This window comes from Bos indicus, chromosome 13, assembly GCF_029378745.1.
Source record: "Bos indicus isolate NIAB-ARS_2022 breed Sahiwal x Tharparkar chromosome 13, NIAB-ARS_B.indTharparkar_mat_pri_1.0, whole genome shotgun sequence".
NCBI lineage: Eukaryota > Metazoa > Chordata > Mammalia > Artiodactyla > Bovidae > Bos > Bos indicus.
The window spans coordinates 74,113,750-74,257,928 of record NC_091772.1 but is presented as its reverse complement, the minus strand read 5'-3'; the positions used below and the strand labels follow the sequence as shown (position 1 = coordinate 74,257,928).

Here is a 144,179-nt window from a genome sequence, read left to right as displayed (position 1 = left end):
AGCCGAAATTCAGTTTCCTCATCTGTAAAACAAGGAGTAATGAAACTTAACTCATAGATTGTAAACTAAGAACAAGCTACCCTTTCCTGAATGCTTACTGTGAGCGCAGACTACAGGTCACAATTTGAAATACCCTCCAGGTCAAGGGAGTAATGTGGATGAAAGCATCGGGAGTGGGGGTGGTACAGGGGAACCATAAGGAATGGTGGGGATTATGGAAACTGGAGAGAACGGTCCCCTCCTGAGAAGAGACCGCTCCTCTTAGCTTAGTTCATGGTTTTCAAAGTGTGGTCCCTTAAGCAGCACCCTCAGTGCCTGGGAAACCTTGTTGATGCAGCTACTCAGGCCCCACTCTGTGCTCCTGAATCAACATTCTGGGGATGAAGATCTCAAATCTGTGTTTGATAATGGCTAAGAGATTCTGACGCTCACTCAAGTGTGAGACCCACTGCCCGTGCAGGACTGTGTTGCAGTATTGTTCATCTTGTGCAACAATGCTAGAAATTTCCTTTTTATGAAATCCTCCAGCTTTAAATGCTGGCAAATGATTCAAAATTATAAAATTGACTGGGTGGGCTAACAGTATTCCAACCAGATTTGCAACTTCCAGTTTATCCTTTTCCTTTTAATCCTTATAATAATCCTAAAACTCCAGTACTCATGCCACCACTTCATGGAGACAGACCACATACATGCAAAGTGAGGCCCTGTTATGTCTCGTGGCCAGAAAGTGGTCTCTAATGACTTAGATATGAATGTCCCTCTCAGAGGGCTCAGCATCACAAAAATTTAAATCTCTTCTGCCTGCCGCAAGTACATTCCATCCATTTCAGGATGTAGCCTTAGATAGCATGGTATCCGTGCTTCTCATTTTTCAGAGTGAAAAACTAAGGAATAGGAGCAGAGATACGATCTGAGTCCCACAGTGCTCAGATAACATGCCTTTATCCAGAATACACACTATGTGATGTTGCTGCCCTGTAATTTCTCTGAAGATGCCGACAGGGGCCGGGAAGGCTTGTAATCAGAGATCTCAGTCATTGATGAGCAGGGAGGGGGGAAACACAGGCCCAACAGGGGCCTTCTGTATATGGGAACCTCTAACCTGGACCAGAGTGAAGAGGACCAGGAGAGAAGGACATTGGGAGAGAAAGATGGACAGACGAGAGGGGGACAGGGAAGAAAAGACAAGCCTCTGCTGTTAGGAGGAGTCTCTGCTGCTCCCTGGTCTCAGGTGGACAGACTGAGGCAGGAAGAGGGGCAGAGCAGAGGGCTCTTGAACTAGAATCCCATTTGTTCAGTTTGCTGTTGTGGAGTCTGAACAAGTCACTTTACTTCTTTGAGCCTGTACTTTCTTCTTAACACAATGGGATGAGAACCCAGATGTTGCAGGATGGACATGAGGCTAAATAAAGTGTCACATGTGGAATGTCTCAAGAGAGAGCAGACCCTCCACTCACAGTGGCTTGTTCGTGAGTCACAGGCTCCCAATGCCCTTCTGTCCTGGGGCAGCTCGGTACTGAGAGCTCCTGCCCTTCTCCAGGGAAAGGGTGTCTGTGCAGGAAGGCAGACCCCGCGTCCTCTCAGCTCATCACCCAGCTCTGCGCCTGCTTGACGTTTGGCTGGACTTGCTCCTCGGGCTTCTGGGCACTGAGCCCAGCTCCCTCCTCCTTGAGCCTGGAGTGGAGCACTGGGTGTGTGTAAGTGTGTGTGTGTGTGTATGAATGGAAAATGCTTGTCTTCGTGTGGATGAGTTGGCACAGGGGTCTTGTGCTACATGACTGTAACTGGAGGTGAATACACAGGTGTGAGTGAGGGATTGTGGGTGTGTAACCCCCTCACGTGCGCACCGTGGTTTACAGCCAACAGTGCAGCAGGGCGCATGCGCACAGTCTCCGAAGCGAAATTCCTGGGTTAAATCCTCTGTCTCCACTCTATGACTTTAGAAAAACTACTTTATTTGTTTCTACCTCAGTTTCCTCCTCTGTAACACAAGGAAATATCGACAGTTCCTCACCCACTCTTCTAGGATTTTTGAGGATTCATTGAGTTAAGATACGTGCTTAGGATAATGCATAATACACACACACAAAAGCTGTTTTATCTGCTATATTACTCATGATTGCAGTATTCTTGCCTGCAGCATCCCATGGACAGAGGAGCCTGGCGGGCTACAGTCCATGGGGTCGCAAGAGTCGGACACGACTTAGCAACTAAACCACCACCATTATTACTACCTCAAAAGACTTCGACTTCTTGGGAGAAGTTGCCTCCACTGCTTCCACGGCAACCCCATGATCATGAGGGCTGGGGGCACATCATGAGGAGTCTTGTAGGTATTTAATAATCAGAACTTGACTCTGAGAGAGCTGGGAAGTCACTGAGGGATTGGTCATGGGAGCAAATGGGATAGGACTCAGGTGGTAGCTGGATTCTGCGGCTGCAGTGTGGGGAGTGGCCTCTAGGGGGCGAAGGGCAGAGACGGGGGCCTGGTGACAAGTTGCTGCAGGGGTCCAGGTGAGCCTGGTTGTTCCCTGGGTGGACCCCAGGTCTCTTGAATAACATGAATGTCTTGTTCTGCTGGGGTTCCTATGGTGGCTTCATTACTGAGTCGTGATGCATTAAATCATTGGCCATTGGCAGTTGTTCAACCAACAGCTCCACTTTCCTCCCTGAGTTTGAGGGGGAGGGAAGGTGGATGGACGGCCATGGGGGAGGATAGGAATGAAAGTTCCAACCCTCCTGTCAGACGGTGGTTTCCCTTGGCAACCAGAGCCCATTCTGGGGTTACTGAGGTCCTTCCAAAACCCCCTACATCACACACCAGGAGGAGAAAGGAAGGGACATGATGTTCAACTGTCCACTTTTCTGGAGAGTCCCCTCCCCTGGGGTCACGTCCGGGGAGGTGGCTTCTTCTGTTAAAGAAAGGCCACCAGCCTTTGAGTGAACGCTGGCCATGTGCCAGGTTCTGTGTTAGCATTTTGCCTGCATGATTTTATTTAATCATCCTGTGAATCCTGTGAGGGAGGAAATGGGAGCCTGGGAATGTCACTTAGCTGGAGGACTAGTTTCCTGGGGATGTGGTGGGAGCCGAGGTGGAGAGGCTGGTTGTCACCTGAAGTGGTCAAGGCCAGCCTCCCAGAAGAGGCGATGTCTGAACGGAGTTTGGAAGCATGAGTTGCATTCCATCAGTAGACAGAAGGGGGTGAACAGGAGCTTTGGGGCAAGACAAAGAGGTGGAGAGGAGAACGGAGATCCTACCTCCATCCATTTCCCAGGTTGGAGTCTATATTTGTTTCCAAGTAGTCTTTGAGCATTACGAGGAGAACTCAACCTGTTCCTCAAAGTCCACCCAACTCTGAATACAATGAACCTGGAAGTCCCCTCTGGACAGAGTAAGGGAGAGGGGATACTTGGGGCAACTATCTTATCTACATGAGAGCTCTGACGCTAAAGCTTGACATTCCTGCCTCCTCCTGCTAGTCCCTGCTCCTGAGGAGAGTAAGGCAGCCGCCTTTAGCATCTCTAAGAAAGAGACTCCTCGGGCCTGAGTGACATAGGTGAGTGGGTGTTTGGACAGAGGAGAAATTTCGTGTTGGAAAATAAATGAGAAAGCTACTGAATACCACTTCCCTGGTGGCTTGGGGGCAAAGAATCCATCTGCCAATGCAGGAAATGCAGATTCGTTCCCTAGGTCAGGAAGATCCCCTGGAGAAGGAAACAGCAACCCACTCCAGTAGTTTTGCCTGGGAAACCTAATGGACAGAGGAGCCTGGCAGGCTACAGCCCATGGGGTCTCAAAGAGTCAGACAAGACTAAGGGACTGAACAATAACAAACTGAATAATCACTAAAATTTCATAGAAGACAGTCACTCAGCCTGTTTTTACACCTCCCCCCACAGGGACCTCATTTTCCCTCGGGCTTCAGGTGCAGCTCAGGCATCCATCAGTAAAACACTTGCACCTTTTAACCATAGCTCTTCCCTCCCCTAGGCCTTGGCTTTCCACGCTGTGCTCCGTCTGCTCCCAAGAAACCTACCAACCAATTCTACGTCTTTGTCCTAAGAGATCCTACAGACATTGGGAGATGGCAAGCAAGAAGTACGCCCCTCCCCTACAAAGTGTAACTCCATATGCAAAATCTTGCTAAGTCCCCTCCACCAGCTTTCAGAATGTCAGGACTCACCTTGAGGGAACCCATCTTTTTCACTTCCCACAATTTATACTGCGGGGAGGCTTCATGAGGTGCTCGCTCACTGGGTTAAAGGAGACAGGATAGTGGAAGAAGAGGAGGGTGGTCAGTAGGGTTGGCGCACCCAAGTCACCCTCCCGCCTTCCCTCCCCAAGTTGGGCAAGAGCTGTGGCAGCAGGATGTGTGGAGATGTGAATCACCAACAGAGGATGGCTGAGAGGCAGGACAGGATGTACGTGGTGGTTGGGGTTCCAGGACTAGTGTAGCTATGTCCCAGGATGAACCATATTTCACTTTCATATTAGACTTTCCCAGCTGCAAGGCCTTGTGATAAATGCCTTGTTCAGAAGCTAGGGAGGCCCCAGGGGAGGTGCCAGTTCTCCCAAGTAGAGCCACTTTGACAAGGTTTCACGGTCCTGCCTCTGGGAAGATGTGGGATGAAGGGACCTTTGGAGGACAGAGTCTAACTACCTTATTACACATGAGGGAATTGAGGCAGAGGGAACTCAAAAATCATTGCAGTTAAATGAAAGAGGACACAGATGGTGCTCCTTCTGTTACTCACTAGCTCATCATCCTGGACACATATCTCAGCGTCTCTGAGTTTTGCTTTATTTCATTATAAAATAAGGATAATGCTTATCTGCCGATATTTACAGCCACAGACCTCTAGAAATACTCCCACTGCTAGTTGAATGAGTTGGGTTTATGACTCACTACAGCAAGAACCAAGTCACCACACTTACGAACCGCACGATGTCTCATTAAGAGGATGTTAAAAAGGATTTGTAGGACTGCCCTGGTGGTGCAGTGGATAAGAATCTGCCTGCCAATGCAGGAGACACGGGTTCGATCCCTGGCCGGGAAGATTCCACATGCTGCAGAGCAACTAAATCCATGTGCCAGAACTACTGAGGCTGCCCTCTAGAGCCTGGGAACCGCAACTACTGAAGCCTGCACACCGAGAGCCTGTGCTCTGCAATGAGCGAAGTCACCGCAAGGAGGAGCCCACGCACCGCATCCGCGCAACTGGAAAAGCCCTGTGCAACGCCACAAAGACGCGATGCAGCCAAAAATCAATCAAATTAAAAAGACTTTTAAAAGGACTGCTAGAATGCGGGCTTGTGTTAGGTGATTTGGGGGTGGGTTCAGCAAGTTGGCTGTGCTCTGGATGGATGGTGATAGGAAGTGGGCTGTTCTCTGATTGGATATCTCAACGTTAACTCTGAAAAGGGAAGACTAAGATAGAGGTTAGAACTGTATTTGGTAAAGAAGTAGCAGTCACTCAAGATAGAGGTGTGCGAGGTCATTTTGGTGGTTTGTGTAATTTAGCTCATATTGTCTGGGTCCAAACCTGGTTACAGAGTGTTCCATTTTTGTTTGGGTCCCTCCTAGACACAGAAGGGCTTTTTCTGCTGTTTAACCTCTTTGAGCCCTGGAAACCTGGTAGATGTGAACACTGAGGTCCCACTCCTGTCCTCCCAAATCAGACCTCAGAAAGTGGAGCTCTCAGATCTGTATTTGACCAAATGGCTAAGGGATTCTGGTACTCACTCAAAGTTGCGATCCACTGCCCTTGATAAATTGCAGGACTGTGTTGTTGCCAGGTGGTTTACTTTTTCAAACAATGCTAGAAATTCATTTTCTGTAAAACTCCCACTGTTAAATCCTGGCAAACTTTTCAAAATTGTGAAATGTACTGTGTACTAACAATCTTTGATATATTCCAGCCAGATGTGCAATCTTTTGCTTATGCTCTTCCTTTTAATACTTGAAATAATCCTTATAAAACATTATTCATGACCTCACATTTAAGAAAGAAGACTCTGTAGGTCCAAAAAGTGAGGTGCTATTATATCACGTAGTTTGCTCATGACTTGGATATGAATGTCCCTCTCAGAGGGCACAGCGTTTCAAACATCTGAACACCTTCTCTCTGCCCCTGGTACATTCCATCCACTTCACCATGTGGCCTGAGATAGCATGGGATCCAAGAGTCTTCTGCTTCAGACGGAAGAACTGTGGAATAGAAGCAGAGATATGATCTGGAGTCCCACAGTCTTGGATCTTTATCCAGAATACAATGCCTGTGATGTTCTTGCCTTGTTATTTCTCTGAAGATGCATGCAGAGGCTGGGGAGGTTTGTAATTAGAGACCTTGGTCATGCATGAGCTGGAGGGGAGAGGGGAAGGGAGGCTGAGCCCATCAGGGGGAGTCTAACCTGGACCAGAGTGAGGAGGACCAGGAAAGGAGGAAGTTGGGAGAGAAAGACAGACAGATGAGAGAGGAGAGGGTAGAAAAGAGGAGTCTCTGCTGTTAGGAGAATTATCTGCAGCTGCCTGGTCTCAGGTGACAGACTGAGGGGAATAGGGGCAGGGCCAGAGGGCCTTCTGAGCTAGAATCCGACCACCCACAGGAGGCTTTACTTCTCTGATGCGATGGGATGAGAATCCCAGATGCTGTAGGACTGACTTGAGGCTAAATGAAATCATGCAGGTGGAATGTCTCAGGAGAGAGCAGAGCCTCCACTCACAGTGGCTTGTTCAGTGAATCACCCATTCCCAATGCCCTTCTGTCCTGGGGCAGCTCGGTATTGAGAACTCTTGCAATGGTACCCCACTCCAGTACTCTTGCCTGGAAAATCCCATGGACGGAGGAGCCTGGTGTGCTGCAGTCCATGGGGTCGCTAGGGGTTGGACACGACTGAGCTTTTCACTTTCACTTTTCACTTTCATGCATTGGAGAAGGAAATGGCAACCCACTCCAGTGTTCTTGCCTGGAGAATCCCAGGGATGGCAGAGACTGGTGGGCTGCCGTCTATGGGGTCTCACAGAGTCAGACACAACTGAAGCGACTTAGCAGCAACAGCAGCAGCCCTTCTCAAGGGAAAGGGTGTCTGTGAAGGAAGGCAGCCCCCCACATCCTCTCAGCTCATCACCCAGCCTTGTGCCTGCTTGACGTTTGGCTGGACTTGCTCCTGGGGCTTCTGGGCACTGAGCCCAGCTCCCTCCTCCTTGAGCCTGGAGTGGAGCACAGGGTGTATGTGTGTGTATTAACAGAAGAATGACTGTGTGTGAATGAGTGCATGGGAGGCTTATGGTAAGTGGTTGTAACTGGGAGTGCATATACAGGAGCGAGTGAAGGGACTGTGGGTGTGTCACCCCTCACATGTGCCCCATAGTTTTCAGCCAACAATGCAACTGAGTGCACGTGCACAGACTCTGAAGCCAGAACCCTGACTTCAAATCCTCTCTCCATTCTATGATTGTAGGCAAATTACTTTATTTGCTTTCACCTCAGGTTCCTCCTCTGTAAATGAAGAAATGTCAATAGTTCCTCACCCCCTCCTTTAGGATTTTTGGAGTTACTATATGTCAAGTGCTTAGGATAATGCTTAACATATAAAAAGCTATGTTTTTACCCACGGTAATTACTTATTGCTATTATTATTAATAGTACAAGGGACTTTGACATCTCAGGGAAAACGAACGTATGTCCATTGTGTCCGTTGCTTCCACAGTGACCTCATGATGTGGGCAGTGCTGATATCATGTGACACCTGAAGACATGGACTCTGGGAGATTCACATGCTCAGGCACAGAGTTAGGAAAAGGCAGAGCTGGTACTGGAACTGAGGTCCTGTGACCCTGATGCCACTGGAGCAGAGAGCAGGAGGAAGGGGAAATTGAAGTGAATCTTCCAAGGTCCCCTGAGTTCGACTCAGGCAAGGCACACTCCTAGTTGTGAAACAGATTGAGGAATGGCAGGTGGTCATGCTGTGGAGACGTGGTCAGCTCCCTGCCCCTTCTCTGCGCTTTCCCCTTACTCCTTTTTCTACCCAGAAAATAGGGTGGCTGCTCAAGCAGAACATTGTCTTGGGCAGCTGATTTCCGTTTGGACCAGCGGCAGGTAAAGAGCAAGGGTCCATCCGGTGGAGAAGCTGTGGCGCTGGTTGCACAAAGGTGTGCTGTGTCACTCCTGTCTTCTAGGGTAGGTGAAGCGGGTGGATATGGATGAAGGGTGTTGATGCCAGGATGTGATGACGCCTGCAGGAGGCTAAGCTCACACAGTGGTGGTTGTGGGTGAGCTAACACAGTGCTGATATCCTATCTGGCCTTTGATCGGCTCTCATCTGCTCACTGACTATCTATCATGTTCCATGCACTGCTCTAGGTACTGGGACGCTCCCTGAGTGACCACACTGGAATCATGATCTGTGTTCACAGGAGACCCACAGGCAGAGTCAAGTCTGAGAAGCGCTGTTACTTGGTATTTGGCCCCAGCGACCAGAAACACGAAGTCAGGTGGAGATTGCACAATAACCAGGACTGACCCAGCTCCTCCCCTTCTTCTCTTCCCTCTTCAGTGCCTGATCACACCCCTCGGCCAGGATATTAAAAGCTCCATCCATCCTCAGCATCCTCAGGAGCCCTCCTGCGACTCCACGAAGATGAACCGACTCTGCCTCTCTGCAGCCCTTCTCTTCCTCCTGGTTATCCTAGTGGATGGCATCTCAGAGGATATTAACAAGAGCCATGACCACGGTATGTCTGGGCTCACCTCTCCTCTACACACTGGAGGGAAATGAGGGGAGTTCATGGAAAGGGCGGGGCATGGGTGGGGTGGGTGCTGCCAGCCCTCTCTGGATTTCTCCTGGGAAATTGGGCAGTTTTAACTCCAAGAACATTTCATCACTCTCAACATGGAAAAAAAAGAAAATTAGAATTAAAAAAATATATATCCAGATAAAGTACCAGATCAGGGACCACCTCCCTGAGACTCTATTCCTGGTCAGTGCAGTGTCTCTGATCCTCACTGTAGGGTAATAAAAAGATATATATGTGATCCTTGACTGATTCATGAGGCAGGCCTTTTGAACTTCTTGGAATTCACTGTTTTTCATAGGTCATGAGATGAGTCATGGACAGCAACTGACGATAACTTCAGAACCACGCTTATCTCCAAAGCAAGACAAACATGCATTTGCAAGTTAGAATTTTCACCAGGCCCCATGACAGCATTTCTGGGGAGAGGGGAGGACACTGAGACTCAGTCAATCACCAATGGCCACAGATCAATCAATATGCCTTTGATTTGAAGCTTAAATAAAAATCCATAAGCACTGGTGTTTAGAGAGCTTTCAGGGTGATGAACACAAGGAGGTGACGTGAGGGTGCTGAGCTCAATGGGGTATGTAGGCTCCGCACACCTCCACTCCGCCTTTGCCCTACCTGTCTCCTCCATTTCAGTGGCCCCAAGCTTTATCTTTTATAATAACATGGGTACAGTAAGCGAGGTGTTTCCTGAGTTCAGTCGCTGGTTCTATAGTTATTGAACATGGAGATAGGGGTCATGGAAGCTCTGATTTTCACCCAGTTGGTCACAAGCATTTGAGATCACATGACTCATATCTGAACTGAGGACAGTAAGAGCTCTCAACCAGCAGGATCTGCACGAAGTCCACCCATACACTATCAGAAGTAAATTGACTATGCGACACCCAGTAGGTGTTTGGGGAATTGGTTGGTGTTGGTAGAGACATCACACATTTGGTGTCAGAGGAAAACTCAGACTCAGTCTACCTTGTGATTTGGGGGCTGAGGTGAGACGCGGGCACAGGGGAGTAATGAAAATACCCGGAAACTCTTGCCAGTTATGTGCATTTTCAAAGTTCCTGGCCAAATCAGAAAGTGTGTCAAGTGGGTTGTGACTGGACAGTACCTCGTCCTGACCCCCCTACTACCCTGCCTTGTGTCCTGGGGCAAGCCATCTGCAGTTTGCTCATCTGAACAGGGGTACATGTTCCATGGGTTCTTTGAAAAGATTACCTGTCAGGAATATAAAGAGTTTGATCACATTTCATGACCACTTTTGTCCATTTTCTACTTAGATGTGTTAATTTTGAAAAAAATATGTCTGAGTAACTTCCTTGAGCAAGAAAGAATGTTTAAGTATCATATAATGATATCTCTTTATTATTAAAATGAATCAGAAAGATATAAGACCACTGAGCAGAGCAACTTCAGGGAAAGGTAAGAAACACAGCCCTTGCGTGGCTGGCTCAGGGGACCAAGGCTGGTACAATATTAGTAAAGTCTCCAAGCCCTTTCCCTTGTCCCCTTTGACTGTTACTTTATTATCTGCTTTTGATCGTTTTCCTGGTTCTTGGTCCAGGCCTCCTAAAACTCTTGGAATTTACTGTCTTTCGTAGGTTATGAGATGACTTACGGAAGACTAAATGAGAAGCATTCAGGTACGGACTGGTCTAAAAAAATTTAAACCACCTTGTAAAGGTGTGAACCTTCATGCCCCTTCACCATGCCGGCACCTCTGGGGAGAGTGGGGGAAACTAACTGGGATCAATTATCAGCAGCTGACAATTCAATCAGTATGCTGATTTATTGAAAACTCAATAATATCCATAAACATTGGGGTTCAGACTATTTTCAGGGCGATGAACACAAGGAGGTGATGTGAGGGTGCTGTGCTCACTGGGACATGAAAGCTTCACACCCTCCCCCCCCACCCCCCTACCCCCGCTTTGCCCTGCACATCTCCTCTTCTTCTCTGTCTCTGAGTTGCCTCCTTTCTAAATTTCTGGGAAAAGTAAGTGAAGTGCTTTCCTGAATTCAGTCACTGGTTCTATTGAGTGAGTGAAGATGGAAGAGGGGTCATGGTACCTTTGACTTTTAGCCAGTTGGTCACAAGTATGAGTTATTCAGGATCATGGGGCTGGCATCTGAACTGAGGACAGTCTTGAGCCATCTATGTGCAGAGTCTGATGTGCCTGCTCATCAAGTAGATTTTTTTTACTAAAAGGAATTCAAGTCATATTGATTCTATTCAATGACTGTGCACTTGCTGAGAGAATGAAGATGGAAGTTACTAAGTCCCTACAAAGCATTGTTCTTGGGGTGGGGAAACAGCTGTGAAAAAAATATGGCAAAATAATTTGCCTTCAAGGAGGGAAACAAACAATAGCAGAGGGGAGAAATCCTGTGGTAGATTATAAGTTTCCTGAAGGTAGAGAGGTACGTGGAAAAAGTTTGCTGTCCTTTTTCTCTCCAGGGTTAGGGAAACCTTCTGTGATAAGGAGGCTTTGAGCAGAGGCTGCAGAAGTAACGTGCCTGGTGTGTGTTGGAACAGCAGCCAGGACCAGGGTGGATGGAGCTGGGTGGGTGGAGGGGAGGGGAGGGGAGTGGAAGGCGATGAGGCTGAGAGGCCATGGGGGCAGGTCATGAGGAATCTTGTGGGACTTATTAAGATCAAAATTTGACTCCCAGAGAAACGGGGAGTCACTGAGGGATTGGTCATGGGAGCAATGGGGTAGGAATCAGTAGTAAGAGGATCCCTGAGGCTGCAGTGCCGACAGTGCCCTCTAGGGGATGAAGGGCAGACATGGAGGCCCAGGGAGCAGGCTGCTGCAGTGGTCCATATGATCCTTGATGGAGCGTTTATTTATGTTGTTCCCTGAATCGATCTCAGGTTTCTTGAATAATATGAATGTCTTGCTCTGTTGAAGTTTCTGTGGAGGCTTCATTACCTAGTCATGATGCATTAAATCATTAGCTATTGGTGATTGTTCAATCAACAGCTCCTCTCCCCTCCCTGAGGTGGAGGCAAGGAGGAGGAGGAGGACGGAGGATAAAAGATCAAGGAAGAGGGTAGCAAGGAAAGTTCCAACCCTCTCTCCTGCCAGATACTCCTTCCTGTGCATTCAGAGCCCATGCTGGGGTTATGAGGGTCTTTCCAAAATCATTGACATAACATACCAAAAGACACTTTTATTGTTCTCATCATATAAGAAATACCAACGTTTTTAGGAACTTAGTGTTAGGAAAAGAGTTTAAAAAAACATATATTTCTTCTTATAATCACAATATCAGCATATCATTATTCAATTTATAGAATCCTCCTGAGGTATCCAAATTTTCTTCATGCCTTTTTCCATTACAGCCTGTTTCCTTCACATTTTTTTAATTAATGGTGGAAAGTTTTAAACATGCACATAAGCACAGAGAATAGTATTATAAAACCCAGGTATCCAGACCCAGTAATTACTGACCTATAGCAAATGTTTCTCACCTCGGAGCTCTTTTCCTACTTTTGGAGTTGTGGGTTTTGTTTTGCGCATTTGTGTATTTATTTTTGGCTTCTCAGGTGGTGCTAGTGGTAAAGAACCCAGCTGCCAATGCAGGAGATGCAAGAGACCTGGGTTCAATCCCTGGGTTGGGAAGACACCCTGAAAGAGGGCACAGCAACCCACTCCAGTGTTCTTGCCTGGAGAGTCCCCTGGACAGATGAGCCTGGTGGGCTACAGTTTGTAGTGTCGCAAGGAGTCCGACACGACTGAAGCGACTTGGCGTGCACGCACGTGCACACACACACACATTTATTTGGATACATTGGGTCTTAGTTTCAGGTTGAAGGCTCAGTAATTGTGGCCCACCAGCTTAGTTGCCCCATGGCATATGGGCCCTTAGTTTCCTGACAAGGGATTGAACCCAGGATTCCTTAGTTGGAAGGAGGTTCTTAACCACTGAACCACCTCGGAAGTCTTATAGAACTTTTAAGGCTAATCAAAAGCATTATACCAATCTTCCTTAAAATACTTCATGAGAAGATATATATATTTGAACATGATTATTATATTATGTTACATCTAGCAGCATTCATAATTCTGTCCCAGAAAGAAGGTTTCCAAATGGCCTTCTCAATTTGACCATCCCCCACAACTCTAACATTCTCTATTGCAAACAGACAGTTCTAGTTGTTGACTTATATGGAGTTGTGATGACCATCTTCATAACTAAGCCACTGTCCCTCTCATTCCAGCAGCTTCTAAGCCTGCCTTCTGCCTGAAGCCTAAATCAATAGGTCCCTGCAAGGGCAGGAAGATCAGGTACTTCTACAATGCCAAGACCAGGCAATGCCAACGCTTTTTCTACGGTGGCTGCAAAGGGAACTTGAATAACTTCTACACCATGGCGCTGTGCATGAACACCTGCGGTCATGTGGAATGGTCCTGGAGGTAAGACAGGGCGCAGGGCAGGGTGGCAGGGGAAGGGCTGGGGAAAGGGGTGGAGCTCAGGGGACCACACACCATTCACCCTGCACAGTGTCTTCCTCCTCGCTGCTGCCAGAAGAGGCTGCAGTATCCTGTGAAACCACACACTGAGCGAGTTCTCCAGGGAGAGAATGGCAGAAGGTCAACCCAGATACCTCTTTGTGATCATCTCAGCCTGATCACATGCTCCTTTTTCTCAGTTGGGAACACTGACTCAGCCACACTCCAGGGCAGGTCTGCAGGACTCCTGAGCACCTCCCCCCATCCAGGCTTGGAAAATTCACTGCCTTTTTGTTGGTTTCATATTTCTTTTGAAAATCTAGGATCTGTCAAGATGAATAGTATCTAGGTTTGGGGCTACAATGAAGTCACTCAGGAAGTTCCTTTTTTTTTTTTTTCCTTACAGAAGACACGGGAAGAGTCATGCTCCAAAACTCTGAAGTCCGAGGAGGACCCATGAAAGTCTGGGCTGCTCCTGAAACAGTTCAGTCTCCTTGCATTTCTTCTCTCCCCTACCTTCCTCAGCAGAGCCTGCCTATTTCCTTTCCTCTATGATGCTGAGAGACTTCCCTGGTGGCACAGATGGTAAAAGCGTCTGACTACAATGTGGGAGACCCGGGTTCAATCCCTGGGTCAGGAAGATCTCCTGGAGAAGGAAATAGCAACCCACTCCAGTGTTCTTGCCTGGAAAATCCCATGGACAGAGGAGCCTGGTAGGCTACAGTCCATGGGGTCGCAAAGAGTAGGACACTACTGAGCAACTTCACTTCACTTTATGATGCTGGGGAAGATTGAGAAGCAGGAGGAGAAGGGGACAGCAGAAGATGAGATGGTTGGGTGGCATCACCAACTTAATGGGCATGAGTTTGAGCAAGCTCTGAAACACAGTAAAGACAGGGAAGTCTGGCATGCTGAAGCCCATTGGGTCACAAAGAGTTGGACACGACTTGGTGACTGAACAACATGGGTCTATACACCTTAGTTCAGTCTTATCCAGTTGGCTCTAAGCACCATGACAGCATGTCTTCCCTTTATCTTGAGCACTTAGCACAGTTCCTGGCATGAAGGAAGCAGTTCATAATTATGTGAGGAAGGAAAGAGTGCAGGAGGAGCACATTCCTCTCGACCAGAGTAACTATAGAGCCTGAGGTTTGACACCAGGATTGTTGCCTCAACCCACATACTCATGGCATCCTCACCATGCCATCACTGATCTCCTTGTGTGAGCCCTTGGTGGAATTTCTGGCATCCATTTCTCAGCATCAGTAATGAGAGAAGTCTTTGCAATAAAAAAGCTCCCCCTTTCCCTTAAAGATGTTGCAGTTTTCCTTTCTGTATTTTCAAACACTGTGGCTTATATTTCAATAAATGCATATTCAAAACTAAACTGAGGGCAGTGGAGTCTGTTGTTTTCAACTACAAATGTTTACCAATAGGGTCCAAGGAAATGGTGGTTCTTCTCTCTGTTCTGCAGAGCAGTGGGCACTTCCCCTTTCCCAGTCCACAGACTGTGCCCTACTGGCTAGAGGAAGCAAACCCATGATAGCATCATTGACCTCTTAACAGCCATGCCAAGTTACACAAAAGCCTGGGAGACAGACAGATCAGCGTGAAAGCTTTTATTCCTTACTTCTATGTCTAGTTCAAATTTTGGGGCAGGCTATCCTCCTGGACTTGCAGAAGGGGAAAGTGCATAAGATTCAGTTGTTCATCTTTTTAAGGAATCTGATTCTCTGAAGTCACATGTGGGGAGGGGATGTCTTACTTCAGTTAAAGAGGGACAGCTACCATTTAGGGTGCCAGGCTCTGTGTTAGCATTTTGCCTGCATTATTCTATTAACCATCCTAAGAATCCTTCAAGGGAGGAAATGGAGGCATGGAGATGGCACTTAGCTGCTGTGTTCATTTTCTAACTTGGCAGCTTCCCGCTCTTTCAAGTAGAGGGACTCTGATGAAGTTTTCCTGCTCTTCCTCTGGGAATATGTAGGAGGGAGACACTTTGGGAAAACAGAGTATCTGCTTCATGACAGATGAGGAAAATGAGGCATAGGGACCACAGCAAGTATAAGTTCAGTTCAGTTCACTCACTCAGTCGTGTTCGACTCTTTGCAACCCCGTGAACTGCAGCACGCCAGGCCTCCCTGTCCATCATCAACTCCTGGAGTCCACCTAAACCCATGTCCATCGAGTTGATGATGCCATACAACCATCTCATCCTCTGTCGTCCCCTTCTCCTCCTGCCCTCAATCTTTCCCAGCATCAGGGTATTTTCAAATGAGTCAGCTCTTCGCATCAGGTGGCCAAAGTATTGGAGTTTCAGCTTCAACATCAGTCCTTCCAATGAACACCCAGGACTGATCTCCTTTAGGATGGACTGGTTGGATCTTCTTGTAGTCCAAGGGGCTCTCGAGTCTTCTCAAACACTACAGTTCAAAAGCATTAATTCTTCGGTGCTCAGCTTTCTTTATAGTCCAACGCTCACATCCATACATGATCACTGGAAAAAACCACAGCCTTGACTAGATGGACCTTTGTTGGCAAAGTAATGTCTCTGCTTTTGAATATGCTATCTAGGTTGGTCATATCTTTCCTTCCAAGGAGTAAGCGTCTTTTAATTTCATGGCTGCAATCACCATCTGCAGTGATTTTGGAGCCCAGAAAAATAAAGTCAGCCACTGTTTCCACTGTTTCCCCATCTATTTGCCATGAAGTGGTGGGACCAGATGCCATGATCTTAGTTCTCTGAATGTTGAGCTTTAAGCCAATTTTTCACTCTCCTCTTTCACTTTCATTGAAGCTCTTTAGTTCTTCACTTTCTGCCATAAGGGTGGTTGTCATCTGCATATCTGAGGTTATTGATATTTCTCCCAGCAATCTTGATTCCAGCTTGTGCTTCTTCCAGCCCAGCATTTCTCATGATGTACTCTGCATATAAGTTAAATAAGCAGGGTGACAATATACAGCCTTGACGTACTCCTTTTCCTGTTTGGAACCAGTCTGTTGTTCCATGTCCAGTTCTAACTGTTGCTTCCTGACCTGCATATAGGTCTCTCAAGATGCAGGTCAGGTGGTCTGGTATTCCCATCTCTTTCAGAATTTTCCACAGTTTATTGTGATCCACACAGTCAAAGGCTTTGGCATAGTCAATAAAGCAGAAATAGATGTTTTTCTGGAACTCTCTTGCTTTTTTGATGACCCAGCAGATGTTGGCAATTTGATCTCTGGTTCCTCTGCCTTTTCTAAAACCAGCTTGAACATCTGGAAGTTCACAGTTCACATATTGCTGAAGCCTGGCTTGGAGAATTTTGAGCATTACTTTACTAGCGTGTGAGATGAGTGCAATTGTGCGGTAGTTTGAGCTTTCTTTGGCATTGCCTTTCTTAGGGATTCAAATGAAAACTGACCTTTTCCAGTCCTGTGTCCACTGCTGAGTTTTCAAAATTTGCTGGCATATTGAGTGCAGCACTTTCACAGCATCATCTTTCAGGATTTGAAATAGCTCAACTGGAATTCCATCACCTCCACTAGCTTTGTTCATAGTGTTGCTTCCTAAGGCCCACTTGACTTCACACTCCAGGATGTCTGGCTCTAGGTGAGTGATCACACCATCGTGATTATCTGGGTCAAGAAGATCTTTTTTGTACAGTGCTTCTGTGTATTCTTGCCACTTCTTCTTAATATCTTCTGCTTCTGTTAGGTCCCTACCATTTCTGTCCTTTATTGAGCCCATCTTTGCATGAAATGTTCCCTTGGTATCTCTAATTTTCTTAAAGAGATCTCTAGTCTTTCCCATTCTGTTGTTTTCCTCTATTTCTTTGCATTGATCACCGAGGAAGGCTTTCTTATCTCTCCTTGCTATTCTTTTTTTTAAATTTAAATTTATTAATTTTAATTGGAGGTTAATTACTTTACAATATTGTATTGGTTCTGCCACACATCAACATGAATCTGCCACGGGTGTACACGTGTTCCCCATCCTGAACCCCCCTCCCACCTACCTCCCAGTACCATCCCTCCTGGTCATCCCAGTGCACCAGCCCCAAGCATCCTGTATTGAACCTAGACTGGTGATTTGTTTCTTATATGATATACATGTTTCAATGCGAACTCTGCACTCAAATGGTGTATCTTTCCTTTTCTCCTTTGCTTTTCGCTTCCCTTCTTTTCACAGCTATATGTAAGACCTCCTCAGACAACCATTTTGCTTTTTTGCATTTCTTTTTCTTGGGGATAGTCTTGATTCCTGTCTCCTGTACAATGTCATGAAACCTCCGTCCATAGTTCATCAGGTACTCTATCAGATCTAGTCCCTTAAATCTATTTTTCACTTGCACTTTATAGTCATAAGGGATTAGATTTAGATCATATCTGAGTGGTCTAGTGGTTTTGTCCATTTTCTTCAATTTCAGTCTGAATTTGGCAATAAGGAGTTCATGATCTGAGCCACAGTCAGCTTCTGGTCTTGTTTTTGCTGACTGTATAGAGCTTCTCTATCTTTGGCTTATGTCAGGAGCTCCTTTTTTATTGAAACCAAGTGAGGAGTAGTGGGTGGTCATGCTGTGGAGACACGTTTGTCTCTCTGCTTCCCTTCTGCCAACTTTCTAACTCTTTTTTTTCCTACCCAAAATGCCAGAGCTTGTGCCCCAGATGACGATGCTCTTCCCCTGGCTCACCATCTGCCTGGACAAGTCCCAAGTAAAAAGCTGGTGTCTGTCTAGCAGAGATGCTGCCACAGTAATTGCAGGAAGCCTGACATGTCACATCTGCCTTGTGAAGTAGGTGAGGCTAAGATGGGGGTGGGGTGGAGTGGGCAGGATGTACAGACACCTATATAAGGGTTTAAAGGATGACCTAGGCTAACACACTGCTGATCACCTACCAGTTCTGTGATCTGCTCTCGTCCACTCACTGACCATCCATCACGTGCCATGCACCACTCTAGGTGCTGGGATATTCCCTGAGTGACCTTATTGGACAAAATTCCACCTCTGGAACCACAGCCTGTGTTTCCACAAGACCCACCAAGCTTAAGAATGGATGTTACTGGGTAGGCAGAAGCAGGACCTGGGAGGTGGGGAGATTACACACTTTATAAGACTGACCCCAGCTTCTCCCCACCATCGCTCCCCTCCTTGTCGGCTGTTCTGACCCCTCAGCTGGCGTGTGAGCTCAGTCAGCCCTCAGGTTTCCTCACAAGTCCTCCCACTAGCCACAGGGATGAGCTGGATCTGCCCCTCTGCAGCCCTTTTCATCCCTTGGGCACTTGGTAGATGAAGCAGGAATCAGCCCTGAGGTATGCTCTGACTTCACCTCTCCTCTACAGGCTGGGGAGTGGGTGATGGGGGCAGTTCATGGAAGGGGCTAGGGAGCAGGGCTGGGCTGTGTGCAGCAAACCCTTAGCATTTCTTATGGTAAATTAGGTAGTTTTCACTCTGGGGATATTCCTTGACTCTGAAAAATATCATTGCAGTTTTGAAAAGAAAAAAAAAAGACTCTACCTGATCAGTGACCTCATCACTGAGACAATATTCTTAGTCACTGCCTTGCTCCTGACCCTCACTGTCGTTTCATAACAAAATTCGTAATTGACTCTTGTTGCTGTTCATGCCCCAGGCCTTCTGAAACTCTTGGAATTTTCCATAGTTTCATAAATCATGCGATGAGTGAGGGATGGGACCTGAGATAGTGTCTGGATGATACTATTTGCATGGGACTGGACTCCAGAACGTTCCATCAGGTGCTTAGAAGATTAGAACTGTCAACCCTCCGTTCCTCTGAGGACAGAAGAGGGTACTATACTGAATTCAATCACCAATAGCCAATGATCTATCAACTTGCCTTCCTCCAACCCTCAATTAAAATCCATAAACATTGTGTTTAGAGAGCATCAGGGGAGGTGATAACATCAAGAGACTGAGAGCAGGGAGAGTCCCAAGAGGGCTTGGAGGTTCAGCAGCCCCAGCTCCCCATTTACCCTATGCTTCTCCATTTGGCTGTCCCTGAGTTTTATGCTTTATAATAACTTGCAGCAGTAAGTAAAGGGCTTTCCTGAGTTCTGGGAGTAGTTCTAATAAGTTATTGAACATGGGAGGTGGGTTATGGAACCTTTGAGTTAATAGCCAGTTGGTCACAGGTGTGAGTGACTGCAGGACTTGTGATCAACACTTGAGAGTATGGGCAGTCCTCAGGGACCCAGCCCACACCTTGTGGTTTCTACGCTACCTCTATGGATTTAGTGTCAGAAGTGAATTGACTTCTGAGATGGGCAGTGGATGCTGGGAAACTGGTTGCTGTTGGCAGAGACCTCACATGTTTGGAGTTGGGGACAACACTCGGACTCACTCTTCTCTATCATTTGTGTCTGGTATGAGGATCAGGGCCATGGGACTGTATTATGTGGGGCAGAGCACTCAGAACCCCTTCCCAGTTCTCTGCATTTTCAGAATTCCTGGCAGAATCATGCACTTGATTTATGGATTGTGATTTGTACTCATTTGCTGTAGTTCAGTAACTCAGTCGTGTCTGACTCTTTGTGAGCCCATGGACTGCAGCACGCCAGGCTTTCTTCTCCTTCACCATCTCCCAGAGTTTGCTCAAACTCATGTCCATTGAGTTGGTGATGCCATCCAACCATCTCATCCTCTGTTGCCCCCTTCTCCTCCCGCCTTCAGTCTTTCCCAGCATCAGGGTCTTTTCCAATGAGTCGGCTCTTTGCATCAGGTGCCCAAAGTATTGGAGCTTCAGCTTTAGCATCAGTCCTTGCAATGAATATTCAGGGTTTGAATGCTGTTGTTATTAACATTACAAAGGATTCTGACTTCTCAGGGAGAAGGTACATGTTTGTTGTGTCTGTTGCTTCCATAGCAACCCCATGGTGTGGGCAGCACTGATCTCGCGTGACACCTGAAAACACAGGGCTCTAGGGGGTTTATATCCTCAGGTACAAAGATAGGAAAAGGCAGAACTGATACCGAAACTGAGGTCCTATGACCCCGAAACCACTGGGAGAGAGGACTGGAGTGGCATTCGGGGGTGGCTTCAGGCAAACTTCCATGGTCTCCTGAGGTCCACTCGGGCAGACAGCTCTCCTGTTTGTGAAACCAGGTGAGGACGGCAGGTGGTCATGCTGTGGAGATGAGTTCAGCTCTCTGCTTCCCCTCTGCCCGCCCCTCCCTTTATTCCTTATGTGAAGCAGTAAACAGGGTTACAACCCAGGAGGACACCACCTTCCCCAGTTAGGTTCCTGCCTGGACCAGTCCCTCGTGAAGTGCAGATGTCCATCCAGTGCAGAAGCTGTGGCAATGGTTGCAGGAAGGTGACCCGTGTTACACCTGTCTTCTGAGCCAGGTGAGGGGGGTCAGGGCATTGAGGCCCAGATGTGATGACACCTACAGGAGGATGGAAAGGAGGACCTGGGCTCACACACTGCCAATCACCTATACATCTTTGACTTGTTCTCATCTACTCATTGACCATCCATCATGTGTTATACACTGCTCTAGGTGCTCAGATGCTCCCTGAGTGACCATATTGAACAAAACTCCATCTGTCTGATCACAATCTGTGTTTACACAAGATGCACAGGCATTGTCAAGTCTGAGAACTGCTGTTACCGGACATTTGATCCCCTGCAGACAGAAGCAAGAGGCATGGTTAGGTGGGGGAATTTCACAATAAACAGGACTGACCCAGCTCCTCCCCTGTCTCACTCCCTTCTTCATCGCCTGATGCAACCTCTCAGCCAGGATATTAAAAGCCAAGTCCATCCCCAGCATCCACAGGAGCCCTCCTGCAAGGCCATGAAGATGAGCCGGCTCTGCCTCTCCGCAGCCCTTCTCTTCCTCCTGGTTATCCTGGTGGACAGCACCCCGGTGTATGAACAGAATACCCAGGACCAAGGTAGGATCACCTTTCCTCTGTAGACTGGAGGGGAATGAGGGGAGTTCTTGGAAGGGGTGGGGTGGATTCTGCCAACCTCTTGGAATGTTTGCTGCCGTGCTGGATGGGGCTTTTGTTTGTTTTGGCTGTATTGCTCTTCCTTGTTGCACGAGGACATTCTCTGCTTCCGGGCTCTACTCTCTGGTCGCGATGTGTAGGCTTCTCCATGGGGTGGCTTCTCTTGTTGCAGAGCAGGGGCTCTAGGCATCCGAGTTCAGTAGTTGCGGTTCACCTGCTTAGTCGCCCCTAGGCATGTGGACTCTTCCCAAACCAATGATAGAACCCATGTCCCTTGCGAGGGCAGGCTGATTCTTAACTACTGGACATCAGGGAACTCTGAAGTTGCAAAGCTTTAACTCCACTCCCATTAGGATTCTCATGAAGAAATATCTTAAAATTAAATACACATGTATATCAAATGGGTTGTGTCAGGGCAATATCTTGTCTGAAACCTGCCACCCACGTGCCCTGTGGCCTAGGAGAAGTCATCTACAGTTTCCTCATCTGAGCAGCAGGTACCTGTAACATGGGTTCTTTGAACATATTGCCAGTCACAATTATAAAGAGTTTATTCACATTTCTTGGCCAATTTTGGTCATTTTCCACCAAAATATGTTCACTTGAAAAGATTTGTCTACCTACTTGCTTGGGGCCAGAAAGCATATATATGTGTGTGTGTCAAATAATGGTTATCCCTCTATTATAAAAATTACTGAGAAAGACCTGGAACTACTGAGCAGAGCAACTACAAGGAAAGCAAGAAACACAATTCTGTGTTGGTTGGCTCGTGGGCCCAAGGCTGATACAGTATTAGCAAAGTTGCCAGACCGTTACCCTTGTCCTCTTTTGATTATCATATTATTATCCATATTTGATTCTTGTCCTGGTTCATGGCCCAAGATTCCAGGCAATTTCGGAATTTTTGTCTTTCATAGACCACAAGATTGTTAAAGAATTGAAATTCAGTATACTCAAAGGGTTGACTAAGAGAATCTTCAATAACAGACTTAAAGCTTTGAACTTTCTGCACCTCTGGGGAGAGAGGAAAGCACAGAGATTGAGACCAATCAACACTGGCTGATGATTTAATCAATATGCCTATTTAGTCAACCATCAATAAAAATCCATAAATACTGTCATTCAGATAGCTTTTGTGGTGGGAACTAATGCTGGTGTTGTGAGGGTGCTGTGCTCACCAGGGCACGGACACTCCAAGCACCTCCACTCCCCCTTTGTCCTACATATCTCCTCCATTTCACTGTTACTGAGTTTTATTGTGTATATTAATCTGAGAACTGTAAGTAAGGGTTTTCATGAGTTTGGTCGACAGTTCTATTGAATTTTTGAGTATGGAGCTGGGGTCATGGAAACTCTCACTTTTAATCACTTGGTCAGAAGCATAAGTGACTTGAGACCACTTGGCTGGCATCTGAAGAGAGGACAGTCTGGATGCCTCAACCCGTGGCATCGACACTAACCCCACAGATTTGGTATCAGAAGTCAATTAGCTGTGGTTCTCCCGTTGGGTGTTGGGAATTGGATGGTGTTGGTGGAGAAATCATGTATTTCATGTCAGGAAAAAACCCAGACTCACCTTCTCCTGTGATATGAGGGCTCACATGAGGCTTGGGGAGAGGTGAGTAGTGAAATATTTCTTAATCAAATAATGATTTTTCCTCTATTATTAAAACTAGTCAGAAAATGTGGAGCGTGGAGGAGAGTAACTGCAGGGAAATGAAGAAACACAGCTCTTGTGTGGTAGGCTGTGGGACCAAGGCTGACATAATATTACGTCTCCAGGCCCTTTCCCTTGTCCTCTTTTGACTGTTATTTTCTTAATCATGTTTGATCTGTTTCATGGACCAGGACTCCTGAAACTTTTGAAATTTATTCTCTTTAATAGGTCTTGTGATGATTTCTGGAAAGCAACTGGAGAAACGTTCAGTAAAGGAGCTCCCAACAGCAGTACTCCAAGAAGAGAATAAGGGTTTGTACTTTCTGCACCTCTGGGGAGAGGGAAGGTCACTGAGAGTGAGAGCAGTCACCAGTGGCCAATGATTCAACTAATAAGCCTATTTCTTGAAACGTCAATATAAATTCACAATTATTTGGATCAGAGAGTATTCCAGGTGGGAATGCAATGATGTAATGTGAGGGTGCTGTGCTCCACTAGGGAATGGAAGTTCCACACACCTCCATTCCTGCTTTGCCCTACAGATCTCCATTTCACTGTTCGTGAATTTTCATGTATATTAATCTGAGACTAGTAAGTAAGGATTTTCCTAAGTTTGGTCACCAGTTCCACTGGTTTATTGAATATGGAGGGATCATGGGACATCCACATTTTAGCCATTTGGTCACAGGCATAAGTAAATTTGGACCACGTGGCTGGCACTAAAATGAGGACAGTATTGAGCCCTCAACCTGTGGGAGCTGCATTAAACTGCATGGATTTCATCTCAGATGTCAATAGATGGGGAACACCAAGTGGGTGTTTGGGGAATTGGTTAGTGGTAGTAGATACACCACCAGATCATGCATCCAGATCATGCAAAATGATCTGGAAAACCTTTAGGAAAAGGCAGGTCTCCCCCAAAACTCAAACACCCATTTAGAGGTTGGAAATTCACCACTTTCTTACTAGCACCTCTGGGGAGAGGGGCAGGCTCTTGAGATTGAGATCCACCAGCAATGGCTGCTAATTCAATAGTTATGATTATTTATTGAAAACATCCATAAAAACTCATATTTATTTGGGTTCAGAGAGATTGCTGGGTTAGTGATCACCTGGACACATTATTTTATTATCCTGTCAGGAGACTGAATGTTAGAGGGAGTTTGAATGTTAGAGGGAGATTGACTATGATGTTGATGTGCTATATGATCAAGGTGATTTTTTTACTAAAAGGAATTCAATTATACCCATTCTATTTAATGACCTTGCACTTGTGGAGAGAATGAAAATGGGAGTTTGTAAGTCCCTATAAAGCACTGTTCTCGGGTTGTGAAAAAAGTTTGGCAAGTAGCTTGCTTTCTAGGAGGGAGACAAACAATAGCAAAGGCAAGAAATCCTATGGTAGGTTAGAAGTTTTTTGAAGTTAGAGAGTGATTCGGAGGAAAGATGCTGTGCTTTTTCTCTGCAGGGTCAAGGACACCTTCTGTGATAAGGAAGGTTTGAGCAGAGGCTGCAGAAGAAATGTGGCTGTTGTGTTTGAACGACAACTTGGACCAGGGTGGTTGAAGATGAATGGATGGAGGGGAGGGGAAGGGAGTGGAAGGGAATGAGGCCAAGAGGCCACGGGGGCAGGTCATGAAGAACTTTGTAGGACTTTATAAGAATCAGAATTTGACTCTCGGAGCAAAGAGTAGTCACTGAGGGACTGGTCATAGGAACAATGGGATAGGACTGAATACTGACAGGATCCCTGAGGCTGCAGTACAGAGAGTGCCCGCTAGGGGGCAAAGGGCAGAGACAGAGGCCCAGTGAGCAGGCTCCAGCAGTGGTCAAGTGAGCCATGATGAAGTGTGCATCTATGTTGTTCCCTGGGTCGATTTCAATCCTCTTGAATAACATGAATGTCTTGCTCTGTTAAGGCCTCTATGGAGGCTTCATTACCTAGTCATGATGCATTAAATCATTAGCCATTGGAGATTGTTCCACAGACAGCTCCATTCCCCTCCCTGAGGCTGAGGAAAGGCGAGGAGATGGAGAATAGAAGACCACAGGGGAGGACAGGAGGGTAAGAAGGAAAGGCAGTCCTTTCCTGTGCAATCCAATCTGGGCTTACAAGGGTCTTTCCAAAATCTCCGACCAGAAGACACTTTTATTGTTCTTCTCACATAAGAAATACTGAGATTTTTGGGAACTCAGCGTCAGGAAAAGGATGAAAAGAAAAAAAAAACAAACCTATATTTCTTTTTATGATCACAGTATTCAACGTATTAATAGTATCAACATTCAATTTATACAGTCCTCTAGGGTATCTGGAGAAGGCGATGGCACCCCACTCCAGTACTCTTGCCTGGAAAACCCCATGGACGGAGGAGCCTGGTAGGCTGCAGTCCATGGGGTCGCGAAAAGTCGGATAGGACTGAGCGACTTCACTTTCACTTTTCACTTTCATGCATTGGAGAAGGACATGGCAACCCACTCCAGTGTTCTTGCCTGGAGAATCCCAGGGACGGGGGAGCCTGGTGGGCTGCAGTCCACGGGGTTGCACAGAGTCGGACACGACTGAAGCAACTTAGCAGCAGCAGCAGCAACCTGAGGTATCAGAAGTAAACACACTGGTATGTTTTCTTCATGCCTTTTTTCCCACTAAAGCATGATTCCTTCACATTTTTTAAAATCGACGGTGGAAAGCTTTTACCATCCACATATGCACAGAGAATAGTATTATAAAACCCAGGTATCTAGACCCAGTAATTATTGATACATAAGGAATATTTTTTGACCTGTGATATCTCTCGGTTGTTGTAGAGTTGTGTGTGTGTGTGTTTTATTGAGCATTTATATATTCATTTGACATGTTGTATCTTAGTTTCGGGCCAAAAGCTCAGTAGTTGTGGTCCAGCAGCTTAGTTGTTCCAAGGCATGTAGGACCTCAGTCCCTTAAAAAGGGACCAAATCCAAGACTCCTGTATTGGAAGGCAGATTCTTAACCACTGGACCACGGGTAAGTCCTATAGAAGTCTTTGTTCAGTTCAGTTCAGTTCAGTCGCTCAGTTGTGTCCAACTCTTTTTGACCCCATGGACTGCAGCCTGCCAGGCTTCCCTGTCCATCACCAACTCCCGGAGCCTACTCAAACTCATGTCCATTGTGTTGGTGATGCCATCCAACCATCTCATCCTCTGTCGTCCCCTTCTCCTCCCGCCTTCAATCTTTCCCAGCATCAGGGTCTTTTCCAAAGAGTCGGTTCTTCACATCAGGTGGCCACAGTATTGGAGTTTCAGCTTCAGCATCAGTCCTCCCAATGAATGTTCAGAACTGATTTCATTTAGTATTGACTGGTTTGATCTCCTTGTAGTCCAAGGGACTCTCAAGAGTCTTCTCTAACACCACAATTCAAAGACATCAACTCTTTGGCTTTTAACTTTCTTTATAGTCCAAATCTAATCAAAGGCATTGTACCAATTTTTCTTCAAATACTTCATGAGGAGATACAAATTTGTACATAATTAATATATTGTGTCATGCTTAGCAACATTCATAATTATGTTCCAGAAAGGAGGTTTACAAATGAGCTTTTCAATGTGACCATCTTCTGCAGCCTAACATTCTCTACTGCAAACAAACAGGTGGTTTCAGTTGTTGACCTTGTAGACCAAGCTGTGATGACCATCCTCATAACTGACTCATTGCCCCTCCCATTTCAGCAACTTCTAGGCCTGCTTTCTGCCTGGAGCATAAATTCTCAGGTCCCTGCATTACTCCGGAGATCAGATACTTTTACAATGCCAAGACTGGGCACTGTGAGCACTTTATATACGGTGGCTGTAATGGAAAGAAGAACAACTTCCTCACTGAAGAGGATTGCATTAAGACCTGCGGTCAAGGGGCAGGGTCCCCGTGGTAAGACAGGAGCCAGGGCACAGGAGGAGGGGAAGGGCTGGGGAAAGAGGTGGAGCTCAGGGGGCCACACACCATTCACTCTGCACAGTGTCTTCCTCCTCGCTGGTGACAGAAGAGGCTGCAGTGTCCTGTGAAACCACGCACTGAGCGAGTTTTCCAGGGAGAGGGTGGCAGATGGTCAACCCCGGATGCCTCTTTGTGATCATCTGAGCCTGATCACATGCTCCTATTCTCAGGTGGAACACTGATCAGCCACCCTCCAGGGCAGGTCTGCAGTGTTCCTGAGCACCTTCAGGCCTGGAAAACTCATCTCCGTCTTATTGTCCATTGGGTCATGGGGACTATAATTCCATATTTTTTGGAAAGTCTAGGCTCTGTCATGGTGAACGGTGTCCAGGTCTGGGCTACAATGATGGCACTCAGCAAGTTCCTTTCTTTTTGCAGAGGACATGTGAAGAGTGGTCCCCAGAAACTCAAGTCTGAGATGGATCCCTGCAGCACTGAGCTGTAGCTGCTTCTGAAACAGTTCAGTTTCCTCGTAGTTCTTTTGTCCCCTACCCTCCTCAGCAGAACCTGCCTGTTTCCTTTCCTCCGTGGGTCTACATGCCTTACTTCTTTCTCACCCAGTTGGCTCTAAGATTCATGAGATACAGTCTTCCCTTTATCCTGAGCACTTAACACAGTTTCTGGCACCAAGGAGACAGTTTTTAATTCTTTGAGGAAGGAAGGAAGGAATGAGGAAGCGCATTCCTCCCGACCCAGGCAACTATAGAGCCCGTGGTTTGACACCAGGATTCTTGTCTTAACCCACATCCTCATGACATCTTCACCTTTATCCCCCTCCACACCTTAACTGCTCTCCTTGTGGCTGGCCAGGGTGGTATTTCTGGTATCCAGTCTCAGCATCAGTAATGAAAGAAGTCTTTGCAATAAACAACAAGCTCTTTCCCCCAACAATGATGTTGCAGTTTCTCTTTCTGCAGCTTCAAACCTCGTGGCTTATATTTCAATAAATGCATATTCAAAATCAAACTGACAGGTGTGGAGTCTGTTGTTTGCAACTACAAACCTTAAGCAATAGTTCAGTTCAGTTCAGTCGCTCAGTCATGTCCAACTCTTTGTGACCCCACGGACTGCAGCATGCCAGGCTTCCCTGTCCATCACCAACTCCTAGAGCTTGCTCAAACTCATGTCCATTGTGTCAGTGATGCCACCCAACCATCTCATCCTGTCATCCCCTTCTCCTCCCACTTTCAGTCTTTCCCAGCATCAGGGTCTTTTCCAATGGGTCAGTTCTTCGCATAGGTAGCCAAAGTACTGGAGTTTCAGCTTTAGCATCAGTCCTTCCAGTGAATATTCAGGACTGATTTCCTTTAGGATGGACTGGTTTGATCTCCTTGCAGTCCAAGGGACTCTCAAGAATCTTCTCCAACACTGCAGTTCAAAAGCATCAATTCTTAAGTGCTCAGCTTTCCTTATAGTCCTCCAAGTCTCACATCCATACATGACTACTGGAAAAACCATAGCCTTGACTAGACGGATCTTTATTGAGAAAGTAATGTCTCTGCCTTTTAAGATGCTGTCTAGATTGGTCATAGCTTTTCTTCCAAGAAGCAAGCATCTTTTAATTTCATGACTGCAGTCACCATCTGCGGTGAATTTGGAGCCCCAAAGAATAAAGTCTGTCACTGTTTCCATTTTTTTTCCTATCTATTTGCCTTGAAGTGATGGGACCAGATGCCATGATCTTAGTTTTCTGAATGTTGAGTTTTAAGCCAACTTTTTCACTTTTGTCTTTCACTTTCATCAAGAAGCTCTTTAGTTCTTCTTTGCTTTCTGCCATAAGGGTGGTGTCATCTCCATATCTAAGTTATTGATATTTCTCCCAACAATCTTGATTCCAGCTTGTGCTTCATCCAGCCTGGCATTTTGCATGATGTACTCTGCATATAAGTTAAATAAGCAGGGTGACAATATACAGCCTTGATGTACTCCTTTCCCGATTTGGAACCAGTCTGTTGTTCCATGTCCAGTTCTAACTGTTGCTTCTTGACCTGCATACAGTTTTCACAGGAGGCAGGTCAAGTGTTCTGGTATTGCCATTTCTTTAAGAATTTTCCACAGTTTGTTGTGATCCACACAGTCAAAGACTTTGGTGTAGTCAATAAAGCAAAAGTAGACATTTTTCTGGATCTCTCTTACTTTTTCGATGATCCAGCAGATGTTGGCAATTTGATCTCTTGTTCCTCTGCCTTTTCTAAATCCAGCTTGAATATCTGTAAGTTCATGGTTCATGTACTGTTGAGGCCTGTCTTGGAGAATTTTGAGCATTACTTCACTAGCATGTGAGATGAGTGCAATTGTGCAGTAGTTTGAGCATTCTTTGGCATTGCCTTTCTTTGGGATTGAAATTAAAACTGACCTTTTCCAGTACTGTGGCCACTGCTGAGTTTTCCAAATTTGTCGGCATATTGAGTGCAGCACTTTCACAGCATCATCTTTTAGGATTTGAAACAGCTGAACTGGAATTCTATCATGTCCACTAGCTTTGTTCATAGTGAATCCTAAGGCCCAGTTGACTTCACATTCCAGGATGTCTGGCTCTAGGTGAGTGATCACACCATCATTGTTATCTGGGTCATGAAGATCTTTTTCGATTAGTTTGGTGTATTCTTGCCACCTCTTCTTAATATCTTCTGTTTAACCCATAGGCTTCATGGAAATGGTGGTCCTTCTCACTGTTTTGCAGAGCAGTGGGCATTTCCCCTTTCTTCATCACAGAGTGTGCCCTACCAGTTATAGGAAGCAAACCCATTATAGCATCATCGACCTTTTAATAGCCACTCTGAGCTACACAAAAACCTGGGACACAAACACCTCAGTATGAAAGCTTTGGTTCCTTACGTCTAAGTTCAATTCAAATTGGGGGGGTGGGTGGGGAGGTTGTTCTCCTGGGCTCTCAGAAGGAGAATTGGCAGAAGGCTTAGTTGTCCACTTTTCTAAGAATCTGATTTCCTGAGGTCACATGGGGCTTTTTACTTCAATTAAAGAAGGGCAACTACCCTTTAGTGCCCCAAGCTCTGTATTAACATTTTGCCTGAATTATTCTATTAACCATTCTAAGTGTCCTTCAAGAGCGGAAATGGAGGCATGGAGATGACATTAAGTGCTATATTTGCTTCTTAACATGGCAGGTCCCCACTCTCTCAGGTAAAGCCACTTTGATGATATTTTCCTGCTCCTGTCTCAGGGAAGATGTAGGATGGAGGTACTTTAGGAAAACAATATCTTTTTCATGACAGATGGGGAAAGTGAGGCATGGGGACACTGTAAGCACAGTATTATAAAAAACAAGAACACAGAGGATGCTGGTTCTGTTACTTATTTCCTTCCAGTGTTGGGCAAATTTCTCAACATCTCTGAGCTTTCCTTTCTTTGGTTATAAAATAAGGATAATGCTTATACTTGTTAATATTTCTCACTGGAGACTGCTAGAAACACCTCCATTCTTAGTTGAACTAGTTGGGTTTATCGCTCACTGCAGTAAGGAACAGGAATCTCCTTGGAAAACAATACAATGTATTAAGAGAAGTTAGAAAGATCTTCTAGTAGATGGGCCGTGTTAGGTGATTTTGGTGAGGGTTTCATCTGCTCTGGGTGGATAGTGTTAGGAAGTGGGCTGTTCTTCACACTGGATACCTTAATGTTAACTCTATAATGGGAAGTCTTGATAGAAGTGAGAGCTGTACTTGGTCAAGATGTAGCAGTCACTCAAGACAAGGGGATGTGTGGTCATTTTGGTGGTTTGTATAATGTAACTTGTTGTGTCTGTGTTCAAACGTAATTACTGAATGTCCTATTCTTGTTTTGATCTTTCACATACACAGAATGAACTTGTCTGATATTGAGGTTCTGTGAAATGTTGATGTTGAGCAGGAAAACAGAAGCCCCACTGTGGTGCCGGGTCAGGCCTTGCAACTCAGAGGTTGCCTTTTGCTTCATCTATCAATCTCATAATATTGTGATCAGAAGAGAAAAGATATGATACATGTTAAATCTTTGGTGCAACTATTGATAAGAGTAACATATTAATAAAGTTAAGATATGAGTGTAGTAATACTAATACTATGAATATATACAGAATCAAATTTTTATTAAAATTATTAATTCATAACTGTAACAGTATATGATTCAGTATTAAAGAAAAGAGATTGGCATTTTTAACTCACTGTGCTGCCATGTAGTCTTGAGCAAGTCATTTTTTTGCCCTGAGCCACAGGTTCTTTTTTAATGAGAAGAGGATGATCATGTCTGCATTAAGAAATCCCCAGATTTGAGTCCTTTTGAGAACCGTGTTGATTATGCTGCTAATGTACTTTGAACACCACAGACCAAAGCAAATTGTCTTGAAGCACACAGTTTTCATTTCCTTGGCTCTGGAGCGCTCTTAAAAGTGCTGTCAGCTGTAGAAAGGAACAAATAGCATTGACTGTCGTAGTGCCAGCTTCTTGAAGTTCACCGTCAGAAAGGTCCCCCAGTGCCAGAGTGGAGTCACAGTTGCTCTTCCAAACAGGTCTCCTTCTTCCTCAGAGGTAACTGAAAGCCCTCTTGCTTCAGTGATTGATCTCACCCAGGTCCAACCCCCTTCCCACTCCACCTTGCCATTATTTGACCCTTTGGTCAAAGGAGTAAAGTGTTAGCTCTCATAATTACTCACTATTATTATTTCAAAAGACTTATACTTGGCAGGGAGAAAAATATATGTCTATGGCCTTGAATGCTTTCATAAGAACCCCACAATGTGAGCAGCACACTTGCATGTAGCAAGTGAAGACATGGGTAATTTGTGGCCCCAGGTCACATAGTTACGGAAATGCAGAAGTGGGACTCAAACTGAGGTCCTGTGATTCCAAAACCATGAAGAGACCGGAGTTGGGGTGCAGGTGACCTTCCAAGGTCCCTGAGATCCACTCAGGCAGGCAGCTCTCCTGTTGGTGAAACCAGTCAAGGGGTGGTGGGTGAGCGTACTGTGGAGACATGTTTGTCTATCTGTTTCCCTCCTGCCTTCTCCTTTTACTCTTTTTTTTCTACCCAGAATATCAGGGTTTGAGCCCCAGATGGAGATTCTCTTCCTCTGGCTCACCATCTGCCTGGACCATTGCCAGGTAAAGAGCTGGTGTCTGTCCAGTAGAGATGCTGCCACAATGGTTCCAGGAAGCCTGACACATCACACTTGTGAAGTAGGTGGGGTTAAGGCGTTGATGTCAGGATGTAAAGACACCTTCAGGAAGCTGAAAAAACCAATATAATATTATAAAGTAATTAGCCTCCAATTAAAATAAATAAATTTATATTAAAAAAAAAGGACCTGAGCTAACACATCGCTGATCCTGTCCTTTGATTTGGTCTCGCCACTCACTGACCACTCATAACATGCCATGCATTACTCTAGGTCCTGGGATGCTCCCTGAGTGACCATATTGGACAAAACTCCACCTGGGGAATTGCAATCTGTTTTTCCACAGGAGTCATAGGCACAGTCAAGTCTGAGCAGTGTTGTTACTCGGCCCTTGGCCCCAGCAGGCAGAAGTAGGAAGACTGATTAGGCAGGGAGGTTAAGCATGAAGAAGACTAGCTCAGCTCTTTCCTTCTCCTCTCCCCTGCTCCTCACCTGATCCCATCACACAGCTGGGCTATGGAAAGCTCAGCCAGCCCCCAGCTTTCCTCAGAAGTCCTCCTGCAAGGCCACCAAGATGAGCCAGATTCTGCCTCTCTGTAGGCCTCACCCCCAGGGGCTGAAACCTGCATCTGGGCCCAGGTTAAGTCCTGGATCACCTCTCCTCCACAGGTGGGGTAACAGGGTTGAGGGGAGTCCATAGAAGGGGATGGGGAGTAGGAGTGGGATGCGTACAGCAAACCCTTTCTGAATTCATCCTAATAAATTGGGCAGTTTTTCCTCCAGGGACATTTGTGATTCTCAAAAGGTATAATTATGTGTTCAGCTTGAAAAAAAAAAAAAAAAAAAGTATTCCACCTGATTCTATAAGATAAGGGCCCTCATCTCTGAGACCCTATTCCTGATCCCTACCTTGACCCTGACCCTCACTGTCATGTCATAACAGGATCCATAATTGATCCTTGTCTGTGTTTAGGCCCCAGGTCTCCTGAGACTTTTGGAATTTACTGAATATCTGTAAGTCATGAGACAAGTAAAAGATAGGACCTTAGATAGTGTCTGGATAGGAATGGACTCCAAAACATGCCATCAGGTGATTAGAGAGAATGATCAACCTCTCCCCAGAGAGAAGAGAAGGTACTGATATTGAGTTCAATCACCAATGGCCAATGATTCTGTCAACTTGCCTACTTCCAACTCTCAATTAAAACTCATAAACTTTGGGTTCAGAGAGCTTTCGAGGAAGTGATAACATCAAGGGATTGTGAGGGGGGAGAGTCCTGAGAGAGTATGGAGGCTTGGCACTCCCAACTCCCCCAGTTACCCTACACTTCTTCTCCATTTGGCTATCTCTGAGTTTTATGATTTAACTAACTAGGGACAGTAAGTAAAAGGCTTTCCTGAGTTCTGTGAGTGGCTCTAATAAGTAATTGAACATGGGAGTTTGGTCATGGAACCTCTGAGTTCATAGCCAGTTGGTCACAGCAGTGAGTGACTGCAGGATTTGTGATCAACACTTGAAAGTATGGGCAGTCCTCAGGGACTGAGCCCTCACCTGAGGCTTCTAGACTACTTCTATGGATTTAGTGTCAGAAGTGAATTGATTCCTGGAATTTCAGTGGGTGTTGGGGATTCAGTTGCTTGTTGGCAGAGACCCTGCATATTTCAAGTCTGGAAAAACACCCAGACTCACTCTTCTCTCCCATTTGTGTCTTGTGTGAGGGTCAGGGCTCTGGGACTAAAATTATGTGGGCCCAAGCACCCAGCAAGAAAGAAAGTGATGTTGCTCAGTTGTGTACAACTCTTTGCGACCCCATGGACTGTAGCCTACCAGGCTCCTCTGTCCATGGGATTTTCCAGGCAAGAGTACTAGAGTGGCTTGCCATTTCCTTCTCCAGGGGATCTTCCTGACTCAGGGACCAAACCCAGGTCTCCCACATTGCAAGCAGACACTTTACCATCTGAGCCACCAGGGAACCCCTTCCCAGTTCTCTGTGTTTTCAGAATATCTGGCAGAATCAGGTACTTGATTAAATGGGTTGTGACAGGAGTCTTGTCTGATTCTACCACCTACATGCTGTGTGTCCCAGGATAAGTCATCTACACTTTCCTCAGCTGAACAGTGGGACTGTAGGACCTTGTGATCAGAGATTTTTGAAAGGATTACCAGTCATGAGTATAAAAGTTTGCACATTTGTGGTCAGTGATGTCCATTTTCCACCTAAATGTCTTAGTCCAAAAGACTAGCCTTTCTTCATTTCCTCACCACCTCTCTAAAACAATTTATCTGCCAAATATGATAACATTTCTCCATTACAAAATTTATCAGAATGTTGAGTGACAGTTGAGTGTCTTCCTTCCAAAGGCAACTGCAGGCAGAGCAGGAAATGCAGTACATCCCTGAACTTGCTCAGGGCACCAGACTGTTCTTTTTAGGCTGGTACAGTACGAGTTAAGACTCAAGGCATTTCCCTTTCTTGTCCTGTCAGACTATTATTTCATTTTCCTATCAGATATAGGATGTTACAGGAGACTCAAAATTACATAAACAGGCCTCATCATCAAATAGACTAACAGGAATTTTATTATATCCAGTCTCTTCAGTGACTCTGCACTTGGCATGAGAATGACATGGGAGATTAATTTATCTGACAAATATTTATCAAATATTTATGATTTTGCCCCAGAAGGCATATTTCTTGGTGTAGGGGAACAGCTGTAAACAAAACATAGTAAAATAATATGCTATCTAAGAGGCTGACAGACAATGAAGATGGGAAAATCCTATGCCAGATGGTGATGAGTATTCTGAAGAAAGAGTGATGGGGATTCAGGAAGCTTAGAGGGTCAGGGAAACACTCTGGAATAAAGAGGCCTTGAACAGAGGCTGCCAAAAATGAGCCTGGTGTGTTTGAGCAGCAACCAGAACCAGGGTGGCTGGAGCTGAGTGGGTGAGGGGAGGGGAGTGGAAGGGAATGAGGCAGAGAGGCCACGGGTGCAGGTCGTGAGGAGCCTTTGCAGGACTTCATAAGAATCCGAATTTGAGAGGAGCTAGAGGGACCCGATGGACGTGAGTTTGAGTGAACTCCCGTCTTCTGGGATCTGGCATTTCTAGGGGTTCCGGGCGCCAGAGACCGTGGGGCTCCCATGGAGACTGCCTCGCCGCCAGCGGGACCTGGCGGCCCGCAGCCATAAGCGCAGGGATCCACCTGCCTGCTGCTCTGGATCAAGGGCAAACTCTTCCCCTGGCTGCAGGACTCTGACCTGTTTCTCTGACCTGTGTCCAAAGAGAATAGGAATAGTTTGAAAACAGTTGCTTAGGTCAAATGTTGTCCTTGCGTATATGTGGGGTAGCCATCACCAGCCAGTATTTGGCAGAAAGATACAAAGTGAATACCCCCATGCTTCAGAGCTTTATCAACTATTGCTTGCTGTTTCTAATTTATACAGTGATGCTGGCATTTCAATCAGTGATAATCTTTTTATACATCTTGAAAAAGTAATGGTGGAAGTACATCCTGCTTGGACTAGCTGATGTAGAGGCTAATTACCTGATTGTCAGAGCATACCAGTACACGACTCTAACTAGTGTCCAGGTGGCTCAGTGGTAAAAAGAATCTGCCTTCAAGCAGGAGATGCAGGTTTCATCTCTGGGTGGGGAAGGTTCCCTGTAGAAGGAAATGACAACCCACTCCAGTATTTTCACCTGGAAAATCCTAGGGACAGAGGAGCCTGGTGGGAAAGACGGGAAATCTTTTATAAGACAGACATCATAGGAGGCCCATGAAAAACTCAGAATTTCATAGAGATTAAAAACCAGGAGTTACCTAGAACATACAGTTCATCACAAATAATATTAAAGTGTAATTTTAGCTATGAATAATAAGAGTACTGGCAATATCAAGGGTGTAGCAAGTATTTTCTGGACCCAGGATCAACAGGTGATAGAGGAGTATATGATGAAGATGAAGTGGTATTTGCTTTTTTGTATTGCTTTGGGATTCCTGTGTTGATGGCTCTTTCAGGGTTTATTCTTTATGCAAGATACAGAGTGATCCACTTCATTGCTGTGGCTGTCAGTCTGCTGGGCATAGGAACTATGGTTGGTGCAGACATATTAGCAGGGAGGGAAGACAATTCAGATTGATTGTGGAATATAAGGATAGTGTCAGCATTCACCGGGACTGGAAAATTGCCCTGCCCAATGTGGATATACAGGGTTGACTTCCTTTAGGATTGACTGGTTTGATCTTGCTGTCCAAGGGACTCTCAAGAAGCTTCTCCAGCACCACAGTTTGAAAGCATTAATTCTTCCACACTCAGCCTCCTTTATGGTCCAACTCTTGTGTCCATACCTGACTAGTGAAAAACCATAGTTTTGACTATATGGAACTTTGTTGGCATAGTAATGTCTCTGCTTTTTAATACACTGTCTAGGTTTGTCATAGCTTTTTTCCAAGGAGCATGCGTCTTAATTTCATGGCTGCAGTCACTGTTTCCATTGTTTCTCCATCTATTTGCCATGAAGTGATGGAACTGGATACTTTGGCCACCTGATGTGAAGAGCTGACTCCTTGGGAAAGACCCTGATGCTGGGAAAGATTGAAGGTGGGAGGAGAAGGGGACGACAGAGGATGAGATGGTTGGATGGCATCACCGAATCAAGGGATGTGAGTTTGAGTAAACTCTGGGAGTTGGTGATGGACTGGGAGGCCTGGCGTGCTGCAGTCCATGGGGTCACAAAGAGTTGGACACAACTGAGTGACCGAACTGAACTGATGGAACTGGATGCCATGATCTTAGTTTTTTGAATGCTGAGAATTATGTCAGCTTTTTGCACTCTCCTCTTTCACCTTCATCAAGAGGCTCTTTAGTTCCTCCTCACTTTCTGCCATTAGGGCGGTGTCATCTGCATATCTGAGGTTGTTGATATTTATCCCAGCAATTTTGAGGCTATCTTGTGATTCATCCAGCCTGGCATTTCACATGATGTCCTCTGAATATAAATTAAATAAACAGGGTAACAATATACAGCCTTGACGTACTCCTTTCCCAATTTTTAACCAGTCTGTTGTTTCATATCCGGTTCTAACTGTTGCTTCTTGACCTGGGTATAGATTTCTCAGGAGGCAGGTAAAGTGTTCTGGTATTGCCATCTCTTTAAGAATTTTCCAGTTTGTTGTGTTCCACACAAGTAAAGGCTTTGGTATAGTCAATGAAGCAGATGTTTTTCTGGAATACCCTTGCTTTTTCTCTGAGCCAACAGATATTGGCAATTTGGTCCCTGGTTCCCCTGCCTTTTCTAAATCCAGCCATGTGATAATTACTTCTTATTAATGAAAAGAGATTGGTTTAAGTAACTCACTTGGGCAAGTCATTTCATCTCTTGGAAGCACAGATTCCTTCTTTGTAAAGAAGGATGATGGTGTCTGCGTTAAGAAATCCCCAGACTTGATTAATTTTGAGGACTATGTTGATTATGCAGGTAATGTGCTTTAAACACCAGAGGACAAGGCAAATTGTCGAGAAGCACATAGAGTTTTAGCTCCACTGGCTCCTGACTTTTATAAATGTGCTGTCAACTGTATTAAAGAAAGGAACAAATAGGACTGATTGTTGTAGTTTCACTTTCTAGAAGAGAAGTTCACCAGCAGAAAGTTACATCAGTTCCAGAGTGGAGTCACACACAGTCTCTCTTCCAAATAGGTCTCCTTCTTCCTCAGAGGTAACCAGTGATTGACCTCATCCAGGTCCAGCCCCTTTCCCACCCCACCTTGCCTTTATTCGACCCTTTGGTGGAGGGAGATGTGTTAACTATCATAATTACTCATTATTATTATTATTTCAAAGGACTTTGGCATTACTGGGAGAAGAATATACATCTATGGCCTCCATTGCTTTCAGAACTACCCCCACGATGTCAGCAGCATGATCTCATTTAACAAGAAAAGATGAGGGAAATTTCAAGCCCCAGATCACATAGTTCAGAAGAGGAAGAAGTGGGACTTAAACTGAGGTCTTCTGATCCCAAAGTCACAGAGTTGGAGAGATCAGTGTGTGCGTGGGGGTGGGGTTTGCAGGTGATCTTCCAAGGTCCCCTGAGATCCACTTGATCTCCTGAGATCCACTCAGGCAGGCAGCTCTCCTGTTGGTGAAACCAGTTGAGGGGCAGTGGGTGATCCTACTGTGGAGATATGTTTATCTCTCTGCTTCCACTCTGCACACTCCCTTTTCTCTTTTTTTCTACTCAAAATATCAGGGTTTGTGCCCCAGATGGAGATGCTCTGTTCCTGGCTCACCATCTGCCCGGACCAGCGCCAGGTTAACCTGGCACTGGACCAAGAGCTTATGTGGGTCAAGTAGACATGCTGCCAAAACGGTTGCAAGAAGCTTACCTGTGTTACACCTGTCTTTTAAAGGAGGTTGCGTTGAGGCAAGTGGACATGGAGGCCCAGATGTGAAGGCACCTGCAGGGGGCTGAAAAGGGGATATGAGCTCACACAGTGCTGTTCAATTATCCATCTTTGATTTGCTCTCATCCACTCACTGACCATCCATCATGTGTCCTGCCCGGCTTTCGGTCTGGGATGCTGCTTGAGTGACCATATGGGACAAAATTCCGCCTCTGGAATCATAACCCGTGTTTCCACAAGACCCACAGGCATAGTCAAGTTTGAGAATCAGTGTTACTGGGCATTTGGCCTCAGTAGGCAGAAGTAGGACCATGGGAGGCAGGGAGATCACACACTGTATGAGACCGACCCCAGCTCCTCCCTTCCATTACTCTCCTCTTTTTTGGCCCTTTTGAGCCCTCAGATGGGGGTGCAAAAAGCTCAGTCGGCCCCCATCTTTCCTCAGAATTCCTCCTGCAATGCCACAAAGATGATCTGGCTCTGCTTCTCCACAGCCCTTCTTATCTTCCTGGGCAGCTGGTAGGTGAAACCAGGAACCAGGCCCAGGATCAGTGCTGGCTCACCTCTCCTCTACAGGCTGAGGGGTGGGTGATGAGCGGAGTTCATAGAAGGGACTGGGGAGTAGGGGAGAGGTGAATGCTGCCAAGCCTCAATGGATTTCTTCTGGTAAATTGGGCAGTTTTCACTCCAGGGACATTCCTTGACTCTCACTCAACAAGATTAGGGACCTCATCTTTGAGACTCTCTATTCCTGGTCACTACCTTGCCCCTGAATCACACTCCAGTGTCATAACAAGATCTATATTTGATCCTTGTCTCAGTTCATGACTCAGCCCTCTTGAATCTCTCAGAAGTTTCTGTATTTTCAAAATCCTGAGATCTTGAAAGAAGGGACCTGAGATAGTGCCTGGAAGGGACTGGACTCCAGAACATGCCATCAGGTGACAGGGTTAAGACTATCCACCCTTAGTCCCTCTAGGGAGAGAAGAGGGGACTGATACTGAGTTCAGTCACCAATGGGCAATGATTTTATCAAGTTGCCTACCTCCAACCCTCAACTGAAACCCATGAACACTGACTGGGTTCAGAGAGCCTCAGGGGAAGTGAAAACATCAAGGGAATGTGAGCAGGTAGAGTCCTGAGAGGGCTCGGAGGCTCAGTTCCCCCAACTCCCCATTCAACTGACATTTCTTCTCCATTTGTCTGTCCCTGAATTTCATGCTTTTTAATAACTGGAGACAGTAAGTAAAGGGCTTTCCAGAGTACTGTGATTGATTCTAATAAGTTATTGAACATGGCAGGTGGGTCGTGGAGCCTATGAATTTATACCTAGTTGGTCACACATATGAGAGACAATTGGACTTGTGATCAACTCTTGAAACGTGGGTAGTCCTTGGGGACTGAGGCTCCACCCTGTGGGAGCTGGGTCACCTTGTGGATTTAGTGTCTGAAGGGAATTGACTCCTGAATGCTCAGTGGGTGTTGGGAAACAGGTTGCTGTAGAGACTTCACATGTGTCGAAAGCCAAAGTCATTTAGTCGTGTCTGACTCTTTGCAACCCCGTGGACTATATAGTCCATGGAATTCTCCAGGCCAGGATACTGGAGTGGGTAGCCTTTTGCTTTTGCAGGGGATCTTCCCAACCCAGGGATCAAACCCAGGTCTCCCACATTGCAGGCAGATTCTTTACCAGCTGAGCCTCAAGGGAAACATGTTTGGAGTCAGGGACAAATTTCAGACTCATTCTTCTCTATCATTTATGTCTGCTATGAGAGTCATGGCCCTGGGACTATACTATAGCAGAGTGCTCATAACACCTTCCCATTTCTCTGCATTTTCAGAATTCCCAGCAGAATAAGATACTTGATTAAATGGGTTGTGACTTGTCCCTTGTACTCAGCATTGTTATTATTACTACAAAGGACTTTGGCTTCTCAGGGAGAAGGAATATATGTCTGTTGCCTCCGTTGCTTCCACAGCAACCCCATGATGTGGGCAGCATGGATCTCATCTGACACCAGAACATAGGGGTCTCTGGGAGATCTCCATCCTCTGGCACAAAGTTAGGAAAAGGCAGAGTGTGATCCCAAAACCACTAGAGGAGAGAGCAGGAGGAAGGACGTGGTTGCAGGTTATCTTCCAAGGTCCCCTGAGGTTCACTCCCTGTCTGTGAAACCAGGTGAGGGCCAGCAGGTGGTCAGGCTGTGGAGACATGTTCAGCTCTCTGCTTCCCCTCTGCCCCCCCCCCCCCTTACTCCTTTTTTGAGGCAGAAAGCAGGTTACAGCCCAGGAGGACATCACCTTCTCCAGCTAAGTTCCTGCCTGGACAAGTGCCTGGTAAAGAGCACATGTCCATCCAGTGGAGGAGCTGTGGCAATAGTTGTAGGAAGATATCCTATATAACACGTGTCATCTGAGGTAGGTGAGGGGGGTCAGGGCATTGAGGTCCAGGTGAGATGACACTTGCATGAGGCTGAAAAGGATGACATGGGCTAACACACTGCTGATCACTTAAATGTCCTTTGATCAGCTCTCATCCACTCACTGACCATCCATCACATACCTGGCACAGCTCTAGGTGCTGGGATGCTCCCTGAGTGACCATATTGGACAAACTCCACCTGTCTGATCACCATCTAGGTTTACATGAGGCCACAGGCATCATTAAGTCTGAGACCTGCTATTTTTGGATATCTGGCCCCTGAAGAGAGAAGCAGAAGTAACGGTTAGATAGATTATGCAATAAACAGGACTGATCCAGCCCCTCCCATTCCCCCTCCCCTCCTCATCACCTCATCTCACCTCTCGGCCAGGATATTAAAAGTTCAGTCCATCCCCAGCATCCTCAGGAGACCTCCTGCAAGGCCATGAAGATGCACCAGCTCTTCCTCTCCGCAATGCTGCTCGTCCTCCTGGTCATCCTGGTGGATGGCACCCCAGAGGATATTAATAAGAGCCATGACCACGGTAAGTCTGGGCTCACCTCTCCTCTACACCCTAGAGGGAAATGAGAGGAGTCCAGGGCAAGAGCAGGGGGGCATGGGTGGGGTGAGTGCTGCAACCCTCTTGGGATTTTTTTTCCTGCCATGTTGGACAGGATTTTTGTTTGTTTTTGGCTGCATTGATCTTCCTTGTTGTGTGAAGACATTCTCTAGTTATGGGGGCTATTCTCTGTGGTATGTGGGCTTCTCATGGGGTGGCTTCTCTTGTTGCAAAGCAGGGGCTCTAGGCATCTGGGATCTGTAGTTATGGTTCACCTGCTTAGCTGCCTCGCTGCATGCAAAATCTTCCCAAAGCAGAGATCAAACCCACAAGCCCTGCATTGGCAGGCAGATTCTTAACTACTGGACTGTCAGGGAAGTCTGAAGTGCAAACTTTTAACTCCACTGACATCACGACTCTCACGAAGAAATATCTTCAAATATATATATATATACACACACACACACACACACATATATATTGGAGAAGGCAATGGCATCCCACTCCAGTACTCTTGCCTGGAAAATCCCATGGACGGAGGAGCCTGGAAGGCTGCAGTCCATGGGGTCGCTGACGGTCGGACAAGACTAAGCGACTTCACTTTCACTTTTCACTTTCATGCATTGGAGAAGGAAATGGCAACCCACTCCAGTGTTCTTGCCTGGAGAATCCCAGGGATGGCAGAGCCTGCTGGGCTGCTGTCTATGGGATCATACAGAGTTGGACACGACTGAAGCGATTTGGTGATATATATATATATATATATATATATGTATATGTATATGTATATGTATATATCCAACCCAACTCTACCAAACCAGGGACTCCATTTCTGAGACTCTCTATTCTTGGTCTCTGCCTTGCCCCTGAACCTCACTGCACTGTAGTAATAAAAAGATCCATATTTGATCCTTCTCATGCTTAGTAGCCCAGGGCTCCTAAAACTCTTGGAATTTACTTAATTTACAGGATACAAGATGAATCACAAAAGGCAACTCAAGGTACCTTCAGGATGGGGCTGGTCTCCAAGAAACCTCAAACACCCCTCTAAAGGTTACAATTTTCACCACCTGTCATTCCAGCATTTCTGCAGAGAGGTGAGGGAGAGTGAGATCAATTACCAGTGGCTGATGATCCAACCAATATGCCTGTTTAGTGAACCCTAGAAAGAAATACATAAGTACTGGGATCAGAGAACATTCAGGCTGGTGAATTCATGGAGATGATGTGTGGGTGCAGTCCTTACTAGGGCGTGGAGGCTGGGCACACCTCCACTCCCCTTTTGCCCTACACATCTCCTCCACTGCACTGCTTTGTCTTTTATTTTGTATATTTACCTGGGAAGAGTAAGCAAGTGTTTTTCCTAAGTTCAGTCACAGTTTCTATTGATTTGTTGAATATGAAGGTAGGGTCATGGACTCCCTGATTTTAGTCATTTGGTCACAAGTGTGAGTGACTCTAGACCTGGCCACTGGCATCTGACCTGAGGACAGTTAGGAGCCCTCAACCTGCAGAATCTGCAGTAACTCCACAGTTTTTGGATCAGAAGTAAATGGACTTGTTGGATGCCCGTGGGTATTTGGAAAATTGGTTGCTCTTGGTAGAGACATCACACATTTGGTGTCGGGGAAAAATCCAGACTCAATTTCCCCTGTGATTTGTAGGCTCAGGTGATGTTCCAAACAGGGGAGTAATGAAAGTACGACACTGAATCCAGAAACTGTTTTCAGGTATCTGTATTTTCAGAGTTCCTGGCAGAATCAGGTAGCATATCAAATAGGTTATAACATGATAGTATCTTGTCCTGACCCTACCATCCACATGTCATGTTTCCTGGGGCAAGTCATCTGCAATTTTCTCACCTGAACAGGGGGAAAAAGTTACATGCCTTCTTTGAACAGACTACCAGTCATGAATATACAGATTTGAATCACGTTTCATGGTGAATCATGTGCATTTTCCACCAGGACATGTTAATCTGAAAAAAATTTTTCTACCTACTTCCTTCTGGTGAGAAAGAATATTTAGGTGTCAAATAAGGATTATTCCTTTATTATTGAAACTAATCAGAAAGACCTGGGATAAATGAGCAGAGCCATGGCAGAGAAAGCAAGAAACACAACTCTGTGTGTGTTGGCTCCTGGGATCAAGGCTGATACAATATTAGTAAGGTCTCCAGGCAGAGCCTTTCCCTTGTACTTTTTTGACTATTATTTTATTCTCCATATTTGATCCTTGCCCTAGTCTATGGGTCAGACCTCCTGAAACTCTTGGAATTTTCTATCTTTCATAGGCCTGGAGATCAGCCATGGAAGAGGACCCGAGAAACATTCACTAAAAGTAAAATAGAATAATAATAATACTAAAAGGGATAGTTTCAAAAATTTTTGATGGCATCCTTAAAGGTTGGCACTTTCTTCACCTCTGGGGAGAGGAGAGGGCACCAAGATTGAGAACAGTCACCAGTGGCCAATGATTCAATTGATACAGCTGTTTAGTTAAATCTCAATAAAAATCCATAAATATGGGCATTCAGAGAGCTTTTGGGGTGGTAACATATGGTGGTGATATGAGGGTTCTGTGCTCTGTAAGGTGTGGAGGCGCCTACTACCTCCATTCCACTTTTCCCCACAGATGTCATTGTTTCACTGTCCCTTGATTTATCCTTAATGATAATGTGAGATCAGTATGTGAGTGGTCTGCCTGTATTTGGTCATCAGATCTATTGAATTATTGAACATGGAGGTGGGGTAATGGAACTTCTGAGGCTTAGCCACTTTGTCAAATCATGAGGAACTCGAGAGCATGTGGCTGACGCCTCAACTGAGGACAGTTTTGAGCCCTCAACCTAGAGAATCTGTACTAACTCCCAGATTTTTTATCAGAAGTAAACTGGCTTTTTGGACGTTCAGTGAGCATTTAGGGAATTGGATGTTGTTGCTAGAGGCACCACGTATTTCGTGCCAGGGAAACCCCAACTCCCTCTCCCCTGTGCTTGGGAGCTCAGGTGAGTCCTGGGACAGGGAAGTAATGAAAGTAGAACACTGAACCTAGAAACTCTTACCAGTTATCAGTATTTTCAGAGTTCCTGGCCGAATAAGATAGTAGTATATCAAATGGGTTGTGACAAGACAGCATCTTGTCCTCACCCTGCCACCCACATGCCCTGTGTCCTAGTGAAGTCATTTACAGTTTCCTCATCTGTACAGCAGATACCTGTTACATGGGTTCTTTGAAAATATCCCCAGTTGTAAAGAGTTTATTCATGTTTCATGGTCAATTTCAGTAATTTTTCACCAAGATAAATTTATTTGAAAAAATTTCCCTACCTGTGTGCTTGGGGGTAGAAAGAATATTTGTATGTCAATGAATATTCCTGAATTAAAAAATAATCAGAATGACCTGTGACCACTGAGCAGAGCAGCTTCAGGGAAAGCAAGAAACACAGCCCTGTGTGGTTGGCTTGTGGGACCAAGGCTGATAGAATATTAGTAAAGTCTCCAAGCGCTCTCCCTTGTCTATTTTTGACTATTAATTTATTATCCATATTTGATCCTTGTCCTGGTTCATGGTCTAAGACTCCTGACAATTTTGGAATTTCTTTCTTTCATAGGTGTCAAGACTATTAAGAGTGGGATCAGATATACTAAAAGAGTTGCAGAAACATATCTCCAAAAATGGACTTAAAGGTTTGAACTTCTGTACTTCTGCAGGGAGGGGAGGGCACTGAGATTGAGACCAATCACGACTGGCTGATGATTCAATCAACATGCCTATTTAGTCAAACATCATTAAAAATCTATTAATATTGGAATTTAGAGAGTTTTCAGGGTGGTAACAAAGGAAGGTTGTGTGAGGGTGCTATGCTCTCTGAGACATGGATGCTCTGTCCACCTCCCCTTCTGTTTGCCCTACACATCTCCTCCATTTCCTGTTTCTGAATTTTATGGTGTATATTAATGTCAGAACAGTAAATAAGGGTTTTCTGAGTTGGATCAGCAGCTCTATTAAGTTACTGAGCTTGGAAGTAGGGTGATGGAAATTCTCATTTTTAGTCACTTGGTCAGAAGCATGAGTGACTCAAGATTACATGGCTGGCATCTGAAATCAGGATGGTCTGGATCCCTGAACCCTGACATCTGCTTGTACTACACAGATTTGGTGTCAGAAGTCGGTTGGCTGTGATTCTCCCATTGGGTGTTGGGAATTGGATCGTGTTGGAGCAGAAACCACAATTTTCATGTCAGGAAAAAACCCAGTCTCACCCTCCCCTGTGATTTGAGGGCTCACATGAGGCTTGGGGAGAGGTGAGTAGTGAAAATAGGACACCGCACCCAGAAACTCTTACCAGTTATCAGTATTTTCAGAGTTTCTGGGAGAATAGGATAGTATATCAGATGGATTGTCCTGACCCTGCCACCCACATGCCATGTGTCCTGGGGAAAATCATCTGTAGTTTCCTCATCTCAACAGCAGATACCTATTACATGGGTTCTTTGAACATATTACCAGTCATAAATACAAAGAGTTTATTCACATTTCATGGCCAATTTTGCTCATTTAACACCAGGATATGTTCATTTGAAAAGATATTTCTATCTACTGCTTTGGGGTGAGAAAGAATATTTATGTGTCAAATAATGATTATCCCTCTACTATAATAATAAATCACAAAGACCTGGGACCACTGAGCAGAGCAATTGCAGGGAAAGCATGAAACACAGCCCTTGTGTGGCTGGCTCCTGGGACAAGGCTGATATAATATTAGCAAAGTCTCCAGGCCTTTTCCCTTGTCCACTTTTGATTATCATTTTATTATCCATATTTGAACCTTGTCCCAGCTCATGGTCTAAGACTCCTGAAAATTGTGGAATTTTTGTCTTTCATAGGTGCCAAGATTGCCAGTGTGGGATCCGGTTTAATAAGGAAGTGGTTAAAGCAAGGCATGAAGGAAATAAAGGTTTGAACTTTCTGCTCCTGTGGGGAAAGGGAGGGGAACTAAGATTGAGGTCAGTCACCACTGACCAGTGATTCTATCAATATGCCTATTTAGTGAAACCTCATTAAAAATGCAGAATACTGGCATTCAGAGAGTGTTTGGGACAGTGACAAAAGGAGGTTATATGAGGGTGCTCATCTAACCAGGGCATGGAGGCTTTGCACATCTCCACTCCCCCTTCGCCCTACAGATCTCCTGCATTTCATTCTTTCTGAGTTTTACCCTGTACATTGATTGAGAACAGTAAGAGTGTTCCCGGGATCAGTACAGATCTCCTGCATTTCGTTCTTTCTGAGTTTTGTCCTGTACATCGATTGAGAACAGTAAGAGTGTTCCCGAGATCAGTACAGATCTCCTGCATTTCGTTCTTTCTGAGTTTTACCCTGTACATCGATTGAGAACAGTAAGAGTGTTCCCGGGATCAGTACAGATCTCCTGCATTTCGTTCTTTCTGAGTTTTACCCTGTACATCGATTGAGAACAGTAAGAGTGTTCCCGGGATCAGTACAGATCTCCTGCATTTCGTTCTTTCTGAGTTTTACCCTGTACATTGATTGAGAACAGTAAGAGTATTCCCGAGATCAGTCACCAGTTCCCCTGATTATTATGCGTGGAGGTGGGGTCACGGAAACTCTCATTTTTAGTCACTTGGTCAGAAGCATGAGTGACTCCAGACCACATGGCTGGCTTCTGAAGAGAGGACAATCTAGATCCCCCAACCTGTGGCATCGGCCCAAACTCCACAGATTTTGTGTCAGAAGTCAATTAACTGGTTCTCCCATCGGGTGTTGGGAACCGGATGGTGTTAGTGCAGAAATCACGTATTTCGCTTCAGGAAAAAAAACACAGACTCACCTTCCCTTGTGATTTGAGGGCTCATATGAGGCTTGGGGAGAGGTGAGTAAGGAAAGTAGGACCCTGCTCCCAGAAACACTCACCAGTTATCAGTATTTTCAAGCTCCTAGCAGGATCAGGTAGTGTATCGATGGGTTGCGACCTCACGGTATCTTTTCCTGACCCTACGACCCACATGATTGTGTCCTGGGGCAAGCCATCTGCAGTTTCCTCATCTGAACAGGGGAAACATGTTACATGAGTTCTTTGAACAGATGACGAGTAATGAATAGAAAGAAATGTGAATAGAAATTCACATTTCACAGCAAGATTTGTTTATTTTCCATCCCAATGTGTTAATCTAAAAAAAAAAAAAATTCTCTACCTGCTTGCTTTGGACAAGTAAAAATATTTCTTTATCAGATAATGATTATTCCTCTATTATTAAAACTAATTGAAAGATGTGGAACCATGGAGGAGAGCAACTTCAGGGAAAGCAAGAAACATAGTCCTTGTGTGGTAGGCTGTGGGACCTAGGCTGAAACAATATTACTACGTCTCCAGGCCCTTTCTCTTGTCCTTTTTTGACTGTTATTTTCTTTTCCATACTTGATTCGTTCCGTGTTTAATGGTCCAGGCCTCCTGAAACTCTTGAAATTTACTCTCTTTCATAGCTCATGGAAAGTGACTGGAGAAACATTCAGTAAAGGAGCTCAAATATGGTAAGTAAGGTTTTTTGTTTTCTGCACCTCTGGGGAGAGGGGAGGGCACTGAGATTGAGATCAATCACCAATGGCCAATGATTCAATCAATAAGTCTATTTCTTGAAACCTCTATAAAAATCCACAAATACTGGGGTTCAGAGAGTTTTCCAAGTGGTGAATACAAGAGGGTGATGTGAGGGTGCTGTGTTCCACTAGGGCATGGGGGTCCACACACCTCCACTCCCTCTTTGCCCTACACATCTCCTCCATTTCACTGTCTGTGGATTTTATCATGTATATTTATCTGCGAACAGTAAGTAAGAGTTTTCCATTGGAGATTGTTCAATGGACAGTTCCTCTCCCCTCCCTGAGGTTGGGGGAAGGTGAGCAGACAGAGGCTAGAAGACCACGGGGAGGATAGCAGTGCAAGTTTCAACCCTTCTGTAGGTAGTCCTCTCCTTCGCAATAAGAGCTCATTCTGGGTTATGAGGGTCTTTTCAAAATCATCGACTTCATACAGCAGAAGACAGTTTTACTGTTCTCATCACATAAGAAATACCAAGATTTTTAGGAACTCAGTGTCAGATAAAGAATGAAAAAAACACATATTTCATCTTATAATCCCAGTATCAACATGTAAATAGTATCACTATTCAATTTATATGGTCCTTGGATGAGGTTACAGAAGTAAACAGACTGGTATGGCATGATTCCTTCACAGTTTTTATTAATGGTGGAAAATTTGTACCATACACATAAGCACAGATACTACCTGGTATTATAAAACTCAGGCGTCCAGACCCAGTAATTATTGACATATAGGGAATATTTTTTACCTGTGATCTCTTTGTGTGGTTGTAGAGTTGTGGGTTCTTTTTTTTTTTTTTTTTTTAGCATTTATGGATTTATTTGGGTGGGTAGGGTCTAGTTGTGGGGAGCAAGCTCAGTAGTTGTGGCTTGCCTGCTTAGTTGCCCCAAGGCATATGGGGCCTTAGTTCCCTGACAAGGGATTAAAACCAGGATTCTTGCGTCGGAAGACAGATTCTTAACTATTGGACCACGAGGGAAGTCTTGTAGAAGTTTTTGAGGCTTATCAAAGGCATTATACCAATTTTTCTTAAAATAAATCATGAGGAAAAATACATTTGTACATGATTACTATATCATGTCATGCTCTGCAACATTTATAATTCTGTCCCCAAAGAAGGTTTCCAAATGGGCTTTTCAATTTGGCCACCCCCCACAGCCCTAACATTCTCTATTGAAAAAAAAATGTATACCTGTGGCAGATTCATTTCGATATATGGCAAAACCAATACAATATTGTAAAGTTAAAAAGTAAAATGAAATTAAAAAAAATAAATAAATGCAGAAAAAAAAAAAAAAAGAAAAACAAAATGGTGATTCCAGTTGTTGACCTTGTACCCAGTTGTTATGACCACCTCATAATTGACCCATTGCCCCTACCATTCCAACATCTTCTAGGCCTAGCATCTGCTTGGACCCAGCATTCCCAGGTCCCTGTCATAAGCAGAAGATGAGGTACTTCTACAGTGCCAAGACCAGGCGCTGTGAAGTCTTTATATATGGCGGCTGCAGAGGTAACAAGAACAACTTCCTCACAGAAAGGAGCTGCAAGAAGATCTGTGGTGAAGGGATAGTGTCCCTGTGGTAAGACAGAGGTGGGGCACAGGAGGAGGGGAAGGGCTGGGGAAAGAGATGGAGCTCAGGGGGCCACACACCATTCACCCTGCACAGTCTTCCTCCTCACCTCTGCCAGGAGAAGAGGCTGCAGTGCCCTGTGAAACCACATGCTGAGCGAGTTCTCCAGGGAGAGAATGGCAGAAGGTCAGCCCCAGATGCCTCTTTGTGATCATCTGAGCCTAATCACATGCTCCTCTTTCTCAAATGGGAACACTGATTCAGCCACCCTCCAGGGCAGGTCTGCAGTGCTCCTAGGTGCCCCACGTAGGCTTGGAAAACTCACTTCCTTCTTGTTGGCAATTTGGGTCATGAGGACTGTGGTTTTATATATTTTGGAAAATCTAGGATCTGTCAAGATGACGGGTGTCCAGGTTTGGAGCTACAGTGATGGCACTCAACAAGTTCCTTTCTTTTTGCAGAGGACTTGGGAGTGGTCCCCAGAAAATGTGAAGTCTGAGGAGGACACCTGCAGGGCTGGACTGTGGCTGCCACTGAAACAGTTCCATCTCCTCGGAGTCCTTTCCATTACACTTCTCAGCACAACCTACCTATTTCCTTTCCTCCTCGGTCTACATGCCTTAATTCTGCCTCACCCAGTTGGCTCTCAGCACCATGAGATCATGTCTTCCCTTTACCCCTAGCACTTAGCTCAGTTCACCAAGGAGTCAGTTCATAATTATTTGAGGAAGGAAGGAATGAATGTAAGAGCGCGTTCCTCATGACCAGAGTAACTACAGAGCCTGCAATGTAACACAGGATTTTCATTTTCACCCCCATCCTCACGGCATCCTCATCTTCATCCCCCTGCCCACCATCACTGCTCTCCTTGTGGGTGGCCAAGGTAGAATTTCCAGCCTCCAATTCTCAGTATCAATAATGAGAGAAGAGTTTGGGATAAAGAAGCCCCTTGACTCCACGATGATGTCGCAAATTTCCTTTCTGTAGCTTCAAATACATGGTTTATATTTCAATAAATGCATATTCAAAATTAAACTGACTGGAGTGGAGTCTGTTGTTTGCAACTACAAACCTTAACAAATGAGGCCTATGGAAATGGTGGTCCTTCTCACTGTTCTGCAGATAGTGGGCACCTCCCATTTCCCTGTCCAGAGACTGGCCTACTGGCATAGGAAGCAAATTCATTATAGCGTCATCGACCTCTTAATAACCACTTCAATCTACATAGAATTGAGGATTCTGGGAGACATATGCCTCAACATGAAAACTTTTCTTTCTTCTAAATCCAGTTCAGATTTGGGGGCATTTTTTTCTCTCCTGGACTCTCAGAAGGAGAATGGGCATGAGTTTCAGTTGTGCACATTTCTAAGGAATGTAATTTCCTGAGGTCACATGTGAGAAGGGGACTTTTATTTCGGTTAAAGAAGGACAATTACCTTTCGGTGTCCCAGGCTCTGTGCTAGTATTTGATTCGTTATTCTATTAATCGTTCTAAAACTTCTTCAAGGAAGGAAATGGTGGTGTAAAAATGGCACTTAGCTGCTGTATTCTTTTCCTAACTTGTCAGGTCCCCGTCCTCCCAATAGAGGGACTTTGATGATGTTTTCCTGTTCTGCCTCTGGGAAGATGTAGAATGGAGGCACCTTTGAAGAACGGAGAGTATCTGTTTTATGACAGATGAGGAAAGTGAAGCCTGGGGACCACAGAAAGCCCAGCATTGCAATAAACAAAAATGCAGAGGGTATTGGTGCTGCCACTCACTTCCCGTAGTCTTGGGCAAATTTTCCAGCATCTCTGAGCTTTGCTTACTTTAGTTATAAAATAACTAAAGGAGACGCCTTGTACTTGTTAATATTTCTAGCCAGAGACCACTACAAGCACTCCCCTTTCTAGTCGAACTCATTGGGTTTATTTATTTATTTTTTTCTCATTGGGTTTATTACTCACTGCAGCAAAGAACAGGAATCATCTTGGAAAACAAAGTGCTATCCTATCGAGACAATGTTAGACAAACACATGAAAAGATGCTCAACATCACTCATTATCAGAGAAATGCAAATCAAAACCACAATGAGGTACCATCTCATGCCAGTCAGAATGGCTGCTATCAAAAAGTTTACAAACAATAAATGCTGGAGAGGATGCGGAGAAAAGGGAACCCTCTTACACTATTGGTGGGAATGCAAACTAGTACAACCACTATGGAGAACAGTGTGAAGATTCCTTAAAAAACTGGAAATAGAATGGCCATATGACCTAGCAATCCCATCCCACTGCTGGGCATACACACCTAGGAAACCACAATTGAAAGAGACACGTGTACCCCAATGTTCATCAGAGCACCGTTTACAATAGCTAGGATATGGAACCAACCTAGATGCCCATTGGCAGACGAACGGATAAGAAAGCTATGGTACATATACTCAGCTATAAAAAAGAATGCATTGGAATCAGTTTTAATGAGGTCGATGAAATGAGCCTATTATACAGAGTGAAGTAAGTCAGAAAGAAAAACACCAATGCAGTATATTAACGCATATATATGGAATTTAGAAAGTTGGTAATGATGACCCTATATACGAGATAGTAAAAGAGACACAGATGTAAAGAACAGACTTTTGGACTCTGTGAGAGAAGGCGTGGGTGGGATGATTTGAGAGAATAGCATGTATATTATCTTATGTGAAACAGATTGCCAGTCCAGGTTTGATGCATGAGACAGGTTGCTCAGGGTTGGTGCACTGGGATGACCCTGAGGGATGGGATGGGGAGGGAGGTGGGAGGGGGATTCAGGATGGGGAACTCATGTACACCCATGGCTGATTCATATCAATGTATGGCAAAAATCACCACAATATTGTAAAGTAATTAGCCTCCAATTAAAATAAATTGATTAATTTTAAAAAAGACAGTGTTAGAACAAACAGGATGTGAGCTTGTGCTTGGTCAGTTTGGGGAGGGTTTCAGGAAACTGACTTTGCTCTGGATAGATTGTATTAGGAAGTAGGTAGTTTTCTTATTGGGTATCTTAGTCTTAACTCTAAGAAGGGAAGACTAGACAGAGGTTAGAGCTGTACTTGATCAAGCAATAGCAGTCATTCAAAATAGGAAGATGCTTGGTCATATTGGTGGTTTGTATAATGTAGCTCCTTTGCTCAGTGCTCATACATGATTATCCAATGTCCTATTTTTGTCTTGATTTTTCACAATGTACACATTGCCCTCATCTGATATTTAAGTTTTACAAAATGTTTATATCAAGCAGAAGAACAGAAGGCCCATTGTGGTACCAGATCAGGTCTTGGAACTCAGAGGTTGTTTTTCTCTTTCTCTATCAATTGCAAAAAGTTGTGATGAGAATTGAAGAGATGTATTGGTTAAATGCTTAGTTCAAGTTTTGGCCGAGCAAGCATATAAAGATTGTCCAGACATGATAAGAGTAAGAGGGATACTATAAATATCAAATTCTTTAATCTTTACTAATAATTACTAGTTTTTGACAGCGTAATAAAAATGACTTGGTATTAATGAAGAGTCTGGCTTTAGTAATTCACTATGTTGTGTGGTCATGGGCAAGTCAATTCCTGTCTCTGAGCCACGGGTTCTCTTTTTTTATAAAGAGGATGATGATATCTGCATTAAGAAATCCTCATTTTGGGATATTTTGAGAACCACTGTTGGTTAAACTGCTAATATGCTTTGAACACCATGGACCAAGGCTAAGTGTCTAAAAGTACACAGAGTTTTAGTTTCCTCCATTCCTGACTGCTCTTTAAATGTGCTGTCAACTGTAGTAAGAAAAGGAACAAAAAATTGACTGCAGTGGTGTCATATTCTAGAAATTCGACCTTAGGAAACTGATCTAGTGCCAGAGTGGAGTCCCAGTTTCAGTCCCAACGAGGTCTCCTCTTCATCAGAGATAACTGAAAGCCCTCCTGCTTCAGTGATTGATCTCACCCAGGTCCAACCCTTTTCCCACCCCACCTTGTCTTTGTTTGACTCTCTAGTCAATGGGATTAAGTGTTAATTATCATAATTGCTCATCGTTATTATTATTTCAAAGGACTTTGACTTTGCAGGGAGAAGAATATATGTCTATGGCCTCCAATGATTCAGAACAGCCTCACGATGTGAGTAACATGATTTCATGTAACAAATGAAGATGTGGGTAATTTCTGGTCCCAGATCACATAGTTAGGAAAAGGCAGAACTGGAACTCGAACTGAGGTCCTCTTTTCAAAAAAGCACTAGTGGAGAGTCCAGAGTTGTGTTGGAGCTTGGGTTGTAGGCAATATTCCAAGATCCCTGAAATCCACTCCAGGCCCTGAGGTCCACTCTGGCAGGTAGCTCTCCTGTTGGTGAAATCAGGTGAGGGGCAGTGGGTGGTCATGCTCTGGAGATGTGTTTATGTCTCTGCTTCCCTTATGCCCACTCCCTTTACTTTATTTCTACTCAGATTATTAGGGTTTGTGCCCCAGATGGAGATGCCGTTCCCCAGCTCAGGAACTGACTGGACCACTGCCAGGTAAAGAGCTTGTGTGTTCCAGTAGAGATGCTGCCACAACAGTTGCAGAAGGTTACCAGGGTAATTCCTGTCTTCTGAAGTAGGTGGGTTAATGTGAGAGGGGAAGCACTAAGAAATAGATATGAAGACCCCTGAATGAGGCTATAAAGGAGGACATGGACTAACACACTGCTGATCACTTAACAGTCCTGTGATCTGCTCTCATCCACTCATTGACCAACCATCACATGCCATACACTGCTCTAGGTGCTGGGATGCTCCTTGTGTGACCATATTGGACAAAATTCCACCTGTAGAATCATATTCTGTGTTTTCATGAAACCACAGACAGAGTCAAGTTTGAGAATTGTAGTTCTTGGGCATTTTACCCAAGTAGACAGAAGCAGGACAGAGGAGCCTGGTGGGCTACATTTCATGGAGTCTCAAAGAGTCAGACCAGACCAAGTGACTGAGCAGACACACACACACAGGAAGAAGCAGGACAATGGAAGGTGGGGAGATTACACATTGTAAATGACTGACCCCAAATCCTCCATTTCCTCACTCCCCTCCTCTCACCTGTTCTTACCCATCTGCTGGGATGTAAACCAAACTCTCAGCCCCCATCTTTCCATAGACACCCTGCTGCAAGGACACAAACATGAGCAGACTCTCCTTCTCTGCAGTCCTGCTCTTTCCCCTGGGCACCATTCTGGCCAGCATTCCTGGAGGTGAAACAAGCAACCAGGCCCAGAGTAAGTCCCAGCTCACCTCTCCTCTACAGACCAGAGGAAAAGGAGATGAGTGCAAGAAGAGGGAGGAAGAGGGGTGTGGTGGATGCTGCCAGCCCTCTCTGGATTTCTTCTGGGAAGTGAGCAGTTGAACTCCAGGGACATTTCTTGACTCTCAAAAATTGTCATTATGTGTTCTGTTTTTAATAAAAATCTCCCACCTCATTTTACAGAATCATGAGCTTTATCTCTGACACTGTCTATTGCTAGACTCTACCCCATCCCTAAAAACCACTTTCAGTTCAGTTCAGTCGCTCAGTTATGTCTGACTCTTTGTGACCCCATGAATCGCAGTACACCAGGCCTCCCTGTCCATCACCAACTCCCAGAGTTCACTGAGACTCACGTCCATCGAGTCAGTGATGCCATCCAGCCATCTCAACCTCTGTCGTCCCCTTCTCCTCCTGCCCCCGCCCCCAATCCCTCCCAGCATCAGAGTCTTTTCCAATGAGTCAATTCTTTGCATGAGGTGGCTAAAGTACTGGAGTTTCAGCCTTAGCATCATTCCTTCCAAAGAAATCCCAGGGCTGATCTCCTTCAGAATGGACTGGTTGGATCTCCTTGCAGTCCAAGGGACTCTCAAGAGTCTTCTCCAACACCACAGTTAAAAAGCATCAATTCTTAGGCACTCAGCCTTCTTCACAGTCCAACTTTCACATCCATACATGACCACAGGAAAAACCATAGCCTTGACTAGACCTTTGTTGGCAAAGTAATGTCTCTGCTTTTGAATATGCTATCTAGGTTGGTCATAACTTTCCTTCCAAGGAGTAAGCGTCTTTTAATTTCATGGCTGCAGTCACCATCTGCAGTGATTTTGGAGCCCCCAAAAATAAAGTCTGATACTGTTTCCACTGTTTCCCCATCTATTTGCCATGAAGTGATGGGACCGGATGCCATGATCTTTGTTTTCTGAATGTTGATTAAGCCAACTTTTTCACTCTCCACTTTCACTTTCATCAAGAGGCTTTTGAGTTTCTCTTCACTTTCTGCCCTAAGAGTGGTGTCATCTGCATATCTGAGGTTATTGATATTTCTCCCGGCAATCTTGATTCCAGCTTGTGTTTCTTCCAGTCCAGCGTTTCTCATGATGTACTCTGCATATAAGTTAAATAAGCAACATGACAATATACAGCCTTGACATACTCCTTTTCCTATTTGGAACCAGTCTGTTGTTCCATGTCCAGTTCTAACTGTTGCTTCCTGACCTGCATACAGATTTCTCAAGAGGCAGGTCAGGTGGTCTGGTATTCCCATCTCTTTCAGAATTTTCCACAGTTTATTGTGATCCACACAGTCAAAGGCTTTGGCATAGTCAATAAAGCAGAAATAGACATTTTTCTGGAACTCTCTTGCTTTTTCCATGATCCAGCAGATGTTGGCAATTTGATCTCTGGTTCCTCTACCTTTTCTAAAACCAGCCTGAACATCAGGAAGTTCACGGTTCACATATTGCTGAAGCCTGGCTTCAGCAATTTTGAGCATTACTTTACTAGCATGTGAGATGAGTGCGAAAATAGTAAAAAGATCTGCATTTGATCCTTGTCCTGATTCAGGCCCCAGGCCTCCTAAAACTCTTGGAATTTATTATCTTTCTATAAGTAATGAGATAAGTGGAGGATGAAGCCTTAGATAGTCTGTGTGTGCCTGGATCTGGAACATGCCATGAGATGATTAGAGGGTTAGAGTGATCAGTCCCCAGTCCCTCTGGGGAGAGGAGTGAGTACTGATACTGCTGAGTTCCATTAACAATGGCCAAAGATTCCATCAAATTTCCTCTATCCAACCCTCAATTAAAACCCATCAATACTAGATTCAGAGAGCTTCAAGGGAGGTGATAACATCAAGGGTTTGTAAGGTAGGCATGTCCTGAGATGGCGTGGAGACTCAGCATTTCCTACTCCCTCTTTGCCTTATGCTTCTCCTCCATTTTGCTGTCCCTGAGTTTTATCATTTGTAATGACTGGGGAAAGTATATAAAGGGCTTATCTGAATTCAGTGAGTGGTTCTGATAACTTGTTCAACATGGGAGGTGGGTCAAGGGATCTCTGAATTTATAGCCAGTTGTTCACAAGTGTTAAGTGACCCCAGGGGTCATGATCAACTCTTGAAGTGTGGGCAGTCCTCAATGATGAAGCCCTTACCCTGTGGGGCCTGGGTCACCTCTGAGGATTTAGCATCAGAAGTGAATTGACTTCTGGATGCCCAGTGTGTATGGGGGAACTGGTTACTGTTGGCAGTGACCCCACATGTTTAGTGTCTGGGACAAACTTAGACTGTCTCTTTTCTACCATTTGTGTGTGGGGTGAAGCTCAGACACTGGGGACTCTATTATGTTGAGAAGAGAACTCTAAATCCCCCACCACTTCTTGGCATTTTCAGAATTCCTGGCAGACTCGGGCACTTATTTAAATGGATTGTGACAGACTGTGTTTGTCTTGTCCTGATCTTATTACCTACTTGCTCTGTGTCCTGGGACAGTTCCATCTGTAGTTTTTTCATGAGAGCAGGAAGTCCATGTTTCTAGTTTTTGAAAGGATTACCAGTCATGAGTACAAAGAATTTACACATTTGTGGTCAGTGATGTGTGTTTTCCACCAAAAGTTTTAGTCTGAAAGACTTGTCGACTTACCTACATTTTCTCATAATACTTCCGAGTATATGTGTCAAATAATGATCATTTCCCTGTTATGAAATTAATCGGAGAGTTGAGTGGCAGGTGAGCATCTTCCCTCCACAGGCAACTGCAGGCAGAACAAGAAATGCAGTACTTCCTTGAGTTTGCTCTTGGGGCCAAGACTGCTTTTCCCAGGCTGCTATGACATTAGTCAGGACTCAATGCCCTTCCTCTTGCTCCACTATGAGACTATGTTTTATTTTCTTATAATGATATAGATGACAGTTACACTCATTATTTTTTGACAGGCCTCATCTTCATAGAGATTAACAAGAATTTTACTCTATCCACTCCCTTCAATGACAAGGCACTTAGCATGAGTATGAAATAGGAGAGTCATTTACTTAGAAAATTTTATCAAACTGTATCCTTTTGGTTCTGAGAGCATAGTTTTTTTTGTGTGTGTAGGGAAACAGCTGTTAAAAAAAAAAAAAGTAAAATAATATCCTCCTAGGAGGGAGACACACAATAAAGACAAGGGAAAATCCTATACCAGGTCATGATGAGTGTTGTGAAGAAAGAGATTGATGGGGATAAAGGAGGGTAGTGAGGCCCAGGGAAATGCTCTGTGATAAGGAGGCCTTGAGCAGAGGGTCCCAAAAATGTGCCTGGTGTGATTGAGCAGCAGACAGGCCTAGGGTGACTGGAGCTGAGTGGGTTGAGGAGGTGGGGAATGGAAAGGGATGAGACAGAGAGGCCATGGGGACAGGTCATGAAGAGCTTTGTAAAACTATAAAAATCAGAATCTGACTCTTGGTCAATGAGGGATTGGTCATGGGACCCATGGGATAGAATTCACTTGAAACAGGATTCTTGTGACTGCAGTGTGGAGAGTGGTCTCTAGGGGGCGAAGGCAGAATCAGAGGCCTCTGCGCAGGCTGCTGCACTGGCCCTAGTGAGCCATGATGGAGAACACCCATATTTTTGCCTGGATGGATCTCACTTCCTTAGAATACCATGAATAACATGCTCTGTTGAGGTTTCTGTGGAGGCTTCACGACAAATCGCAATTCATTACATCTTTAGGCATTTGTGATAGATTTGCCTTTCAAACCCTCACCTCTCCTTGAGGTATGGGTGCAAGGAAAAGGCAAAGGTGGAAGTTAAAACTCCAGCCCCCAATCAGGTGTTGGTTATCCAGACAACCAACCTCCATTCTATGGTTCCACTGAGGCTTTGTTTGTCACCTCACTCACATGGTAAAATGTTCCCTTGGTGCTGTCATCTCTTAGGAAATCCAATGGTTATAGGAGCTCTGGTCCAGGAACAGGAAGAATACTAAATTAGTATTTCTGATGGCTTCTGGTGGCTCAGCTAGTAAAGAATTTGACTGCAATGTGAGAGACCTGGGTTTGATCCGTGGGTTGGGAAGATCCCTTGGAGAAGGAAATGGCTACCCATTCCAGTATTCTGGCCTGCAGAATTCCATGGACTATACAGGCCATGGGGTTGCAAAGAGTCAGACATGACTGAGTGACTGTCATTTTCACAAATAGGTCAAAGTATCAGTATTCCCTCAATATTCCTATATTCTGGTGCCCATGACCTAAACAAAGTGAACACAATGATGGGTTTTCTTCCATGCCTTTCTCCATTAACTCATGAGCCTTCACACCTTCTTTTCAATAGTGGAAGCTTTCAAGCAAACACATGTATGGAAAATAGTATTATAAACCCCTGGATCATTGTCCAGCTCCAATCATGATCAACATATGGAGAATACTCTTATGTATCCTTCATGCCAGATATTAAGCATGGTGTGTTCACATACCTAGAGGCAGACATTCTGGAATGTGAAGTCAAGAGGGCCTTAGGAAGCACCACTACAAGCAAAGCTAGTGGAGGTGATGGAATTCCAGTTGAGCTATTTTAAATCCTAAAAGATGATGCTGTGAAAGTGCTGCACTCAATATGCCAGCAAATTTTGGAAAAACTCAGCAGTGGCCACAGGATTGGAAAGGGTCAGTTTTCATTTGAATCCCTAAGAAAGGCAATGCCAAAGAATGCTCAAGCTACTGCACAATTGCACTCATCTCACACACTAGCAAAGTAATGCTCAAAATTCTCCAAGCCAGGCTTCAACAGTACATGAACCATGAAAGGTTGTTTTTGAATCACGCAAAGACGCTGGGATTCGTGGCCCCCAGAGGAGAAGAATTCAATCCAGGGCCAGAGACGAGGCTTGATCGCTCAGAGCTTTTGTGTAATAAAGTTTTATTAAAGTATAGAGAAGATAGAGAAAGCTTCTGACATAGGCATCAGAGGGGGCAGAAAAGAGTACCCCTCTGCTAGTCTTCAGCTGGTTGTTATATAGACACTAGCAGTCTGTTAATGAAAGAAAGGAATGTCTTAAAACTCAGAATGGCACCAGGTCCCTCACCCATAAGATGCATTTTGGGATAATCTTGGCACCAAATGGTTCATCCTGGGCCATAAAATGATTAACTTGAATATTGAAGAAGGGCAGATCACCATACAAATAGTTTCATTTACATAGATTAGGGGAACAATATCTGAGTATAACATACTGGTTTGTCAAGTAGGTTCTGAGCTATGAGGCAGAACCGACTTGAAGACAGAGTCTGGGGTAAATGCATAACACATTAGCATATCTTAAGACAAACATTTCCATAAAAAATGCATTGGTTATCTCTAGGTTTGAGAGTAGTTAACTTCAGGGGAAACCAGGTGTCATTATGGCAACATAGTATTTTAAGAGAAACCTCCTTTTAAATTTATATAGAGAAGGAAACAAATATCGCTGGTTTGTTTCCTCCTGCCACTTAAGAGAGAGAAAAATGTCTGACACTTGCAGTCTAGTTCCTCCCTTTGGAGACCCCTGGTCTTCCTGCCTGTTACCCTCTTACCATGAGTGTCTAGATGTTCAAGCTGGATTTAGAAAAGGCAGAGGAACCAGGGATCAAATTGCCAACATTCACCGGATCATCAAAAAAGCAAGAAACATCTATTTCGGTCTCTTTGATATGCCAAAGCCTTTGACTGTGTGGATCACAACAAACTGTGAAAAATTCTGAAAGAGATGGACCACCTGAGAAATCTGTATGCAGGTTAAGAAGCAACAGTTAGAAATGGACATTGAACAACAAACTGGTTCCAAATCGGGAAAGGAGTACATCGAGGCTGTATTTTGTCAGCCTGCTTATTTAACTTATACACAGAGTACATCATGCAAAATGCCAGACTGGATGAAGCACAAGCTGGAATCAAGATTGTTGGGAGGAATTTCAATAACCTCAAATATGCAGATGACAGCACCCTTATGGCAGAAAGTGAAGAAGAACCTGAGGCTCTTGATGAAAGTGAAAGAGTAGAGTGAAAAAGTTGGCTTAAAACTCAACATTCAGAACACTAAGATCATGATATCTGGTCCCATTACTTCATGGCAAATAGATGGGGAAACAGTGGGAGACTATTTATTTGGGGCTCCAAAAATATTGCAGATGGTGACTGCAGCCATGAAATTAAAAGACAGTTGCTTCCTGGAAAGAAAGTTATGTCCAAACTAGACAGCCTGTTAAAAAGCAGAGACATTACTTTGCTAACAAAGGTCCATCTAGTCAAAGTCATGGTTTTTCAAGTAGTCATGTATAGATGTGAGTGTTGAAGTATAAAGAAAGCTGAGCACCAAAGAATTGATAGTTTTGAACTGTGGTGTTGGAGATGCCTCTTGAAGAGTCCCTTGGACTGCAAGGAGATCCAAACAGTCCATCCTAAAGGAGATCAATCCTGAGTATTCACTGGAAGGACTGATGCTAAAGCTGAAACTCCAGCTTTAGCTCTATTTGAAAAGACTCTGATGCTGGGAAAGATTGCAGGCGGGAAGAAAAGGGGAAGACAGAGGATGAGATTGTTTGATGGCATCACCAACTCAATGGACATGAGTTGTAATAGGCTCCAGCAGTTGATGGACAGGGAAGCCAGGCGTGCTACAGTCCATGGGGTGACAAAGAGTTGGAACTATGAGCGACTGAACTGTACTGAACTGATTCTTTATTCTTGTTCTGTTTGCAGCTAATCAGTGGCATCATGCCAATTCATCTATAAATATTCAGTAATGATATGTAATTATTTACAGTATTACCCTGTTGATCTGAAGCCTAACAACATTAATAAAACTGCCCTCAGTTCAGTTCAGTTCAGTCACTCAGTCATGTCTGACTCTTTGTGACCCATGAACCACAGCTCAGCAGGCCTCCCTGTCCATCACCAACTCCTGGAGTCTACCCAAATCCATGTCCATTGAGTTGGTGATGCCAATCATCTTATCCTCTGTCGTCCCCATCTCTTCCTGCCCTCAATCTTTCCCAGTATCAGGGTCTTTTCAAATGAGTCAGCTCTTCTCATCAGGTGGCAAAGTATTGGAGTTTCAGCTTCAAATCAGTCCTTCCAGTGAACACCCAGGACTGATCTCCTTTAGGATGGACTGGTCGGATCTCCTTGCAGTCCAAGGGACTTTCAACAGTCTTCTCAAACACCACAGTGCAAAAGCATCAATTCTTCTGTGCTCAGCTTTCTTTATAATCCAACTCTCACATGCATACATGACTACTGGAAAAACCATAGCCTTGACTAGTCGGACCTTTGTTGGCAAAGTAATGTCTCTGCCTTTTAATATGCTGTCTAGGTTGGTCATAACTTTCCTTCCAAGGAGTAATTGTCTTTTAATTTCATGGCTGCAATCAGCATCTGCAGTGATTTTGGAGCCCAGAAAAATAAAGCCAGCCACTGTTTCTACTGTTTCCCCATCTATTTGCCATAAAGTGATGGGACCGGATGCCATGATCTTCGTTTTCTGAATGTTGAGCTTTAAGCCAACTTTTTCACTCTCCTATTTCAATTGCATCAAGAGGCTCTTTAGTTCTTCTTCACTTTCTGCCATAAGGGTGGTGTCATCTGCATATCTGAGGTTATTGATATTTCTCCCGGCAATTTTGATTCCAGCCTGTGCTTCCTCCAGCCCAGAATTTCTCATGATGTACTCTGCATAGAAGTCAAATAAGCAGGGTGACAATATGCAGCCTTGATGTACTCCTTTTCCTATTTGGAACCAGTCTGTTGTTCCATGTCCAGTTCTAACTGTTGCTTCCTGACCTGCAGACAGGTTTCTCAAGAGGCAGGTCAGGTGATCTGGTATTCCCATCTTTTTCAGAATTTTCCACAGTTTATTGTGATTCACACAGTCAAAGGCTTTGGCATAGTCAATAAAGCTGATATAGATGTTTTTCTGGAACTCTCTTGCTTTTTCAATGATCCAGCAGATGTTGGCAATTTGACCTCTGATTCCCCTGCCTTTTCTAAAACCAGCTTGAACATCTGGAAGTTCATGGTTCATGTTTTGCTGAAGCCTGGCTTGGAGAATTTTGAGCATTACTTTACTAGTGTGTGAGATGGGTGCAACTGTGCCATAGCAAGAACATTCTTTGGCATTGCCTTTCTTTGGGATTGGAATGAAAACTGACCTTTTCCAGTTCTGTGGACACTGCTGAGTTTTCCAAATTTGCTGGCATATTGAGTGCAGCACTTTCACAGCATCATCTTTTAGGATTTGAAGTAACTCAACTGGAATTCCATCACCTTCACTAGCCTTGTATGTAGTGATACTTCCTAAGGCCCACTTGACTTCACATTCCAGGATATCTGGCTCTAGGTGAGTGTGAGTGATCACACCATCGTGATTATCTGGGTCGTGAAGATCTTTTTTGTACAGTTCTTCTGTGTATTCTTGCCACGTCTTCTTAATATCTTCTGCTTCTGTTAGGTCCATACCATTTCTGTCCTTTATCGAGTCCATCTTTGCATGAAATGTTCCCTTGGTATCTCTAATTTTCTTGAAGAGATCTCTAGTCTTTCCCATTCTATTGTTTTCCTCTTCTTCTTTGCATTGATCACTGAGGAATGCTTTCTTATCTTTTCTTGGTATTATTTGGAATTCTGCATTCAAATAGTGCCCTGCTGCTGCTGCTGCTGCTGCTGCGTCGCTTCAGTCATGTCTGACTCTGTGTGACCCCATAGATGGCAGCCCACCAGGCTCCCCCATCCCTGGGATTTTCCAGGCAAGAACACTGGAATGGGTTGCCATTTACTTCTCCAATGCATGAAAATGAAAAGTGAAAGTGAAGTTGCTCAGTCGTGTCTGACTCCTAGCGGCCCCATGGACTACAGCCTACCAGGCTCCTCCATCCATGGGATTTGCCAGGCAAGAGTACTGGAGTGGGTTGCCATTGCCTTCTCCAAATAATGCCCTACAAAGTGTCAAATGGTCTTTTCACTTTCCCATCTTTGCACCTCTACCATGTTCTTGCAAACAAGCTGATGTATTCGATTGTTCACCCTTTAAACCCAGCTGTGATGACCATCTACCTTTTTGACTGAATTACTTTCATCCCTACAGACCTGACTTCCGTGGCCTGACTTCAGCCTGGAGCCTCCATACATAGGTCCCTGCAAGGCCAAAACAAGCAGACAGGTACACTGCCAAGCCCAAGTTCTCAGAGATCTTTTTATATGGTAGCTAAAATGTTGAGAAAAAAGACTTCAACTGGGTCCAGGCTGTGTTAAGACCCCTGCTGGTGTTATCCCATCCTGGGTAAGACAGCAAACAGGGCATGGGATAGGGGAAGGGCTGGAGAAAGAGGTGGAGCTCTGGAGGCCACGGTCTCCTCAAAATCACCTGCAGTGAGTATTTTCATTTCTCTTTCCCATGGGAAGTATCTGCAGTAACCTTTGAAATCATGGACTGAGCATGCATCCCCAGGGACCAGATTGGCAATACATAATCCCCCAAAGCACCATCCTGATAATTTGAGGTTACTCTCATGCTCCCATTTCTCAGATGGGAAGAGTAATCAGTTCCCCATAGAGGAGGTCTGTAGTGCTCCTGAAGACCCTACCTGGGCTTGGAAAATTCACTGCCTTCTTGATGGTCATTGTGACCCTGAGAGTACTGTGGTTGTTTCTAGGATGGTCTAGGTCCTGTCTAGGGATACCTTGTCCAGGTCTGGGGCTTTAGAGATTCAATCTGCAAGTCCCTCTCTTTTTGCAGAGGCCATGGGAACTGGGCTCCTCTGAGATGCTGAAGTCCAAGGAGCACCCAGTCAGGGCTGAGTTCTGTCTGCTTGTGATCATATTTAGCCTTTCCCTCTGACTTTCAAAACTACCCTCCTCAGTGAAATCTAACCCTTCCCTTCCCTGCATGGGTCTAATTGCTTTACTTCTGTCTTTTCCAGTTGGCTCTAAGCACCATGACAGCAAGTCTTCCCTTTATCCTTAGAACTTTGCATAACTCCTGGCACAAAGGATACAGTCCATAAATATTGGAGGAATGAAGAAAAGAATGGAGGAGAAAATCTCTTCATGACTGAAGTGACTGTAGAGCCTGGGATGTGAATTCAGGATTCAGATGTTGTAATCTTCTTCAGTGCAGTTCAGTTCAGTTCAGTCTCTTCGTCGTGTCCGACTGTTTGTGACCGCTTGGGCTGCAGCAAGCCAAGCCTCCCTGTCCATCACCAACTCCCGGAGTTTATCCAAACTCACGTCCATTGAGTCAGTGATGCCATTCAACTATCTCATCCTCTGTTGTCCCCTTCTCCTCCTGCCCTCAAAATTTCCCAGCATCACAGTCTTTTCAAGTGAGTCAGATCTTTGAATCAGCTGGCCAAAGTATTGGACTTTCAGCTTCAACATCAGTTATTCCAGTGAACTCCCAGGACTGATCTCCTTTAGGATGGACTGGTTGGATCTCCTTGCAGTCCAAGGGACTCTCAAGAGTCTTCTCCAACACCACAGTGCAAAAGCATCAATTCTTCAGCACTCAGCTTTCTTTACAGTCCAACTCTACCATCCATACATGACTCATCTTGATCCTCCACCCCACCCCCACTTTGAGAGTCTTTGGAACCTGGCCTGCCTGAATGCTGCTGGAAATGCTGGCACCCAACTCCTATTCCTGTAAATGTGATTGAAACCCATGAAGTCATATCCAAAGTCTCTGCTGCATCATTGGTGTTACTATCAAATAGATTAGCCTGGGAGGGATTTGTATGCTTGTGTATTAGTGATGTTGAAATATCTGGGACACTGATTAACAGTCTAGTGTCTTCTCCCTAATTTTCAGCTGTTTTTCCTCCATCAAGTCACTTTTCCATAGCTGAAGTTTAGTATCTGCATCTCTAAAAAAGGAATAGTACTTAAATGATAAGATTGTTAAGGAAGAGCAAGCTATCTTTTATCAACACCTACTCTGAATCCACTCTCAGGTCACAATTTCAAATCCCCTCCAAGACAAGTGAGTAATGTGAATGGAACTATTTGGGATGGTGGCAGAAGCATGAGGACAATAAGGAATGGTGGGGATGATGGGTACTGGAAAGAACACTTCCCCCCTGGGAAGACAGCTGCTTTCCTTAGTTCCTTTCCTTAGTTCAGGCTTCTCAAAGTGTGGTCCCTTGAGCAGACCATCAATGCCTTGGGAACCTTGTTGATTCAGATACTCAGGGCCCACCCTGTGCCTCTGAATCAGCATTCTGGTGGTAGAGATCTGAGCTCTGTCTTTGAGCATATGGCTATAGAATTCTGATGCTCACTCAAGTGTGAGACCCACAGCCTTGTTAAATTATGGGACTGTGATGCTGGTTTACTTTTTCAGCATTGATAGATAAAAATTTTTATATGAAAAAATTTTATGTGAAATCTCTGACCCAGGGATTGGGTCAGAGATTTCATAAGACATCTCTTATGTCTTCTGCATTGGCAGACTGGTATTTTACTACTAGTGCCAAAAATATTATGTGGTCCCAAAAGAGAGGTGTTGTGGTATCCTCATGTAGTGAGAAAATGGTCACCCATTCCTCAGATATGAACATACTTCTCAGAGGGTACCGCGTCTAAAATATCTAAACATGTTCTGTCTGCCTTGGGTGCATTCCATCCATTTCTGAATATGGCCTTAGATAGTAGGAAATCCAAGACTGTCATTTTTTAGAAGGAGATAGTGAGGAACAGAAGCAGAGATAATATCTGGGGTCCCAGAGGGTTAGATAGATCACTTATCTTCATCCAGAACACAATAATGGTTTTGTTCCTGTCCTGTAATTTCTCTAAAGAGAACTGCAGGAGCCAGGAAGATTTCTTTCTTTCTTTCTTTCGTTTATTTAACTTGATTGGAGGATAATTACATTACAATATTGTGCTGGTTTTTGACATACATCTGCATCAACTGGCCACAGGCATATATGTGTCCCCCCTCCTGAACACCCCTTCCACCTCTCTCCCCACTCTGTCCACCCGAGTTGTGTCAGAGCACTGTCTTTTGGTGCCCTGCTAAGGCATCACTTTGCACTGGTCATGTGTTTTACTTATGGCCATGTACATGTTTCAATGCTATTCTCTCAAATCATCCCTCCATTGACTTCTCTCACTGAGTACAAAGGTCTGTTCTTTATATCTGTGTCTCTTATGCTGCTCTGCATGTAGGACCATTGGTATTGTCTCTCTGAATTGCATATATATGTATTAATATACAGTATTTCTTTCTCTTTATGACTTACTTCACTCTGTATAATAGGCTCCAGGTTCATCCACCTCATTGGAACTGACTCAAATGCACTCCTTTTCATAGCTTAGTAATATTCCAATGTGTATACATACCACAGCTTCCTTAACCATTCATCTGCCAATGGACATCTAGGTTGCTTCAATGTCCTAGCTGTTGTAAATAGTTCTGCAATAAACACTGGGGTACATGTATGTCTTATAGTTTGTAGACCTTTTGATAATGGCCGTTCTGACTGGTGTGAAATGATATCTCATTGTGGTTTTGGTTTGCATTTCTCTAATAATAAGTGAGGTTGAGTATCTCTTCATGTGCTTATTAGCCATCTGTATGTCTTTGGAGAAATGTCTGTTTAGGTCTTTTGCCCACTTTTTGATTGGGTTCTTTGTTTTCTGGTGTTGATCTGCATGAGCTGCATGTATATTTTGGAGATGAATTCCTTGTCAGCTGTTTCAAAACATTTACTATTATTTTTTCCCATTCTGAGGGCCATCTTTTCACCTTGCTTATAGATTCCCTCATTGTGCAAAAACTTTTAAGCTTAATTAGGTCCCATTTGTTTATTTTCATTTTTATTTCCATTACTCAGAGAGGTGGGTCATAGAGGATATTGCTGTGATTTATGTTGGAGAGTGTCCTGCCTATGTTTTCCTCTAAGAGTCTTATAGTTTTCAGCCTTACATCTAGGTCTTTAATTCATTTTGAGTTTATTTTTGTGTATGGTGTTAGAAAGTGTACTAGTTTCATTCTTTTACATGCAGTCAACAAGTTTTCCCAGTACCACTATTGAAGACACTGTCTTTTCTCTACCATATATTTTTGCCTCCTTTCTCAAAGATAAGGTGTCTGTAGATGAGTGGATTTATATCTGTCTTTCTATTTTGTGCCACTTATTTGTATTTCTGTCTTTGTGCTAGTGCATTACTGTTTTGATGACTGTAGATTTGTTCAGTTCAGTTCAGTCACTCAGTAGTGTCCGACTCTTTGTGACCCCATGAACTGCAGCACGCCAGGCCTTCCTGTCCATCTGTCCAACTCCTGGAGTCCACCCAAATCCATGTCCATTTAGTCAGTGATGCCATCCAACCATCTCATCCTCTGTCGTCCCCTTCTCCTCCTGCCCTCAATCTTTCCCAGCATCAGGGTCTTTTCAAATGTAGCTTTGTAGTACAGTCTGAAGTCAGGAAGGTAGATTTTGGGTCCTTTATATTACCATCAGATCAGATCAGATCAGATCAGTCACTCAGTAGTGTCTGACTCTTTGCAACCCCATGAATCACAGCACGCCAGGCCTCCCTGTCCATCACCAACTCCCGGAGATCACTGAGTCTCACATCCATTGAGTCAGTGATGCCATCCAGCCATCTCATCCTCTGTCATCCCCTTCTCCTCCTGCCCCCAATCCCTCCCAGCATCAGAGTCTTTTCCAATGAGTCAATTCTTCGCATGAGGTGGCCAAAGTACTGGAGTTTCAGCTTTAGCATCATTCCTTCCAAAGAAATCCCAGGGCTGATCTCCTTCAGAATGGACTGGTTGGATCTCCTTGCAGTCCAAGGGACTCTCAAGAGTCTTCTCCAACACCACAGTTCAAAAGCATCAATTCTTCAGCACTCAGCCTTCTTCACAGTCCAACTTTCACATCCATATATGACCACAGGAAAAACCATAGCCTGTAAAATTATTTGTTCTAGTTCTGTGAAACATACAATCGGTAGTTTGATAGGGATTGTGTGGAATCTATAGACTGGCTTGGGTAGTACACTCATTTTCACTATATTGATTTTTCCAATTCAAGAAGATTGTATATATCTCCATCTGTTTGTGTCATCTAGGATTTCTTTCATCTGTGTTTTCTAGTTTTCTCTATACGTGTCTTTTGCTTCTTTGGGTAAATTTATTCCTAAGTATTTTATTCTTTTTGTTGCCATGGTGAATTGGATTGTTTCCTTAATTTCTCTTCCTGATTTTTCACTGTTAGTGTATAGGAATGCAAGGGATTTAGAGCCCATCTTTACACATGAACAAGGACAGGGGAGATGGAGGGAGAACTGGCACATCAGGTAGCCTCTGACTTGGACTAGAGTAGGACAAGGAGATGAGGACATGGGGAGAAAAAGACAGACAAATGAGAGAGGAGCGGGGAGAAAAGAGGAGTTTCTATTAGGGGAAGTCTCTGTTGCTCTCTGGCCTCAGGTGGATAGATTGAGGCAGAAATAGGGGCAGGGCCAGAAAGCCTCCCAAACTAGAATCTTCATCCTACCATCTGCAAGTTGTGTTTCCTTAGCAAGGGGCTTTACCTCTGAGACTCTGTTTTCTCCTTGAACCAAGGGGATGAGAATCTCAGATGCTGTAAGAGTGACATGAGGCTAACAGAAGTGGCACATGTGGAATGTCTCAGGAAAGAGTAGACTCTCCACTCTCAGTGCCTTGTGATATGAATTACAGGCTAGTGGATCACAATAAACTGTGGAAAATTCTGAAAGAGATGGGAATAGCAGACCAGCTGACCTGCCTCTTGAGAAACCTATATGCAGATCAGGAAGCAACCAGTCAGCTCAGGTCAGTTAGAACTGGACATGGAAAAATAGACTGGTTCCAAATAGGAAAAGGAGTATGTCAAGGCTGTATATTGTCACCCTGCTTATTTAACTTATATGCAGAGTACATCATGAGAAATGCTGGGCTGGAAGAAGCACAAGCTGGAATCAAGATTGCCAGGAGAAATATCAATAACTTCAGATATGCAGATGACATCACCCTTATGGCAGAAAGTGAGGAGGAACTCAAAAGCCTCTTGATGAAAGTGAAAGAGGAGAGTGAAAAAGTTGGCTTAAAACTCAACATTCAGAACACTATTATCATGACATCTGGTCCCATCACTTCATGGGAACTAGATGGGGAAACAATGGAAACAGTGTCCGTGTTAATTTTTGGGGGCTCCAAAATCACTGCAGATGGTGATTGCAGCCACGAAATTAAAAGACGCTTACTCCTTGGAAGGAAAGTTATGACCAACCTAGATAGCATATTCAAAAGCAGAGACATTACTTTGCCAAAAAAGGTCCATCTAGTTAAGGCTATGGTTTTTCCAGTGGTCATGTATGGATGTGAGATTTGGACTGTGACGAAAGCTGAGTGCCAGAGAATTGATGCTTTTGAACTGTGGTGTTGGAGAAGACTCTTGAGAGTCCCTTGGACTGCAAGGAGATCCAACCAGTCCATTCTGAAGGAGATCAGCCCTGGGATTTCTTTGGAAGGAATGATGCTAAAGCTGAAACTCCAATACTTTGGCCACCTCATGCGAAGAGTTGACTCATTGGAAAAGACTCTGATGCTGGGAGGGATTGGGGGCAGGAGGAGAAGGGGATGACAGAGGATGAGATGGCTGGATTGCATCACCAACTCGATGGACCTGAGTTTGAGTGAACTCTGGGAGTTGGTGATGGACAGGGAGGCCTGGCATGCTGCAATTCAGGGAGTCGCAAAGAGTCAGACATGACTGAGTGACTGAACTGAACTGAACTGATGTCCTTCTGTCCCGGGGCAGCTCAGTATTGAGAGCTCCTGCCCTTCTCAAGGGAAAGGGTGTCTGTGCCAGGAAGGTAGCCCCTCATGTCTTATGCAGCTCATCACCCTGCTTTGTGCCTACTTGACATTTGGCTAGACTTGCACCTGGGGCTTCTGGGCAAGGAACCCAGCTGCCCCCTCCTTGAGCTGGAGTGGAGCACACTTTGTGTCTCTGTGTTGCATGTGTGTGTGTGTGAATGGAAATACTTTTCTGAGTGTAGCTGAGTTGGAGGGAGGCTAGTGCTACATGATTTCACCTGGGAGTGAATATACACTAGTGAGTGAAGGGACTGTGGGTGTGTCACCCCTCACATCTCCCCTATAGATAACAGCTATCAATGCAGCAGAGTGCATGTGCACAAACTCTGAAGCCAGATCCCTGGGTTCAAAACCTCTCTAACCACTGGATGACTGTAACCAACTTACTTTATTTGTGTATATCAGGTTCTTCCTCTGTAACATGAGGAATTATCAATGCTATCTCATCCTTAATTTAGGGTTTTTGAGAATTAAGTCTGTAAATACATGTCAAGTGCTTGAATAAGGACTGATACATAGAATAATTCACATTTTATCTGTTGTGATTACTCATACTATTATTATTAATACTACAAAGGACTCTGACTTCTCAGGGAGAAGGAACATGTGTCTGCTGTGTCTGTTGCTTCCATAGCATTCCCTGATGTGGGCAGCTCTGACCTCACCTGACATCTGAAGACAGGAGGACTCTGGGAGATTTCCATCTGAAGACACAAAGAAGGCAAAAGGCAGAGCTTGTCATAAAAAGGAGGCCGTGTGACCCCAAAACCACTGGGGGAGAGAAGAGGAGGAAGTGGGTGGTTGTGGGCAATCTTCCAAGGTCCCCTGAAGTCCACTCAGGCAGACAACTCTCTTGTTTGTGAAACCAGGTGAAGGAGGGCAGGTGGTCAGACTGTGGAGACGTGTCCAGCTCCCTACTTCCCCTCTGCCCCTTCCCTTACTCCTTATTTGAAACAGAAAACAGGGTTGCTGCCCCAGGAGGACATCAGCTTCCTAACTAATTTCCTGTAGGGAACAACCAGGTAAAGAGCAGGTTTCCATGCAGTAGAGAAGCTATGGCGATGGTTGTGGGAATATGTGTGTGTCACACTGGACTTCTGCGCTAGGTGAGAGTGGAGAGGAGTCAGGGGTTGGTAATCGATGTCCAGAAGTGATGACAGCACAGAAGGCTGAAAAGGAGGACCTGAGCTCAAACACTGCTGTTCTCTTATTCATCCCGTGATTTGCTCTCAGCCACTCACTGATTGTCCTTCACATGCCATGTACTGCTTTAGGTGCTAGGATCCTCCCTGAGTGACCATATGAACTAAATTCCACATGTACAATGACAAAGCATGTTTCCATGAGACCCACAAGCAAAGTCAAGGTGAAGAAGCACTGATACAGGACATTTTACCCCAGCAGGCTACAGCAGGACAATGGGTAGTGGGAGTTGTACACACTGTACAATACTGACCCCAGGCCCTTCTCTTCCTCACTCCCCTCCTTGTCTCTCTTCCAGTCACTGAACTGGGGTGTGAGAAGCTCAGTTTGCTGCCATCTTTTCTCAGGAGGCCTCCTGCAAGGCCATGAAGATAAGCCAGCTCTGCTTTTTGGCAACCCATCTCACCCTCCTGGGCACCCCCGTGGCCAGTATACCAGGGTGTGAAACTAGCAACAAGGCCCAGTACATTCCGGGCTCATCTCTCCTCTCTGGAGGTGGGGGATGAGGGGAGTCCATGGAAGGGGTTGGGTTGCATGGGAGGGGTGAGTGAAGCCAACCATCTCTGGATATCTTCTGGGAAGTGGGCAGTTTAACACCGTGAACAATTTTTGACTCTCAAAAGATATTACTATGTGTTCAGCTTTTAATCAAAAGTATCCCAACTAACTCTAGCAGATGAGGGACCCCATCACGGAAACTCTTCCTTCCTGGACACAACCTTCTGTGTACACATCACTGTAGTGTAATCACTAAATCCACTTTTGTTCTCTGTCCTCTTTCATGCCCAGGCTTTGTGAGACTCTTGGAAATTATTGCCTGTCTGTAAGTCATGAGATAAGTCTAGGATAGAAACCTAGATAGCGTCTGGATGAGACTGGGCTCCAGAACATGCCATCAGGTGCTTAGAAGGTTAGAACTGTCAACTTTCAGTCCCTCTGGGGAGAGGACAGACCACTGATACAGAGTTCAGTCACCAATGGCCAATGATTTTATCAAATTGCCTACATTCAATCTTTAATTAAAACCCATAAATACTGGGTTCAGAGAGCCTCAGGGGAAGTGAGGCATCAAGAGATTCTGATGGGAGGAGAGTCCTGAGAGAGTTTGGAAGCTCAGCAGCCCTAACTATCCATTTGCCCTACAATTTCTCTGTCCCTGTGTGTTTTGTTTTAAAATAACTGGGGACAGTAAGTAAAGGGCTTTCCTGAGCTCTGTGAGTGGTTCCAATAAGTTTCTGAATATCAGAGTTTGCTCATGACACCTCTGAGTTTATAGCCAGTTGATCCCAGGTGTAAGGGACAGACAGACTTCTGTTGGACACTTGAAGTATGGGCTGACCTAAGGAACAAGACCCCAGTCTGTGGTCTGGGTCACCTCTATGGATTTAGCTGCTGCTGCTGCTAAGTCGCTTCAGTCATGTCCGACTCTGTGCGACCCCAGAGACGGCAACCCACCAGGTTCCCCTGTCCCTGGGATCCTCCATTTCCTTCTCCACTATGGATTTAGAGTCAGAGTCAATTGACTCCTGAGATTTCAATGGGTGTTGGGGAACTGGTTGCTGTTGGTAGGGACCTCACGTATTTCTAGTCAGGGGAAAAACCCAGACTCACTCTTGTCTACCATTTGTCTCTGGAGTGAGGGTCAGGGCCCTGGAACTATACTATGTGGGCCCAAGCACTCAGAACCCCATTCATGTTCTCTACATTTTCAGAATATCTGGCAGAATCAGGTACTTGATTAAATGGGGTGTGACAGCATGGCGTCTTGTCCTGATCCCATGATCCACATGCTGTGTGTCCTGGGGCAAGTCATCTGCACTTTCCTTACATGAGCCCAGAGAACAGGTTACATGAGCTTTTTGAAAGTTTATTAGTCATTAATATAACATTTTACACATTTGTCTTCAAAGGTGTCCATTTTCTACCAATTTGGTTTAGTCAAAAAGACTCCTTTGCCTACATTTCCTTGCTGCTGCTGCTAGGTCACTTCAGTCGTGTCCAACTCTGTGTGACCCCATAGATTACCACCCCTCTAAAAAATTTATCTGTCAAATATAATCATTTATCTGTTAGGAAATTAACCAGAATGTTGAGAGTCAGCTGATCTTCCCTCCAGAGGCAAATGTAGGAAGAACAGGAAATGCAGTACTTCTGGGAGTTTGTTCAAGACAGCAGGCTGTTCTATCCAGATGGTACAGTATTAGTCAAGTGAAGGTGATTCACTTTGCTCTCCTGCTCGAGTATTATTTCATTATCCAATCAGGATACAGGGTTTTAGGGGAGACTCAAAATTACATAGACAGGCCTCATTATCAAAGAGATTATTAGGAATTTTTTTTAATCTCCAGTCTCTTCAATAACTGTGCATTTAGCATGAGTATGAATGGGAGATTGATTTAATGAAAAATATTAATAAGTATGTATGTTTTTTTGGTCCCAGAAGGCATCTTTCTTGGTGTAGGGAAAATATTGTAAACAAACTATCATTAAAAAAAAAAATTCCATATAGTCAGAGTTATGGTTTTAAGCAGTAGTCATGTAGGCATATGAGAGTTGAACCATAAAGAAGGCAGAGCCCCCCAAAATAGATGTTTTCAAATTGCTGTGCTGGAGAAGACACTTGAGAGTTCTGTGGTTGACAAGGACATCAGATCAGTCAATCCTAAAGAAAATCAACAGTAAATATTCATTAGAAGGAACAAGGTTGAAGCTGAAGCTCCAATACTTTGGTCACCTGATGAGAAGAGCTGACTCATTGGAAAAGACTCTAATGCTAGAAAAGATTGAGAGCAGGAGGAGATGGGGACGACAGAGGATGAGGTGGGTGGATGGCATCATTGACTCAATGAACACGAGTTTGAGCAGATTCTGAGAGATAGTGAAGGACAGGGAAGCCTGGCATCTGCAGTCCGTGGGGTCCCAAAGAGTTGGACACGACTTAGTGACTGAACTTTCCCTGTTGGCATCCCTAGTATCTCAGTGGTAAGAGTTCTTCTGCCAGTCAAGAGGACAGGGTAGATACTTAGTTTGGGAAGATCCCCTGGAGAAGGAAATCTTAATCCACTCCAGTATTTTTGCCTGGGAAATCCCATGGGCAGAGGAGCCTGGAGGGCTACAGTCCATGGGATCACAAGAGTCAGACAAGACTTAGGTACTGAACAACAACAATGGGATAATGACTTGGTATTAATGAAAAGAGATTGTGTTAAGTAACTCACTACGCTACTGTGTAGACTTGAGGAAGAAATTTCAACTCTCAGAAACCCAGATTCATTCTTTATAAAAGAGGATGACGGTGTTTGCATTAAGAAATCCCCAGCTTTGTTTCCTTTTGAGAACTCCAACATGCTTTGAACAACATGGAACAAGGCAAATTGTCGAGAAGCACATAGAGTTTTAGTTTCCTTGGCAACTGACTGTCCTTTAAATGTTCTTTAAATGTGCTGCTGCTAAGTCGCTTCAGTCGTGTCCGACTCTGCAGGACCCCATAGACGGCAGCCCACCAGACTCCCCCGTCCCTGGGATTCTCCAGGCAAGAACACTGGAGTGGGTTGCCATTTCCTTCTCCAATGCATGCAAGTGAAAAGTGAAAGTGAAGTCGCTCAGTCGTGTCTGACTCTTAGCGACCCCATAGACTGCAGCCCACCAGGTTCCTCCATCCATGGGATTTTCCAGGCAAGAGTACTGGAGTGGGGTGCCATTGCCTTCTCCATTAAATGTGCAGTAAATACAAGGAATAAATAGGACTGGATATTGTAGTTTCACCTTCTTTAAAAGAAGTTCAACATCAGGAAGTTCCTGGAGTGCCAGAGAGAAGTCGCAGTCTCTTCTTGAAATATGTCTCCTTCTTTCTCAGGAGTAAGTGAAAGCCCTCTTACTTCAGTGAGTGACCTCACCCAGGTCCAGGCCTTTCTCCACCACACCATGCCATTATTTGATTCTCTGGTCAAAAGAGTTAAGTGTTAACTATCATCATTACCCATTATTGTTATCATTTCAAAGGATTTTGGCTTTGCCACGAAAAGAATATATGTCTATGGAGGCCATAGACACTGCTTTCAAAACGGCCCCAGGATGTCAGCAGCATGATCTCATGTAACAAATGAAGATGAGGGTAATTTCAGGCCACAGATCACACAGTTAGGAAAAGGCAGAACTGGGACACAGACTGAGGTCCTGTGATCCCAAAACCACAGGTGGCGAGACCAGAGCTGCAGGGAGAGAGTAGGGGGTGCAAGTGGCTGCAGCAAAGCCTCTGGATTTCTTCTGTAAACTGGGCGGTTTTCCCTCCAGGGACGTTTCTTGACTCTCAGAAGGTCACGTTACATGTTTAGTTATGAAAAATCAGTGCCTGACCTGACTCTACCAGATTAGGGACCTCAAAACTGATACACTATTCCTGGTCACTGCCTTGCCCCTGATCCTACTGTAGTGTCATAAGAGGATCCATGTTTGATCCCTGTCTCTGTTCATGCTCCAGGCAACCTGAAAGTCTTGGAACTTTATGTATTTTTATAAATCATGAGATGAGTGAAGGATGGGACCTGAGATAGAGTCTAGACGGGACTGGACTCCAGAATTTTCCATCAGCTGATTATAGGGTTAAAACTATCACCCCTCAGTCCCTCTGAGGACTGTACAGAGTACTGATACTGAGTTTTATCACAAGTGGCCAATGATTCTATCAACTTTCCTGCCTCCACCCTCAATTAAAACCCATGAATGCTGGGTTGAGAGAGCCTCAGGGAGGTGATAACATCAAGGGATTGAGAAGGGTGAGAGTCCTGAGAGTCCTTGGAGGCTTGGCAACCCCAACTCCCCATTTACCCCATGCTTCTGGCAATCCACTACAGCACTCTTTCCTGGGAAATCCCATGTATGGAGGAGCCTGATAGGCTACAGGTCATGGGTTCGCAAAGAGTCAGACATGACTGAGAGACTTCTCCTCCATTAGGCTGTTCCTGAGTTTTAATGTTTTATAATACCTGGGGACAGTAAGTAAATGGCTTTCCTGAGTTCTCTGAATATTTCTAATAAGTTATTGAACATGGGAGGTGGGTTATGGAACCTGCCAATTTATAGCCAGTCGGTCACACAGTAAGTGACAGTGGAAATTGTGATCAACACTTGAGAGTGCAGCCATCCTCAGGGATGGAGCCCTCATCCTGTGATGTCTGGGCCACCTCTGTGGATTTAGTGTCAGAAGTAAATGGACTCTTGGATGCCCAAGAGTGAGTGTGAGGAACTGCTTTCTACTGGCAGAGATCCACGTTTGGTGTCAGGGACAAAACCCAAACTCACTCTTTTCTACCATTTGTGTCTGGGGTGAGGCTTAGGGACAGGACGATATTATGTTGAACAGAGCACTCAGAACTGCTTTCCAGTTCTCTGCAGTTTCAGAATTCCTGGAGAAAAAGTTGCTTGATTAAATGGGTTGTGACTTGTCCTGATCCTAACACTCAAAGGTTTTGTGTCCTGGGGCAAGTCATTTGCAGTGTCTTCACATGAACAATTGGCCAGGTTACATGAGTTTTTTGAAAGGATTATCAGTCATGACTGGAGAGGAAATGGCAACCCTCTCCAGTATTCTTACCTGGAGAATACCATGAACCTGGTGGGCTGCAGGACATGGGGTGGCAAGGAGTTGGACATGACGGAGAGACTAACAACATAGTTGATTAACAATGTTGTGACAGTTTTGGGTGGTCAGCAAAGTAACTCAGCCACATATGTAAATGTATTCATTCTCCCCCAAACTCTGCTCCCATCCAGGCTGCCACATAACACTGAGCAGTGTTCCATGTGCTCTACTCGTGGTTATTCAATGTCACACTTTCTTTCCCAGTGGTGAAATGTTTCCACCACACGTATGTCCAGAAAATAGCATTATAAACTCACAGGCCTTTGTCCAGCTCTGATTATTCTCAACATATGGAGAATGTTCATAATAAGTATCCTCCCGTTTTGTTCTTTTGGAGTTAATCAGTGGCATAATGTCAATAAATCTGTAGATACTCAGTAACAATATGTAATTACTTACAGTATTATCCTGTCAGTGTGACATCTAAAGACATTGGTAATAATGCCCTGGACAGAAGGATATCAAAGGGCCTTTTCACATTCACGCCCCTGCACCCCTACCATCTATCTCTATTGCAAACAGACTGGTGGTTTCAGGTGTTCACCTGGTAGACCAAACGGTGAGGATCACCTTCCTATTTGACCAAGATCCTCCCATCTCTGCAGCCCTGTGTCCTGACTTCTGCCTGCTATCTCCATACACAGGTCCCTGCAAGGCCAAAATAATCAGATCCTTCTGCAAGGCTAGGTCTGGGTTCTTGAAGACATTTGTATTTGGCAGCTGCAAAGCAAAGAATAACAGTGTCAAGATCAAGGAGGTCTGTCCCAGACACATGGTGATCTCGTACACGACTTAGTGGCTAAAAATAAACTAACACCTTTTCCTGAACACTTACTGTGAGCCCGTCCCATATGTCACAATGTTAAATGCCCCTGGACCAGGTGAGTAATATGGCTGGACATATTTAGAGTGGGGGTGGAGACTGGAGGGACAATAGGGAAGATTGGGAGATTATGGAAACTGGAGAGAACACTCCCCTCCTGAGAAGAGAGCAGCTCTCCTTAGCTTAGTTCACGGCTTTCAGAACATGTTCCCTTGAGCAGCACCCTCGGTCCTGGAAACCTGTTAGACGCAGATACTCAGGTCCCAACCATGTCCCAACAGAGGGATCAGATCTGTGTTTCAACAAATGTCTAATAGATTCTGAAGCTTGCTCAGAGTTGAGACCCACTGCTCCCTGGTGGCTCATATGGTAGACAAGCTGCCTGCAATGCAGACGACCCGAGTTTGATCCCAGCATTGGGAAGATCACCTGGAGAAGGGAATGTGTGTCCACTCCAGTATTCTTCCCTGGAGAATCCCATGGACAGAAGAGGGTTCCTGTTAAATGGCAGGACTCTGTTGTCAGATCACTTACTTTTTCCAACAATGTGAGATGTTCATTTTTTATAAAATCTCCCACTGCTAAATCCTGGAAATGTTTCAAAATTGTAAATGGTACTGTGTGGGTTAATAATACCTAGATGCTAGCCACATTTGCAATCTCTGCTTTGTGTTTTCCCTTTTAAGCCTGAAATTAATTCTAATAAAAATAGTATCCACAACACCATTTTAAGAAAGTAAACTACTTATTTCCAAAAAGCCAGGGGCTGTTTTATCCATTAGCCTGAAATTGACCACATGCTTTGAATATAAATGATGCTCACTGGACAAAGCCTCAGAAAAATCTAAACATCTTCTGCATGCTCAAGATACATTCCATTCTTTTAGGATTTGGCATTAGATAGCATGGAATTCAAATTTCTCATTTTTTAGAGGTAATTACTGAACATGATATGACTGAGCAGAGATATGACCTGATACCAGAGTTTGGGGTTCTCTGGTTTATTCAGATATATACCCTGTGGTTTTCCTGCCTTGTGATTTCTCTAAAGATGCCCAGGAAAGGGGAAGCTTCCTAATCAGAGATCTCAGTTATACATGACACAGGGAGGGGGTATGTGGAGAGAAGATCAGCCCATCAGGAAGCTTATGTTCCAGAAGACTGGAGGGATGTGCTCTCACCTGGACCAAAGTGAGGACAGGACAGGACAGGAGGACACCTGTTGAGAAAGATAGACAGATGAGAGAGGAGGGGGTAGATAAGAGGAGTTTGTACTCTTAGAGGGAGTCTCTGCTGCTCCCTGGTCTCAGGTGGACATATTGAGGCAGGAAGAGGGGAAGGGCCAGAGTGCCTCTTGTACTAAAATCTATTAATCATTTTATGATCTGCAGGTTGGGTGTCCTGAGCAAGTGGCTTCCCATCTGGAGCCACGGCTTTCTCCTTGACACAATCTGGGTGAGGATCCAGAGTTTTTGGTTCATCTGAGGCTAAATGAAATCATTCATGTGAAATATCTCAGGATAGAGCAGATCCTCCCCTCACACTGGCTATTTTGTGTGTAACTGGCTACTGATGTCCTTCTGTCCTGGGGTAACTCGATATTAAGACGTACTGCCCTTCTAAAGTGTGCTATGTGGTTTTAACTGCAAGGAAACACACAAGGATATGCGAAGGGATTGTGGGTGTGTCAATCCTGATGTGTGCACCCTGGTTTACAGCTTCCAGGGCAGCAGAGTGCATGTGTACAGACTCTGAAGTCAGATCCCTGGGTCCCAATCCCCTCTCTACAACCTATGATCTAAGTAAATTACTTTATTTCTAGTTATCTCAGGTACCTCCTCAGTCACATGAGTAAATATCAACAGTTTCTCCCCTTTTTAAAAAAAATTTTGAGGACTTGATGAGTTTTATGTGTTAGGTGCTTAGGAAAATGCCTGCCACAATGAGGAATTTAAGTTTTCCCTGATGTAATGACTCAGTACTGCTATTATAATTACTACAAAGGACTTGGACTTCTCCAGAAAGGAATACATGCCAATTGCCTCCATTTCTTCCACAGCAGCCACATGATGTGGGAAGCATGGATCTCACATGACACCTGAACATATGAGGCTCTGGGAGATTCAAATCCTCAGGCACAAAGTTAGGATTACACAGAGCTGGTACCCTAGTTGAGGTCCTATGTCCCCATCACCAATGACAGCAGGAGGATGAAGGTGGCTATAGGCAGTCTTCCAAGGTCGCCTGAAGTCCACTCATGCAGGCAGCACTTCTGTTTGCAACACCAGGTCAGGGACAGCAAGTGATCATGCATTCACTTCCCTGCTTCCCTTCGGCCCCCTGCCTTTACTCATTTTTCAATGCATAAAGAGGGTTATACTCCAGGAGGCCTAACCTTCTCCAGCTCAGTTTCTGCCTGGGCCAATGCCTGAAAAAGAGCAAGCATCCATCCAGTGGAGAAGCTGTGGCAATGGTTGCAGGAAGCTGTCCTGTGTCACCCCTGTCATCTGAGGCAGGTGAGGGGGGTCAGGGCATTGAGGCCCAGACGTGATGAAAGTAGCACGAGGCTGAAAAGGAGGACCTGGGCTAACACACTGCTATTCACCGATATGTCCTTTGATCCGTCTCATCCCCTCACTGTCCATCCATCATGTGCCACGCACTTGTCTAGTTTCTCAGATGTCTCTGAATGTCCATACGGGACAAACTCCATCTGTCTGATCACACTCTGTGCTTACATTAGACCCACAGGCATAATCAAGCCTGATAACTACTGTTCTCAGAGTAGTTCTCAGATTTGGCCCCTCCAGACAGAAGGCATGGTTAGGAGGGAGATTTTGCAATAAACAAGACTGACACAGCTCCTCCCCTGCCTCGCTGCCTTCCTCATCCTCTGATCCCACCCCTCAGCCAGGATATTAAAAGCTCAGTCTGTCCATCCCAAGCATCCTCAGGAGCCCTCCTGCAAGGCCACCACCAAGATGAGCCGGCTCTGCCTCTCCGCAGCCCTTCTCTTCCTCCTGGTTATCCTGGTGGACAGCACCCCGGTGTATGAACACCATACCCAGGACCAAGGTAGGACCAGGCTCACCTTCCTGTACAGACTGGAGGGAAATGATAGAAGTCCATGGAAGGGCTGGGGGCCAGTTGTGACCACACTGCTACCAGTCTTCTCTGAATTTCTCCTGTCACGTTGGGCAGGATATTTGTTCGTTCAGTTCTGGCAGCATTGGTCTTGCTGACTATGCCAGGATATTCCCTAGTTACTAGCGCTAGTCTCTGGTTGTGATGTGTGGTCTTCTCGTTGGGGTGGCTTCTCTCGTTGCAGAGCAGGGACTCTAGGCATTTAGGCTCAGTAGTTGCAGATCACCTGCTTAGTTACCCCAAGGCATGTGGATCCTCCCAACCAGGGATAGAGCCCATGTCCCTGCATTAACATGTGGATTCTTATCTTACAGACCACCAGGGAAGTCTTACATTGGAAACTTTTAACTCAGCTGACATCATGATGCTCATGAGGATATCTTTAAAATTTCATATTAAATATATATCTATCCCAGCTAACTCTGCCAGATCAGGGCCCATTTCTGAGACTCTATTCCTGGTCCCTGCCTTGTCCATGAACCTTGCTGTAGTGTAGTAACACAAAGCTGCATATTTGATCCTTGTTGGTTAATAGCCCAAGCCTCCTAAAACGTGGAATTCACTGACTTTATAGGTTATAAGATGACTCATAAAAGGAGACTCAAGGTACCTTCAAGAGGGGCTGGCGTCCAAGGAACTTCAAACATCCATTTCACCGTTCCAGGTTTCACCATGTCTCATTCCAGCACCTCTGTGGAGAGGGAAGGGACCTGAGAATGAGATCAATCACCAGTGGCTGATGATCCAACCAATACGCTTGTTTAGTGAACCCTTGGAAGAAATACATAAAAACGGCTCAGAGAGCTTGTGCGTTTTTGAATACAGGAAGCTGATTTGAGGGTGCTGTGCTCACTAGGACACAGGGGTTGGGCACAGCTCCCTCCCCCTTTGCATACACATCTCTTCCATTTTACTGCCTTGAATTACATTTTGCATAGTTATCTGAGATGTGTAAGCAAGTGTTTTTCCTAAGTTCAGCCACCAATTCTATTGAGCTGTTGATTTTGAAGGTGGGGTCATGGACATCCCAATTTTCACCATTTGATCACAAGCATGAGCAACTCGGGACCTCACAGATGGCAGCTGAGCTGAGGACGGTCTTGAGTTCTCAACCTGCAGAGTCTGCACTAACTCCATAGATTTCAAATCAGAAGTAAATTGACTTGCTAGACACCCAGTGGGTGTTTGGGGACTCGGTTGCTCTTAAAGGACCCCATATTTGTTGTCAGAGTAAAACCCAGACTCACTCTCCCCTGTGATTCGGGGACTCATGTGTTGCTCCAAAAGTGGGGATTCATGAAAGTAGGACCTTGCACCCAGAAACTGTTCTTAGTTATCTGTATTTTCAGAGTTCCTGGCAGAATCAGGTAGTGTATCAAATGGGTTGTAATGTGACAGTGTCTTGTCGTGACCCAGATACCTACATGTCCTAGGGCAAGTCATCTGCAATTTTCTCATTGGAACAGGGGATACATGTTACATGGGTTTTTGAACAGAAACCAGTCATGAACATAAACAGTTGAATCACATTTCATGGTGAATTTTGTGCATTTTTCACCAAGATGTGTTCATGTGGAAATGATTTCTCTACCTACTTGCTATGGGTGAGAAAGTATATTTAAGTGTCAAAGAGCAATTATTCCTCTATTATGAATATAACCAGAAAAACCTGGATGAATGAGCAGATCCACTGCAGAGAAAATAAGAAACACACAGAGCCCAGTGTGGGTTTGCCCCTGGGGCCAAGGCTGATACAATATTAGTAAAGTCTCCAGGCCCTCTCCTTTGTCCTCTTTTGACTATTATTTGATTATCCATATTGTCCCCTTCCTTGTCCACTGTTGACTTACTTTATTATGCATTTGATCCTTGTCATGGTGCATGGGCCAGGCCTCCTGAAACTCCTGGAATCTACTGTCTTTCATAGGTCTGGAGACAAGCCATAGAAGGGGACCTGAGAAGCGTTCAATAATAGATGTGATTTCACATGTCATCGATGGTGTAGTTAAAGGTTTGAACTTTTTCCACCTCTGGGGAGAGGGGAGGGCACTGGGATTGAGAACAATCACCACTGGCCAACAACTCAATCAATACGCCTGTTTAGTGAAACCTCAATGAAAATCCACAAATACGGGCAATCAGGGAGCTTTTGGGGTAGTATCACACGACAGTGATGTGAGGGGCCAGTGTTCTCTAGGACATGAAGGCTCCTCACAACTCCACTTCCGCTTTACCCTGCATGTCTCACTCATTTTTGCTGTGCTTAGATTTATCCTTAATAATAATGTGAGATCCATATGTGTGTGGTCTTCCTGAGTTTGGTCGTTAGATTTATTGAGTTATTGAACATGGAGTGCTGTAATGTTACTTCCTAGTTTTAGCTACTTTGTCAAATGACAACCACTTCACTGTCATCTGAATTGAGGACAGTTTTGAGCCCTCAACATGCAGAATCTCTACTAACTCCCCAGATTTTGTATCGGAATAAAATTGACTTGCGCACACCCAGTGGGTGTTTGGGGAATTGGATGTTGTTGCTAGAGATACCATGTATTTGGTTCAGGGAAACCCAAACTCACACTCTGTGTGCTTTGGGAGCTCAGGTGAGTTCGGGGGACAGGGAAGTAATGCAAGTGGGACACTGCATCCAGAAGCTCTCAGCAGTTATTGATATTTTCAGAGTTCCTGGCAGAATAGGATAGTATATCAAATGGGTTGTGACATGACCATATCTTGTCCTGACCTTCAACAAACATGCTGTGTGTCCTGGGGCAGGTCGTCTAGAACTTCCTCATCTGAACAGCAGATACCTGCTACATGGATTCTTTGAACATATTACTGTTCATAAATATAAAGTGTTTATTCACATTCATGGACAATTTTGGCTATTTTCCTGTGGATATGTTCATTTGAAATAATTTCTCTACCTACTTGCTTGGGGCCAGAAAGAATAATTATGTGTCAAATAATGATTATTACTCTCTTATAAAAATTAGTCAGAATGACCTGGGAAAATGATCAGAGTATCAAGGCCTTTTCCCTTGCCCGTGTTTGACTATCATTTTATTATCCATATTTGATCCTTTTTCTGGTTCATGGTCCAAGAGTCCTGACAATTTTGGAATTTTTGTCCTTCATAGGTACCAAGATATTTCATGGACTGAAAGGACTGGCTGACATAATCAGTAATGGAATTCAAGGTTTGAAACCTCCCTACACCTGAAGGGAGCAGGGAGGGCACTGGGGTTGAGATCAGTCATTGCTGCCCAAAGATTCAATCAATAACCCTGTTGAAGGAAACCTCAATCAAAGTTAAAAAAATAAAACTCCATAAATTCTAGCATTCAGCGAGCTTATGGGTGGGAACCAATGGTGGTGATGTGAAGGTGCTGTGCTCTCTGGGGCATGAATGCTCACCACACCTCCACTCTTTCTTTGCCCTCTATGGCTCTTCCATTTCACCGTTTCTGAGTTTTCTCTTGTATATTATTCTGAGGACAGTAAGTATAGGTTTTCATGAGTTCAGTTGCCGGTTTGATTGAGATATTGAGCATGGAGGTGGGGCCATGGAAACTCCCACTTTTAGTTACTTGGTCAGAAGTATGAGTGACTCGAACTGCATGACTGGCATCTGATGTCAGCAGAGTCTTGATACCTCAACCTGCGGCACAGGCACTAACTCCACAGGTACGGTCTCAGAAGTCAATTGACAGTGGGGTGCCCACTGGGTATCGGGAATTGGATGAGGTTGGTGCAGAAATCATATCTTTGCAGTCAGGAAAACCCCAAGACTCACCCTGTCTAGTGATTTGAGGGCTCACATGGGGCTTGGGGAGCTAAGTAGTAAGAGTAGGACCCTGCATCTAGAAACTCTTACCAGTTATCTATATTTTCAAGATCCAAGCAGAATCTACAGTGTGTCCGTGGGTTGTGATATGACATTATCTTGTCCTGATCCCACCACCCACACACTTGTGTCATGGGGCAAGTCATCGGTAGTTTCCTCATCTGAATAGGGGAAATTTCTTACATGAGGTCTTTGAACTGATGACGAGTCATGAATATAAACAGTTTCTTCCCACGTCATAACCAGGTTTATCCATTTTCCACCACAATGTGTTAATCTGAAAAAAGTTTCTCCACCTACTTGTTTTGGACAATTAAATCTATTTCTTTATCAAATAATGATTATTTCTCTATTATGAAAACTAATTGAAAGATGTGGAGCTACTGAGGAGAGCAACTGCAGGGAAAGCAAGAAACACAGCCCTTGTGTGGTAGGCTTGGGACCAAGTCTGAGACAATTTTACTAAAATCCCCAAGCTCCTTCCTTTGTCCTTTTTGACTGTCATTTTCTTGTCCATATTTGATCCTTTTCCTGTATCATGGACCAGGCCTCCTGAAACTCTTGCAATTTACTCTCTTTCATAGGTCAGGTGATGATTTCCGGAACACAACTTGAGAACCATACGGTCGAGGAGTTCCTAACACAAATACTCAAACATGGTAAGAAAGGTTGTGTATTTTCTTCACATCTGGGGAGAGGGAAGGTCACTAAGATTGAGATCAATCACCAGTGGCCAGTGATTCAATCAATAAGCCTGTTTCTTGAGACCTCATTTCAGTCAGTTCAGTTCAGTCACTCAGTCATGTCTGACTCTGCAACCCAATGGACTGTAGCACGCCAGGCCTTCCTGTCCATAACCATCTACTGGAGCTTACTTTTTCACTCTCCTCTTTCACTTTCATCAAGAGGCTCTTTAGATCCTCTTCACTTTGAAACCTCAAACCTGCATAAATATTGGGATTCAGAGAGTTTTGGGGTGGTGAATACAAATATATGATGTGAGAGTGCTGTGCTCACTAGAGCATGAAGGCTCTCCAACCTACAGTCCCCCTTCATCCTACACACCTCCTCCATTTCACTCTTTCTGAATTTTCATTTCTATTAATCTGAGAACGGGCTTCCCTCTAGCTCAGTCGTAAGACTCTGCCTGCAGTACAGGAGTCTCAGTTTTGATCCCTGGTTTGGGAAGATTCCCTAGAAAAGGAAATGGCAACCTACTCCAATATCCTTGCCTGGAAAATCTCATGGACACAGGAGCCTGGTGGGCTGCAGTCCATGGGGTCACAAAAAGTTGGGCAGGACTGAGCAACTAACACTTACCTTCTTACTTAATCTGAGAACAGTCAGTAAGGGTTTTCCTTAGTCTGGTCATTAGTTCCATTCAGTTATTGAACATGGAGATATGGTCATGGAACCTCCAAATTTTAGCCATTTGGTCACAAGCATAAGTAACTTTGGACCACACGGTTCATACTAAAGTGAGGACAGTTGTGATCCCTCAATGGGCGGGATCTGTACTAACTGCATGGATTTGATATCACATGTTAAGTGACTGGGAGACACCCAGGAGTCGTTTGGGGAATTGGTTGATGTCAGTCTAGATACCACATATTTGGTCAAGGGAAACCCAAACTCACTCTCTGCTGTGATTTGGGAGCTTAGGTGAGGTTTGCAGACAGGGAAGTAATGAAAGTAGGATGCTACATCCAGAAACTCTTATAAGTAAACATAATTTTTCGAATTCCTGGTAGAATCAGGTATTGTATCAGATGGGCTATGACGTGATAGTATCTTGTCCTGACTCTACCACCCCTGTGCTCTGTGTTCTGGGGCAAGTCATCTGCAATTTCCTCAACTGACTAGTGGAAAAATATACAAGCATTCTTTAACAGATTATCAGTCATGAATATCAATAATCTATTCATATTTCATGACCAATTTTGTCCATTTCCACCAGTGTGTTCATCTGAAGAACATGATCCTTGACCTCCTTTGGTCAAGATAAAATATTAATATGTCAAGTAATGATTATTACTTTAATATTAAAATAAGCAGAAAGACGTAGGATCACTGAGCAGGGAAACTGCAGTAACACAAGAAACACAGTCTTTGTCTCATGGGATCTAGGTTAAGACAATATGAGCAAAGTCTCCAGGCCCTTTCACTTGTCCTCTTTTGACTATTATTTTATTATTCATATATTTGATCCATATTTGATCCTTTTCCTGCTTCATTGCCCAGACCTCCTAAAATTCTTGGAATTTCCTTTCTTTGTTAAGTCACGAGACCACTCAGGGAGAGCACCTAGGAAATATTCAGATCTGGGCTGCTCCTCCAAAACACTCAAACACCCATTTAGAGGTTGGAAATTTCACCACTTTCTTGCCAGCACCTCTGGGGAGGAGGGAAGACTCTGAGATTGAGATCAATCAGCAATGACTACTAACTGAGTCAATATGGCTATTTATTAACCTCCACAAAAATCCATAAATATTTGGTTTAAGAGATGTTTTGAGGTTAATGATAACTCATACAGACTATTTACTATCTACTATTTACTATTTACTACTTTATCCTGGAAGGAGACTGAATGTTAGAGGGAGATTGACCATTATGTAGATGTGCCCCATCATCAAGGTGATTTCTTACTAAAAGGAAATCAATTATATCCATTCTATTTGATGACTGTGCCCTTGTGGAGAGAATGACAATGGGAGTTATTATGTTACTACAGTGCATTGTTCTTCAGATGGAGCAAAAGCCGTGAAAAAATATGGCAATATAGCTTGCCTTGTAGTAGGGATACAAGCAATAGCAAAGAGGAGAAATCCTATGGTAGGTTATACTTTTTTAGAAAGTAGAGACTGGTGTGTAGAAAGGATGCTGTGCTTTTTCTCCAGTTTCAGAGAAACCTTCTGTGATAAGGAGGTATTGAGTAGAGGCTGCAGAAGTAACGCGTCTGGTCTGTTTGAGCAGCAGCTGGGACCCGGCTGGCTGGAGCTGAGTGGGTGGAGGGAAGGGGAGTGGAAGGGATTGAGGCAGAGATGTCATGGGGGCAGGTCCTGAGGAGCCTTGTGGGCCTTTATAAGAATCAGAGTTTGATTCTCAGAGAAAAGGGGAGTCACTGAGGAAGGTGGTCTTGGGAACAGTGGGTTTGGGCTCAACAGCAGGATCCCTGAGGCTGCAGTGCACAGAGTGTCCTCTAGGGGGCAAAGAGCAGAGACAGAGGCCCAGGGCCAGTGAGCAGGCTGCTGCAGTGGTCCACATGGAATGTGACCTATGTTGTTCCCTGGGTGGATCCCAGGTCTCTCTAGTAACATGAATGTCTTGCTCTGTTGAAGTTTCTATGGAGGCTTAATTACCTAGTCATGATGCATTAAATCATTAGCATTTGGAGGTTGTTCAACAGACAGCTCCATTATCCTCCCAGAGGTTGAGGGAAGGCAAAGGGATGATGGATAGAAGACCACGGTGGAGGGTGGGAACGAAAGTGCCCACCGCCCTGTAGATAGTGCCTTCCTGTGCGATAAGAGCCCATTCTGGTTTACAAGGGTTTTTCCAAAATCACTGTCTTCACATACCAGAAGACACTTTTATTGTTCTCATCACATTAGAAATACCAAGATGTTTAGGAACTCAGTGTCAGAAAAAGAATCTTAAAAAAAATCACATATATGTGACTTATATGTGAAATATATGTGATTTATTTCTTCTTATAATCACAGTATCAACATATTGATAGTTCAACATTCGATTTATTCAGTCCTCCTGAGGGATCAGAAGTAAACACACTGGTATGTTTTCTTCATGCACTTTTTCACTATAGCATGATTCCTTCACATTTTTTATTCACAGTGGAAAGTTTTTGCTATGTACAAAGGTTCAGAGAACAGTATTATAAAACCCAGGTACCCAGACCCAGTAATTATTGACATATAGGGAATGATTTTCACCTCTGACCTGTTTTCATTGCTATAGAGTTGTGTATTTCTGGTTTTTGTTTTCTTTCTTTCTTTCTTTCTTTTGAGCATTTATTTGGTGCTTTTGGTGTTAGTTGCAGGCCACAGGCTCAGTAGTTGTGGCCTGCTGACTTAGATGTCCCTCAGGATGTGGGACTTTAGTTTTCTTACAAAGGGATTGAACCCCAGACTCCTGCATTGGAAGGCAGATGCTTAACCAATGGCCCACCAGGGAAGTCCCCTAGAAGTTTTTGAGGCTAAGCAAAGGCATTATGCCAATTTTTGTTAAAATACTTCATGAGGAGATATAGAAGTGAACATGATTAATATATCATGTCACCCCTAGCAGCATTCCTAATTCTTTCCTAGAAAGAAGGTTTTCAAATGGCATTTTCCATCTGACCATCCTCCACAAGCCTAGCATTCTCTACCCCAAAGAAACTGACAGTTCTAGCTGTTGTCCTTGTACGAGCTGTGATGACTGTCCTCATAACTGAGCCATTGCCCCTCCTTTCCCAGCAGCTTCTAAGCCTGAATTCTGCATGGAGCCTGAATTAAAGGGTCCCTGCAAGGACCAAATGACCAGGTACTTCTACAATGCCAAGACTAGGTACTGCGAGCCATTTGTATATGGCGGCTGTGAAGGGAACAGGAACAACTTCCAGACGTTATCGGACTGCATAGTGACCTGCTGTCCAGTGCCTGTGACCATGTGGTAAGACAGGGGGCAGGGCACAGGGCAGGGGAAGGACTGGGGAAAGAGGTGGAGCTCAGGGGACCACACACCAGTCACACCTGCACAGTGTCTTCCTCCTTAATGCTTCCCAGGAGAAGAGGCGGCAGAGTCCTGTGAAACCACACACTGAGCAAGTTCTCCAGGGGTCAGCTTGGCAGAAGGTCAAAGCGGGATGCCTTTTATGACAATCTAAGCCTAATCACATGCTCTTCCATGTTAGATAGGAATACTGAGTCAACCACCCTCCAGGGCAGGTCTGATGTGCTCCTGACTGCCCCACCTTGGCATGGAAAACTCACTTCCCTCTTTTTGGCCATTTGGATCATGGGGACTATAGTTTCATCTTTTCTGGAAACTATAGGCTCTGTCAAGATGATAGGTGTTCATGTCTGAGGCTAAAATGATGGCACTCAACAAGTTCCTTTCTTTTTGCAGAGGACATGTGAAGAGTGTTTCCCAGAAAATGTGACATCCGGGGAGGACCTCTGCAGGGCAGGCCATGGCTGCTTCTGAAACTGTTCAGTCTCTTGCAGTCCTTCTCTCCCCTCCCCTCTTCAGCAGAACCTGTCTAATTCCTGTCTTCTATTGGTCAATATGTCTAATTTTGTCTCACCCAGATGGCTCTCAGCACCATGAGAATGTCTTCCCTTTATTCCTAGCAAGTAGCTCAGCTCCTGGAACCAAGTAGACAGTTCCTAATTATTTGAGGAAGAAAGGAAGGAATGTAGGAGCACATTCCTCATGACCAGAGTAACTATAGAGCCTGCAGTTTGATGAAGGATTTTTGTCTTCACCCATATCCTCACTGCATCTTCAGCTTCATCCCCCTCCCTACCATCACTGCTCTCTTTGTGGGTGTCCAAGGTGGAATTTCTCACAACCAGTTCTCAGAATCAGTAATGGGAGAAGGGTTTGCAATGTTGAAGCTTCCTGATCCTACAATGATGTTGCAATTTTCCTTTCCGTAGCTTCAAACACTGGGGCTATATTTCAATAATTATGCATTTTAAATAAATAATTCAATAATGCATTTCAATAAATGCATATGCTAAATTAAACTGACTGGAGTGGTGTCTTTTGCTTGAAACTGCAAACCTTAATCAAGAGGGTCCATGGGAATATTGGTCCTTCTCACTGTTCTCCAGACAGTGGGCACCTCGTGGTTCACTGTCCAGAGACTGTGCCCTACCGGGTATAGGAAGCAAACCCATGACAGCATCACTGACCTCTTAATAGCCACCCCAAGCCACACAGAAACCTGGGAGACACAAATCTCCACGTGAGCTTTCATTCCTTTCTTCTAAGTTCAGTCAAATTTGGGGGAAGGTTGTCCTCTTGGACTCTCAGGAGAATAGGCATGAGGCTCAGTTGTCCACTTTTCTAAGGAATCCGATTCCCTGAAGTCACAGGTGGGAGGGAGTTCTTACTTTAGTTAAAGAAGGGCAGTTACCATTTAGTATCCCAGGCTCTGTGTGAGCAATTTGCCTGCATTATTCTATTATGCATGCTTAGAATCCTTCAAGGAAGAAAATGGCGGCATAGAGATGGCCCTTTTCTCCTTTATTCATTTTCTAAGATGGCAGGTGCCCACTCTCCCAAGTAAAGGGATTTTGATGACGTTACCCTGCTCTGCTTCTAAAGATTTAGGATGGATGCACCTGGAGAACAGAGAGTATCTGTTTCAATTCAGATCGGTGAAGTTAGACCTGTGGACCTCAGCAAGTAGGGTATTTAAATGAACAAGAACACACAGCGTGCTGGTGCTGTTACTCCCTTCCTTGAAATCTTTGGCAAATTCTAAACGTCTCTGAGCTTCGCTTTCTTTAGTTATAAAATAAGGCTCCAGATCACAGAGTTAGCAAAAGAAAGAACTGGGACTCCAACTGGGTCCTCTGTTCTAAGAACCACTGGTGCAGAGTCCACAGTTGTGGTGGGGTAGTGTTGCAAGCAATTTCCAAGGTCCCTGGGATCCACTCAGGGAGGTACTCTCCTGTTGTTGAAACCAGGTGAGGGGCAGTGGGTGGTCAGTTCTGGAGACGCTGTTTGCCTCTTCCTCCCTTTTGCTGGTTTGCTTTACTTTGTTTCTACCCAGAATATCAGGTTTTGTGCCCCAGACGGAGATGCTCCTCCCCCAGCTCAACATCTGCCTGGGCCATTGCCAGGTAAAGACCTGGTGTCTGTTCAGTAGAGATGCTGCCACAATGGTTGCTGATAGATTACCTGTGTCATACCTGTCTTCTGAAGTAGGTAGGGTTAATGTAAGAGAGGGGGCATTGACAGCCAAATGTGATGACACCTGCATGAGTCTGTAAAGGAGGACCTGAGCTAACACAGTATTGTTTACTTACTTGGCTTTTGATCTGCTCTCATCCACTGACTGGCCATCAAATGCCATGCACTGCTCTAGGAGCTGGGATGCTCCTTGTGTGATCATATTGCACAAAATTCCACCTGTAGAATCACATTCTGTGTTTTCATGAGACCACAAACAGAGTCAAGTTTGAGAATCTGGGTACTTGGCATTTGGCCCCACCAGGCAGAAACAAGACAGAGGAGCCTGGTGGGCTATAGTGCATAGAAATCTCAGAGTCAGACCAGACTGAGTGACTCAGCAGACATGCATGCACAGTCAGAAGCAGGACAATGGAAGCTGGGGAGATTACACATTGTACATGACTGACCCCAAATCCTCCATTTCTTCACTCCCCTCCTTCTCACCTGTTCTTACCCATCTGCTGGGACATAAACTGATCTCTCAGCATCTGTCTTTCCATAGACGCCCTTCTTCAAGGTCACAAACATGAGCAGACTCTGCTCCTCTGCAGCCCTCCTCATTCTCCTGGGAATCATGCTGGGCAGCATCCCTGGAGGTGAAACAAGCAACCAGGCTCAGTGTAAGTCCCAGCTCATCTCTTCTCTACAGACTGAAGGGAAAGGAGGTGAGTCCTTGGAAGGGGCAGGAAGAGGGGTGTTGTGGATGCTGCTAGCCCTCTCTGGATTTCTTCTGGAAAGTGAGCAGTTGAACTCCAGAGGCATTTCTTGACTCTCAAAAATTGTCATTATGTGTTATGTTTTTAATAAAAATCTCCCACCTCATTTTACAGAATCATGAACTTTATCTCTGACACTGTCTATTGCTAGACTCTACCCCATCCCTAAAAACCACTTTAGAATAGTAAAAAGATCCATATTTGATCCTTACCCCAGTTCATGCCCTAGGCCTCCTAAAACACTTGGATTTTATTGTCATTCTCTAAGTAATGAGATCTGTGGAGGATGAGGCCTGTGTGCACCTGGATCCAGAACATGCCATCAGATGATTAGAGAGTTAAGTGATCAGTTCCCAGTTACTCTGGGGAGAGGAGTGAGTACTGATACTGAGTTCCATTAACAATGGTCAAAGATTCCATCAATTTGCCTCCATCCAACCCTCAATTGAAACCCACCAACACTAGAATCAGACAGCTTCAAGGGAGGTGATAACATCAAGGGTTTGTAAGGGAGGCATGTCCTGAGGTCACATGGAGACTCAGCATTTCCTACTCCTTCTTTACCTTATGCTTCTCCTCCATTTTGTTGCCCCTGAGTTTTATCATTGATAATGACTGGCAATAGTATGTAAAGGGCTTATCTGAATTCAGTGAGTGGTTCTGATGTTCAACATGGGAGGTGAGTCAAAGGATCTCAAAAATTATAGCCAGTTGTTTACAAGTGTATGTGACCCCAGGGCTCGATATCAACTCTTGATCTGTGGGCAGTTCTCAGAGATGGAGTCCTCACCCTGTGGGTTCAGGGTCACTGCTGAGGATTTAGCATCAGAAGTGAATTGACTTCTGGATGCCCAGTTGGTGTGGAGGAACTGGTTCCTGCTGGTAGAGATCCCACTTATTTGGTGTCTGGGACAAACTCAGATTCTCTCTTTTCTACCATTTGTGTCTGGGCCACAGACACTGGGGACTATATTATGTTGAGCTGAGTACTCAAAATCCCTCACCACGGGGAGTGTGGCAGTCCTAAGATGGCAGAGGAATAGGACTGGGAACCAATTTCTCCCGCACAAATTCATCAAAAGATTATTTTACTGCTGAGCAACTTCCACAAAACAACTTTTGAATGCTTGCAGAGGACACCAGGCACCCAGAAAGGCAGCCCATTCTCTTCGAAAGGAGGCAGGACAAAATATAAGAGACAAAAAGAGACAGAAGTGTTAGGTATGAAGACCCATGCCAGAGAGGGAGTCGTGGAGGAGAAGTTTCCAAACACCAGGAAACCCTCTCACCAGAGGGTCTGTGGAGGAGTTTTGTAATTTCAGAGGGCAACATAACTAGAAGGAGAAACACACACACACACACACACACACAGAATATGCCACTAATGGCAAGTCCTAGCAGAGAAGTAACCCAGATGCCTGTGTCCGCCACCAGTGAGTGGGGGCTGAGCAGGGAGGCGCGAGTTGTATGCTTAGGCTAAGCACCCGGCCCTGAATGCCCTGAGGACAATATGAGGGAGCTAATGTGATCCCAACCAAAACTTTGGGATAGCCAGAGAAAGAGAAAAAAAAAAAGAGAGAGAGAGAGAGAGAACTTTCCCGTGAAAAGCTCTAACCTAAGGTGCAGCCTGGCCGCTCACAGAACAAAAGATTGAGCGAATACCAAAGGAGAGCTAACCGGGAATGGACCAGCCCATCCCCCTGCCAGAGGCAGAGAGGCAAGCAGCCAATAGCCAGGGCCAGAAGGCAAGGGGCAATCTCCGCCCCAGAGATGGCACCCTCCACCTAACTGTGAGCAGGCTCCCAATTGCTAACCAAGTCTTCCTGGGATCCTGGATGGTTGACATCTGCCAGGAAGGTTGCAGCCAGATATTAGCTCCCCAGAGGAGACACAGGGCTGCCTTAGATGGTGTTTTGCAGCGCATTCGGGAAACCAAGAGGCTGGGACTGGGAGGTGATTAAGACACACAACACACCTGGGACAGTGAGCTCACCAAGCACCTGGTCTCCTGAGCTCCTTGGACCTGGGAAGGACACAAAATGCATGCCCAACCGAGTCTGTGCCCTTGTGGAGTACCCAAGAACCTGAACCTGAGCAGTTTAGATCTGGGAAGTGCACAAAACCCAGGGCCCACTTTGGACAGTTCCCCTGCAGAACCACCGGGAGCCTGAGCAGAGTAGACTGGGAAGGCACACAGGCCATGAGCTGGGGCAAACCCAGTGTGGTCCATACACTGTGAGCACTCCCTACACACACCAGTGATATTTGTTTGCAGTGTTCCTCCCTCCCCACAGCACAACTGAACAAGTGAGCCTAAATAAGTGACCACTTTCACCCTCTTGTGTTAGGGTGGAAATTAGACATTGAAGAGACTTGCAAACAGAGAAAGCCAAAATAAACAAAGAAGAGGGAACCGCTTTGGAAGTGACAGGTGCAACAGATTAAAACCCTGTAGTTAGCATTGACTAAGCATTGGAAGGGGTGTATAGACCTTGAGAAGAAGTATAAGCTGGAACAGGGAACTATCTGAAACTGAACTGACCTCACACTGCCCTCTACATCTCCAGAGAAATTCCTAAATATATTTTTACTATTATCATTTTTCAATTTAAAACAATTTTTTATTTTTAAGTTTTTTATTACTCCTTTAATTTTCCTTTTTATAACCTACTACTACCTTGCAAAAAAAAAAAACCCCTATTTTAAAAGCAAATTTCATATATATATTTTTTATAATTTTTGTGATTGATTTTTTTTTGTATTTTTTGTTTTGTTTTATATTTTTAATATTGTGTCTTTGGGAGTCTAACCTCTGCTCTAGATTTTTAATCTCTGCTTTTTGGTATTTGTTATCAATTTTCTACCATTAAGAATCTAATCTTCAGTACCCATTTTTACTTAGGGGTGTGATTCATGGCTTGATTTCTCTCTCCTCTTTTGACTCTCCCTTTTCTCCCCCATGTCACCTCTATCTCCTCCCTCCCCCTTCTCTTCTCTACTGAACTCTGTGAATCTCTTTGGGTGTTGAGGGCTGTGGAGAACAATTAAATAACTGATTACTGCCTAGATTGGTTGTTCCCCTTTTGAGTCCCTCTTTTCCTTCTGGTCAACTCTCTCTCCCTGCTCCCTTCTCTCTTCTCCATGTAATTCTGTGAACCTCTCTGGGTGTCCCTCACTATGGAGAATTTTTTCACCATTAACCTAGATGTTTTATCATCTGTGCTGTATGGATGGAGAAGTATTGAGGCTACTGTAAGAATAAGACTAAAAGTCTGAGGCAGGAAGCTTAAATCCAAAACTTGAGAACCCCAGAAAACTCCTGGCTCCAGGGAACATTAATTGACAGGAGCTCATCCAAAAGCCTCCATACCTACACTGAAATCAAGTTCCACCCAAGAGCCAACAAGTTCCAGAGCAATACATACCATGCTAATTCTCCAGAAATGCAGGAACATAGCCCTGTGCATTAAAGTACAGGCTTCCCAAGGTTACACCAAACCCATAGACACCTAAAAACTCACTACTGGACACTTCATTGCACTCCAGAGAGGATACATACAGCTCCACCCACCAGAACACTGATGCAAGCCTCCCTATCCAGAAAACCTTGACAAGCCAATAGTCCAACCCCAGCCACAGGGAGCAACCTCCACAATAAAGAGGAACCACAAACTTCCAGTATACAGAAAGGCCACCCGAAACACAGCAATCTAAACAAAATGACAAGGCAGAGAAATATTCAACATCCAAACCAAACAAAAGAGGAGGAGATAGGGAGTCTACCTGAAAAAGAATTCAGAATAATTATAGGGAAGATGATCCAAAATCTTGAAAACAAAGTGGAGTTAAAGATATATAGACTAGTGACAAGGATTGAGAAGATGGAAGAAATGTTTAACAAGGACCTAAAAGAAATAAAAAAGAGTCAATCAATAATGAATAATGCAATAACTGAGATAAAAACTGCTCTGAGAGAACCAACAGTAGAATAACTGAGGCAGAAGATAGGATAAGTGAGGTGGAAGATAGAATGGTGGAAATAAACGAAGCAGAAAGGAAAAAAGAAAAATGAATTAAAAGAAATGAGAACAACCTCAGAGACCTCTGGGACAATGTTAAACACCCCAACATTGCAATCATAGGAGTCCCAGAAGAAGACAAAAAGAAAGTGCATGACAAAATACTTGAGGATATAATAGTTGAAAACTTCTGTACAATGGGGAAGGAAATGGTCACCCAAGTCCAACAAATCGAGAGTCCCAAACAGGTTAAACCCAAGCTGGAATACCCCAAGACACATATTAATCAAATTAATGAAGATCAAACACAAAGAGCAAATATTAAGAGCAGCAAAACAAAAACAACAAATAACACACAAGGGGATTCCCATAAGGATAACAGCTGATCTTTCAATAGAAACTCTTCAGGCTAGAAGAAAATGGCAGGACATACTTAAAGTGATGAAAGAGAAAAATCTACATCCCAGTATACTATACCCATTAAGGATCTCATTCAAATATGAAGGAGAAATCAAAAGCTTTACAGACAAGCAAAAGCGGAGAGAATTCAGCACCACCAAACCAGCTCTTCAACAAATGCTAAAGGATCTTCTCTAGACAAGAAACACAGAAAGTGTTTCTAACTCAAACCGAAACCAACCAACTAAATGGCAACAGGATCATACTTATCAATAATTACCTTAAATGTAAATGGGTTGAGTGCCCCAACCAAAAGACAAAGTCTGACTGAATGGATACAAAAAGAGACCCCTATATATGCTGTCTACAAGAAACCCACCTCCAAACAAGAGACACATACAGACTGAAAGTGAAGGGGTGGAAAACGATATTTCATGCAAATGGAGACCAACTAAGAACAGGAGTAGCCATACTCATATCAGATAAGATAGACTTTAAAATAAAGGCCATGAAAAGAGACAAAGAAGGAAACTACATAATGATCAAAGGCTCATTCCAAGAAAAAGATATAACAATTATATATGTACCCAACTTAGGAGCACTGCATATGTATGACAAATGATAACAAGTATGAAAGGGGAAATTAACAGTAACACAATAATATTGGGAGACTTTTATACTCCATGCACACCTATGGATAGATCAACTCAACAGAAAATTGACAAGGAAACACAAACTTTAAATGATACAATGTACCAGTTAGACCTAATTGATATCTATAGGACATTTCACTCCAAAACAATGAATTTCACATTTTTCTCAAGTGCACACGGGATATTATTTAGGATAGATCACATCCTGGGCCATAATTCTAGCCTTAGTAAATTCAAAAAATTGAAATCATTTAAAGCATCTTTTCTATTCACAATGCAGTAAGATTAGATATCAACTACAGGGAAAAAACCTATTAAAAATACAAACATATGGAGGCTAAACAACATACTTCAGAATAACCAACAAATCATGAAAGAAATCAGAAAATAAGCCAACATATCCACATAAATGAATGAAAATGAAAACATGAGAACCCAAAACCTATGGGATTCAGTAAAAGTAGTGCTAAGGGGAAGGTTCATAGCAATCCAAGCTTACCTCAAGGAAAAAGAGAAAAATCAAACATATAACCTAACCACACTTAAAACAACTAGAAAAAGAAGAAATGAGGAACCCCAGGGTTAGTAGAAGGAAAAAAAATCATAAAAATTAGAGCAGAAATAAATGAGAAAGAAACAAAGGAGACTATAGCAAAAATCAACCAAACTAAAAGCTGGTTATTTGAGAAGGTAAATAAAATAGACACACCGTTAGGCAGACTCATCAAGAAAAAAAGGGAGAAGAATCAAATGAACAAAATTAGAAATGAAAATGGAAAAATCACAACAGACAACACAGACATACAAAAGATCATAAGAGACTACTGTCAGAAACTATATGCCAATAAAATGAACAACTTGGAAGAAATGGACGAATTCTTAGAAAAGTATAACCTTCCAAAATTGAACCAGGAAGAAATAGAAAATCTTAACAGACCCATCACAAGCACCAAAATTGAAACTGTAATAAAAAAAAAAAATCTTCCAACAAACAAAAGCCCAGTACTAGATGGATTCACAGCTGAAATTTACCAAAAATTTAGAGAAGAGTTAACACCTATCCTACTCAAACTCTTCCAGAATATTGCATAGGAAGGTAAACTGCCAAACTCATTCTATGAGGCCACCATCACCCTAATACCAAAATCATACAAAGATGCCACACAAAAAAAGAAAACTACAGGCCAATATCACTGATGAATATAGATGCAAAAATCCTTCACAAAATTCTAGCAAACAGAATCCAACAACATTTTAAAAGATCATACATCATGACCAAGTGGGCTTTATCCTAGGGATGCAAGGATTCTTCAATATTGGCAAACCAATCAATGTGATACACCACATTAACAAATTGAAAGATTAAAAACCGTATGACTATCTCAATAGATGCGGAGAAAGTGTTTGACAAAATTCAACACCCATTTATGATAAAAAAAAAATCCTCCACAAAACAGGCATAGAAGGAACATACATCAACATAATAAAAGCCATATATGATAAATCCACAGCAAACATTATCCTCAATGGTGAAAAATTGGAAGCATTTCCCCTAAAGTCAGGAATGAGACAAGGGTGCCCACTCTCATCATTACTATTCAACATAGTTTTGGTAGTTTTAGCCACAACAATCAGAGAAGAAAAGGAAATGAAAGGAATCCAGATTGGAAAAGATGAAGTAAAACTCTCACTGTTTGCAGATGACATCATTGTCTACATAGAAAACCCTAAAGACACCACCAGAAAATTACTAGAGCTAATCAGTGAATATACTAAATATGCAAGATATAAAATTAACATACAGAAGTCCCTTGCATTCCTATACACTAACAATGAGAAAACAGAAAGAGAAATTAAGGAAACAATTCCATTCACCATTGCAAAGAAAATAATAAAATACTTAGGAATAAATCTACCCAAAGAAACAAAAGACCTATATGTAGAAAACTATAAAACACTGATGAAAGAAATCAAAGATGGCAGAAATAGAGAAATGTACCATGTTCATGGATCAGAAGAATCAATATAGTGAAAATGAGTATACTTCCCAGAGCAATCTATAGATTCAATGCAATCCCTAACAAGCAACCAATGGTATTTTTCAGAAAACTAGAACAAATGATTTCACAATTTGTATGGAAATGCAAAAAACCTCGAACAGCCAAAGCAATCTTGAGAAAGAAGAATGGAATGGGAGGAATCAACCTGCCTGACTTCAGACTATACTGCAAAGTTACAGTCATCAAGGCAGTATGGTACTGGCACAAAGACAGAAATATAGATCCATGGAACAAAATAGAAAGCCCAGAGATAAATCCAGGCACCTATGAACACCTAATCTTTGACAGAGGAGGCAAGAATATACAATGGAGAAAAGACAATCTCTTTAACAAGTGGTGCTGGGAAAACTGGTCAACCACTTGTGAAAGAATGAAACTAGAACACTTTCTAACACCATACACAAAAATAAGCTCAAAATCGACTACAGATCTAAATGTAAGAGCATAAATTATAAAACTCCAAGAGGAAAACATAAGCAAAACCCTGTCTGACATAAATCACAGCAGGATCCTCTATGTTCAACCCCCCAGAGAAATGGAAATAAAAGCAAAAATAAACAAATGGGACTTAATTAAACTTAAAAGCTTTTGCACAATGAAATAAACTCTAAGCAAGGTGAAAAGACAGCCTTCAGAATTGAAAAAAATAATAACAAATGAAGCAACTGACAAAAAATTAATCTCAAAAATATATAAGCAGCTCATGAAGCTCAATACCAGAAAAATAAATGACCCAATCGAAAAAATGGGCTGAAGAGCTAAACAGACCTTTCTCCACAGAAGTCATACAGATGGCTAACAAACACATGAAAAGATGGTCAATATCACTCATTATCAGAGAAATGCAATCAAAACCACAATGAGGTACCATCTCACGCCAGTCAGAATGGCTGCTATAAAAAAGTTTACAAACAATAAATGCTGGAGAGGCTGCGGAGGAAAGGGAACCCTCTTACACTGTTGGTGGGAATGCAAACTTCTACAGCCACTGTGGAAAACAGCGCAAATATTCCTTATAACTTGGAAATATAACTGCTATATGACCCAGAAATCCCACTGCTGGGCATACACACCAAGGAAACCAGAGTTGAAAGTGACACGTCTACCCCAATGTTCATCAGAGCACTGTTTACAATAGCTAGGATATGGAAGCAATCTAGATGCCCATTGGCAGACAAATGGATAAGACAGCTGTGGTACATATACTCAGCAATTAAAAAGCACACATTTGAATCAGTTCTAATGAGATGGATGAAACTGGAGCCTATTATACAGAGTGACGTAAGTCAGAAAGAAAGCCACCAATACAGTATATTAATGCATATATATGGAATTTAGCAAATGGTAATGATGAAAGAAGAGAGTGAAAAAAGTTGGCTTAAAGCTCAACATTCAGAAAACTAAGATCATGGTATCTGGTCCCATCACTTCATGGGAAATAGATGGGGAAACAGTGGAAACAGTGTCAGACTTTATTTTGGGGGGCTCCAAAATCACTGCAAATGGTGACTGCAGCCATGAAATTAAAAGATGCTTACTCCTTGGAAGGAAAGTTATGACCAACCTAGATAGCATATTCAAAAGCAGAGACATTACTTTGCCAACAAAGGTCTGTCTAGTCAAGGCTATGGTTTTTCCAGTGGTCATGTATGGGTGTGAGGGTTGGACTGTGAAGAAAACTGAGCACCGAAGAATTGATGCTTTTGAACTGTGGTGTTGGAAAAGACTCTTGAGAGTCCCTTGGACTGCAAGGAAATCCAACCAGTCCATTCTAAAGGAGATCAGCCCTGGGTGTTCTTCAGAAAGAATGATGCTAAAGCTGAAACTCCAGTACTTTGGCCACCTCACGTGAAGAGCTGACTCATTGGAAAAGACTCTGATGCTGGGAGGGATTGGGGGCAGGAGGAGAAGGGGACGACAGAGGATGAGATGGCTGGATGGCATCACTGACTTGATGGACGTGAGTCTCAGTGAACTCCGGGAGTTGGTGATGGACAGGAGGCCTGGCGTGCTGCAATTCATGGGTTCGCAAACAGATGGACATGACTGAGCGACTGAACTCAACTTAACTTGGGAAGATCCCCTGGAGAAGGGAATGGCTACCCATTCTGGTATTGTGGCCTAGAGAATTCCATGGACTGTATAGTCCATGGGGTTGCAAAGAGTCGGATACAACTGAGTGACTTTCATTTTCACAGATAGGTCACAGTATCAGTATTCCCTCAATATTTCTTTATTCTGGTGCCAATAACCTAAACAAAATTAACACAATGATGGGTTTTCTTCCATGCCTTTCTTCATTAAATCATGATGCCTTCACACTTTCTTTTTAATAGTGGAAGCTTTCAACCAAACACATGTACGGAAAATAGTATTATAAACCCGTGGACCATTGTCCAGCTCCAATCATAATCAACATATGGAGAATATTCTTAATATGTATCTTTTATCCCAGATAATCTGGATGGTGTGATCACACACCTAGAGCCAGACATCCTGGAATGTGAAGTCAAGTGGGCCTTAGGAAGCATCACTACGAACAAAGCTAGTGGAGGTAAGAGAATTCCAGCTGAACTATTTCAAATCCTAAAAGATGATGCTCTGAAAGTGTTGCACTCAATATGCCAGCAAATTTTGGAAAACTCAGTAGTGACCATAGGATTGCAAAAGGTCAGGTTTCATTCCAATCCCTAAGAAAGGCAATGCCAAAGAATGCTCAAAATACTGCATAATTGCACTCATCGCACACGCTAGTAAAGTAATGCTCAAATACTCCAAGCCAGGCCTCAACAGTACGTGAACCGTGAGCTTCCAGATGTTCAAGCTGGTTTTTGAAAAGGCAGAGGAACCAGAGATCAAATTGCCAACAACCACTGGATCATCAAAAAAGCAATAGAGTTCCAGAAAGACATATATTTCTGTTTTATTGACTATGCCAAAGCCTTTGACTTTGTGGATCACAATAAACTGTGGAAAATTCTTCAAGAGATGGGAATACCAGACCACCTGACCTGCCTCTTGAGAAATCTGTATACAGGTCAGGAAGCAACAGTTAGAACTGTATATGGAACAACAGACTGGTTCAAAATAGGGAAAGGAGTACTTCAAGGCTATATATTGCCACCATGCTTATTTAACTTATATGCAGAGTACATCATAAGAAACGCTGGGCTGGATGATGCACAAGCTGGAATCAAGATTGCTGGGAGAAATATCAATAACCTCAGGTATGCAGAAGACACCACCTTTATGGCAGAAATTGAAGAAGATGTACAGAGCCTTTTGATGCAGTTGAAAGAGGAGAGTGGAAAAGTTGGCTTAAAGTTCAACATTCAGAAAACAAGGATCATGGCCTCCAGTCCCATCACTTCATGGCAACTAGATGGAAAAACTGGAAACTGTGGCAGACTTTTTTGGGGGGGCTCCAAAATCACCGCAGATGGTGACTGCAGCCATGAAATAAAAAGACACTTACTTCTTGGAAGGAAAGTTATAACCAACCTAGACAGCATACTAAAAAGCAGAGACATTAGTTTGTCAACAAAGATCCATCTAATTAAGGCTATGGTTTTTCCAGTAGTCATGTATGGATGTGAGAGTTGGACTATAAAGAAAGCTGAGTGCTGTAGAATTGATGCTTTTGAACTTTGGTGTTGGAGAAGACTCTTGAGAGTCCCTTGGATTGCAAGGAGATCCAACCACTCCATGCTAAAGGAGATTAGTCCTCAATGCTCATTGGAAGGACTGATGTTGAAGCTGAAACTCCAATACTTTGGCCACCCGATGCGACGAACTGACTCATTTGAAAAGTCCCTGATGCTGGGAAAGATGGAAACCAAGAGGAGAAGGGGACAACAGAGGATGAGATGGTTGGGTGGCATTACTGACTCAATGGATGTGAGTTTGGGTGAACTCAGGGAGCTGGTGATGGTCAGGGAGGTCTGGCTTGCTGCAGTCCATGGGGTTACAAAAAGTCAGACACGATAAAGTGACTGAACTGAACTGAGGGGCCTTGTTAGGACTTCCTATGGCTCAGGGGTAAAGTATCTACCTGAAATGCAGGAGCCACATGAAATGCCATTGCAATCTCTGGGTAGGGAAGATTCCCCTGAAGGAGGGCATAGCAACTCACTCCAGTATTTTTGCCTGGAGAATCCCATCCCAGACAGGAGTCTGGTGGGCTACAGTCAAAAAGAGTCAGCATGCACAGGGGCCTGGTTGCCAGGTTCTTTTATGGATCAGAGAAAAGAGAGGAGGTGAGGAAAAGAGAGCAAAAAACTATTCAATCCTTGCAAATGTCCCCTAGAATGACAAGCCTCGGGCAGGGGAGTGTTTAGTTTCACCTCTTTACAGTCTTTTACAGGTGGGTGACTCAGGTTATCTCCCTGAGGCAGGCCATTATATATGCCTCCAATATCAAGAAATCTGCAGGATGAGGGTTAAAGTCATAGAAGCAGATCCAGCATAAGTTCAAAATTAACCCTTCCGGTTATGAAATCAAGCCCATTACTTTGGGATGCTGTGAATGCACTTGAGAGAATGAATAGAGAATGCTCTGCTCTGTGCCCCTGGTTGATAGATGCTCAAAGATTCAGGGCTCCTCTTATGATCATCAGTATGACACCCAACTCCCAGTAGGAACATCTGGATCCTATTTCATGCCTGTGTTGAAATAAATATCTAGAAGTTGTCCAAGGTGCCATGTCAGCAAACTGAAAAATAATTCTGTTTTTGTAAATGATCTACAGTTCTTTGAGTCCTTGGGAGTGGAGACTGCCCACTTAATGAAGTGTTAAGAAAAGTTTGAACTATCTTTTTTAAACATTTTTTTTTCCTTAATCATTTTTAATGTGGAAAATGCCTCTTTTCTTTTGGGGTCTGGGATTTCCCTAAGGTCTAGGGCACAGGCAACGTATGTCCATGTGCCAGAGCACAGTAAAAACTCCCAGCCAGGAGTGAGCTTCTCTATTTGGTAACACCAAGGACATGTTGGGTTGAGGGAACCCAACAAACAAAAGCCTGGGCCTGTGTTCTTCCAGGTTCATCCCTTGCACTTTCTCCCTTTATTGATTCTTCTCTGCATCCTTTTGCTATTAACTCAAGTATAAAAAAAAAAAAAAAAACCTTTGTGTCCTGTGAATCCTTTAATGAATTAAACCTGAGTGTTGAGAAATGGAGTATTTCCTACCGTATCAGCAAACAAAGGATGTCACAGTCATCCACCACTGGAATGTGAGCTGGTGAGCCCTGAGGGAACTCAGTAAGAAAAGAATACTCTCCATCTAAACAGATAACAGACAGCAGCCACTTCCTAAGGTGAGCCCTTAGGAATGATGTAAAAACACAGAATACTGGCCCCTGATAGAGGAGATGCATATCAAAGGAATGACTTCAGTGAGCCCAGATTCTTGCATCTTTTCACACACAGAAAAGTGCTAAATTCCTTAATTTGAAATACTTGGTTTTCTTTAATTTACAATAATCCTTTGACATTCAGACTACCTGCTCTTTGTTGCAAAAGTTCTATATAACCTGACTCCCCCCTACCTTGCCTCCTCATAGCAGTTCTCTGAGGGTTACCTGAGATGCTGCCTCCTGGGCTTAAAGTCTTAAAAAATCGCACTGGATAAAACATAACTCTCAACTTTAAGATTGTGAATTTTTTTTTTTAGTCTACGGTGGTCTTAGGGATTCTAAGCACAAATAGCTGTGCTGTAGCACAAACTAGCTGAAGCCCCCTCATTATGTTTGTCCTTATTAAGCCCTTACGCTTTTCACCCATTCAAATCGGCTCCTACAGCTGGTGTTTACTCCCCCTCTTTCTTGCTTAATTGCATGCTGAAAATGATCTCTCGCTAGCTACAATTGTATTATGCACCTGATGTTTACTTCTCCAAGACAACATTACCTAACACTTGCCCTTTGTGAGCATTCTCCATCCAGAAAAAAGGTCTCAGAATGATAACTTTGAGACAACCAGAACCTGTTCCAGAACCACCTAACGATCTCACTGTCTCCAAGAGAAAAGAAGAATGCAAGACTACATCAGCTCCATCCTTATCTTCAGCCCTATTTTGTGGCCAGAAACTCTAAGACTCCTTCTTACTTCCCAGGAAGGGGTGGGGGAGGGCACTGTCTTGAGTGTTGGCCTGCTGTGCCTGGAAAAGTAATAAAGCTGCTCCTTTGTACTCCTGCAAAGCTCTGTCTCTGTGTTTTCTGTTTGGTACAGGTGAATGGAGGCTGGGTTTTCAGCAACAGTTTCTCTTATTTTCCCCAAATAGAAATTACATCCATAGAAGTTAAATAATTTGTCTGGATCACACAGATCATGAATAGTAAAGCTGTAATTTAAATTCCTCTATCACCAATGATGAGGCTTTTAACAACTACTGAACCACATGTGAAGCTAATCTAACATAACTGATTTCTCATATAGAAAACTCAAATGGAAAAGAAAACTTATTTCAAGATAGAGTATTGGTTTGGCAAAAAAAAAGTCTCAAAAGATGTTACAGAAAGGGGACTTCCCTGGTGGTCCAGTGGTTAAGACTCTGCTTCCAGTGTAGCGGGCATGGGTTTGATCCCTGGTTAGGGAACTAAGATCCCACATGCTGTGTGGCTTGGTCAAATATGAACAAATAAATAAAAATTAAAAGTTAAAAGAAAAAAAAGATGTTACAGAAAAACCCAAACAACTTTCTGGCCAATGAAATCAGTACAAGAAAATTTCCCTTTAAAAATATGTAGATTAAAAAACCATTCCATATTTCAGTACCAAAAAAAAAAAAAAAAAAAGATACAGAATGATCCCCAAATATGTTATCTTGAGAATAAGCAATGAGGCCTTTGTTTAGGTTTTCAGGTAGGAAAAAAGTCATCTCTAAGGCAGAAAAGCATTCTGGCCACTAAATGGGGACATTCCATGGCAGGATTCAGTCAAGGTCCACAGTTGTTCTGGGGAAAGAAAATCTGATCAAGGGTTTTTTATCCCGTTGAATTGTCCCTGAACAGCCTGGCTGGAAGGGGGAGTTAGGGGGGAGATGGATACATGTTCACGTATGGCTGAGTCCCTACACTGTTCACCTGTGACTATTACAACTTTGTTAATCAGCTATAACCCAAACAAGATAAAAAGTTTTTTTAAAAATTGTCCTTCAAGTATAAAAGCAATAAGCAAAACTAAGGGAAAATAATACCTATAAACCTTTTGTTTTTATAGAATTGCTTAATCTACCTAACAAAATGTTTATGAGGATACCTTGTAAAGACACTGACTTCACGTGGTGGAATTTGACTGTCCACCATGGTAGCCATCAGCCACATCCGATTACTGAGCACAGGAAATGTGACTGTACCCTAAGTGCAAAATACACTGAGATTCCAGACAGTATAAAGAAAAATAAAAATCATATTACTCTTATTACATGTTGATTATATGTTGAAATTGCCCTATTTTGGATTTACTGAGTTGTTCTTTAGTCGCTCAGTAGTGTCCGACTCTTTGTGACCCCACGGACTGCAGCATGTCTGGCTTCCCTGTCCTTCACCATCTCGTGAAGTTTCACAGACTCATGTCCATTGAGTAGATGATGCCATCCAACCACCTCATTCTCTGTCTTGGGTTAAATAAACTATTATAAAAAGTAGTTTTATCTCTTTCTTTTTACTCTTTAAAATATTGCTACTTAAAAAAAATGCTGGGAATTTCCTGTCAGTTCAGTGGTTAAGACTCAGTGCTTTCACTGCCCTGCAGGCCCGGGATTAGATCACTGGATGAAGAACTAAGTAATTCCATGTTCAGCACAGCCCCCCAAAAATGCTGGTACTAGAAAATTTAAAAGTCTTTTTGTGGCTTGGATTATGTTTCTGCTGCACAGCACTATGGTAGATTTGGAGGAGGAGTGATTTTGCCTTTTGCTTATGCTATTCATATTCACTATAGCTTGATCTTTTAGAAATAAATATGATGATGTATGCTGTGCCAAGTTGCTTTAGTTGTGTCCAACTCTCTGAGACCCTATGGATCATAGCCTTCCAGGCTCCCTTGTCCATGGGATTCTTCAGCCAAGAATACTGGAGTGGGCCACTATGCCCTCCTCCAGAGGATCTTCCTGACCCAGTGATGGAACCCAATTCTCTTATGTCTACTGCATTGGCAAACAGGTTCTTTACCGTTAGCACCATCTGGGAAGCCTATGAAGATATATATGAAACAATAAACTCATTATCCCAAAGTGAAATAAATAAACCAATGAACGAAGAGCTGTGTTCTCTCTCTTGGGATGTTGAGACACTAGCTGGGAGGCTCTGAATGGGAACCAATAATAATAGAATGGAGAAGAGCTGTGCTGGGCTTTCAGGGACAACGTGGTCCAGCCCACCTGTTTTACAGACAGGGAAGCTGAGGTCTCCAAAGGTCCCTTTTTAGTGCAAGGTCACAGGGACTCAAGTCTGCAGTAGATGAGGCTGGGGAACACCTTCTAGATGCTACAGAAGCACCATCCTAGAGGACTTGCCCAATGCCCAGGAAGAATCTATCCAAGGACATTGGTACTGCCTCCAGGTAAGAAGTCCAGTTCTTGCAGCCAACACCTCTGGCCCAGGGTGCTTCTTATTCCAAGTAATGAAAAGCACAATGCTTCCCTTAACCCTGGGGAACAGGGCGCCTTCTCTTTCAGCTGCAGCTATAAATTCCAGCTTCCCAGCCTCACCCCAGAACATGAAGCTACTCACACCATGAAGCTCAGCTGCCTACTTGCCCTTTGCCTCACGCTCTGCCTGGTGGGCTTGGCGAGCTCAGGAGAGACCTCAGGTGAGCTAAGGTGTTGGACACAGGGTCCCTGATCATAGCCTGGTGGGGGAGTATTGGGTCCAACCAGCCATCTGGTCACTTCCACCTCAGGAGAAAACAAGGACCTAGACATGGGAAAAGGTTCCCTGTGGTCAGCATTCAGACTCAGAAAAATCTGGGGCTAGACCTCCCAGATGTCTCTTTGACATCAGCAGATTTTAATTTTTCTTAAAAAGCAAGACATATGTTTTTTTAAAAAAGATAAACCATATGTAAATGTGTGAAGTTTAAAAAGTGGGTTCCTTGTTTTACACAGCCCCAACAATCCTGCTCTCCAGAATCCTACTCCCTAGAATTCTTAAGCAAGAAAAGAATATTGATGATGCTTTGGACAGGAGGCCAGATTCTCAAACTTGGCTGCACACGCAAGTCCTCTGAGGTCTCTCTGGGTCCCACATTCAAAAATTCTGATTTAATGGGTCTGGGACAAAGCCTGGGCATCAGGATTTTTTTTAACTCCCTCAAGAGGTTCTAATATTCTAACCAAGATTGAGAATTTGCTGCCTAAATAGAAGGTCTCGAGTTCCTTTCTACAATGCCTCTTCCCTATTCCAGGTTAAACTTCTAGGAAATCCAGCATGGTCAAAGTCACTCTCATTGGGGATTCACAAAATGGTTTGGTGGAGCTGAGTTGACATTTGTGCTTATAAGTTTGAGGAATGCTGTCCTTATTAGGGAAAGTGTCATTCTCAAAGTACTGTGTGCTATATTCATAAAAAGATACACTGAGGTCCTGAGTGTCCAAGGCAGATGGTTGAGGGAGGGTGTGTGTGTGTGTGTGTGTGTGTGTGCATGTTTGATAAATCACTGAGTTTGATACCCAGAGCTAGATGTGAAAGGAGTTAAAATCACAAGTGATTCAGTAAAAGAAGCCTGTTTCTTTATTTGCTGATTACCCATGATATTAAAGATTATTTAATATGAATATCTTTTTTCTGGCAGTGAAAAATGAAACTTGCCCATTGTCATTCAACTGACACTAAAAATAATTTTAGAAAATAAAAATCATTTGAAATTCCACCACCCAGAGATAACTGCTCTAAATATATTGAGGAATAACCTTCATGTCATCATTCTATGGGCTTATATGTATATTTTATAGCCATAGGAACACACCAGGTGTCTTACTTTACAATTTGTTTTTTTTATTCAACAAAAGGTAAATGCCTCTCTCCATGTTGCTGTATATCATCAACTCTATGCTTTTTAGTGACTGCATAATGGTTCACTGATCCCCTGTTGGTAAACATGTACATTTTTTCCAAATTAGAAATTTTTCCCATTATAAACAAAACTCCAACCAATATCTTGATATCAAGTTATGAAAGGATACAGCACTTGGGATTTGAAATTGGATCTGGGTTTAAACCCCAGGCCTCTCTCAACTTACATGCTTTATGATTTTGGGAAGATTCCCAAACCTCTCCAAGCCTTGGTTTCTACATTTGTGAAATGGGGACAGTAATACCCTCTCCATTTGGTTGTCTAACTAATGGCAAGTATAGCAAATACCTAGGAGGGTGCTTGGTGTAGAGTAGGTGCTGGGAAAAAAGTGTTGATCAGTTCATTAACAGGACACATCAGTGACCATTCTGTTCTTTCTTACCCTTGCAGACAATCTTCAATTAGAAGCTTCCCAGGAGTTGTTTCAGACCACCCCGGCCATGTGCCAGCTTCCCCCCAGTCCCAGGCAGAGCTTCTTTGTTCTGATACGTCTATACCTCTACATCCAATGTGTGTGAGCCCTTTACCTACGGTGGTTATCAGGGCAATTATAAGAATTTTGAGACCACAGAGATGTGTTTGATGGTTTTTCAACCAGCTGGTGAACCCTCTGATAGACACAGGAAGAGTAATGGAGGTGATAGGATGCTGGGTGTGAAGGGAGAGGGTATTGGTGAGGATGCTGATGGAGATTCAGGGGGTTATGTTAATATGGGAGTTGGTGATGATGAGAATACCTGTCACTGAGTGCTGGGGTGTGAAGGTGTTGGAGGTGTAGACAGCATGGCTTTGGTGGATGATGACTCGGATAGTAAAGACGAAAGGAAGATTGGTTATTGTAGCAATCCCTCTTAAAATACATGGTGAGGGGTCTTCCCTGGTGGTCCAGTGGCTAAGATCCCACCTCCCAATGTGGGGGGCCTGGATTTGATCCCAGATCAGGGAACCAGATCCCTCATGCTACAACTAAAAGATAGCCCATGGCACACCGAAGACTCAGTGCAACCAGATAAATAAAAATAAATAAATAAAGTACGTAGTGGGGATGGCAGAGGTGAAGATGGAAATGTAACCTTTATGGGTGATCCTGTTGGCAGAGATGATAAACATGGTTGTAGTAATGATCATGGTGGGACTTGATAGAAGTGAGGAGGTCCCCAGGCTGGTGGATGTTGAAGGGGTTGGGTAAGGAGTCCAGCTTGATGGCTCTGGCTCTAGGATGCCAATGGGCCAGCCAAGAAGGGAGCAGACCGTCATCTCCATCACAGAGACTGAGGACAAGAGCTGACGGTGACACCTGCATGTTCCCAGGCTCTGACCAAAAGCTGGCTTGGCTGCTCTTCTTGCTCAGAGGCTGTTTTGAACCCATCCTGTATCCCTCCAGGACTGGATCAATAAAGTGTTCAAAGTTCATGTGGCCTGAAACCTTCCTACAAGGGCCCTGGGCTTGTCCTCAAAAATCGCTCACAGTCAAAGGGGTGATCAAACCTGCATCACCCCACACCCAGCCCTCCAGGTCCTCACTGTCCTGTGTTCCTAGAATGAAGACAGGACAAAGGACAAAAGTTCCCCTTTCACCAGGGGCTCCTCAAGGAAGCCAGACTGAATGGAAATTTGGGGACCTTGGATGTCCGTCCCTGGATCCTGGCCTGCCGCTCTTTCTTATCCAGGGCTATATGATGGGCCAGAATGTTCTTCCCATCCAGCAGGAACCATGGCCTGGAGGAGTGTGGAGGGGTACAAATTCAGGGAATCTTGTTTTTCTCTTCTCCACCCAGAAGAATACCGGAAAAATTTTTTTACATATTTTAAAAATTGTGGTAAAATATGTACAACATGTAGGTTCCCAGGCGTCGCAGTTGTAAAGAATCTACCTGCCAATGAAGGAGACCCAAGAGATGTGGGTTCGATCCCTGAGTCCTGAAGATCCCCTGGAGGAGGAAAAGGCAACCCACTCAAGTATTCTTGCCTGGAAAATCCCTTGGATAGAGGAACCTGGTAGGCTAAAATCCATGGGGTGGAAAAGAGTCAGACACACAACTGAGCACACACAACAACATACTACATGAAATTTACCATTTTGACCATTTCTAAGTGTACCATAGAAAGGTCGTTGCTGAGCAAAAAGACGCCAGGATTCTTGGCCTCTGGAGAAGAATTCAATCCGGGTCCAGAGACGAGGCTTGATCACTCAGAGCTGCTGGGGACCAGCCCCAGCTGATCCAGGGTATTCGAAGGAGAGATGGCCTAGGCGACTATTTATATGCTAATTAGAGATATAAAGAATAATAGAATGAGGATAGCTCAGTAGGAAAATTCAGTGGAGAAAAGAGGCTGAGTAGCTTGGTTTACGCGGGAAACCAATAAAACTTCAAGACAAGAAGTTTGCACCACTTACATAGGCCGCAGGCGCCCTCTGGAATAGCGGAAGGTGCCTCACCCTAGACACCTTCTCGAGTGGGTCTTAGAAGCCCAGGCATAATTAGTAAGCGTGGTGGGTTCCGCGCTCCAGATGGAGACTCAGCTGGAAGTTAAAGGGAAGAATGACATGGGGAGACCAAGCGTTGGTGAACAAGGCCCATAGCTTTATTTTCAACAGGGGTTTTTATACCCTAAGTTACACATAGAGGATAATAGGGGATGCAAAGTCAGCAGTCTTTGATTCTTATCAAAAACCAAGGTTTCTTTCCTGCAAATTTATCGTATACAAATGGTTTAGGTGATTTACATCATCTTCTGGCCAGAAGGCCTACTAACATTTTATGACTCTTGACAAGGACTTATCAACAAAGACTTATTTTCTCTAAGAGTAATTATTTTAAGGTTTGGCACCATCTTCCAAAGATAAAATTGCATTCCTATAGGGTGGATGTGTAATGGGTTTACAACAAAGGAAAGAATTTATTACCTTAAGGGTCTAAAGTTACTAACACCAAGGCCACTACTTATTTTTTTCTATATACCAACTATTAATTAATACACATTCAAGGATACAATTCAGGGGATGTGAAAACTTGGCAACAAGCATTGACTCATCAATGAAATCCTTTACTAGTTTATTCTGACAGTTTTTAACTCTCTGAGAGGCTCTAAGCTATTTGAATATCTTAAGCTTCCCGTGCCTCTGGAGGCTAGGAGACTGTAAACAATCGTATGCATAGCTGCAGGAGTCCGGCTAAACTTGTCAGGCGAGTTAGAGAGCCATCTGAGGGGTTTGGATTTAAACACTCCTAATTGCCCAGGAACTTTATTAATTGGAGCTGTAAGTTAACTCTTTGACAGAGAGAGAGCGAGATGGTGGTAGGGGACAGCCCCCAGTAAAGTCAGAGGTGAGAGCACAAAGCAATAAAGTAGGCAGACTCTGGTTTTTTTGGGGGAAAATGCTCGAGAATATCTGGGCGGACTCCTGAGGCTCGATCCCGGCTTTGCGTATGCCGAGCCTCCTTCCTCATGACCTTTGTCACGAGCGGAATGCCTCACCGGCTCCCGGCACAGAGCTTTTGTGTAATAAAGTTTTATTAAAGTATAAAGGAGATAGAGAAAGCTTCTGACATAGGCATCAGAAGGAGGCAGAAAGAGTACCCCCCTGCTAGTCTTCAGCTGGTTGTTATATAGTCACTAGCAGTCTGTTAATGAAAGAAAGGAATGTCTTAAAACTCAGAATGGCACCAGGCCCCTCACCCATAAGATGCATTTTGGGATAATCTTGACACCAGACGATTCATTCCTGGCCATAAAATGATTAACTTGAATCTTGTAGAAGGGCAGATTACCATACAAATAGTTTCATTTACATAGATGAGAGGAACTATATCTGAGTATAACATACTGGTTTGTCAAGTAGGTTCTGAGCCATTAGGCGGAACCGACTTGAAGATAGAGTTTGGGGTAAATGCATAGTACACTAACATAGCTTAAGACAAACATTTCCATAAGAAAAATGCTTTGGTTATCTCAAGGTTTGAGAATAGTTAACTTCAGGTGAAACCAGGTGTCATTATGGCAACACAGTATTTTAAGAGAAACCTTCTTTTAAATTTGTATAGAGAAGAAAACAATATTGATAGTTTGTTTCCTCCTGCCGCTTAAGAGAGATAAAAATGTCTGACACTTGCAGGCTATTTCCTCGATTTGGAGACCCCTGGCTGTTACCTCTCACCATTTAGTGGCATTACATAAACACACATTGTTGTGCTACCATGATCATCACTCACCTCCAGAACTTTTTCACCTTCCCAAATTGAAACTTTCTACCCATTAAAAATTAACTCCTCTTTCTCCCTACCTGCCATCCCTGGGTGCCACCACTCTAATTTCTGTCTCTATGAGTTTAACTACTTCAGAAACCTCATATACATGGAAGCATACAGTACTTGTCCTTTTGCGACTGGCTTGTTTCACATAGCATCATGTCCTCAAGTTTCAACCACGTTTTAGCCTATATAAAAATTTACGTTCTTTTTATTTGTTTATTTATTGGTTCCTTTTGTTTAGTTGTTTGTTTTGGCTGCTCTGGGATCTTAGTTCCTTGACCAGGGATTGAACCTGTGCCTCCTGCACTGGGAGCTCAGAGTCTTAGCCACTGGACCACCAGTGGCTAAGAAGTCCCATACTCACCTTGGAAACCCCATACTCACCTGCATTCTTATGTCACACAAGGCGTGTTTACGGCTTGGAAGTAAACTTGAGTAAAAGCGTCTTGACCCAGTTGCTTTCGCCCATGGTCTGGACTAGCTCACTCATGCCACCTCTTGTCCTACACATGCACACACATCGTTTGTACATTCTAGAAGCTCTTGGAAAACCTTCAGAGGGAACCTGAACAGCCCCGTCTCTGTTAGCTGTACACTGGATGCATGCAGTGTATTAAAGACCCTGCACTCACACTGGTGAGGTTTCTAGAGAGCCCCTCGCCTTACCCATCCCTACCTCTAGACCCCAGGCCCCAAGCCACAGTCGCCCACACCCACTCATACAATCACGTTTGTTGACTGAGCACTGACAGCTTGTCCTGAGTGCTGACGCGTTCAGGTGGAAGACAGCCCCTGTGCCTCCAAGAAGCTCCTAGTCTAATGGAAGTTAAAGGACAGTAACAACCAGGGAGATAAAGAATATGAAAGCTGTCCAGGGAGGGGGGGGGGCACCTACAGAACCTTGGTGTGTCAAGGAAGCCTTCCTGGAGGAAGCAACATGTCACTTGGTTTCGTAAATAGAGTAGGCCTGGCAGTTGAGAGGAGCGTGGTGATTAGTGGAGCAAGGCCTTCTGTTTGATGAGTAATTCACAAAAAGACTGGGATGGGAGAACTGGGAGAGGGAGGGGCGGGCCACAAGTAATGTACACATTTGACAAACGCGTCAGAGGAAGAGAACGAAGGTGGGGGCAGGGCAGACACTTGCCAGAGGACTTGTTTCACAGGAATCTGGGGTTACACAGCCAGGACGTGGGCAGGGGCAGGCTTCAACCCAAGGGCCTCAAAGCCTGTGGGTGGTCTGAGGACCACCCAGAACACAAACTCTTGAGGAGCCAGATAAAAACTGAAAGGCTGGGCTCCACCCAAACTGACTGAATTCACGGGTCTGGATCCCAGGAACCTGCATTATTTCACAAGAGCCCCAAATGGCTGCAGTGCAGAATCTGGTTGGAAAGTGGTCACCCAAAGCTCTTCTGTGTCTCCAGCGTCCCTCCAGCACAACCCCTGGTGATAGGGGGCTGGCTCTCAGGGCTCCTAAAAAGCACAGGATGATTCACTTTCATGGCCGTGGAGATGTTGACATAAACACTCCCCGTCAAACCCAGGGAGTTCTGGGAACCACTCAGAGGAGGATGCTGGGGGAGGAGGGAAGTGGGAGATGAGAAGGAATTTCTGGCAGGGGTGGGAGGAGGCAGGGGCCTTTGGTTGGTTGGTTGGTTGGTTGGTTGTTTTTTTGGCAGGGGAGGGGATTGGACAGGAGATCCAGTTCAGGTACCTCCCAAACACTCCCTAGGCCCCAGCTCTCCCCAGGCCTCAAGGACAGGAGACAAAGAACCAAGGAATTAGATACTTTTTATTCCACAACCAGTAATCTCCACCTACCACACAGTGGTATGAATATTTTAGCAAATCCTGTTACCCAGGCCCTTGCTGTCCAACAGAACTTTCTGCAGTGGTGGGAACATTTGTGCCCACGATGCCCAGTACAGCAGCCACTAATCACGTGTGGCTACTGAGCACTTGAAATGTGGCTAGTACACCTGAGGAAATGCACTTTCATTTTAAATTAATGTAAATTCAAACGCCATGTCTGACTCATGGCTACTGTCCTGAACAGTGCAGCTCTAAGTCTCCGGGGTAGGGGGAGGGGAAACTCCTCAGGCTCGTCGGATGAGTTTGGCCAGCCACTTGGTCAGGCCACCCTTTCTCGCCTCTTTGATACGGAAGGTGTGGGTGAATAGGCTGTAGGAAGAGCCATGGCACACGACCACCACCATGCATGTGAGGCAGATGACGTTGTAGGGTATGCTGAAGTCTGGCATAGGCAGGCTTACCAGCAGGGACTCCAAATAGAGCCTCATGAAATAGCTCGAGCTGTGGGAGACTTAGAAGCTGGGCATCAGGAGGGGGCAGTGAGGTGGAACCGGCTGCTTCCCCTCATCTCAACCCATCCCACCCCATCCCCTCTCTCGGACCACACAGGGCCAATCTCAGAGGTGAGGGTTTTCAAGGCTTTCTTAGCCTCAAAGCCTTTTAAAACTCAATACAGAAATCAGGAAGCTCCTCTGGAGACAGAAATGGCAACCCACTCCAGCATTGTTGCCTGGAAAATCCCACAGACAGAGGAACCTGGAGGGCTACAGTCCAGGGGTTTGCACTTTAGCAGTGAAGTCAACATGGTTCTCAAAAGTACCCAAACCTGCTTATTGTTTAAGACAGATGCCATCATTCTATTTAACAAAGAAAGAATCTGTGACTCAGAGAGGTGAACTGACTTGCCCAACATCACACAGCAACATAGTGAGTTACTGAAGCTAATCTTTCATTAATACCAAGTCATTTCATGATGCCGCTATAAACTAATAGCTATTAATAAAAATTAACATATATTTATAATATTACTATTACTTCTATCAGGAGAAGGCAATGGCACCCCACTCCAGTACTCTTGCCTGGAAAATCCCATGAATGGAGGAGCCTGGTAGGCTGCAGTCCATGGGGTCGCACAGAGTCGGACAAGACTGAGCGACTTCACTTTCACTTTTCACTTTCATGCATTGGAGAAGGAAATGGCAATCCACTCCAGTGTTCTTGCCTGGAGAATCCCAGGGACGGGGGAGCCTGGTGGGCTGCCGTCTATGGGGTCGCACAGAGTCGGACACGACTGAAGTGACTTAGCAGCATTACTTCTATCAGATCTGACATTCATTAAACAGTTATTCTGCCAGGACTTGAACAAAGCATTTAACACATACAACTTTTTTCTTCTTATCAGACAATATGAGATAGAGAAAGAGAAAAGCAACCTCTGAGTGTCAGGACCTGAGCTGGTACCACAATGGTCCTATGTTCTTCTGCTCAACATAAATATTTTACAAAATTTCAACATCAGATGAGGCCATTCTGCGTTTGTGAAAAATCTAGACTAAAATAGGACTTTGAATTATCATGCTTGAGCACTGATGAAAGGAGTTAAATTACACAAAGCACCAGTACGACCAAGCACCTTCCTATCTTGAATGATTGCTACTTCTTGACCAAGTACAGCTCTCACCTCTATCTAGTCTCCCCTTAGTAGAGTTAAAATCAAGATACCCATTTAGAGAACTGTCCCACTTCTTCACAGCCTTCATCCATGTAAGAAAGATACGATTTTTTCTATCAAAGAATTTATAAGAAATAAAGAAGCGATTCATTCCTAGAATAGTTGAACAGAAAGGTATATAGCCTAAAATGGCGGCTAGTTGGCAATTCTTTGTTCTTTTCATTTCCTGATTCTCCTTCTTCACAAGAACATTTTGGCGGGCTAATTTCGCAGGCTTTGTCCTGGCATCCTAATTTTGCGGGCTTTAGCCTGGACATGCACAAAGAACTAAAAGGGTGGGGGAAATAGTTACTGTAAGTCGTCCAATCAAAAATTTAGGCAACATCAAGAAAGATAGTAACTCTGTGACTCTCAGCCTATGAGGCGCCGGAGGAGGGAACCTGCGTCTTAGGAATAAAAACTGAAGGGACTTTCAGCTCTGTGTGCTTGCTCCCAGACCTTCCCCTGTAGCGTGCCCTTTTGTAGAAGTAAAGACTACCTTGCGGAGCATTTTTGATTGTCTGTTCTATTCCCGCAACACAGTTTTGAGAGCATTTCCAACATCCAGAGCAAAGCCAAATTCCTGAAATCCTCCCCCAAATCACCTAACACAGCCCACATCCTGTAAGTTCTTTCTAACGTCTTAATGAGACAGCATATTGTTCCAAGATGATTCCTGTTCCTTGCTACTGTGAGTAATAAATCCAAAGAGTTCAACTATAAATGGGGCATTAAACTAGGAATAGGGTGTTTCTACTGGTCTCTGGGTAGAAATATTAACAAGTAAGATTGTTATCCTTATTTTATAACTAAAGAAAAGAGAGCTCAGAGATGCTGAGAAATTTGCCCAAGACTACATGGGAGTAATAGCATCAGCACCATCTGTGTTCTTGTTTATTGCAATACTGTGCATACTGTATGGAATGAGGTTCGTGACATTGTACAGGAGACAGGGATCAAGACCATTCCCATAGAAAAGAAATGCAAAAAAAGCAAAATGGCTGTCTGGGGAGGCCTTACAAATAGCTGTGAAAAGAAGAGAAGCAAAAAGCAAAGGAGAAAAGGAAAGATATAAACATCTGAATGCAGAGTTCCAAAGAATAGCAAGAAGAGATAAGAAAGCCTTCTTCAGCGATCAATGCAAAGAAATAGAGGAAAACAACAGAATGGGAAAGACTAGGGATCGCTTCAAGAAAATCAGAGATACCAAAAGAACATTTCATGCAAAGATGAGCTCGATAAAGGACAGAAATGGTATGGACCTAACAGAAGCAGAAGATATTAAGAAGAGATGGCAAGAATACACAGAAGAACTGTACAAAAAAGATCTTCACGACCCAGATAATCACGATGGTGTGATCACTGACCTAGAGCCAGACATCCTGGAATGTGAAATCAAGTGGGCCTTAGAAAGCATCACTACAAACAAAGTTAGTGGAGGTGATGGAATTCCAGTTGAGCTATTCCAAATCCTGAAAGATGATGCTGTGAAAGTGCTGCACTCAATATGCTAGCAAATTTGGAAAACTCAGCAGTGGCCACAGGACTGGAAAAGGTCAGTTTTCATTCCAATCCCAAAGAAAGGCAATGCCAAAGAATGCTCAAACTACTGCACAATTGCACTCATCTCACATGCTAGTAAAGTAATGCTCAAAATTCTCCAAGCCAGACTTCAGCAATATGTGAACTGTGAACTTCCTGATGTTCAAGCTGGTTTTAGAAAAGGCAGAGGAACCAGAGATCAAATTGCCAACATCCACTGGATCATAGAAAAAGCAAGAGAGTTCCAGAAGTACATCTATTTCTGCTTTATTGACAATGCCAAAGCCTTTGACTGTGTGGATCACAATAAACTGTGGAAAATTCTGAAAGAGATGAGAATACCAGACCACCTGATCTGCCTCTTGAGAAATTTGTATGCAGGTCAGGAAGCAACAGTTAGAACTGGACATGGAACAACAGACTGGTTCCAAATAGGAAAAGGAGTTCATCCAGGCTGTATATTGTCACCCTGTTTATTTAACTTATATGTAGAGTACATCATGAGAAACACTGGACTGGAAGAAACACAAGCTGGAATCCAGATTGCAGGGAGAAATCTCAATAACCTCAGATATGCAGATGACACCACCCTTATGGCAGAAAGTGAAGAGGAACTCAAAAGCCTCTTGATGAAAGTGAAAGTGGAGAGTGAAAAAGTTGGCTTAAAGCTCAACATTCAGAAAATGAAGATCATGGCATCCAGTCCCACCACTTCATGGGAAATAGGTGGGGAAACAGTGGAAACAGTGTCAGACTTTATTTTTCTGGGCTCCAAAATCACTACAGATGGTGACTGCAGCCATGAAATTAAAAGACGCTTACTCCTTGGAAGGAAAGTTATGACCAACCTAGATAGCATATTCAAAAGCAGAGACATTACTTTGCCAACAAAGGTTCGTCTAGTCAAGGCTATGGTTTTTCCTGTGGTCATGTATGGATGTGAGAGTTGGACTGTGAAGAAGGCTGAGCGCCAAAGAATTGATGCTTTTGAACTGTGGTGTTGGAGAAGACTCTTGAGAGTCCTTTGGACTGCAAGGAGATCCAACCAGTCCATTCTGAAGGAGATCAGCCCTGGGATTTCTTTGGAAGGAATGATGCTAAAGCTGAAACTCCAGTACTTTGGCCACCTCATGCAAAGAGTTGACTCATTGGAAAAGACTCTGATGCTGGGAGGGGTTGGGGGCAGGAGGAGAAGGGGACGACAGAGGATGAGATGGCTGGATGGCATCACTGACTCGATGGACGTGAGTCTGGGTGAACTCTGGGAGTTGGTGAGGGACAGGGAGGCCTGGCGTGCTGCAGTTCATGGGGTCACAAAGAGTCGGACATGACTGAGCGACTGATCTGATCTGATCTGTGCATACTGTGGTCTCCATGGCTCACTTTACTCATCTGTCATGAAACAGATACTCTGTTTTCCTAAAGTGCCTCTATCCTACATCTTCTCTGACACAGACCAGGAAAACATCATCCACATGCCTCTACTTGAGAGTGGGAAGCTGCCATGTTAGGAAATGAATGCAGCAGCTAAGCGTCATCACTATGCCTCCATAGCCTCTCTTGAAGGACTCTTAGGATGGTTAATAGAACCGTGCAGGCAAAATGCAGGCTAACACAGAGCCTGGGGCACTAAAGGGTACTTGCTCTTCTTTAACTGAACTAAGAAACCTCCTCCCCACAAGTCACCTCAGGGTATTGGATTCTTTAGAAAAGTGGACAATAGAGCCTAAAGCACATTCTCCTTCTGAGAATCCAGTAGGACAACTTGCCCCCAAATTTGACTGAACTTAGAAGAAAGGAATAAAAGCTGTCATGTAGAGGTGTCTGTCTCCCAGGTTTTGTGTAGCATGGGGGCCTACTAAGAGGTCGATGATGCTATAATGGATTTGCTTCCTATACCCAGTAGTGCACAGTCTGTGGACTGGGAAACAGGAGGTGCCCACTACTCTGCAGAACATTGAGAAGGACCACCATTTCCATGGACCCTATTGGTTAAGGTTTGTAGTTGCAAACTCCAGTCAGTTTAATTTTGAATATGCATTTATTGAAATATAAGCCACAGTGGGTGAAGCCACAGAAAAGAAAATGCAGCAAGGAGCTTCTTTATCCCAAACTCTTCTCTCATGACTGATGCTGAAAACTGGAGGCTGGAAATTCCACCTTGGCCACGCACAAAGAAAGCAGTGATGGTGGGGAAGGGGTTGAAAGTGAGGATGCCGTGAGGATGGGGGTTAAAACAAAAATCCTGTCGTAAAACCGCCAGCTCTCTAGTTACTCTGGTCATGGGGAATGTGTTTCTGCATCCCTTCCTTCCTTCCTCAAATAATTATGAACTGTCTCCTTAGCCAGGAACCGTGCAAAGTGCTAGGGATAAAGGGAAGACATGTTCTCATGGTACTGAGCCAACTGGATGAGACAGAATTAAGACATGTAGACCCATGGAGGAAAGGAAATGGACACGTCTGGCTGATGAGGGTAGAGGAGAGAACTGTGAGGAGACTGAACTGTTTCAGAAACAGCCAAAGCCCAGCCCTGCAGGGGTCCTCCTCAGACTTCAGGGTTTCTGGGGACCACTTTTTGCATGTTCTCTGCAAAAAAAAAAAAAAAGAATTTGCTGAGTGCCAACATTGTAGGCCCAGACATCATTCTAGGCCTGTCATCTTGACAGATCCTATGTTTTCAAAAAAATATGGAACTATGGTCCCATGACCCAAATCACAAACAAGATGGAAGTGAATTTTCCAAGCCTAGGTGGGGTGCTCAGGAGCACTGCAGACCTGCCCTGGAGGGTGGCTGAGTCAGTGTTCCCAACTGAGAAAGGGGAGCATGTGATCAGTCTGAGATGATCACAAAGAGGCCTCCGGGGTTGACCTTCTGCCATCCTCTCCCTGGAGAACTCGCTCAGTGTGGTTTCACAGGACACTGCAGCCTCTCCTCCTGGCAGCAGCAAGGAGGAAGACTGTGCAGGGTGAATGGTGTGTGGTCCCCTGAGCTCCGCCCCTTTCCCCAGCCCTTCCCCTCCTCCTGTGCCCCGGGCCCTGTCTTACCGCAGGGAACCAGCCCCTTGACCGCAGGTCTTCATGCACTCCTCTTCTGTTATGAAGTTGTTTTTGTTCCCTCCGAGGCCGCCATATGTAAACTGCTCACAGTGACCGGTTTCGGCATTGTAGAAGTACCTGGGCCACGAGGACTTGCTGTGACCTGTTACTTTAGGCTCCAGGCAGAAGGTAGGCTTAGAATCTGCTGGAATGAGAGGGGAATCATCAGTTATGATGATGGTCATCACAGCTCTGTAAGAGGTCAACAACTAGAACCACCAGTTTGTTTGGAATAGAGAATGTTAGGGTTGTGGGGGGTGGTCAAATTGAAAAGCCCATTTAAATTGAAAGCCCAAATTGAAAAACCTCTTTCTGGAACGTAATTCTGAATGTTGCTAGGCATGACATGATACAGTTGTAGTTGTTCATTCGCTCAGTCGTGTTGGACTCTTTGCGACCCCATGGACTGCAGCCAGGCTTCCCTGTCCTTCACCATCTCCTGGATACAGTAATCATGTACAAATGTATACTTTTTCATGAAGTACCAAGCAAAATTGGGAAAATGCCTTTGATTCACCTTAAAACTTCTATAAGGCTTCCCTGGTGGTCCAGTGGTTAAGAATCTGCCTTCCAAGAAAGAAATTCTGGGTTCAATCCATTGTCAGAAAACTAAACCCCAAATACTGTAGGCACTAAGTCGGTATGCCATAACTACTGAACCTGGGGTCTGCAACTACTAACTCACCCCAATAAACACAGAAATGCTCAAAAAAAAACCCCACAACTCTACAACATAAACAGGTCACAGGTAAGAAATATTCCTTATGTGTCACTAATTACTGGGTCTGGATGCCTGAGTTTTATAATACTATTAATATTCTCTGCACTTATGTGTATGGTTATTAATAAAATTTTAATAAAATCATTAGTAAAACTAATCATTAATAAAAATTTTGAAGGAATCGTGCTATAATGGAAAAAGGCATGAAGAAAACATAACACTGTGTTTACTTCGGTTACCTCACAGGGATTCTATAAATTGAATATTGATACTATTGATACTGTGATTGTAAGAAGAAATGTACGTATTTGTTTTTTCATGCTTTTCCTGACACTGTTCCTAAAAATCTTAATATTTCTCATGTGATGAGAACAATAAAAGTGTCTTTTGATATGTGAAGTTGATGAGTTTGGAAGACCCTCGTGAGCCCAGAAAAGTGAAAAGTGAAAGTGAAGTCACTCAGTCGTTTCCAACTCTTTGCGACCCCATGGACTGTAGCCTACCAGGCTCCCTTGTCCATGGGATTCTCCAGGCAAGAATGCTAGAGTGGGTTTCCGTGCCCTTCTCCAGGGGATCTTCCTGACCCAGGGATCGAACTCAGGTCTCCCGCTTTGGCAGGTGGGTTCTTTACCACCAGCACCACCTGGGAAGTGGTAATAATCGTTATATGGCACCTAAATATACTTTCTTACTCGAACAAGTAGGTAGAGAAATTGTTTCCAGATTAAACTTCTTGGTGGAAAAATGCCCAAAATTCACCATGAAATGTGATTCAAATCTTTATATTCATGACTGGTAATCTCTTCAAAAACCCATGCAACCTGCATCCCCTGTTTAGATGAGAAAATTGCAGATGTCTTGCCCCAGGACATGGCATGTGAGTGGCAGGGCCAGGACAAGATACTCTCAAATTACAACTCATCTGATACACTACCTGATTCTGCCAGGAAATCTGGAAAAATAGATAACTGAGAACAGTTTCTGGATGCAATGCCCTATTGTCATTGCTTCCCTTTTTTAGAACATCTCTGAGCCCCTGAATCACAAGGGAGAATGAGTCTGGGTTTTTCCCAGACAACAAATATGTGCTGTCCCTACAAACACAAACCAATTTCCCAAACACCCACTGGGTGTCCAGCTAGCCCATTTACTTCTGATTTGAAATTCATGGAGTTACTGCAGATTCTGCAGGTTACGGGCTCAAGACTGTCCTCAGTTCGGCTGCCAGCCACGAGGTCTCAAGTCACTCATGCTTGTGACCAAATGGCTAAAATCAGGGAATCCATATCCCACCTTCACATTCAACAACTAAATAGAATCTGCAGCTAAACTGAGGAAAACCTTGCTTACTCTTCCCAGATTGATATACAAAATATAATTCAAGGCAGTACAATGGAGGAGATGTGTGGGGATGGGAGTGTGCGCAGCCTCTGTCCCCTAGTGAGCAGAACACCCTTACATTATCTTCCAGTATTTGCCAACCCACAAGCTTCCTGACCCCAGCGTTTATGTATTTCTTCCTAGATTTCACTAAACAGGCCTAGTGGTTGGATCGTTAGCCATTGGTGATTGCTGTCACTCCCAGTGAACTTTCCTCTCCCCAGAGGTGCAGAAACTACAAACCTTTATTCTCTTCTCTGAGCGTTTGTGTTGGGAACACCTCTACTGCATGGTTCTCCAGTTGCCTTCCAGAAATCATCATCTGACCTATGAAAGGGAGTAAATTACAAGCGTGTCCAGGAGGCCTGGTCCATGAAACGGGGAAAGGATCAACGTGGATAAGAAAATAACAGTCAAAAAAGAACAAGGGAAAGGGCCTGGAGACTTTCATAATATTGTACCAGCTTTGGTCCCACAGCCTACTACACAAGGGCTGTTTCTTGCTTTCCCTGAAGTTGCTTCCCTCCGTGGTTCCACATCTTTTAATTAGTTTTTAATAATAGAGGAATAATCATTACTTGATAAAGAAATGTTTTTATTTGTCCAAAGCAAGTAGGTAGAGAAATGCTTTTCAGATCAACATATTGTGGTGGAAAATGGACAAATCTGGCCATCAAAAGTGAATAAACTTTGTATTCGTGACTCGTCATCTGTTCAAAGAACTCATGGAACATGTTTCCCTTGTTCAGATGAGGAAACTGCAAATGAAGTTTCCTTGTATGTTGCCCCAGCACACAAGCATGTGGGTGGCCTCATCAGGACAAGCTTGTCAGGTCACAAGCCATTTGATACGCTACTGATTTGCTAGGAACTTGAGAATACAGATAACTGGTAAGAGTTTCTGGGAGACGTGTCCTACTTTCACTACTTACCTCTCCCCAAGCCTCATGTGAGCCCTCAAATCACAGGGGAAGGTGAATCTGGTTTTTTTCCTGACATGAAATACATGGTTTCTCCACAAACACCATCCAGTTCCCAACACTCAAGGGGTGAACCACAGTCAGCTGACTTCTAATACCGTATCTGTGGAGTTAGTGCTGATTCCACAGGTTGAGGGATCAATATTGTCCTGACTTCAGATATCAGCCATGTGTTCTCGAGTCACTCATGCTCTTGACCAAGTGACTAAAAGTGGGAGTTTCCATGACCCCACCTCAATGCTCAATAACAATAGAACAGGAGAACGAGCTCAGGAAGACTCTTATTGTTCTAAGGTTAAGGTACAGGATAAAACTCAGGAACCACGAACTGGAGGAGATGTTTAGGGCAAAGGAGGAGTGGAGGTGGGTGGAGCCTCCATGTCCTGGTGAGCACAGCACTCTCACATCACCACCACTGGTTTCTACTTCATAAGCTCTCTGAGCCTATATTGATGGATATTTTTTTTGAGGTTTCACTTAATAGACATATTTATTAAATCATTGGCCAGTGGTGACCAATTTCAATCTCAGATCCCTCCCTTCTCCCCACAAGTAGAGAAAGTTCAAACCCTTACTCATTGTTTGAGGCAATCCTTTTATTTCATCGAATCCCACTCCTTTAAGAAGCTCGGCAACTATAAAAGACAAAAATTCCAACATTTTCATGAGTCTTGGACCATGAATCAGGAAGGGATCAAACATGGATAATAAAATGATAGTCAAAAGTGGACAAGGGAAAAGGCCTGGAGATTTTGCTAATATTGTATCAGCCTTGGTCCCATGAACCAGCTATAAAAGGGCTGTGTTTCATTCTTTCCCTGCAGTTACTCTGCTCAGGGGTCCCAGGTCTTTCTGATTAATTTTTATAATAGAGGGATAATCATTATTTGACACATAAATATACTTTCTGGCCCCAAGGAAGTAGGTAGAGGGATTTTTTCAAATGTACATATTGTGGTGGAAAATGACCAAATTGGCCATGGCATGCAAATAAACTCTTTATGCCTGGTAATATGTTCAAAGAATCCATGTAGCATGTACCTGCTGTTCAGATGAGGAAACTGTGGATGACTTGTCCCAGAACACACAGCATGTGGGTGGCAGGATTGGGACAAGAAATTGCCCTGTTTCAACTCATTTGCTATATTACACTATTCTGCCAGGAACTCTGAAAATATTGATAATTTGTGAGAGTTTCTGGGTGCAGTATTTTCATTACTCCCCTTCCCAAGACTCTCGCCAGCTCCCAAGCACAGGGAAAGTGAGTCTGGGTTACCCTGACACCAAATATGTGGTGTCTCCTGTAAGAAATCCAATACTCCAAACACCCACTAAATGTACAACAAGTCAATTTACTTCTGATATGAACTGAAGAAGTTAGCACAGATTCTGCATGTTGAGGGCTCAAAGTTGTCCTCAGTTCAGATGACAGCGAAGTGGTAGTGATTTGATAAAGTATACAAAACACAAAAGTTTCATTACCCCACTCCATGTTCAATAACTCAGTAAATCTGATGACCAAACTCAGGAAGACCACTCAAATGCGGATCTCACATTATTATAAAGGATAAATCTAGGCACAGCAAAATGAGTGAGATGTGCAAGGCAAAGTGGAAGTGGAGGTGTGGGGAGTCTCCACGCCCTAGAGAACACAGAGCCCTCAAATCACTGCCATGTGTTGCCACTCGAAAAGCTCCCTGAATGCCCACATTCATGGATTTGTATTGAGGTTTCACTAAACAGGTATATTGACTGAATCATTGGCCAGTGGTGACTGTTCTCAATCTTAGTGCCCTCTCCTCTCCCCAGAGGTGCAAGAAGTTCAAACCTATAACCATAGCATCCATGAAAGCTGAAATCAGATCTGTTACTGAACGCTTCTCAAGTCTCCTTCCATGGCTTGTCTCCAGACCTACGAAAGACAGGAAATTCCAGGAGTTTCAAGAGGCCTGGCCCATGAACCAGGGCAAGGATCAAATATACATTATAAAATGATAGCAGTTAACAAGGGATAGGACAAATGTGGATAATAAAATCATAGTCAAAAGAGGACAAAGGAAAGGTCCTGACTGCTGCTGCTGCTAAGTCACTTCAGTCGTGTCCGACTCTGTGTGACCCCATAGGTGGCAGCCCACCAGGCTCCCCCGTCCCTGGGATTCTCCAGGCAAGAACACTGGAGTGGGTTGCCATTTCCTTCTCCAGACTTTACTAATATTGTATCAGCCTTGGCCCCAGGGGCAAATCTACACAGGGCTGTGTTTCTTGTTTTCTCTGCAGCGGCTCTGCTTATTCATCAGGCCTTCTGGTTGTTTTTCATATTAGAGGAATAATCATCATTTGAACCTAAATATCTTTCTTGCCCAAAGCAAGTAGGTAGAGAAATTGTTTTCAGATTAACACATCTTGGTGGAAAATGCACAGAATTCACCATGAAATGTGAGCCAACTCTTTATATTCATAACTGGTAATGTGTTCAAAACCCCATACAACATGTACCCCTCTTCAGATGAGAAAATTGCAGATGACTTACCCACGTGGCATGTGGGTGGTAGGGCCAGAACAAGATACTATCATGTTGCAACCCATTTGATACACTACCTGATTCTACCAGGAGTTCTGAAAATACAGATAACTGAGAACAGTTTCTGGGTGCAATGTCCTACTTTCATTACTCCTGCTTTCGAAGCATCACCTGAATCCCTAAATCACAGTGAATCTGGGTTTTTCTCTGACAACAAATATCTGGTATCTTTACCTACAGCAACCAGTTTTCCAAACACCCACTGGGTATCCAGCAAATCAGTTTACTTCTGATTTGAAATCTATGGGGTTAATGCAGATTCTGCAGGTTGAGGGCTCAAGACCATCCTCAGTTCAGATGCCAGCCATGAGGTTCAGAGTCACTCATGCTTGTGATCAAATAGGGAAAATCGGGGTATCCATGACCTCACTTTCAAATTCAACAGCACCATGGAACTGCCGGATAAATTTTGGAAAATGCCTTGCTAACTATTCCCAAATTAATATACAAAATATAACTCAAGCAAGTAGAATGGAGGAAATTTATATGGCAGAGAGGGAGGGAGGTGTGTCCAGCCTCTGTGCCCTAGTGAGCAGAGCACCCTCATGTCATCTTCGTGTACTCACCAATCCACAAGCCCTCTGAGACTAGTATTTATGTATTTCTTTCTAGGGTTCACTAAACACCCGTACTGGTTGGATCATCTGCCTTTGGTGATTGATGCCACTCTCAGTTCCCTCCCCTGTGCTCAGAGGTGCTAGAATGAGAGGTGGTGAAAACTGTAACCTCAAAATGGATATTTGAGGTTTCTTGGAGATCAACTGCATCTTGAGGTTACCTTGAGTCGCATTTTTTACTCTGTCTATAAAGTCAGTAAATTCCAAGAATTTTTAGGAGGCCTGGACCATTAACCAAGAGAAGGATCAAATATGCAACTTTCTATTACTACACTACAGTGAGGTTCAGGGACAAGGTAGGGACCAGGGATAGAGAGTCTTAGAAATGGGGTCCCTGATCTGGTAGACTTGGGTGGGATATATACATATTTAATATAAAATTTTAATATATATCCTTATGAGAATCATGATGCCAATGGAGACAAAAGTTTGCAAATTCAGACTTCCCTGGTGGTCCAGGGGATAAGAATTGGTCTGCCAATTCAGGGGACATGAGTTTGATTCCTGGTTTGGGAAGATTCCACATGCCTTGGGGCAACTAAGCAGGTGATCTGCAACCACTGAGCCCAGATGCCTAGAGTCCCTGATCTGCAACAAGAGAAGCCACCACGATGAGAAGCCCACACACCACAATGAGAACGTAACCCTGTAACTAGAGAATATTCTCTCTTAGGCAGGAAGACCAATGCTGCCAAAACCAGCCAGACAAACAAAAATCCTGGCCAATGTGACAGGAGAAATCCAGAGAGGGTTGGCAGCGCCCACCTAACACCTGCCCTCCCCATTCCATGGACTTCCATCATTTCCCCAGAACCTGTAGAGGAGAGGTGAGCCTGGACCTACCTTGGTCCTGGGTATGGTGTTCATACACCGGAGTGCTGTCCACCAGGATAACCAGGAGGAAGAGAAGGGCTGCGGAGAGGCAGAGCCGGCTCATCTTGGTGGTGGCCTTGCAGGAGGGCTCCTGAGGATGCTGGGGACGGACTGAGCTTCTAATATCCTGGCTGAGGGGTGGGATCAGGCAATGAGGAGGGGAGTGGGGAAGGGGAGGAGCTGGGTCAGTCTTGTTTATTGCAAAATCTCCCTCCAAGGCATGCCTCCTGCTTCTGTCTGCAGGGGCCAAATGTCCAGGAACAGCAGTTCTCAGATTTGCCTATGCCTATGGTCTCATGTAGACACAGATTGTGATCAGGCAGATGCAGTTTTGTCCAATATGATCCCTCAGGGAGCATCTCAGCACCTACAGTAGTGCATGGCACACGATGTATGGTCAATGGGTAGATGAGAGCAAATCACAAGACATGTGAGTGAAAAGTAGTGTGTTAGCCCAGGTCCTCCTTTTCAGCCTCGTGTAGGTGTCATCACATCTGGGCCTCCATGCCCTGACCCCCCTCACCTACCTCAGATGACAGGTGTGACACAGGTCACCTTCCTACAATCACTGCCCCAGCTTCTCCACTGGATGGACATTTGCCCTTCACCAGGCACTGGTCCGGGCAGGGACTTAGCTGGAGAAGGTGATTTCGCTCTGGCACATAAGCCTGTTTATGCATTGAAAAAGCAATAAGGGGAGGGGGCAGAGGGGGACCTGTGAGCTGAACATGTCTCCACAGCATAACCAATAGCTGGTCCTCACGTGGTTTCACCAACAGGAGAGCTGCCTGCCTAATTGGACTTCAGGGGACCTTGGATGATCACCTGGAGTCACCCCCTTACTCCTGCTCTCTCCCTCAGTGGTTTTGGGGTCAGATAACCTCAGTGTGGGAGCCACCTCTGCATTTTCCTAACTTTATTCCTGAGGATTTAAATCTCCTAGAATCCCGTGTCTTCAGGTATCACGTGAGATCCGCGCTGCCCACATCATGTGGTTGCTGTGGGATCAACGGATGCAACAGGCATATATTCCTTCTCCTTGAGAAGTCAATGTCCTTTGCAGTGTTAGTAATAACAGTAATGAGTAATTACTCCAGGTAAAACTTAAATTCTTCATTGTGGCAGGCATTATGCTAAGCACCTGACAAATATAACTCATCTAATCCTCAAAAATCTTTAAAGGGGAGAAACTGTTAATATGTCCTCATGTTACCTAGGAAGTACCTGAGATAAAAGAAATAAAGCAATTTCCTTAGCTCATAACTTGTAGAGAGAGGGTTGGACCCAAAGATCTGACTTTAAGAGTCTGTGCACATGCGCTCTGCTGCATTGCAAGCTGTAAATTACTGTGCACATGTGAGGGGTGTTGCTGCTGTTTAGGCGCCCAGTCATGTCCAGCTCTCTGAGACCCCATGGACTGCAGCCCATCCTCTACCCCTCTACAGTGCTGCCTCCTGTCTTAGCCCAGGCCCTGATAGCACCACTGTGGGTCAGGATAGTCCTCCCCCATCTTGACATTGTTCTTCTTTGCTTTGAAGCTGACAAATACAAAGGACTCAAAGATCCCAGACTTGGTTATTTTAGCCTTGCAGGGATCTGTGTATGGAGACTGCAGGCAGAAGTCAGGCCACAGGGTTGTAAAGATGGGAGGATCTTGGTCAAATAGAGGATGGTAATCACTGTTTGGTCTACCAGGTGAACAACTGAAACCACCAGTCTGTTTGCAATAGAGATGGTCGGGGTGCAGAGGGTGAATGTGGAAAGGCCCTTTGATATCCTTCTGTCCAGGGCATTATTACCAATGTTGTTAGGCATCACAGAGACAAGATAGTGCTGCAAATAATTACATATTGTTGCTGAATATCTATAGATTAATTGGCATAATGCCTCTGACCAGCTCCAAAAGAACAAAAATAGAGGATACATATTAGGAATGTTCTCCACATGTTGGTAATGATTAGAGCTGAAAATGGTCTGTGGGTTTATAATACTATTTTCTGGATGTATATGATAGGAACTTTTCACCATTACCAAATAAAGTGTGAAGTTGGATAACCAACAAGACCTATTGTATAGCACATGCAAAGCCTCTCAGTGTTGTGTGGCATGTTTGATGGGAGGAGAGTTTAGGGGAGAATGGATACGTGTATATGTATGGCTGAGTCCCTTTGCTGACCACCTGAAACTATCACAATATTGTTAATTGATTACACTCCAATACAAATAAAGAGTTGAAAGAAAAAGTGGGAAGGCATTATGCTGTACTAGAGAAATGCATGGAAGAAGAGCCACCAGTGTGTTCACTTTCGTTACATCATGGGAGCTGGAATAATGGCGTATTGAGGCAATATCGACACTGTGATGTATATAAGAGATTTCCTGCTCTCCCTGCACTTGCCTCTGCAGGGCAGAAGCTCATTTGCCACTCAGTGTTCTGATGAATTTCATAACAGAAATGATCATGATTTGATACATAAGTTTTTTTAGAGGGGTAAAGAAATGTAGGTATACAAGTCTTTTGGAGTAAAACATTCTGGTGGAAAATGGACACCATTGACCACAAATGTGCAAACTTTTTGTACTCAGGACTGGTGATCCTTTCAAAAAATTCATGTAACTGGGTCCCCATGTTCAGGTGAGGAAACTGTAGATGACTTGCCCCAGGACACAAAGCATTTGAGTGTTAGGATCAGGATAAGTCACAACCTGTTTAATCAATACCTCATTCTGTCAACTATTCTGACAATGCAGAGAATAGGGAAGGGGTTCTGAGTGCTCTGCCCCACATAATATAATTGCAGAGCCCTGACCCTCATAGTAGACACAAATGGTAGAGAAGAGTCAGTTTGAGATTTGTCCCTGATTCCAAACATGCAGGGTCTCCACCAACAGTACCCAGTTCTGTCAAACCCACTGGGCATCCAGGAGTCAATTCACTTCTGACACTAAATCCACAGAGGTGACCCAGATCTCACAAGGGAGGGCTTGGTCTCTGAGGACTGTCATACCTTCAAGTGTTGATAACAAATCCTGCTGTCATTTACGTGTGTGACCAACTGGCTGTAAACTCAGAAGTTCCATGACCCATCTGCCGTATTATTTATTAGAAACCCTCACAGAACTCAGAAAAGCCCTTTACTTACTGCCCCAAGTTATTATAAAGCATAAAACTCAGGGAAAGCCAAATGGAGGAGAAGTGTAGGATAAATAGAGAGTTGGAGATGCTGAGCCTCCAGGCCCTCTTAGGGTTCTCCCTGCTCTCAATCTCTTGATGAGATCATCTCCTCTGAAGCTCTCTGAACCAAATGTTCATGTATGTTAATTGAGGGTTGGAAGTAGGAAAGTTGATTGAATCTTTGGCCACTGGTGATTAAACTCAGTATCTGTCCCCTCTCCTGTTCCCAGAGGGAATAGGGGTTAATAGTTTAAACCCTCTAATTACCTGATGGTGTGTTCTGGAGTCCAGTCCCATCCAGACTCTATCTCAGGTCCCATCCTTCACTCATCTCATGATTTTGAATATACCGAAAATTCCCAATGTTTCAGGGGTCCTGGGGCATGAACAGAGACAGGGATCAAATTTGCAACTTGTTATGACACTACAGTAGGTACAAGGCAGGGACCGGGACTAGGATCTCGGTTATGAGGTCCCTGATCTGATAGAGTCAAGTAGGATTTTGTTGTTGTTGTTGTTTACACTAAACACATAATTATACCTTTTGAGATCAAGAAATGTTCCTGCATTAAAAATGCCTAATTTGCCAGAAGAAATCCAGAGAGGCTTTGCTGCAGCCACTTGTAACCCCCTACTCTCTCCCCTCAACTCCTGTCTCGCCTCCTGTGCTTTTGGGGTCAGAGGACCTCAGTTTGTGTCCCAGTTCTGCCTTTTCCTAACTGTGTGATCTGTGGCCTGCAATTTCCCTCGTTTTCATTTGTTACATGAGATCATGCTGCTGACATCGTGGGGTTGTTTTGAAAGCAGTGTCTATGGCCTCCATAGACATATATATTCTTTTCCCAGCAAAGCCAAAGTCCTTTGAAATAATAATAATGGGTAATTATGATAGTTAACACTAACTCTTTTGACCAGAGAGTCAAATAATGGCAAGGTGGGGTGGAAAAGGGGCTAGACCTGGGTAAGGTCACTCACTGAAGCAAGAAGGCTTTCAGTTACCTCTAAGAAAGAAGGAGACCTGTTTGGAAGAGACACCATGACTCCACTATGACACTCGGGGAACTTCCTGATGGTGAACTTCATCCTATTTGTCCCTTTATTTACTATAGTTGACAGCACATTTAAAGAGCAGCAGGAGCCGAGGAGACTAAAACTCGATTTGGTTCTAGACGATTAGCCTTGTTCTGTGGTGTTCAAAGCACATTAGTGAGTAATCAACATGATTTTCAAAAGTAACTGAGTCTGGCGATTTCTTAATGCAGACACCATCATTCTCTTTTACAAAAAAAAGAATCTGTGTTTCCAGGAGATGAAATGACTTGCCCAAGACCACACAGCAGCACAGTGAGTTACTTAAGCAAATCTCTTTTCATTAATACCAAGTCATTATCCCACTCTTGTTGTTGTTTAGTCCCTAAGTCCTCTCTGACTCTTTTTGTGACCCCATGGACTATAGCCCTCCAGGCTCCTCTGTCTGTGGGATTTCTCAAGCAAGAATACTGGAGTGGATTGCCATTCCCTACTCCAGGGCATCTCCCCAATCCAGGGGTCTAACCTGCTCTCCTGCATTGGCAGGCAGGCCCTTACCCGTGATGGGGTAAAGGCCGTTACCTCCTGAGGGATGCCCTCAGGAGAAGTTTGTTGTTATTCAGTTGCTAAGTCATGTTCCACTCTTTGGGACCCCATGGGCTGCAGCATTCCAGGCTTCCCTGTCCTTCACTGTCTCCAGGAATTTGCTCAAACTCATGTTCATTGAAACAATGATGCCATCCCACCATCTCATCCTCTGTTGTCCCCTTCTCCTCTTGCTTTCCATCCTTCCCAGCATCAGGGTCTTTCCAATGAGTCAGCTCTTCAAATCAGGTGGCCAAAGTATTGAAACTTCAGCTTCAGCATCAGTCCTTCCAATGTGTATTCAGGGTCGATTTCCTTTATCATTGACTGATTTGATCTCCTTGCTGTTCAAGGGACTCTGAAGAGTCTTCTCCAGCACCACAATTTGAAAGCATCAATTCTTTCGCACTCAGCCTTCTTTAAGGTCCAACTCTCACATCCATACAGGACTACTGGAAAAATAGTCATAGCTTTGACTATATGACCTTTGTTGGCAAAGTGATGTCTCTGGTTTTTAATATGCTGTCTAGGTTTGCCATAGATTTCTTCCAAGGAGCAAGCAAGTGTCTTTTAATTCCATGGCTGCAGTCTCTGTCTGCATTGATTTTGGAGCTCAGGAGAATAAAGTCTGTTACTGTTTCCATTTTTTCCTCATTTATTTGCCATGAAGTAATGGGACCAGATGACATTGTCTTAGTTCTCTGAATGTTGAGTTTTAAGCCAGATTTTTCACTTTCCTCTTTCACCCTCATCAAGAGGCTCATTGATTCTTCTTCATTTTCTGCCTTAGAGTGGTATCATCTGCATATCTGGGGTTGTTGATATTTCTCTGGGGAATCTTAATTCCAGCTTGTGATTCATCCAGCCCAGCATTTCGCATGATGTACTCTGCATATAAGTTAAATAAGGAGAGTGACAATATACAGCCTTGACGCATTCCTTTCCCAATTTTGCACCAGTCTGTTAGTCAATGTCTGGTTCTTACTGTAGCTTCTTGTGGATTGCCATTTCCTTCTTGCGTGCAGGTATCTCAAAGATATATGAAGTGTTTTCCACAGTTTCCTGTGATCCATATAGTTGAAGACTTTAGCATTATCAATGAAGTGGAAGTAGATAGATGTTTTTCTGGAAATCTCTTGCTTTTTATACGATCCAAAGGATGTTTGCAGTTTGCTCTCTGGTTCCTCTTCCTTTTCTAAATCCAGCTTGCACATCAGGAAGTTCTCAGTTCACATATTGCTAAAGCCAAACTTGAAGGATTTTGAGCATTACCTTGCTAGCAAGTGAAATGAGCACAATGTATGGTCATTTGAACATTCTTTGGCATTTCCCTTCCTTGTGGTTGGGATGCAAATTGACATTTTCCAGTTCTGTGGCCACTGTAGAGTTTTCCAAATTTGCTGACATATTGAGTGTAGCACTTTAACAGCATCATCTCTTAGGATTTTAAACAGCTTAGCTGGAATTCCATCACCTCCACTAGCTTAGTTCATAGTAATACTTCCTAAGACCCACTTGAATTCACACTCCAAGAAAAGGTAGCTTGTTCTTACTTATCAACCTTATGAGTGAAGTATCATTATTCCTATTCTGGGGCTTCCCAAGTGGCTCAAGACACTCTTCTGTCACAATCCACTTAATCAAGTACCCGATTCTTCCAGAAATTCTGATGATGCAGAGAACTGGAAAGGGGTTCTGAGTTCTCTGCCCCACATAATATAGTCCCAGAGCCCCTGACCCTCACACCAGGCACAAATGGGAGAGAAGAGTTCCAGAATCGAAATATGCAGGGTCTCTGCCAACAGCAACCAGTTCCACAATACCTACTGAAATTCTAGGAGTCAAGTCACTTCCATCTAAATCCCTAGAGGTGACCCAGACCCCGCAAGGTGAGGGCTCTATTTCTGAGGATGGCTACATTTCAAGTGTTGATCACAAGTCCTGTGATCATTTATACAAATGACCAATGAATATAAATTCAGAGGTTATATGACCCACTTCCACATTCAATAACGTATTAGAATCACTCACAGAACTCAGGAAAGCCCTTTACTTAGTGCTCTCAGTTATTATAAAGCATAAAGAAATGTAGATGTGTAGGGAAAATGGGGACTTGAGGGTGCTGAACCTCCAAGTCCTCTCAGGACTTTTCCCTCTCACAATCTCTTGAAATGTTCACTTCCCCTGAGGCTCTCTGAACCCAGTATTTAGGGTTTTAATTGAAGATTGGATGTAGGCAATTTGATAGAATCATTGGCCATTGGTGACTGAACTCAGTATCAGTGGCCTCTCCTCTCCCCAGAGGGATTGAGAGTTGATAGTTCTAACCCTCTAAGCACCTGAAGGTATGTTCTGGAGTCCAGTCCCATCCAGACGCTATCTAGGTTTCCATCCTAGACTTATCTCATGACTTACAGTTAGACAGTAATTTCCAAGAGTCTCAGGAAGCCTGGGCATGAATGAGGTCAGAAAACAAACGTGGATCTTGTGATTCCACTACACTGATGTGTACACAGAAGATTGTGTCCAGGAAGGAAGTTTCAGTGATGGGGTCCCTCATCTGCTAGAGTTAGTTGGGATACTTTTGTTTAAAAACTGAACACATAGTAATACCTTTTAAGAGTCAAAAATTGTTCATGGAGTTATACTGCCCACTTCCCAGAAGATATCCAGAGATGGTTGGCAGCACTCACCCCACCCATGCAACCCAACCCCTTCCATAGACTCCCCTCATCCCCCACCTCCAGAGAGGAGAGAGGACAGACTTGCCCAGGGCCTGGTTGCTAGTTTCACACCCTGGTATACCAGCCACAAGGCTGCCCAGGAGGGCAAGATGGGTTGCCAAAAAGCAGAGCTGGCTTATCTCCATGGCCTGGTAGGTGGGCTCGTGAGGAAAGATGGCAGCTGACTGAGCTTCTCACACCCCAGTTCAGTGACTGGAAGAGAGACAAGGAGGGGAGTGAGGAAGAGAAGGGCTGGGGTCAGCACTGTACAGTGTGTACTCCCCCACTACCCACTGTCCTGGTTCAGCCTGCTGGGGAAAATTGTCCAGTATTAGCGCTGCTTAAACTCGACTTTGCTTATGGGTCTCACGGAAACATGTTTTGTAGTTGTACAGGTGGAACTTTGTCCAATATGGTCACCCAGGGAGGATCCTAGCACCTAGAGCAGTGCATGGCATGAGTGGACAATCAGTGAGTGGATGAGAGCAAATCACAGGATGAATAAGTGAACAGCAGTGTATGAGCTCAGGTCCTCCTTTTTAGCCTCCTGTAGGGTTCATCACATCTGGTCATCACGTCTGGATATCAATTACTTCCCCCCACACACCCTCACGTAGCTCAGAAGACCAATGTGAAACAGACACCTTCCTGCATCCATTGCTACAGCTTCTCTACTGGATGGAGACCTGCTCTTTACCTTGCTGTTCCCTGTAGGAACTTAGCTGTGAAGGTGATGTCCTGCTGGGGCAACAACCCTGTTTTCTGTTTCAAATAAGGAGTAAGGGAAGGGGGCAGAGGGTAAGGTTGGAGCTGAACACGTCTCCACAGCCTGACCACCTGTCCTCCTTCACCTGGTTTCATAAACAGGACAGATGCCTGCCTGAGTGGACTTCAGGGGACCTTGGAAGATTTCCTGCAACCACCCACTTCCTCCTCCTCTCTGTCCCAGTTGATTTTTGGGGTCACACGGCCTCCTTTTTATGACCGACTCTGCCTTTTGCCATCTTCGTGTCTACAGATGGAAATCTCCCAGAGTTCTCCTGTCTTCAGGTGTCAGGTGAGGTCAGCGCTGCCCACATCACGGGGTTGCTATGGAAGCAATGGACACAGCAGACATATGTTCCTTCTTCCTGAGAAGTCCGAGTCCTTTGTACTATTAATAATAAAAGTATGAGTAATCACAACAGATAAAATGTAAATTCTTTTATATGTCAGTCATTATCCAAGCACCTGACACATATTTACACATTTAATTCTCAGAAACTCTAAATGAGGGGATGAAGAAGTATTGATAATTCCTCATATTATAGAGGAGGAACCTGAGCTACACAAATAATGTAAGTTGGTTACAGTCATCGAGTGGAGAGAGAGGTTTTGAACCCAGGAATCTGGCTGCAGAGTTTGTGCACATGCACTCTGCTGCATTGATAGCTGTTATCTACAGGGGAGGTGTGAGGGGTGACACACCCACAGTCCCTTCACTCACTCCTGTATATTCACTCCCAGTTACAATCACATAGCACTAGCCTCCCTCTGCACTCAGACAAGCATTTTCCACTCATGTGCACGCATGCAGGCACACACACACACACACACACCCTGTGCTCCACTCCAGGCTCAAGGAGGAGGGAGCTGGGCTCAGTGCCCAGAAGCCCCAGGAGCAAGTCCATCCAAATGTCAAACAGGCACAGAGCTGGGTGATGAGCTGCAGAGGACGCAGGGGGCTGCCTTCCTGCACAGACACCCTTTCCCTGGAGAAGGGCAGGAGCTCTCAATAACGAGCTGCCCCAGGACAGAAGGGCATCAGTAGCCAGTAACTCACCAAACAAGCCACTGTGAGTGGAGGGTCTACTCTCTCCTGAGACATATCACATGGATGATTTCATTTAGCCTCATGTCCATCCTACAGCATCTGAGATTCTCATCCCGCTGTGTCAAGGAGAAAGCAGAGGCTCAGAGGTGAAGCCACTTGCCCAGGACACAAACCTGCAGACGGTACAATGAGGATTCTAGTTGGGGAGGCCCTCTGCCGCTTCTCCTCTTCCTGCCTCAGTCTCTGCATCTGAGACCAAGGAGTAGAAGAGACTCCCCTTAATATCAGAAGCTCCTCTTTTCTCCCCCTGCCATCTGTCTTTTTCTCCCAGTGTCCTCCGCTCATGTTCCCCCCTCACTCTGGTCCAAGTTAGAGACCTCAAGATCTGCGAGCCCCCTGATGGGCCAGTTCTCCCTCCCTCTCCCCGTTCCCTGCTCACGGAAGTGTGTTCTCTAATTAGAAACAGTCCTGGCCCCTGCAGGCCTCTTTACAGAAATTACAGGACAGGAACAAAGCTACAGCTGACTTCTGGATGAAGACAAGTGATCTAACCCTCTGGGACCCCAGATCATATCTCTGTTTCTTTTTTTCTCAGTATCTCCTTCTGAAAAATGACAATCTAGGATTCCATGCTATCTAAGGCTGCATCTTCAAATGGATGGAATGATCTTGGGGCAGACAGAACATATTTAGATATTTGAGATGCTGTGCCCTCTGAGAGGTACATTCATATTCAAGTAATAGGTAACCATTGTCTCACTACATGATAAAACAGCACCTCAATTTTTGGATCACATAGTATGTTTCTTAAAGATTATTATCGGGATTAAACAGAAGAGCATAAACCAGAGGTTGCAAAACTGGCTAGAATATATGTATGGTGAGCCCACAGAGTATATTTTACCATTTTAAACATTTATACAATTTCACAAAGGAAATTTTCATATTAAAAAAATCATATGAATGCTGGAAAAAGTTAACAAACTGACATCACAGTCCTATAATTTAACAAGAGCCAAGGAGACAGAAATGGCAACCCATTCCAGTATTCTTGCCCGGAGAAACCCATGGACAGAGGAGCCTGGTGGGCTACAGTCCACGGGGTCGCAAAGAGTCGGACACGACTGAGCGACTTCACTTCAGTTTCACTTAAGGGTCTATCTAAAACTTGCATAAGCATCAGAATCCCTTAGCCATTTGGTCAAACAGATTTGAGATCTTCATCCCCAGAGTTTTGATTCAGGAGTACAGGTTGGGACCTGAGTAGCTGCATCAACAAGGTTCCCCAGGTGCTGAGGGTGCTGCTCAAAGGACCACACTTTGAAACCCATATGGTAAACTAAAGAGAGTGGCTCTGCTCTCAGGAGGGGAGCATCTCTCCAGTTTCCATACTCACCGCCATTCTTTATGGTCCCCAGGCTTCCATTTATATTACTCACATGTCCTGGAGGGCATTTAAACTTGTGACCTGTCACGTGGGCTCACAGTAAGTATTGAAAAAGAGATAGCTTATTCTTCTTTAACAATCTTATCAGCTAAGTATTATTATCCTTTTTTAGAGACGGAGACACGGAACTACAGCTATGGAAAAGTGACTTGCTAGAAAGACAAACTGCTGAAAACCAGGAGGAAGACACTTGCCTGTTAGTCAAGTGTCTCCTGTTAGTCAATGTCACTAATACACAAGCATACAAACACCACCCAGGCAAACCTATTTGATATTAACACAGATGACGCATCAAAGATTTTGGACATGACTTCATGAATGTCAATTATATTTACAAGATTATGAGGTGGTCCCAGCCTTTCTGGCAGCATCCAGGCAGCCACGTTCCCAAGGCTCTCGAAGTGCTGCTGGGTGGAGGATGAAGGTTGGGATGTAGAGACAAAGAAGATTGCAGCAAGAATCATGAATTCACATCCCAAGCTCTACTCTCACTGCAGTCACGGGGAGCTTTTCTCCTGCACTGTTTCCATCCTTACTTCTATATTTATGGACTGTATCCTATGTGCCTGGAACTGTGCATGATTCTAGGGATAAAGGGAAGTCATATTCTCATGGTGCTTAGAGCCAACTGGATGAGACAGGAGTAAAGCAAGTAGTCCTATGGGAGAGGAAAGAGGCAGATTTCTGCTGAGGAGGGTAGGGTTGAGAAGCAAGAGGGAAAGGCTGAATATTATCACAAGCAGCCAGAGCTCAGCTCCTTGGACTTTAACCTCTCAGAGAAGCCCAGTTCCCACGGCCTCTGCAAAAGGAGTGGAACTTGCTGATTGAATCTCTGAAGCCCCAGACCTGTGTACCTGGACAGGACCTAAACCTTCCTAGAAATGAGCAACCACAGTGCTCTCAGGATCACAATGGCCACCAAGAAGGAAGTAATTTGTAATTATTTAAGGAAGGAGTTTTAATTCCTACCTTCTACTTTTCCCTGCCCCGACACCTCAAGGAAAGGAGAGGGTTTGGAGAGTGAATCTATCACAAATGGCTAAAGATTTAATGAATCATGATTGAGATGAAGCCTCCACCGAAACCTCAACAGAGCACATTATTCATGTTTTTCTACTGAACTGAGATCGACCCAGGAAACAATGTGGGTAAACACTCCATCGTGGCTCACTGGACCACTGCAGCAGCCTGCCCAGGGGCCTCTGTCTTTGCCCTTCACCCCTTAGAGGTCATTCTTCAGCTGCAGCTGCAGGATTCTGTTTCAAAGTGAATCCTAGCCTATGTCCCCATGACCAATCCCTCAGTGACTCTGGTTTTCTGAGTCAGATCCTGATTCTTAAAGTTCTAAAAGGTTCTCCATGATCTGTCCCCATAGCCTCTCTGTCTGATTCCCTTCCGCTTCACTTCCCCTTAATCCACTCGGCTCCAGTCACCCTGGTCCTATCTGCCTCTCAAACACACTAAGCACATTTTTTGACAGACTCTGCTCAATGCCTCAGAGAAGGCAATGGCACCCCACTCCAATATTCTTGCCTGGAAAATCCCATGGATGGAGAAGCCTGGTAGGCTGCAGACCATGGGGTCGCTAGAGTCAGACACGACTGAGCGATTTCACTTTCACTTTTCACTTTCACTTTTCATGCATTGGAGAAGGAAATGGCAACCCACTCCAGTGTTCTTGCCTGGAGAATCCCAGGGACGGGGGCCTGGTGGGCTGCTGTCTATGAGGTCGCACAGAGTCGGACATGACTAAAGTGACGCAGCAGGCAGCAGCAGCAGCAGCTCAATGCCTCTTTATCACAGAGGGTTTCCCTGACTCTCTACCACCTTCTGAATTCCCATCACTCCCTTTCTTCATGACTCTCATCAAGACCTAGCATAGGATTTTCCCATTTTTATTGTCTGTCTCCCTCCTAGAAAGATATATTATTCTTATTTACTGTATTTTGTTTACAGCTGTTTCCCTAATCAAGAAACTATGCTCTTGAAACCAAAAGGATAAATTTTGATAAATATTTATAAGTAAATGACTCTCCTATTTAATACTCATGCTAAGTGCCCCATCATTGAAGAGAGTGGATAAAGTAAAATTCCTGTGAGTCTCTATGAAGATGAGCCCTGTCTATAATTATGCATGTAGCTGTCATTGATATCATTCTAGGAAAATAAAATATAGTCTGATAGGGGAGCAAGAGGAAGAACATTGAGTCTTGACTAACATCATACCAGTGTGGAAAAAGCAGTCTTGACCCCACAAGCAAACTCAAGGAAGTACTGCATCTTGCTCTGCCTACAGTTAACTTTGGAGGGAGTAGCCCTCATAATCAACAAAAGAGTCTGAAATTCAGTACTTGAGTGCAACTTCAAAAATGACAGCTGTTCTTGGGTCGTTTCCAAGGCAAGCCATTCAACATCACAGTAATTCAAGTCTATCCCCATACCACCGATGCTGAAGATACTGAAGTTGATCAGTTCTATGAAGACATAGAAGAACTCTGATAACTAACAACAACAACAACAAAATGTTCTATTCATCATTGGAGATTGGAATTCAAAAGTAGGAAGTCAAAAGATACTTGGAGTAACAGGCAAGTCTGGCCTTGGAGAACAAAATGAAACAAGGCAACTAGCTGAATTCTGCCAAGAGAACGCATGGTCACAGCCAATACCCTTTTTCAACAACACAATAGACAGTTTTACACATGGACATCACCAAATGGTCAACACTGAAATCAAATCAGTTTCGTTCTTTGTAGCTGAAGATGGAGAAACTGTGTAGAGTCAGTAAAAACAAGACCTGAAACTGACTGTGGCTCAGATCATCAGAGTCTTATAACAAAATTTAGGCTTAAACTAAAGAAAGCGAGAAAACTACTAGGCCAACCAAGTATGACTTAAATCCAATCCACTGTGAATATATAATGGAGGTAACAAACAGATTCAAAGGATTAGAACTTGTGAACAGTGTGCCTGAAGACTTGTGTTTGGAGGTCCATAATACTGTACAGGAGGCAACAAACAAAACTATTCCAAAGAAAAAGAAAAGCAAGAAGACAAAGTGGAATATTTCAGTGGTCTCTGGCTGGAAACATTGATAAGTACAAGTCTTATCATTATTTATACTAAAGAAAGCAAAGCTCAGAGATGTTGAGAATTTGCCCAAGACTGGAAAGATATGAAAAACAGCACCAACACCCTGTGTGTCCTCATTTATTCAAATACTAATACTACTACTTGTGGAGGTCTCCGTGACAAACTTTACTAGTCTGTGGTGAAACAGATACTGTCTGTTTCCAAAGTTGCCTTCATTCTAAATCTTCCCAGAAGCAGAGCAGGAAAGCATCATCAAAGTCCCTTTGCTTGGAAGAGTCGGACCTGCTATGTTAGGCACTGAATACAGCAGCTAAGTGCCATCTCTACACCTCCATTTCCTCCCTTGATGAATTCTTAGCATGATTAATGGAAAAACGTAGGCAAAATGCTAACACAGAGCCAGGGATACTAAACAGTAGTTGACCTTTCTTTACCTGAAGTATGAACCCTCCTCCCTACACGTGACCTCAGGGAATCAGATACCTTAGATAAGTGGACAACTGAGT

General features: G+C 44.2%; 4 protein-coding genes across 5 annotated transcripts; 3 read left to right on the top strand and 1 right to left on the bottom strand.

Moving 5' to 3' along the window:
- Positions 1-8,564: 8,564 nt before the first annotated feature.
- Positions 8,565-14,648, top strand: LOC109567767 (pancreatic trypsin inhibitor-like). 2 transcript variants are annotated; one of them, XM_019972793.2, is made up of 4 exons: positions 8,565-8,738; positions 10,406-10,447; positions 13,033-13,225; positions 13,668-14,648. In XM_019972793.2, the coding sequence occupies exons 1-4, from the start codon at positions 8,645-8,647 to the stop codon at positions 13,699-13,701; spliced, it is 363 nt and encodes a 120-aa protein (XP_019828352.1). In that variant the 5' UTR covers positions 8,565-8,644; the 3' UTR covers positions 13,702-14,648. The 2 variants fall into 2 exon arrangements, with proteins under 2 accessions (XP_019828352.1, XP_019828351.1); XM_019972792.2 differs by having other exon boundaries at positions 13,030-13,225.
- A 6,360-nt stretch (positions 14,649-21,008) lies between these two features.
- On the top strand, positions 21,009-27,793 carry LOC109567709 (spleen trypsin inhibitor I-like). Its single transcript, XM_019972740.2, has 4 exons — positions 21,009-21,160; positions 23,103-23,186; positions 26,577-26,772; positions 27,217-27,793. Coding segments are annotated over exons 1-4 (381 nt in total). The 5' UTR covers positions 21,009-21,060; the 3' UTR covers positions 27,218-27,793.
- Positions 27,794-41,228: 13,435 nt separating this feature from the next.
- On the top strand, positions 41,229-110,758 carry LOC109567800 (trophoblast Kunitz domain protein 1-like). Its single transcript, XM_070800676.1, has 8 exons — positions 41,229-41,328; positions 81,269-81,433; positions 83,430-83,513; positions 84,643-84,702; positions 85,934-86,008; positions 89,831-90,023; positions 108,844-108,977; positions 110,631-110,758. The coding sequence occupies exons 1-8, from the start codon at positions 41,229-41,231 to the stop codon at positions 110,756-110,758; spliced, it is 939 nt and encodes a 312-aa protein (XP_070656777.1).
- Positions 110,759-121,764: 11,006 nt separating this feature from the next.
- Positions 121,765-129,872, bottom strand: LOC109567766 (trophoblast Kunitz domain protein 1-like). Its single transcript, XM_019972787.2, has 6 exons — positions 129,779-129,872; positions 127,566-127,649; positions 126,313-126,372; positions 125,001-125,084; positions 122,606-122,801; positions 121,765-122,146 (listed from the first exon to the last, which is right to left on the bottom strand). Exons 1-6 carry the CDS (start codon positions 129,870-129,872, stop codon positions 122,113-122,115), a joined length of 552 nt encoding a protein of 183 aa, XP_019828346.2. The 3' UTR covers positions 121,765-122,112.
- Between the last annotated feature and the right edge of the window lie 14,307 nt (positions 129,873-144,179).

Excerpts from the sequence above, each read along its gene's own strand:
- LOC109567767 (XM_019972792.2), top strand. The coding sequence starts at position 8,645 with ATGAACCGACTCTGCCTCTCTGCAGCCCTTCTCTTCCTCCTGGTTATC. Across the intron at positions 10,448-13,029 it reads ACTAAATGAGAAGCATTCAG|CAGCTTCTAAGCCTGCCTTC; the intron begins GTACGGACTGGT and ends CTCTCATTCCAG. Across the intron at positions 13,226-13,667 it reads CATGTGGAATGGTCCTGGAG|AAGACACGGGAAGAGTCATG; the intron begins GTAAGACAGGGC and ends TTTTCCTTACAG.
- LOC109567766 (XM_019972787.2), bottom strand. The coding sequence starts at position 129,872 with ATGAGCCGGCTCTGCCTCTCCGCAGCCCTTCTCTTCCTCCTGGTTATC. Across the intron at positions 127,650-129,778 it reads ACACCATACCCAGGACCAAG|GTCTGGAGACAAGCCATGGA; the intron begins GTAGGTCCAGGC and ends TGTCTTTCGTAG. Across the intron at positions 125,085-126,312 it reads AGGATTGCCTCAAACAATGA|GTCAGATGATGATTTCTGGA; the intron begins GTAAGGGTTTGA and ends TCCCTTTCATAG.
- LOC109567800 (XM_070800676.1), top strand. The coding sequence starts at position 41,229 with ATGAAGATGCACCAGCTCTTCCTCTCCGCAATGCTGCTCGTCCTCCTG. Across the intron at positions 81,434-83,429 it reads ACACCATACCCAGGACCAAG|GTCTGGAGACAAGCCATAGA; the intron begins GTAGGACCAGGC and ends TGTCTTTCATAG. Across the intron at positions 108,978-110,630 it reads GAGCTCAGGAGAGACCTCAG|ACAATCTTCAATTAGAAGCT; the intron begins GTGAGCTAAGGT and ends TTACCCTTGCAG.
- LOC109567709 (XM_019972740.2), top strand. The coding sequence starts at position 21,061 with ATGAAGATGAGCCGGCTCTGCCTCTCCGCAGCCCTTCTCTTCCTCCTG. Across the intron at positions 21,161-23,102 it reads ACAGAATACCCAGGACCAAG|GTCTTGTGATGATTTCTGGA; the intron begins GTAGGATCACCT and ends TCTCTTTAATAG. Across the intron at positions 23,187-26,576 it reads ACTCCAAGAAGAGAATAAGG|CAACTTCTAGGCCTGCTTTC; the intron begins GTTTGTACTTTC and ends CTCCCATTTCAG.